At 40.9% G+C, this 144179-nt stretch overlaps 2 protein-coding genes across 3 annotated transcripts; one reads left to right on the top strand and one right to left on the bottom strand.

Moving 5' to 3' along the window:
- The first annotated feature begins 4656 nt into the window (after nt 1-4656).
- RNF20 (ring finger protein 20) lies at nt 4657-22982 on the top strand. The gene is made up of 20 exons (XM_057421926.1): nt 4657-4677; nt 7040-7207; nt 7342-7509; nt 7622-7769; nt 7931-8113; nt 10094-10212; nt 11093-11239; nt 11431-11508; nt 11792-11911; nt 13166-13345; nt 13542-13677; nt 14837-14958; nt 15281-15672; nt 16252-16369; nt 17941-18090; nt 19041-19253; nt 20156-20281; nt 21371-21511; nt 21834-21935; nt 22166-22982. Exons 2-20 carry the CDS (start codon nt 7079-7081, stop codon nt 22340-22342), a joined length of 2949 nt encoding a protein of 982 aa, XP_057277909.1. The 5' UTR covers nt 4657-4677; nt 7040-7078; the 3' UTR covers nt 22343-22982.
- Nucleotides 22983-26483: 3501 nt separating this feature from the next.
- Nucleotides 26484-101299, bottom strand: GRIN3A (glutamate ionotropic receptor NMDA type subunit 3A). Of its 2 annotated transcripts, none has more exons than XM_057421924.1 (9): nt 100577-101299; nt 66586-67190; nt 59318-60365; nt 44734-44879; nt 43181-43296; nt 40740-40891; nt 28984-29148; nt 28178-28251; nt 26484-26934 (listed from the first exon to the last, which is right to left on the bottom strand). In XM_057421924.1, exons 1-9 carry the CDS (start codon nt 101297-101299, stop codon nt 26598-26600), a joined length of 3366 nt encoding a protein of 1121 aa, XP_057277907.1. In that variant the 3' UTR covers nt 26484-26597. The 2 variants fall into 2 exon arrangements, with proteins under 2 accessions (XP_057277907.1, XP_057277908.1); XM_057421925.1 differs by having other exon boundaries at nt 44776-44879; nt 100577-101239.
- Nucleotides 101300-144179: the final 42880 nt, after the last annotated feature.

Genomic DNA, 144179 nt, shown 5'->3' with positions numbered 1-144179 from the left:
GCAGATGCTAAAAAAAAAGATGGGGTAAAGAGGCAAAACACAGGATTTCCAAACTGAGGATTCTGACAGGAATTATCCCTTTATCCCTCAGGAACTGCTGCAAAGTTTTTTGTTTTTTTTTTTTCCCTTGAAGGACAGAATAAAGTTTTGCACAGTCACTGGGTCACTGGGCACATTTCACTAACGAATTATGTACCTGTGTGAGAAGCACAGAGCATTACTAATTGCTCTCTTTCACTGCAAATTTTAAGTGTGCACTTCTGGAACTAAAGGTTTGCTACAAGAATGAGAGAAACGGCTTGTCTAACTGGAAGGTTTGGGTATCACTCATACAAGGTTTTAATTATACAAAGACTCTCATGAAAATTGTATCAAATGATGATTATTTTAAAACTGCTTCAAAACTCTAAGGGACAGCACTATTTCAAATTTAAGAGATTTTAATTTGGTTTATCTGAACGGTCTTTGGAAGTGAAAGGGACAAAATAAATATTAACCTTCATTCATTCTACATAATAGTGTCCATACAGGATGAAACATGGTGATTAAAACAGTTGACTCTTAGCTCCTATTTTTAATTAATTCAGGTTAATTTTTTTTTAATTTTTAAGTTTAGGTAAAGTCCTGGGACGCCAGCTGGGGGCACTGACCTTATTTGAAGAAGGACATAAAAATCCCTAACTAGTCCATGATGTAGGAGGATAGAGAACCTCCTACAATTATTAGAGCTACACTGGCTAGTGTAAAGATGCAAGTGATACTGGAAGGCTGCTATGAAGTCGCCACGCAGCCTTCTCTTCTCCAGGCTGACCAGCCCCAACTTTCTCAGCCTGTCTTGGTACGGGAGGTGCTCCAGCCCCCTTTCTCCTCTGGACTTGCTCCAACAGTGCCATGTCCTTCTTATGCTGAGGACACCAGAACTGCACATAGTACTCCAAGTGGGGTCTCATGAGAGCAGAGTAGAGGAGAAGGATCTCGACCTGCTGGCCACGCTCCTTTTGATGCAGACCAGCATATGGTTGGTTTCTGGGCTGCAAGCACACACTGAAGCCGGCTCATGTTAAGTTTCTCACTGACCAAAACCCCCAAGCCCTTCTCCACAGGGCTGCTCTGAATCACTTCTCTGCCCAACCTGTCGCTGTGCTTGGGATTGCCCCAACCCAAGTGTAGGACCTTGCACTTCGCATTGTTGAACTTCATGAGTTTTGCATTGGCCCACCTCTCAAGCGTGTAATATTTATCTCCTTTCTCAGATGTGTATTGAAAGTATCCTAGTATGCTATAATATTAACTTAGGTGAGCAATAATTAACTAATTTTAGTTTCTAAAAAAGTAGTACAGTTTCCTTTTTGCAGTAAAGAAAGAACCCACTTAGTCCAAGCACATCGACTACAGTTCTATGTGTGTCCATTTTCTTTAATTAGCCTGTCTCCCAAGAAAATTATACCATCTTAAATAATACAAAAATTACTGGGTAGATCAGGGATGCTGTAGAATGATGTATTTCTGTGTGCTGTGATGTACACATTGCACTGCGTACATCACTATGTATTGTCTCAGAACCCTGATGTTATTAAATACAGTTCCACTGGTGTCCCTAATAAATATGTACCTAGCACAGCACACTGCAGCATCACCTTTTCATTCATTTCATGCCCACAGCAACAATATCAGCTACAACTCTGAGAAAAAAACAAAAATTATCCTATTTTTACAGCACATCCTTTGCCACAAAAAAAACCAGAACAAACCTTTAAGAAACAAACTTTGAGCAAGGATTGAAGCTTTGCGCTTCAAAGGTCAGATTTAAAAATTATTTTTCATATTGCTTCAGTACTTCAATAACTGAAAGTGTGTCTTGAAACAATGAGCCAATGAGAAAGGGCTATCTTTTAATATACTAGTGTTTCTATTTTTGCCTCAAAGCACCAATGATCAAAATAGCAGAATAAGATATAATTGACTTGAAGTCTGTAGCCAGTCTGTGAGGAAATTAAGGGGGTTAAGGAAATTCAGCCTAAGGCCTTTATCCTGTTTATTTATTTATTGATGTTTTTCCAAGGAAAAAGTTACATTCACTTTGAAGCCAAAGACTCACATAAACATATGACAGGATCATGCTCTTTAATTTGGAAGTATGTTCTAATAAAATCTTTCTTTTCTTTTCTCTTTCTCTTTTAATTTCTTTCTATTTTTTTTTTTTTTTTGCTCTTTTGTTGTTTAAGACTTTCTACCTTTCCTGTCAACTACATGATCTGATCTAGTGGGCTCTCAGGTTATGTGCAAGCTACCACAGGACGCACTAAGGGCTGTGTTTCATACCTGCCCTTGTATGGTAGCTGGGTTATCATGGAGTAACTGCAGTGATTCCAGTTTACAATCTAGGAAATTAAAGGCTGACTTGTGTGCCAACACTAAAAGCTATTTTTTCCACATAATTAGTTATGGCAAGGGCTTTGCTCCATTTAATTTCGGGTCTTGTTAGCTCTTTTAGTCTGTGGTGAGTGTTGTGGGTAGTAGTTTGCTTTGCCCATCCGCAGTGCTTACCTGAAGGTAGCAGTAAGTTGGGAATAAGTGGGAATAAGTTTTTCTGGCTTATTATCTGAGGCTAGCTGCCTCTTGTGAGGTGCAAGGCTGCAGGTCCAGTTGTCCGACCTCTTTCCTCGTGTATGCAACTTGCAATCCCCTTCTCCATCTGCAGCATCAGGAGCTGAGTGGCCAAAGCTCTTCCACTGCTGTCTTTGGGATAAATCTGTGTTCTGGTATTTCATCAGTGGATTCCAGGACATGTAAGCTTTCTGGTGAAAGAAGATTTCTCTCTGTCCTAGAGGATAGAGCCTTCTATTAGCTATGAGCTCAGAGCAAGTTTCACTAACAGGTTTTAACACACCATCTCCTGTATGTCTCTCTTGAAAGCAGCTATGTCGAAAGCTACATAGGTATTTTGAAGCAGAGCTGTTTCTTTTTTAGCACTACAATCTAGCTGGCTGCAAGAACTTTCCCTTTTAAAATGAATGTAAAGCAAAAGCAGGGAAAACACAAGGACTGAAAGCTGTGCTGAATAAAGACCTCATTCTTGATTCAATAGAAAAGCTCCTCTGGTTTCAAACATTTTGGTCAAGAACTTTCTGAACTGAGAATCAATGACTTACCAATCATTTCTTTCTTAGTCAAGGAAATGCTGTGGGCAGAAAATACATTAGTTTTTTGGTTGTGGTTGGTTGTTTTTATTCACCATGAGAGGTTTGAATGCAACTTTAAAAAAAGTCTCCCAAAGTACTCACCTTTCCAGTTCTGTTACATGATGTTTATTTTATGCTACCCTACTGTGTAGATACAGACTTCAACCAGGCTGGTCGATTTCCCCATCCCAGCTGCTCTTGCACTTGCTTCCAAAGCTGCAGCAGCTCACTGTCTTGCCACGCTTGTTCTTGCAGCTGCAGGGGAAATACGATAATAAAAGAATCATAGGGGGAATCATAGTTCCTTTCTTTTCACTTCAGGAACTCAGATGTCCATTTGGCCCGAGTCTTGTAGTTTATTACTAGGCTAGTCTATTACTCTTGGGCATAGTGGCCCATTACACTGGGATTGAAGTGTGAGGATTGTACCTTTTTTGGCATTTCCCAGTGGCGACATCTAACGTGGAGCGGGGAGGAGACCACAAGCACCTGCACAAAAAAGCTTGCAGCTACAAGAAATACTTTATATACTTTATATTTTCATTTATGTACACTCATGTATTTATATACTTTGTATCTTCAAGTCAGCACAGCTTTCAGTCCTTGTGTTTTTCCCTGCCTTTGCTTTATGCTGGTTTTTTCTCCCCTGTACATGTTTTCTGAGGTGATGATCCCATGCAAACTAGCTTTACATCATCACAGCAAAACTGTACTGAAATGGGCAGTCAACCTTTTATTTAATTTTGTGACTTTTTTTTCTCTACGCACGTTGGCATTTCGTCAACAGGGAATGAAAAATCTATTTCCTCCGAAGAACCCTCCTACTCTTGTACATTCTCTTCCATATCTATCTTAATCACCATGCTTTAGGCAAATAGTCAAACTGGTCTTTGAACTGCTCTTTTATAGACTGCACATCACATAGTGTTTGGGCCTGCCCTAAAATGGGGTATATACACTTTTAACTGATAAAGCGAGATCCCTGTCAGTCTGATGGTGTTTGTAGGTGTTTTCAATTTTTTTTCCACAAAAAGGGCCAGACATGCACATACTAAAGCTAAAAAGTAAAACTTTGCTTAAAACTTGCAAGACGTGAAATACTACCCCAGGGCCAGGAGGAGCCTGTGACGAGCCTCCATTGCTCCCGCCCAGACCGCCATCTTCTGTTTGGGTAAGGGCGCTGGCGTCAGGCGGCTCCGCGGCACCATGGCATTGGCGGCCATGTCGAGCGCGGGCAACCGGCAGAGCGCCAGCGTCCATGGCGAGTGAGGGCGAAATGGCCACCGGAAGGGGCGGTACCCGATGGCCCTTCCCGAGGGGCGGTGCTGCGTGACGCCCGGTGGGCTACACACGCCATTGGACTGCCGCCTGCGTCGGAGATTTCCGGTGCATTGGAGGGAGGCAGTGTCCGCGGAGGGACCTGTTTAGGAGGTGTATATAGGGGTCCGTGGGGTGGCTGGAGCCGGGCGGTGCCTGCGGAGAGGTGGGCTGGCAGGTGAGGGTGCGGGGACGGCGGGGCTCGGCAGCGGAGGCGCTGTACACTCGCGGAGGAAGGGATGGGCCTAAGGGACGGTACGTGCGGGGCTGTCGTGGGGCGCAGCTGTCGGTGTAGGGCTGCCCAGAGGCAGTAGCAGGTGCGGGGTGTCGGCCCCAGGTGTAGTGTTGGAGCTCCGCGAGGTGCTGGAGGGGTGTGCAGCGGTGCGTGCGGACCATGGGGGAGGGCCCTGGGTGTGCCTGGGATCTGTGGCAGGAACGTATGGGGCAGACAGAAACAGTGTTGGGGGACGTCCCTGGGGATTGGTGGACATAGGCGCAGTGGCATCCTACATGTGCTGGGAAGCCAGTGGGCCTGGAAAAAGTTTGCTCTCTGCAGGTGATTGAAGGTCGTCAGAATAGATGACTTTTTGCTAGTGGAAGGTGCGGGCTTTGCCAAGTGGAGATGTATTTTGGTTTACGTATAAGAAAGAGGATGTTAACCCCAAGAGGGGGATTAAGATGAAGTTGAGACTCTGCCATGGGAGGACAGTCAGTCTTTGCTGAGTGATTGTATCAGTTTGGGAAGAGAAGAATGTGCATAGCCCAGGACTGAGGGTAAGGTTGAGTTCCTAAAGAAAAGAGAGGGTCTCTGGTCATGGAAACTTGGTCAGGTACTGGTGTACAGTATGGGAGGATCTGAGTAGTGGAGAGAAGGGGAAGTCTAGCTGTGAAGGATGTTGGTGTCAGGAGGCAATGGAAGAAATATTTTGTCCATGGACAAAAAATCTGACAACAGTGTCTTGTGGCTCCCTGGACTCATAGGCAGCCGATGTTTATAGTAACAGCTATTCCATCCACTCCCTCCAGTGGCCTAGTCATTCTAGGCCAAACCAGTGCAACCTGAACTGTGTTGCTAAAAGGAGGAAAATGGTTAAGTGGAAGTTTTCTTTATTTTTTTTTTTTTTTAAATTTTGATATGTATTAAATATTTACATTAAAAGACAGGTTATAGGAATGCTATTATGTGGTACTTAAGTAACTTGTTTAGAATTAATCCCTATATTGTTGTGCATATGTGAAGGGCAATGCAAAGCTAAAATTTTTTTTTAAGCTGTAAAATATGGCAAAGCAGCATAGCAGCTTAATCCTAAAAATACAGCAGCTTTATTACTTTCAGTAGAACTGCTCAAGTAAAGCTAATACATAAAAACTGTCATGTTCAGTTTGTAATCCTTAGATTAACTGTAAATGCCGTTATAGATTTAAATGGAATGATACAGATCTTATTGTATGGTCTGCGTTTCACTCTACTTCTGAGTTCCATGTAGTTTAGAGGGAGAGAGAGAGCTGTGGATTGACATTCACAGCATCAGTGAATGCGGGAGAAGAATGCTGCTTACATCTCATGAAGATCTGCTTGGTTTTGTGTTCTGTCACTAGCTGATATATTTGTTTTGAAAACCCTATAAGAAGATATTTATTACTTTGCTAAGAAATATTTTAGAGAACCACAAGAAATACTGTTCAAACATAAGAAAAACCTGGTTTAATGGTGAGGATCATCAAGTGCTGGGAGAGGTTGCCCAGAGACATCGCTGAGTTTCTTTCTTTGGAGATAAGCAAAAGCTGTCTGGACAAGGCCCTTAGCAGCCTCCACTGGTTGACCCTGCTTTATTCAGGAGCACTGAGGAGGTGATCTCCAAGACATCCCTTCCAGCCTCAGCTGTTCTGTGATTCTGAAACTAGTAGTCCAGAGCTTTTCAGACTGCATTAACTTGGGATAAATACTCTTCAAACATGTCCGTGTCTCTCTTCATACAAAGGAAAACTCTTCAAATAGATACAAACCTTGGCTTGGAAGTTCCATAGGATTTGTAAGTTTTCTGTGTAAGGCCTTCCAGGTCTTATCTTCAAGGTGTTGCTGTCCTTGGCTTTAATTGACTTTGAATGCTGAATATAAGAACAATTTTGTTGTTATGAAGTGAACTTGTGCCATATATGCATAGGCCCAGTTGCTTGCTAAAGTTTAACCCAGACAATTTTTATTAATACAGAGAGAGATCAAAAAAAACACAGACTGAACCTGCATGAAGATTTCTTTTCCAAAGAGTGTGATAAGGTACAGTGTTTCCATTTTGACATTATGGAGCAGTGGGATTTTTTTTCCCATCGATTTGCTGTTTGCAGTGCTAATCCTAGTGGTGTCTTGTAAGACTTAATGTTTGCCCAGTATTTTCTGAAACTTTTTAAGTCCTGTCATCTGCACTGTGTTGGCATCTTGTTACCGTGATGGATTGACTGTGTTAAAAACCCTTAACTAGATTGATCGTGTGGGTGTGTGTTTGCTGGATTTTTTTAAGAGTGCTTTTTAATATTCAGAGGAACTTGGAGAAGGCAGGAGTCTATATGCTTTGGCCACCATGTCTGGAGTTGGCAGTAAACGGGCAGCTGGAGAGCCTGGTCCTTCTGCACCTCCAGAGAAGAAGACAGGGGTTGAAGATTCAGGGACCACTGTGGAGACCATAAAGCTTGGTGGTGTTTCTTCAACGGTATGTCTTTCTCACACACCCCCACTCAACCTCTCACATTTTTTCAGCTGGAAACAAAAATAGCTCTCTGCCTTCTGAATGAGTGTAGAGATCCAGCTAGTGTGCAGTGTGCTCTGACATGTGCCTCTCTACAGGAGGAAATGGATATCCGGGCCCTACAGACCAAGAACCGGAAACTAGCAGAGATGCTGGACCAGAGGCAAGCCATTGAAGATGAGCTACGGGAGCACATTGAGAAGCTGGAGCGTCGGCAGGCCACTGATGATGCCTCTTTGCTGATTATCAATCGATACTGGAATCAGGTTAGTAACATGCTTTGTTATTTTGTATACACTGTTCTCTTGCCTCTTTTTCTGTTCCACTGCACTCCTTTTCTTCACATCCATTCTTTGTCTTGTCTGTCCCATCATTCAGTTTGATGAAAATATCCGCATCATCCTTAAACGCTTCGACCTGGACCAGGGTCTTGGAGACCTTTTGTCTGAAAGAAAAGCACTGGTGGTACCAGAACCTGAACCAGACTCGGACAGTAACCAGGAGCGCAAAGATGAGAGAGAGCGAGGTAAGGCACCTGACTGGGGACAGTGGAAAAGGTGGATTTCAGTGGTGGACAATGTTTATGTCCCTTTCTAAAAAGTGACAGAGGCTCTCTGATTGTGAAGACTAGTGATATGCTGCCTGGCAAAGCACATTTACATTTTTTGCACTTCTTTCTGTTCGCAGGTGAAGGACTTGAGCCGGCATTTTCATTCCTAGCCACTCTAGCCAGCAGCACCAGTGAGGAGATTGAATCTCAGCTGCAGGAGCGTGTAGAGTCTTCCCGCCGTGCTGTTGCCCAGATTGTGACAATGTATGACAAACTGCAGGAGAAAGTGGATGCGCTGTCCCAAAAGGTGAACAGTGGAGGTATGTCCAAGGTGGCTGATCCCCCTTCAAGAATCCTTAGCTACCCACAGCTTAGACATGATTCTGCATTGTAAGTGTTAAGGCATTGTCCTCTTCTCAGTTGGGATAGGGTTAATTTTCTTCCTAGTAGCTGGTGTTCCAGCTTTCGTCTGAGAGCAGTGCTGCTAACACACCAGTGTTTTAGTTGTTGATCAGTAGTTCTTACCCTAATCAAGGACTTTTCAGTTTCATGCTGTGTGAGGAGGGGCACAGGAAGCCAGGAGGGAGCAGAGACAGGACACCTGACCCAAACTAGCCAGAGGGGTATTCCATACCACAGCACATCATGCCCAGTATATAAACTGGGAGGAGTCACCTGGAAGAGCAGGTTGCTGCTTGGGTCAAGCTGGGTGTCGATTGGTGGGTGGTGAGCAGTTGAATTGTGCATTACTTGGGTTTATTTTTTTTCCTTTCCCCTTTTTAGTTTTATATTCTCTCCCCTTGTTATTTCCTTTATTGTTATTATTAGTAGCAGTATTTTACCTTATTTCAATAATTAAAGTTTTCTTATCTGCACCCTTGGGTTTTACTGTTTTTCTAGTTTTCCTCCCCATCCCATTCATTGTGGGGAGAAGTGAATGAATAGCAGTGTGGTACTTATTTACCAGCTGGGGTTAAACCATGACAGACATAGTCCTTCTCATGCTTATTTATGTTCCAAAATAAATTGCTTAGCTTTCCAAACTCTCAATAACCAAAACCTCTAATAAAGACTAGTACTGCATGCTAGAAATGTATTATAGCTGCCTCTAAATGTGAATGGTGAGAACGCTGTTGGGCTAAGGAAAGGCTTGTTCCTGCCAGTAGTATGTTCGTGCACCTGAGAAGTTACAGATTACAGTTGAACCAGCTAGCTGTCCTCAGCCACTGCAAAAAAAGAAGTAGTGAAATCAGTATTGCAAGCTGATGTTGGACTCCTTCTCACTTTGAGTTTAGCAAAAGGTGTAGGGATAACCAGCTCCTCAGTTACAGCTGAGTTTTGAGCAAAGTAGTAGCCATCTGATGTCTTGGTATGCCCAGTGTCAGTTTTGAATACAAAACAGAGCTCTGCAGAAGAAAGCCAAATGACAAGCTTCTGAAAATTAATGTAGCAGATTTGATTTACACTTAGATGACTCTCTGAAAAACTTAAGCTTAGAATTTTAATCTGTTGAATGAAAATTTAGGTGGGATATCAAGTCATCCTCCTTGGTTTGTATTCCATCCAGTGTTCTATATGCTTTGATCAAGGAGCTCTGGAAGGTCTAGCATTGGTGTAGCGAAGCATTACTGTCCTTAGTTGGCAGTCTTGAACTCTGTACTAGTATTGGCATTAGTGCAATATGAGCCTGTACACAGTTGCTATAATTCCTTACTGTGAGGGTGGTGAGACACTGGCACAAGTTGGCCAGAGAAGTTGTGTCTGTCCCATCCCTGGCAGTGTTCAAGTCCAGATTAGATGGGGCTTTGAGCAACCCGGTCCAGTGGAAGTTGTCCCTGCCTGTGACAGAGGGTAGGAACTAAATGATCTTTAAGGTAATCCAGTGATCCAGATGATCCAGTTCACACCATTCTGTGAATTGTCACCTGGTATGTTAGCTCAAGCTGCCTGTTGTAGCAGGTTTATGCATGAATTTGACCTGCATTAGGGTATCACTGGGTTACAAGGGCATGTTCGGTGTGGCTGATACTGACACAATTAGAATAGGGTTTGACATCAGAGGACAGTAACCGACAAACAGAAATCTGTAGTATGTTAAGCTGCAGAGCCTTTTGCTTCATGAATGTAAGTCAAAGCTCTGGAGATCAGATGAGATCTGTCTGCTGGAGAGATTTAGTAATCAGAAGTTAACCTCAAAAACTTCCTCTTTGCTTGTTTGCTTTTTCTTTCTTTGCTGCTTAAGAATTAAAACCAGATTTTCTTTGTTTCTGTTCATTTCCTTTTCTTTATGCATCTTTCAGATATTACATTGATGGAAGAAGCCGTCCTGGAGCTTAATACCTACCTATCACATGAAAATGGACGGCTGCAGGAGCTAGCTGATATTCTTCAGGAGAAGCACCGCATAATGTCTCAGGAGGTATAATAAGGAGAGAGAAAGAAATTTGCTTTGGGGTCCTGCTTATAATAATTTGTGGTTACCATAGTTTGAAAAGCATGTATTGCCTTGAAGAGGGACAGGAGCAACACAGTTTTGAAAGTTACCTTCTGAATGAAGCTTATGGAAAGGGTGGGTGAACTGTGGAGAACTGTACATGTATTTTTCTATACAGTTTAAATTGGTATGCTTGCTACATCACTGAATGAAAGCGTATAATCATATTGGTGAGTTGAATGAATGTGATTTCAAAAGAAAATAGCAGAGGAAGTGGTAAGGTGATGCTAAGGTGGTTGTGTAACATCTGAGACATTTGATGTTATATCCCTGTCATTTCATATTCCTTGATTTCTCTACATCATATCTGAAAGCATAGTGACATTAATTGCAAGATGATCCCTGTCATTAAGGGCTTCACATTATTGCCAGTATTTGTTTCACAGGTTGCAGTTCTTTTAAAAATTTTGTTAATGCTGGCCTTCCTTGGCATTAGAGCACCATGTACTTCAGTAGTGTGCAGAGTAGATGAACATATGGGTTGAAAAGATTTAAAAAAAAAAAAAAGCCTTTGAATAAGCTTTGAAATGGTTCGCTGTCTAGGCTGTCAGATATTACCAGCTTGTTGCTCTTTCTCCATTTCAGTTTTATTTTCAGTCCTGTTTTTGTTACTGTGTTGTGATTCAGCTGGTGTAAAATTCGGGACAGTTCATTGAGTAGTCTGTTGCCACACCAAAAGATGGTTGGAAAGCATATGAATCCAGGGTATTTAAGATAAAAAAATTAATACTGAGCAGTCTCAGAAAATGCTTCTAATAGAATTACTCTGTTCAGTTGGCTGACAGAAACACTCTTTTGATTGCAGTTCTCCAAGCTGCAAGAGAGAGTGGAGACAGCAGAATCTCGGGTATCTGTTCTGGAGACTATGATTGATGACCTTCAGTGGGATATTGACAAGATACGCAAGAGGGAGCAGAGGCTCAACCGGCACTTAGCAGATGTTCTGGAACGAGTAAGCACCATCTTCTTTGTCAGGAAACCAAAGAAATGGGTGTAATTTTGAGATGTGTGGCATCATCTTATGGCACGTTGCTGTGAGAACTGAGATTCTGTAGTGTGCTGTCTTTGGTCTTGAATTTGCTGTATCAGCAGTCTTGGCATTTATTTGGGTACTGATGAAATCTGTTACCTTTTTTTTTTCAGGTAAATTCCAAAGGCTACAAGGTGTATGGAGCTGGGAGCAGCCTCTATGGGGGCACAATCACCATTAATGCCCGCAAGGTAATGTTGTAGGCTTGGTTGTGAGGAGAATTAAAGTCAGGGAGAGTTTGTGTGTAGGGCCATAAATTGGAAGAAAATTTAGATATCTTCTTTGTCACAAGTCTAGGTGACTCTGGGCAAGCCATTTTGTCTCTGTACAAATTCCCTACTTAAAAAACAGACCTGATGGCTGTAGACTGTCTCACTCTGTAGTGTTAACATGGCTCAGTCTGTAATTACTGTACCTAATTAGTACTCTCAGTAGATATAACAGGAGGATTTACAAGCAGTTTATCCCCAACAGTTTGAGGAGATGAATGCAGAGCTGGAAGAAAATAAAGAGCTTGCTGGGAATCGCCTCAAGGAGTTAGAGGAACTACGCCAGGATCTTGAGGAAGTAACAACACAGAATGAAAAACTCAAGGTGAGACATCAGTACCTATTATGAAGATGAGGGTGTTCTGTGTGGTGAAGTTGCCCTCTGTCTTGTTAACTGTGTCTTTGGAAAACCTCATTAATACTATTCTACTCTGTGCTTGGTTTTTAGCTAGGTTGTGTTTTGTAGAAGTTCACAGGTTTGTGAGACACTTGCAGTTCAGTGCATTGGTGACACCATGCGGTCATAGTTGGAAATATGTTTCTTATTTCCTGTTTTCCATTCTGATCTGTTAGCTAGACATCATTAAAATATACTGAAAACTAATTTTAGCTTTTCAGAAGTACTAACCCCTTTTCACTTCCCCCCTTCCCTGTGCAAGTGGAATCAATGCACCGAAAAAAAAATCCATGGACCTGTGTAAGAGAGCTTGGCTCTAGGAAGAGTCTGTGAACTTAAATCTTTCACTTTGTGGCAGAATGAATAGGTAGGAAGCAGTGTATGAGTTTCGTATGTCTAAAAGGTAGTAGCACAAAAAACTGTGACTCTGTAGTATGTAAGTATATGATACAGATAATCAGATTTTTTCTTAGTGATCTGTTAGGCTGTGATAAGAAACATCTGAGCTTATGACTTAAGTTTCAGAGATTAGATTCCAGAAACTGTCTTGAGGTGCTTCTGAATTCTGTTTATCCACATGAGTTTGTTTTGAGAGATACACCACTTGGCTTACAGCTTCCTTTTTCTCTTAATTAGTGTTAAGATATATGTGTTTGTGTATGTGTCTGTTTCACTCTGGTAGTCACAATGATTTACTAATCTTTTTTTGGTAAGGAAAGCTCAGATTCTGTACTTCTGTTTCTCTCATTTCTCTTCCTTTCAATCGTTACGGTTTTCACTGGTAGAAAGCTAACATAATGCCTACATGTATTTTCTGTAGTTTTCTATCATACCTTTCTAGGTGTCCGTCTTTATTGATTTAGGTGATTATAGTTTTACAGTAAGTCCACTGAAAAGGTATATCATGTTTTCCAAGCTCATATCTTTGAGAGAAATGGTTGCAGAACCTGAGAATCAAAAGCTTTAGTCATGTGACTATGCCAGAGAAACAGCCTGCTGGAATATGGAGAAAGCATAGATTTCAAATTGGTATTGAAGCATCTACTTCATAGCAATGTTGTTAAAGTTCTGCTTTTTTCTTTGCTTGTGGCAGCTTACTTCACTCTTCTGCTACTTTGCACAATAGGTATTAAACACAAGAAAATACATTTTCTTTGTGGCCTTTTGTTGTGTCCTGACTAGGTTGAGTTGCGACGAGCAGTGGAAGAGGCTGTGAAGGAGACCCCGGAATATCGCTGCATGCAGTCACAATTTTCTGTTTTGTATAATGAGAGTCTCCAGCTGAAGGCACACCTTGATGAGGCCCGCACTCTGCTTCATGGTACTCGTACCACACATCAGCGCCAGGTGGAACTGATTGAGGTAGCACCTCTGTTCTGTCAGATTAGGGAACGTTTTCATCTCTCTGACCATCACTACTGAGTCTGGGTGGCTCTAGGAATGGTCAGGAAATTTACCTTCCTGGCAATAGTTCATTTGTTCTCTGGTAGCTCATGTTCATGAGCAAATGATTCCCCAGTGTCACAGCACCAAATTCTGTCCCCTTCTTACTCCTCAGAGGGATGAAGTCAGCCTTCACAAGAAACTGCGCACAGAGGTGATTCAGCTAGAGGACACCCTGGCGCAAGTCCGCAAAGAATATGAGATGCTGAGGATAGAGTTTGAACAGACACTTGCTGCCAATGAACAAGCAGGTATATAGTTTTTCTGCTATACTTAAAACCAAACAAACACCACCACCAGCACTCCTGCCCGTTAGGAGCTGTACTGCGTAAAACACCTGGTTTGATTCTTTGTCTTTTATTAAATACTTATCCTGGCAAGTTTCTATCTCAAAAACCCCAAAACTCCTCATGTTTTGTGGTAGGCCAGTTGCATGTTATCTGACTTCTTTTTAGATACTACAAAATACGCACACTTTGCTAACAGTTTGGTTCATGGCAGAGTATTTTGCATTATTAAAGTACTCTGGGGAGATTCTTTCAGCTCTGGGGCCCCTGACACAAGAGGGACATGGACCTGCTTGAATGAGTCCAGAGGAGGGCCATGAAGATGATCAGAGAGCTGGAGAACCTCTCCTATGAAGACAGGTTGAGAGTTGGGCTTGTTCAAACTGGAGAAGAGGAAGCTCTGGGGACACCTTAGAGCAGCCTTCTAATACCTAAAGGGTGGCCTGCAGGAAATCTGGAGACAGACTTTTTACAAGGGCTTGCAGTGACAGGACAAGGGGGAATGGCTTAAGCTGACAGAGGGAAGATCTAGATTAGACATTAAGAACAAGTTGTTCACAGGTTGCCCTGAAAAGCTGTGTTTGTCCTATCACTGGAAGTTTTCAGGTTCAGGCTGGATGGAGTTCTGAGCAGCATGATCTAGTGGAAAGTGTGCCTGCCCGTGCTAGGGGATTGGAGCTAGATTATCTTTAAGGTCCCTTCTATCTGCAAACCATTCTGTGATTCTGTGATCTAGAAAACATCTAAATGACAACCTGGATAGGAAGGCAGTAACTTTCAAATTTCATTACTTGAAATAACTTCTTTATTTCTAAAGTAGCATTTAAATTATAGAGATTTTTGTAGCATGACACTTTTCACTTAGGAACATGGGGGAAGAAAAGTAATGTTAATGAGGAAATTGGGACTGGAAATGCGCAAGGACTTACGGTTGCATGTGAAGCTGGCATGACTCTCTTCTACACTTGCTCTTTTCTACACTTGCTCCGTTGTGTGGCAGAGTGATAATAGTTCTATTTTGGTTCTTCATTGTTGCCACTTAGCTTGTTCTCCATCTCCATGGGAGTGTCTCAGAAACTTGGCAAAAGTGTGTTTTGTTACAACTGTGTTTCTGTTTCTGTAGGTCCAATTAATCGGGAGATGCGTCATCTCATTAGCAGCCTCCAAAACCACAACCACCAGCTGAAGGGAGAGGTGTTAAGATACAAGCGCAAACTGAGAGAGGCCCAGTCTGACTTGAGCAAGGTATCAGAGCACGAAACGCTGGGAAAGAGCAGAAAGTGCTTTGGAGAAAGGGGAATGCTGTCAGTCTTGCCTGCAATATTGACTTTTCTGATACAGCATGCAGTGTAACTTTTGATGGAGCTCTACACTTCTACTTTAAGCTTCCACTTACCAAATGAATGGTCTTCCTTTGTAGCAGTAGAATGCTCCATGGAAAGTAATAGAAATTGTGGAGAGAGCATGCAAGCACGGATCTGGGTAGACAAAGGGAGGGAGATAAGGTAGACTTCTGGTGAAGAACTTAATTTTTTTTTCTGTCTTCTTTCTTGCTGTGCTGCAACAGATCCGCTCTCGCAGTGGTAATGCTCTCTTGCAGTCCCAGTCCAGCACTGAAGAAACAAAAGAGGAACCTCCAGAGATCAAGCAGGAGCCTGATGATCCTTCTGCCCAAGTGTCTGTCCCCAAGGCCACTTCTGAAGATATTACTGAAATGAAGGCTAGGCGAGATGAAGAGGAACGGGAGCGAGAGAGACGGGAGAGGGAGAGAGAACGAGAGAAGGAAAAAGAGAAGGAGAGAGAGAGGGAGAAGGAGAAAGAAAAGGAACGAGAGCGGGAAAAGCAGAAGCAGAAGGAATCTGAGAAGGAGAGAGACTCCAAAGAGAAGGAGAAAGGGAAGCATGAAGATGGAAGAAAGAAGGAGGCTGAAGTGATCAAGCAACTGAAGGCTGAACTAAAGTAAGAGTTGTTGGTCCCTCCCTTTCCTGCTTGAGTAGTGCTCAGACTGAAGGGTTTGTGTGAGACGACCTTGTAGCTTACGAGATCAGCTTCACTGAAGCAGAGAGGTTCCTGGCACCCTCTATGTCTGATTGTGATTTGGACAAAGTAGTAACACTTCTACAACAACCTAAAACATGAATTACCAAACCATTTACTTCATGATGTAAGCCAAGTAATCTTTATTTTCTTCTGGCATAACAATTGTTTAAAGCTTTACAGCAGTAGGTTATTAGTAAAGGTCACAGTAGTCTTCATTTGCCTTGGATCAGCACTAAAGCAAAAGTGGAGAGTTTGTTGCTTCCTGTTACAGTATATGTTTCTTCCACACCCCAATTCTCTTGACTTTTCAGTCCATGGGCCTGAACGTGCTTCTTTTCAGTTTTCAGGCTGTACTCCTTGGCTAAAAGAAGCCAAGGATGACTCCATATATGTACCATATGGGAGATGGAGAGAATATTGCTCTTGAGTTTCATGCTGGATATGTAGCAGTGTAGCTTTCCTGCTTGTTCTCACAGTTGCCTATCTCTCTGCTTCCAGGAAAGCCCAGGAAAGTCAGAAGGAGATGAAGCTGTTGTTAGATATGTACCGTTCTGCCCCCAAAGAGCAGAGAGACAAAGTACAGCTGATGGCAGCTGAGAAGAAGGCAAAAGCTGAGGTAAATCTCATTTCTCGCCTGTTTTTTTTCAGTGCATTACTTGAAACTTCTTTTTGGATACTCTGCACCTGAACTGTGTTGCTTTTGTCTTTGTCAAAACTGAATATTGTTTCTCTTCTCGGCTTTGTTACTTAGGAGAGAGGTTGGAATGGTCAGGAGATGAACAGGGAAATTTTAGGATGCCCTCCCCGGGAAGGGATAATCCCTTTGCCCATGCTGAGGGATGGACATGGCTCCATCTTTCTCAGTTTCATATTCAACCTGTAGAGAAGCCAAGCACTTGTCCCAGAGGCATACACATACAGAGGTCACTGACAGCCCACAGAGAAGGTGCTACCTTCAACAGCATACAGGACTCGCAAAAGATAACCATAGGCAGCCAAGTTCCCTTCCTTCTCTTCAGCCAGTGGAGATAGAATGTCACTAGTTCAGGCACACGCTAAACAATGTGTAGGTACACAAGCACATGTGCATTTGTACATCCCTCAAGTATCAGCATGTCCCCTTGTGTTTGATACCCCCTGTGATACCAGGCCCTTTTACCTTCTGCACATACAGGTCTCACCAGTAGCTAGCACTTAATTCTGTTGCAGCACACATACGCATGGTGTAGAGAGTTAGATTACACAGAGACAGTTAAAAAAATATTTAATAAGATATAAGAAGGTAAGACAGGCTGCAGTGATCATGCGTAGGGCTGACCCAGACAAGTGTGTACTGACTGGCCACATTTTACATGTGACTAGCTCCTTTTATGTTCTTCTCTGCCTAATCCAATTTTTTTTCATTCTTGCTCTCCCTTCCTCTGTGTTTCTCTCCTGGGTTTGTACAACTCTTATCGATTCTCACAGTTACCCCAGTCCAGGATCCACCCCTATTTTACAGCCATATCAAGTGCAAAGTCCAGGTTTATCTTCCTGGAAGTGGTGCCTGTAGTTTCTTGGTAACCCATCAGTTACTGTGACTGGGGAGATTTGTTTTTTGTCTTTGCCTCCATGTTTGTTTTGTCAGGTCTGTGTCTCTGTGTATTTTGTTTCTAGTTTCCTCTTCGCTCCCGCCTGTTTCCCAGTTGATTCAGCCAGATAACCTTGCTATAATAAACATTCTCACACCCTCACTTGCTCTTACCAGTTCATGTGACTGACCAGGTTTGGTTCTCATCTTTGCCTTTTGACCATTTATCTGTCAGGTTTGTCTCCATAGGTTTTGCTTATGGCTTCTTCCTTATTATCACTTCTGTATTGAAAAAGGTTCTTGACCAGATGCCCTCAAAGGAGCAGATGCTCTCCATCCATGTACCCTCACATGTAGAACTGCAGGACACTGATGTTCCTATTCTGATGCTGTAGAATTTTCAGAGGGTTTGAAATCAAGATCTTGGGCCTACAGCCCATCTTAATTGTCCGTCTACCAGTAATACACTTCCCTGCCAATATGAGATGGGTTCTCTTTTTCCATCCTTTGAAAGCAGTTCTTCCAGTGTTTCAGAGAATTGTGGGGAAAAAAGGCTCTTAACAACATTAGCCAACATTCTTGTATTTAGTGTTATTTGTGTTTTTTCCTTTCTGTAGCTGGAAGAACTGCGGCAGAGGGTCAAAGAATTGGAAGACAAGGAGAAAAAGGAGAGTAAAAAGATGGCTGATGAGGATGCCCTCCGCAAAATCCGAGCAGTGGAGGAACAGATTGAGTATTTACAGAAGAAACTAGCCATGGCTAAGCAGGTGAGAACTTTCTGAAGGTTTCTGCTGGAGCATCTGGGAAGGAACTACCTTCAGGTTCCAACTGGGAAGATTACCTGAGAGAAGGAGTTTCTGTCTTTCTGTGTGCCAGAGGTGTGAGTTTTGTCTCTGTTTATCAAAGGGGAAAAGCCAAAAGAAAACCGTCAACTATCAAAAAAACCCCCACAATACTAGGGTGTCACAGACCTCATGGTAGGAGTGGTGGGGAATGTTTGTGGCCTACATGAAGAGCACAGAGGAGAGATGTCTGTATCAGTCTTTATGGGAGGAGGTTACAGTTTCTTTTTAAAAGTATTACCTGCACAGTTCATATAATTAATACATGTGCATGGTACTGTGGCACACCTTTTTCCACAAAAAAAAGGGCTTAATCTCATGATAAGAAAGCAGGAGCGCCTCAGTAGGGGAGAGGCAAGGCAGGGTACTTGACTGTACTTTTTTAGAATTCAGATTGTTTTCCTTATAGTACAAGACTGTTCTATCTTGTCACTTAACTCTAATGTTGAGGTGGCTTAACTGAGTTTAAGGGGCTTGGCAGTCTGTTAGTTGGACTCTGTCAAGCTGTCCACATGTAGAATCTTTGGCCAGGTGGATATGACAGCTGTTTAGCTAGCTCCCTGAAGTTGAGAGCTGTTTTCTGCCTATCTCTGGCCATGAATGTGTCACAGCTGAATTTGCCAGCAGACAAGCCACAGTCTGTGAATACTTGTGGAGATAACCATCACTTTTCTACAACTTCTAGGTCAGGGTATGTCTGCTGTGTGTAGACTTCTAAGGAATGCTTTTCTTTCTAATTGCTGGGAGATACTGTTCTCTAGTACTGAGACATGTTCCTTCTTCTGTGCCGGGTTTGGTGTCTCTGAGTAAAATGTCCAGGGTCATTGTAGGGAGTACAGGAGACAGTTTTGCCAGAGCCTGGGATTCTTATGCAGGAGGAGGAGGCCCTGCTGTCAGAAATGGATGTCACAGGCCAAGCATTTGAAGACATGCAGGAGCAGAACATCCGTCTGATGCAGCAGCTGCGGGAGAAGGATGATGCCAACTTCAAGCTGATGTCAGAGCGCATCAAGTCCAACCAGATCCACAAGCTGCTGAAAGAGGAGAAGGAGGAGCTGGCAGACCAAGTTTTGACACTGAAGACTCAGGTAACCTGGGATAATGAGAGAGGACAGTGGAACTGATAGGGAAAGGTGGAGGTGTTGCAGGTTAACTCTGGTAGGCAGCTAAGCTCTACACAGTTGTTTGCGTACTCCCCCACAGTGGGGTCGGGAAGAGAATCAGAAGGGCAAAAGTGAGAAAACTGGTAGGTTAGATAAAGGCAGCTTAATAGGTACAGCAAAAGCTGTGAGCACAAGCAAAGCAAAACAGGTATTTATTCACTGCTTCCTATGGCAGGCAGGTATGCAGCCATCTCCAGGAAAGCAGTGCCTTATCATGTGTAATTCTTACTTGGGAAGAAAAACACCATCACTCTGAATGTCCCCCGCTTCCTCCTTTGCACCAGCTTTTCTTGCTGAGCACAAGCATCATGTGGTATAGAATATTCCTTTGGTCAGTTTGAGTCAGCTGTCCCACTCTGTCCCATCCCAGCTTGTGCACCCTCAGCCTACCTGATGGCAAGCAGCATGAGACAGAGAAGGTCTTGATACTGTGCAAGTACTGTTCAGCAGCAGCAAAACCAGTAGTGTGTTACTGATGCTGTTTTGGTCCCAGATCCAGAACATAGCACCAAGGATACTGGTTCCAACAGTGAAACAGGATGTTGGATCACTGGTTCACTGCCTTGCAGTGATTCTGTAAGCCACCTTCCAAAAAATAAGACTTCTTTGTTGAGAATATTTGACTGCTAAGTTTTTAAGTGTTTGCCAGGGAGGTCTGGATACAGCTCTTAGACTGCTAATGTGTCTATTCAGGGAGAAAAAGGTATGCTGAAGAGGTACTCCTTGGTGATGGGGAGGCAGGGATAGTTTTAGCATTTAGTTTTAATAACAACTCTGAAGACCTACAAAGTATGCATTTTGTTCCTTCTCTAACTCCTCTCTCCAAGGTGGATGCCCAACTGCAGGTTGTACGTAAGCTGGAGGAGAAGGAACATTTACTGCAAAGCAGTATTGGAACAGGCGAGAAAGAACTGGGTCTCCGAACACAGGCCCTGGAAATGAACAAACGCAAGGTAAGTTATTGCTTGATTTCCTCTTGGATTGTAAGATGAAGTTGTTGTCTTGTGGGAAGCATAGAAGGCTCCTAGCTCTCACTCATACTATGGAACATGATATTCCCTGGTTTTCGACTAGTATACTAGAATGCTGAGGAATCCTGAAGAGAGTTCTGATTAAAGTATTGTAGACTGATATTTCCTTTGATAAAGGGGAGCAGGTCATAGGTGTTTCTGTGAAAATCTGATTAGGGAGCGGAAGTAAGGTGACTTTAAAAGGAAACCTATTGTGAAAGAAGCAGCAGCCAGATGAAATTAACTGGGGTCAGAGTTTTTATAGGAAAGATGGGGTAAGTAAAAGGAAAATATGACTGGGGAATGTTAAGACCTTTAGCAAATGTCTAAGATCAATGAAGTAGGTCTCTTACAAGTAAAATAAGACTAAGTCTCAGGGTTGATGCTGCCCATGTTGTTAAATCTTCAGTAGAAACGCAGCAGTGACATTAAAACAGATAGAAAGGAAAGCAGAAGTATCACTGTGAAGTAGAGATGGGGCAACTTAAGCACAATGATTTCTGCTTAGTGTCTGCTTAGTACAGTTGTGGTATTGAAGGAACTTGGCTAATAGATTAATTGGTGAGGCACAGTTAGAAAGTAATAGAACTGGTGGAAAGGGAAAATGATTAAAAATAAACACTTATCTTGCAGTTCTGTCTAGTTCAGCTGTAGAACTGCCTATAAATAATTTAGTAGGGAAAATGTAGAAGGTGGAAAGCTAAAAATACTTGAACAAGAGAACTGTGTGGTCATCAGTATTTTTTTAAGTGATGTGCATTGCAGTGTGACAAGGGTTGGCCCTACTGAAGAGGAGTGTTTAAGCTCAGTGGTTGGAACTTGTAAATAGTAAGATATTTTGCTGTTGAAGTAATGTTTAGGGCTTAATTCCAGTTATTCAATTTGGAAGTACCAAAATTGAACTGAAAATTGTATCTCCAGCTGCCTGATGAATATTCTGTGAGCAGTCTCGGATTCCCAGGCAGAGGGACTAGAAATCACTGGAGCTCTTTTTCCATGTTTGGTACTTCCTATACTGGTTTTCTCCTTCAGGCCATGGATGCAGCCCAGCTTGCAGATGATCTGAAAGCCCAACTAGAGCTGGCTCAGAAGAAGTTACATGACTTCCAGGATGAAATTGTGGAAAACAGAGTAACTAGGGAGAAAGAGATGTTTAACTTCAAAAGGGCTGAGGTATACACCTGATGCACAATCCTTTAATACCTGTCTGCTTTGGTGTCTGTCCTCTGGTAACTGAGTTTGGAGTGGGTTTCAACTACACTACTTTCTTGGGGGTCCAGTTTCACTTTGATTTCAGCTTCATCAGTTTTGTCCACTGCTAACTGACAATACATGTAGGACCAGATTATAATGTAATCTTTCGGAAATCTGTTGGACTATAGGGGATGAAAGTATGGGTGGAGTGACCTGGCCAGGTGCTTGTTCTCTTTTGTCTTTGAAGAAGCTGTGACTAAGCATATATTGCTCATTTGTTTGGTCTTTTGTTTCTATGCAGGAAGATATTTCTAGGTTACGCAGGAAGCTGGAGACCACTAAGAAGCCTGACATGGTTCCTAACTGTGATGAAATACTGATGGAAGAAATCAAGGATTACAAGGTGAGTAGCTGTTTCTATAAAATTCCCTCTTTAACGGTACTTTAACCAAAAGGCTGTGTAGTCATCTTTTCAGTATTTGACATCTTGTCTCTATACTCTGGTGTTGTAGCCTTATCTTGTATTGAAGAAACCACCTTCTTATGGAATGGAAGGCCATTTCATCTTCAGTTATCATCTGACATACACAGTGCAATGCATTGGGCCCTCATTATAATGTTTCTGTCTTGCAGGCCCGCCTGACGTGTCCATGCTGTAACATGCGCAAAAAGGATGCTGTGCTCACGAAGTGCTTTCATGTCTTCTGTTTTGAGTGTGTGAAAACACGCTATGACACCCGGCAGCGTAAGTGCCCCAAGTGCAATGCTGCCTTTGGGGCCAATGACTTCCATAGGATCTACATTGGTTGATTCTGTCCATAAAATGATTCCATTCTATCTGGAATGATGAAAAGTTACTGCTTGTATTGACCACTCAGACTCCCTCATTTTCTGTTATTGTCACCTTTGAGGCAGTCAGTGCTTCTGTCAGCTGATCTGCAGTCTCTTCTGGAAAGTAGGGTTAGGGTATTGGGAGAAGCATATTCTGGATCTTGGTTCCCTTGCTGCTTTTCTTTTACTCTTGCTCTCATTTTTTGTGGATTCCTTGTGCTTCAGAGGACATTTGCTGTACATCACCTTGACACTGGCGGGTTGGGAACATCTAAGTGAAGTCCTGCCTTGATGGGATGAAAGCTGTGGTGCAGCAGACATAAATGAGGCTTTTATTTGAGGAGTTTGCTTTGGATGTTCTTTATTAAATCCCATCAAGGTATGGTAATGTTTCTGAGAGTTAACAGTTTCCTAACTAATGGGCCAAATAATGAATGTATAGGTACATCTGTAGACTTCAGTGGAGTGACTCCTTACATATATAACTCCCTCAGTCAGGTTGAGGTATTGCTGTTATTGTCCTGTTTCCAGAAAAGAATTTGTAGGGGTTACTTTGTTGCAAATTTGCCACAGAGATTAATCTTACAATGCATAAAATCTAATAAAAGCTATTTTCTGGGTGTTTTTCTGGGTTTTCTTGTCTCTGGTAGTATCTTGTCTGTGCTCCTGTCCTTTGTCCGATTACTGGAAACATTCTTCATAGGCTTTAACCTTCTATAGTAGAGAAATCAATTTATTCCTTCATTTGTTTTCAGAAAATGCTTACCTAAAAGAACCTTTGCTTTTTTGGCTGTATCTTCACTACCTGATTCCTGACACAACAGAAGGACCAAAATGCTGGATTATTTATACGGTCGTTTTGTCATGGCCACTAGGAGTTTTGTGAAAGGACATAGCATAGGGTATTGTCTCTATTGCTCCTTGTAGTGCAAGGCTGCATTTGAATTCTTGAACAACAATCGCTCTAAAAACATGAAGTAATTTATTTACAACATTCCTTCATTGAGCAGACTTTTCCCTGTAAATTTAATTTTCTTGGAAGGTGCAGCTGTTAGGTTTGTCTTATCTGTGTCCCTTCCCTGAATCATAAAATCTTTATTACCTTCCTGTATTCACTGTAGGGAATTATAAAAACAATAGTAAAGTGAAATGCAGACTGTCTTACAGTATGCGTTATTATCGTTGTGAAAACATTCAGAAAATATGAATAAAACCTTGTAAATAATTGTGAATCTTGAGAGGGGAACATGTGACCCTGTCTTTACAAAGCGGGGCTGGGATGCTGGGGTTTGTAGTATGGCTTAAGTTCTGCTACAGCATGTGTAGAAGAAATTAAAGTAGAATCTGCTACAGCATGTGTAGAAGAAATTAAAGTAGAATCCTCTCAGCTTTCACTGGAAGTTTGTCCATCAATTACAGTTTGCAAAGGCAAGTTGGAGAAAGAATAGTGCATTAGGAGTACTAATGCTGGTGGTAGGTTTTTTTGGTACAAGTGCTTGTTCATCAAAGCCAGGTCCTGGGTCACCATCAGGCATTGTCTGGATCTTCAAACAGCTTTGCTGTAACAGCAGACTTCCTTTTACAGCCATGAACAGCAATCTGAATTAAACAGCCCTTGCAGAGTTAGGAAGCCCCTTTACTCCTTCTCACACATTTAAGTCACATCACCTTTCTACTGAAAATCAAGGTTGAAACTTTTGTGTATATGTTGTTAGTGTTGGGTTCACTCTGGTCACGGTAAGAAAAAAGCACTTGAAAGAGTCTGAGGCTTGGGAACCCCTATTTTTTCTTTCCTCACCAAGACAAATAAAGTACTTTAAAATAAGAAAATATAAGCTTAGGAAGTCCTTGAAGCTCATTTGGGAAGTGACTAAATATTTCTTTCTGCTTATCAATTTAAACATTGAGAAGCAGTGAAAATTTTAGCTGGTCTTTTGACTGGTCAGAATGAGTGGGAATAATTAAAAGTTTATCAAGACTAGAAATATTTTGGGGTAAAAGGGAGATGGTGACAAGTTTATTAAAAAAAAAAAGTTTAAATTCAGTGTCAAGGACAAAGTGTAAACAAAGAAAAAGCCTTATCTACAGTCTCCAGTACATATTCTTGTCATAGCAAATCCTCCCCCAGCTTATGCAGTTGCAGACATTGACATGTGTGTGATACTTCCCATCCCATAGAAAGCTACAGCAGTGTTTTTTTTTCTGTTCCCTATGGTATTGGGAGGGAGCAATAGCTGAATAAGAAAATAACATGCTGAAACTTGTCTCCTCCCAGAAGGCTTCTACTTGATGCGGCAGTAATTTGAAGCAGTCCGTATTCTGCATTTGACATAGGTGTAGCCCCTAAGGCATCCCCCAAAAATACAGATTTTTGCCTTAATTAACAGGTGGTTGACATTTTTTAACTTAAATTTTAATTTTTTTAAATGAAGATTGATCTGTTTGAAGATAGGGTGTTTGAACTTTTCTGGGTTTATGAATATAGAGATAAGGGCATAACAAACTGTTAATAGACATACTGATTAAACTGCGCTGAACTACCTATTTATTAGCATTTGTCTCATAATAATGAAAAGAAAGGAAGGAAAGGACATCCTAGGTCTCTCAGATCTATCCAATGTATGGAGCTCTGGATCCCCCTTGCCTGTTTTATATCCTAATCACTCTCTCCTGTGCTACTGACTGTATTTGAAAGAAGCAGATACGCTGCCCAAAAGCAGAGGCTAAGAACTGACCAGGGAATAGAATATGAACACCTTTTGATGAAGCTAATTATTCCAGGTATCACTGCTGTCAGGTTTTAGAGGTTCATGCAGAGCTTTCCATTTACAAGTGGTTTTCAGGGGTTCAAAAAGGTAGAATGTCTTTTTCAACCCCCCAAATATATTTTCAGATCAGCCTAAAGCCTTTAAACCATTCATGGGCAGAACATCAGTGCTGGCAACATTCACACAGGTGGCTGGAGAAAGAGGGTAAAAAATTACTTTGGTGACGTATCTGAGGGATGCGAGTTAATTCTGACAGTATTACAAATGTTCTTTGTCATACTGGATGTGTTGGGAAGTGTTGGTCAAAAAATTCATAGAAACCCTGTTTAAATAACACAAGTCAGTTGGGTTAATACAGTATTTATTCAGATGCTGAACAGCTTACCCTTCCTTCCCCTCTAATCATCATCCAGGTGGAAGGGAGCTCCACTCAGTACATAGGCTTTGAAACCACAACTCTTGTTCTCTTTCAAAGTGAGCCCTGGCCCACAGGGAGACTTCGGTGTGACTCCCCTTGATTTTGGTGGGAGCTTGGAGTCAAATCATGGACCAGAGCCCCTCTATGTCACTTTGGCTGTGAGGAAGAACCTTATTGTCTGCTGAAGACAGAAAATACAAGGCAGTGGTTTCATATTGTTAGATACTTCACTTTGGGTGGTAAATACTGATGTACAGTACTGCCGTCCTCCCTTTCCATCATCTTTGTTCTGTGCCACTGAGAACCCATCCCTTCACACTGGCTGGTGCAGCTGTTTGCATGGCTTCTCGCTGGGTGGCAGTGGAAGCCAAACCTGGGCTCAGAAATAGGCAGAGGTGGTGGTTTGGTTTTTGTCAAGTTATTTTTAAGCTGGGTGAGTTCCTTTATCACAGTTACAGAGCAGCCACATCTGCATTTGTGCTGACATAACTGAGGGAATGGTGTGTACTGGGATTGCCACCAAGAATTTGTCTCATGAAACCACAGCATGTACTAGGAGGGGAGGGATTGCCAACACAGAACTAGCACCTGGTGTAATGAGGCAAACATAAGGAGCCTTAGCATGAACAGAGACTAGACCCATAGATACCACAACAAAAATGTACCAACAAGGGACATGCTTCCAATGAGCAGTTTAAATTTCCTTTTTTTTTTTTCTTTTTTTTTTTTTTTTTTTAATTCATGCACAGAAAGGGCTAGAAAAATGGAAACCTTGCTATACTGTCAAGTGGAGGAACAAGGAACTCTTGCTGTTTGGATGCTCCTTATTTCTCCAGTTTCTTGGGAATGGCTGATATTTGCCAGGAGAATGATAAACTTGTTATGGAAGGAGGAGGATTCAGTAGGGTGGCTGTGGGCTGCTGTGATTCTGCTCTCATAAAGAGCATATTGCCTGCTTTATTGTTGCACCTCTTTCTGGCATTATAAAAGTGTGTTACAAATTTTACAGAAGAAGGGGAGAAAGGGGAAAGGGCCCAGGTATGCTGGCCTAGGGCTCTGCAGTCCTGTTTGTCCTCTGATACTCTTCCAGCTCTGATTTCCTGTCCATGGCGAGTTGCAGCTCCTGCTTGATGATTTCGATCTGCTTCTCCAGTTCCGTTAGCTCTTCCACCACTGACATCCTACCAATATTGAGGGACTCTGCTTTCCCGTTGGTTGTTAAGGAAGCTGGAGTCTCTCTCTTCACTGGTGGCAGCGGGATGTCTTGGTGCTGTTGGATCATCACCTCATTTTGCCCCTCGTCAGTGCAGATATATTTTTTCCGGTGGCTGTTGCCCAGATTGGCTGTATTCCACACAGCATGCTGGCTGTTCCCTACGTGGGACCTCAATAGAGATGTGAGAGTTAATATGAAATCCGAGCCTGCCCTGGTGTGTATGCAGCCCTCCCCTGTGTGCCATCTTATTGGAAAAATATGATGCTACCATTATGAATTACACATAAATACCAATAATTCCCTCATCCTTGGGATTATTTTTCTTGAGAAGCACAAATCATGAATGTAAATGGCCCAATTTTTGTGATTAAGCCATAGCAGAGACTAGAACAGAATCCTAGACTTTACCTTCCCTTCCCCAAATATTTTTTATTAGTTATGAAATTACTATCCTCTCAACTCTAGCTCAGGAAAATGTGTATGCTCCAAACCTTTCTGAAAGCTTCTGTGGTTGCAATATCCAAAGTTTATTACAGCGTTAGTCCTTTGTGTGTTAATGCCCTGTGCTAGCTTGGGCATTTGCTCCCATGGAGGAGGAAAGTAGCTTACTAGAGTTAGTATAGAGAGATGAAGGGGAAAGTGTACCATTTAGACTTGAAGTCTTCTTGAGTAGTTGCTTGTGCTTTGCAGGGCAGACATGATGATGTGGTGTAACCAAACCTTGCAGGTACAGATAATTCCTGATACAATATTACAGAATTTGGGTTTTCCCTGTTGGGGGTGAAATTCCCATCTGGGACCTTTTTCAAATGCTTCAGTATTTTCTTGTGGAGCAGTCTTTCCAAAATATTTTGACTTGAAAGAATCTTTTCCCTCTTTTTTGGGAACTTTGCTCTGCAGCCTTCCCACATCACGGCACCTCCCAGAATTTGTTCCTGGCTAAAGAAGCACCCTTTGGCCTCCCAGCTGGAACGTAAGGAAGCACAGAGTTTACTGTTGTGGGAGAGGAGCTTGGCTTTCCTTCCTGCTTTACCTCTTCGACACACCTGTATGCATTCATTTTATAAACTGAGGTTTAATGTCACAGGGCCCTAGTTATTTGCCTGTGCTTTACTATGGGAGTAATTAATTACCTAAAAACAAGCGCAGTGCACTTACTCAAAAAAAAATAACTATAGGATGGGGGTGCTTTTTTTAACTGTATGAAAAATCATGAAAGAATAATATTTCTAGATTTAATACTTTCTGTTGGAAACAATTAATTAATTTCCACTTCCTTCCCTTGTCACTTCTATTTTGTTTTTTGTTTCTGTTACTTTTGGGGTGTATTAGATCCATAAGTAGATATCCAGACACAACATATTTAATTTCAAAGTAATTTCTGGTGTTTTAAGGCATGCAAAACTTCCTACCTCTTTTCTACTCGTTTTTTCTTATGCTGGCGCTTGTCTTCAATAAATGAACTGTTCAGAGCACGATGTAATCTCTAGAGGAAAAAGAAGAAAATAAATAAGTAAAACCAAGCTAAGAATAGCTCCATAAATAGGTAAACAATTTGGGCTTTGTGTGATGGACTCCAACATAAGTTATTTTGCACAGTCAAGGATACAAGCAATGTCTGTGCTTTGTCATTACAACAAATTTATTTTCCACAGTTTCCCAAGGAAGGGCAGTCTGAAAGGTTGACGAACAGTGTGAACAATCTTTGGCGTTAAAATTCCTCAGAAGAATGGCAAACCATTACTTTCTAAAGGATCTCTTTCACTGTGATGCTTTAAAGCAGTAGGTCTTTTTTTTTTGTGCTTTGCTTTAAAGTAACCTCTTCTTTTAGAGTAAACACTTAGAGCAATTTTCTTCCATTGTTTTTCCTACAACAGTGAAGGAGGTTATCCAGTACTTCCTGCATGCATCAAAAGTTTGGGAACCCGTAACAGTGACAAAAAATGTTCTGGTTAGCCAGTTCAGCACGACACCAGTGTTGCTTCTGATGTCCAAAAGAGTTTTAAGGTTACATATGCAAATGGCAAGGCTTAGCAGTTGTGGATATTTGAACTGTTTCCTCTGTGCTTCTCATTCTGCTGCTAAGTAACTCTCTTCAAATTCCAGAAGCTGCTGTCACATTTGAAATGCTAAACATCAGTTCACTTACAACCTTTCATACCTTGTTCTTGCCCAAGCTTGCTTAATCAGCCACACGGGGTTACTTCTGAGTATGTACCTGACTTGTATGGAGCCAGTATTTCATCTTGGATTTCTTCTTGATTCGTGGTAAGACCAGTCTGTACACAATGTGTTCCCCAATGGTAGTCAGAATGGATAAACCAAGGCCAATGCACAGCATTACGAAGAGCCCAGAAAAATGTTTGATCCCCATCTGGAGCGTCTGTGAATGAAATAAGAAAGTAGGCTGTTAAGTGTATTTTACTAGCTTCTGTTTTCTGATTTGGAAGTGTGGTGTGACTATATCACAGTGGTCACATACTGCAAAATAATGTGGATACGGTTCACAGCAAAGCTCTTCAGTGCTGCAGAAAGCCCAACGTTCAGTCAGAGCAATGGACTTCTCATGGGAATGAGAATCAGCCAAAGACCATGGAAATCTTGTGCAGTTTCCCTAATGACAGTAAGTGTTGAACACGTACAAGAATCCAGTATTTTTGGTGTCTTTGCATTTGTAAAAGCAAATACTGCTTGACTTGCTCTACAGTCAATGAATTGTAGAGCAAGTCCTTCATTAACCATAAGTTAAGACTAACTGTTCATGTTTTCTGGGAATCGATCATTAACTTCCCCTTTTTGTGCTTTACCTTGATGGAAGGTCATGAAAAAAATGTTTTGAAGTAGTAGCACAAACACAGCACCTCTCTACATGCTACATCAACAGGACTGAAAACTGTTTGTTAGGAGCCCCATCTGCAACTGTGAAAAACAGGAACACTCCCACATTGTCCTGCTGAGTCACCCTTTTCATGTGGAGTAGGAAGCCTTTAATGTAATTGAGTCTCTTAATTCGCACTGATTGTATTTGAAGACCAAAAAAATACACACAGCAACAATCTCTACAACACCTGCACTCTGATGTGTAGGTCAGGTTTACATGTTAAGTATAATCTTAGCATCTTTATCGTCATGCCTCTATATCTCAATTATAAGTGTATCAATACCTAAAATCTCTTGCTAATAATTACTGCCCACAGGCTGCTTGGGAAATATTTCCAAGAGTTCAAGTTCTACTTGTGCCTTTCCATTAAAGAATGCTGTTCCCCTAGTCAGAAAAAAAAAAACAAAACAGGCAGAGAATGGGTTGGGTAGACTTTTATGTCAGGAGATGATATCTGGGATGCTATCATCCCGGTTAATTGACCTCTGTGTTCCTTCAATTTGTTGTTAGTTTGGTGGGTGGGTGGTGGCAGGGATTGTACTTTCTCATGACTGTAACTATAGTTGATTAATGGTGAGTCTGTTGATGTTGAAGGCTTGGAAATCCCTTTTTGTTCTTTTGTTGGATGACTGTGAGCAGTATTTCACTCACCTGGTTGTCATATTTTATTTCTGTTACTTAAAACACAATGACAGGAGATAGCATATTGCAGATGTTTAACAAGAACAAGGATTCATCAGTCTAGCAGAGTGAGAACTTTTGTATGTGGCACTGGCAATGAAGTCTTATTTTAGGGGTTCTCTGCCAAAATCAACCTGGTTGCCCTGCAGCGCACTAAGCAGAATTTTTGGGAAGAGAATTTTTGTACCAGTGAATAAACACTTCAGTGGTGTTGAAAGATACAATGGGGATATAAAAGCAATTTCTAAAGAAACTTAGTGCAGCCTGGAAAGGAAAGTGAAAAAATGCACTAGAGTGATTCTGGGATGGAAGGGAGTCAGAGTCTTGGCACAAGGTTTTTCTGATTCTAAGAGTCCATCAGTCCAACTTAAAAGCAGAACTTTCCTCTCAGCATTGGAATTTCTTACTGGCAAGAACTTGTTGTCCCATACTTTGTCTTTCCAGGTAGGGGAATAGGAGGGCAACACAAAAGTCACGGGTGATAATACTTCAGACCACTCAAAAGTGTTTGACTGGAGGGTCTGTGTGACCTGGCGTCTTTCTTTCAATTAGCAACAGAAGCCCAAATTTTAGTCCAGGTAGCATAAAAGCAGAATAAGGCCCTGCATGTGACCTTTTTCCAAGGTCTTTAGAGCCAAGACTTCAGTATGGCCCATCTCTGAATTCAGCACATGTAAACATCTGTAAGAAGCAAAAAGACTATAACCTGTACTAGCTGAGCATGCCAGTTAAATGTACTTTCACTAATTCTCTAAGAAGCATTAATGCAAATCACTTGCCTTCCAAAAAGAATTTTCAAAGCCAAGTATGAAACAACTTCCTTAGAGATGTAGAGCTAACAGTAAATAAAAAAATAAATTGAATGAGACATAGAATAATAATAATTAAAAAGGAGTAAGTTTTCTTTGTTTATATGATCCCAGCCTACTATTGTTTGGTGTCGTAACAGTCTAAGGGTCGGCACTGCCATTAACTCCCTCGGTGGCAGAAACCTTTTAATCAGCTGGCAAATGTCCTTTTGCTTAGCTACTTGAGAAGTAATGCGAAAGTCCCCAGAGGCATGGGAGATCAGTAAGGAGGCCCAATCTGATAGTGTTAGGTATGGAAGAGAGCATTTATACTGCTCTGAAAATAGGAAATAGTTTTAATGGACTATGATAAACTGCTAGCTATTCAAACTAATAAAAATTAAATAAAGACACACAGTGGCAATTGCAGTGGGGATTCCTGCAAATGTGAGATGTCTCCTCCAGCCTGAAGTCAGTGTTTGATGCCAGTCCAGTACTGCTGCAGAGAGAATATCTGGCCAGCATCTTACATAAAATATAATTCCCTTGTCTTGAGTAAAACTGCTCTGATTTATGCTGATGAGAGTCTGGCTCATTGCCCTGTCAGCTCTGCAGAATAATTTTCTACCTTCCCTAGAAAAAGGTGAAAGAAATTCCAGCACTGGCATCTCAGATGCGTTTTTCACTTGTAATGGATAGCTTTTGAAATTGGCCCAAACAAGACATCTTTTCCTAGGAAAGGAAATGCCAAAACAAAGCATCAATAATATTTCATCTGGCAGTAAAGAAGAATGCATTGGAAGAGCTTGTGATAAAGGCTGCACAGTAGAGGGACATTTTTGAGACTAAATTCAGTTGGGAAATGAGGTAGGGAAGAAACAGGAACCACAGTGTGTTTTACAGTATAAGGAGTGATTATTTATCGCAATATCAACACATCTGCATGCCCTTGTAGAAAACCAGTTTACCACTTGTTCATAATTCCTGTAGACACACATGTTAAATATTCAAGGAAACCACCTAATAGAGGCAACTCTCATTTTTGTAGCTTCATGCTGATCAGTACCAGAGCAGCAAGCTCTACAACTTTTTTTGTAGTTTGTGTATGTGTCTGTATATGTGTATATAGAACCGGTTTGGAAAGAGCAGCAATAACCTGGATTCTCTGTGTCACTGCTTTCTCTCTACTGAAGTGGCAGGGGTCAGAGCTGCTTGTGTTATGTCTTTGCTGGCAAAAGAAAATTAACTGATGATTATTTTTTCTTAGAAATAAAGCCCATAATGTGGTGTATTTTCCATTAGCCTAGGATAAAAACATGGTCTTTGTTCTAACTTCATAATTATAAATTCAGGAGGTAGCTCCTTGCATTTTAGGAGAAGAATCTCAATTATGCCCATGTAAAGCAATAAGCAACCATAGTCAATCCTGTGATGGTTACAGCTAATTGGTGCTAAGCAGTACACTGGCAACAGCCTCTAAGTTATTTTACACTTGCAAATTGGGAAATTGTCAGTTTCTGAAACAAACAAATACAAGAACAGAAGTGGCGGTATCTGCTTCTTTATATATGCTTGGAGAGACTTTTCTAGTTTATCAGCCCATACCTGCAACTGCTACTGAAACACTTCCTGCTGTCTCCTCTGTAGTGATATGCTTTTTCTTTGAGCCCTCAGTAGAGGAAGGGGATGCAGAGAAGGGAGTTTGATATTTGTATTCTCTTTGAAAGGGGGAGCAGAGACAAAACACAGTGCTCAGTGATTTTATTATTTGATTTAATGGGAAAAAAACCCTGCTTTATTCCCTACTACAAGACTGTAAATGGTTTACTCTCCCTGATTGTACTGAGAGGCTGAATAAGTTACTGAGAGGGTGAAGTGGGAATAAATACCTCTGTGGTCCAGCTTTGACTAAGTAGAAGCCTCTAAAAATTTTTGTGGATATTTTGCAGGTTGTCAGCATAGCACTGGCATTGGTGTACACATTCCTCAACCCAAAGACTAAATAAGCAATATCATGTGTGTATTAGTTATAGTAATAAAGTTTTCTGGTTGTGTTTTCCCCACTAGGATTTTAGAAAGCTTTGCTGAGATCAGGAAGTTAAATTTTGCAGAACCTTTGTGAAGAAGGAATTATTCTCAGCTTTATTAGGGATAAATGGATATGAAGGGCAGATATCTAACCTCATTTGGGCATCTCAGTAGGTCTGCAAAATCCTACTGATGTTGATACTTGTATTTAGGTAACTAAGCACTATTAAAACCTGTCCCTCTCTATAGAATGGGGCATTTCTTGTAGCTGCAGAGATGCTGTTATTTATTTATCATTTGTTCTATGGATGTCTATGCTTTCAAGAAGCAGCAGCACTGAAGTAGAATGTATTTAATCTCTTCAGGGAGATTATCCTTAATGAGGACCAGTGACCATGGCTTTAGAGCTTCAATTGCCAAATTTTGAAATGCTGTAAATCATTGTCTTGCATCAGCCATAATTAGCAAGAATTAGTGCAAGGCAGATTTATAAGAAATTTGTCAGAGTACCAGGAAAAAAAAAGAATATTTCCAAGGCTGTACATTGTCATGTGCCTCTTGTGTGCAGATTTACTTTCTAAATTAAAGTATGAGAATACATCACAGGGTTTGGTGTGGTCAATTGTAAACTGGCTTTGGGGGTTGGAGTAGAGGATCTCCAGAGGTTTTTTCCAGCCCTAACAATTCTGTGATTCTGTGATCCTATCTCATTCTTAAATTAGCAAGACAAGTTCCTTTCTCCCCTTCTTGTGAGGACTTCTGCACTTATCTGGAAAAATACTCCCTTCTGTAATACATATTTTCCTTTCAAGTTATCTATTTTCTGAGCCCTAGTAGTGAGAAGAAATATACATATAATCTGAATTAGATACTGAGAAGATGTTTCCGTCTGTGATATCACAGGCTGGTGAACTGGGAAAAACAGCTTTGCCTCATCAGGTAGTGAACTTTGGTGTTGTTTTTTTTTCAGTTTCCACAGGTGAATCTAAATCTGCTGCTCATTTCCAGGAGACTGAAAACATGCCTCCTCTGACTCTGTTTTCAGACTCAATACTCATATAGTCCTTTCCTCAGGACCATTGTGGAAAGTATTTTTTACCCAAGGGCAAGTCCAGATGCCACTGCCTCTTCACTCAATATCTGTCATTTTGTAATACTCTTCTTCATAATGTTCCCAGTCCTGACAGTGAGCAAGGGCCAGCTTTCCTCCTCAGGCAGCCTATGTGCAGACTGAGCAAATTGTCATGGCAGCAGAATCTTTTATCCTGTTCTTCATGTTTGTTTTTCACACACTCGTAACAAGGCACCGTGAAATGTGACTGATGGGCAGGTTTGATTTATGAGCACAGGGCAGTTTGTTCCCTTTGTGGAGGGGTCTACATGGCCTTCCCTTGACACCTACAGCACATCAGAGACAAATGTATATACCAGAGCTTCAAGGTAATGGCTAGAAAACTGGTTGTCAGGTAATGGGTATAACAAAAAAGGAAACTTAACTCTTGATCCTTAAAGAGAGTAGGCAGAACTCAGAGCAGAAAAGCACAATTTTCTGGATAACAACTGATAAAACAGTGGCAATGATATCGGGAAATAAAGGGTTAACATTGTGCCTGCTTGCTTAAGCAGTCGCTGTGCTTGGTGCAGCAGAACAGTAGGAGTCAAAGTTGCTAGAATGGTGAAGCAGAACTGCAGGAGTTACAGCTGCTAGGCAGAATCGTAGTAGATAAGATTCATAGCTTAATATTTAAAACATTCTTGTTCAATAGTATCTTTAGAAAAAAAAGGAACAAAAGATAGCCAGAGTAACAAAATTTGCAAACTTGGTAAGTTTCTGCTTTAAGATACATAAAACTGGCTGGTACCGAACCTGAGGTTTGGACAGGAGCCGAAACCCTATTGAGTCTACGTGAAAACGAGAGGCTACTCGCCGTGATGAAGAGGAACTACAGGCCTTCATCCTCACGACCCCCTAACGATCACCACCAGGAGGCACTGTGCAGGCGCACCAATGGGATGAATGCCTGAAAATTAATTATAATACTAGATGGGAATAGGTTTTGCATATGTATTAGGCGTGAAGCAATCTCATGTTTAGGTAATCATTATATGTAATAAAAATGAACTGAGTGGCAAAGGGGAGTGCACATGCTTTTGGAGGAGCAACCCCCATGCGCCTCAGCGCTGAATAAAGCATATCTACTTTACAACTCTAACGAGTTGTGGAGTCAATCCGCATATCAGCAAGATGAATGAGGCACTGTCTAGTTCTGCATCCCAGGTGATGCCAAGGCCAAAACTGTTATGTCACAAGGTCAGTTTTGAACAAGCTCATTCAAAGACTCTAAGAGCAGAAACATCAGTGGATCACACCACTGATGAGAGAGGAAGAGAGGATGAAAGGACTTCATCTTTGCTGTGTGCCTGGTCTTGATCAGATAGAAGCACATTGTCAGTGACTGATCCCCACCCCCAGCAGTATGGACCCCTCCCTCAGGCACTGTCTGGAGGTGCATGGCACTGTGCCTTCCCCAGTGTCACCACCCATGGGAAGTAGTGGGTCTGCAGTAACAGGGTCATACTGTGTGTGTGTTTATGTAAGTTATCAGAAATGTCAGGTTAGATACTGTTTGTGTAAAGTATCAGTAAGTTATTGATATTAATAGCTGGGGTATTGTCATGTAACAATATGTTTTTTATTCCATGTATTGGTTGTTATCTGACTGAACTGACAGTCTGTGTACAAATCAATCTCCAAGTTCTAGAGCTTCAGTTCTTCTGTGACACTTGCAAATGAAGAATATAAAAGCCTTTCAAGTGAAATAGAAGATACAGCTTAACACAGTAACATTGTAAAAAATGTAGCTTAAAAGCTATGAAAGTCTGTACACAGCTTTCCGCAAAGCCTGACTACTCCCTGGCCCAGAAGGGGCTCTTCTCTTTCACTCTGTCTTGAAAAACCATGATGTGCCAGCTCACCTCCTGAACACTTTGCCCTGATCATTACTGCCTGGTCTGAATACTCAAAACCACTGCTAATTGACAGGCAATTTGCCTGGCCATGCCATCCACCCTGCCTGCTTTCATAGCGGCTTTGTGCCAAAGCTGTTCTGCTACCATGAGCAGAAAGTTGCAAAGCTGCCAATTAACTGTATTTTGGTTCCCAAAAATGTCACAGAAAGAAAGAATTAGATGTCTCTCCTGAGCTAGGGGGGAGCTAACGAGCTGGAGAGGAAAGCCCTAGGAGCCTGGCCACTGCTAGTGGCATTAATGAGAACAACAGAAGGGCAGAGGAAGGTCTAAGTGTGTTGTGTGCAAATTGAAAATGAATGACACTGATTATGTCCAAATGTAATACGTGTAGATCTAACTCTGCCACCTCCACTAGCCTCATGCACTATACTCTGGCCTAAGTAGGGACTTAGTAAATTTACAGAAAAGAAATTCCTTAGAGACTAGAATATGATAATTTTGAATCGAGAGTACTCGAGTGATATTGCTAGGGACCAGCAACCAGCATGAAGAGCCACTGTGACCAATAATTAGTTCTGGTGGAGAGGATAAAATGCAATCCACTGAAGCAATTCGTTCCAAGTTTGAGTTCTCTGTGTCATCCATGAATGGGTGCTGGCAGAAGTAATATACCTTGCGCAAGTGGTTTTGCTGGAGAGGTTCATACGAACAGTGGAGATAAGCCCTACTGACCTCTGCACTTTCAAACTCATCTTTATTTGGTTTCTCAGCTTGAGGAGTCGCTGCAAATTTTCCAGCCCCATTATGAATCATGCCTTTCTAAGTCAACTCTGTTTTCAAATGCAATTTAGAATGAGCAGATAGAAGTGGAAAGAGCTAGCAGTGAGTTCTACCACAGGCAATATAACTGTCTAGTGTAAGATTAGAAAAAGTGATGGGTAAGAAGATGAATCTCAAAACAAATCCAAAGAAAAATCAACCTTGGTGGGCAGGAGTGGCAGGTGGATAAGAATCAGGTACAGCCTAAAGAAATAATGACAAAAAGGGAAGATGGCTATTTCAGCCATTTAAAGGCTATACTGATCAATATTTCACCTAGGTATATTCCCATTTTGGGGTCAGTATTCTTGGTCAACAGGTGCAGTGTGTCACAGACCAGATTTATTGAAAAGACAGACAGTAGAAAAATAGAAAGCCTTAGCCTAGCTATCAAAAGGCTGTCTCTGGCTCTTAGTTTGGTATATAATACATGTGAATGAGTACCCACATAGAAGCTGAGACTTTTTTTGAAAATGAATTACCTGCTTCTGTGTCAAACCTCATCCACACTTCAGTGAATCTGTTAAATGTTACTGTGACTGACTGCAGAGTTAAGTAACACAGATTTCTGGTTGCACAGGAGTAAAGGATACAAACTGACAAAGATAACACCACAAATAACTCCTATGCATCTTGACGCAATGACAGGGAAGCTATGCTTTAGAAAGGGTCTGCTGCTTGGCCCTGTTTAGTTTAGTAGATTTTTCCCACCTATGAAACTGAAGTCTAAAATGTGCAAGTTTTTGGCTAAGAAGAGTGGATGAAAAGGAGGGGACACTCATGGAAGAGGTCATAGAAGGATTCAGAAAAATGAAGGTCTGGACTTAGCAGAGCTTGCCCCACAATGGCACAGACTTACAAGTGGTCTTCTGTTTCTCCTTACTCTGATTACATACAGCCTTTGAGTGTATGAGGATTTTTTCAAAGACAAAGTATTTGAGTGACTTTTTAGAGTCAGGTCAGTCATCTGAACCAGCTTGTTGGATCTTGGCCGCTGGAGAAAAACTCAGTTATGCATGTTTGGGTTAGCACAATGGAAAATCAAATAAGGACTACAGTCAGATACCCAGCCCCAGAACAGCTACACCTGCCTTTCATATTGACGTTGCAACTCAAAAGACTGAATTACTTTGAAGCACAGCATCTTAAAATGTCCCTTAAAACCCCATGCTTAAAACCTGTTCAACAGTAAGAAAAATGGAATTGCATGGGACTATTCATGTGACAAAATCAGTGCTTTCTTTTAGGACTGCAGCAGCTTTTTTCCCCATCTCCTCTGCCTTTGTTGGCAAGCCTTAGGGAAGGTTTGAGCACATAAACCATGTTTTTTTTTATGCCATGAGCACAGGGAAGTTTAAGGCTTATCTGGAAACTAGTGACTCTCAATATTGCTACCCTGAACATAAAGGAATTAATGAAAATCACAAAATCACAGAATGGTTTAGGTTGGAAGAGACCTTAAAGACCATCTATTTCCAACCCCCCTGACACAGGGAGGGACACCTTCCACTAGACCAGGTTGCTCAAAACCCCGTCCAACCTGGGCTTGAACACTGCCAGCGATGGGGCAGCCTCAGCTTCTCTGGGCAACCTGTGCCAGGGTCTCATCACCCTCACAGTGATGAGTTTCTTCCTAATATCTAATCTAAATCTACCCTCTGTCAGCTTAAAGCCATTCCCCATTGTGCTGTCATTATCTGCCCTTGTAAAAAGTCCCTCTCCAGATTTCTTGTAGGCCCCTTAAGGTATTAGAAGGCTGCTATAGAAATGCAGGAAAATTGTATCATCTTCCCTCATATTTTTAAATGGAAAAGGGCTTTCAGAAAAATAACTGTAAAACTGATGTGCTGCCTATGAGATTTTCTTTTTCTGTCCAGTTTGAACTCAGTGTTTGTTCTATCTTTGTTTATTTTGCTTTTCTTCACAAAAGACAAATCCAGCTGGTTTTATAATACGCCTTCTGTAGTTTGGTTAGCCAGGTCTTATTTCCTCTACTAGGAAAGTTGTGGCAGAAAAAAGTTCCTGTTTCTAGAGACAGTCTTGAGATCCTAAGGCTTAGAATAGTGGTCATCAAACTTTTTTTGATAATACACCTCTATTAGTAATTTTTTGAGCATGCACCCCCCCATATATGTATATTTATTCATAATTTATATATAGCTGCATTATTGAATTTCTAATATTTTCTTCCTGCAAGGCAACGCATTGTCTCGTGGGCTTAAAGAAGCAAATATATATTCTGGGGGAAAAACAGTACTAAATAAAACTCTTTTTTTTTTTTACTGGAAAATGTTTAGAATTGATTCCGTGTCTTAGCTATTTCTCTAGGAATACAGAGAATACAGCCCTGGATACAGCTACTGAAGTAGGATTCTCAGGATCAGAGGAAGCTCCTCACTCCATCACTGAGGAATTATCAAGAAGGTAAATTTGTCTCTGGTATAAAAATTTCACATTTTAAGACAATTGTGGTAATTAATACCATTGCTATCTGGTAATTTTACTGAGGTTTAATTCAAAAGGTTGTATTAAAATGTAGAGTAACAAGAGGTCATTGAATGAAGTGCTTGTCAGGAACACGTATGTCAGCTACATTAAACAGAAAATTCCCCAAATGCATGTCTTGTTAGATGATAATACAATCTTCAGATGAGATAATCAGAAATAACAGTGAATGCACACTTTTTTTAAAATGTGCTTCCTTCTGCTGAATTAATCACAGAATATTAAAAATTGCAAGTTGAATAAAAATCAACTGAATTTTTTTCTATGAATGTCTGATGTTAAAATACATTTAATATTGACACAATCTTAATGAGAATGTAAAAAATGTAGTGAGATGCAGAAATATCCCAACGATCTATGTATTAAAAAAGTCAAATGCAGATTTTGTCTATTCTCTAAAATATGCTAGTTTTCTAGTGATTTAGTCCACAGTCAGAGGTTTGCAGTCAAGATGCTCAGGTGACTACTGAAAAGTGGCAGTCAAAGCCTTAGCAAATGGGCTTCTCTTTAGGGGAGCATGGCCATGCTACCACTTTATCAGGGAACATGCAGGATTGGTTTGGTATTTGGCTGAATGCTCTGAGGAGATACCATATTTCTAGCTACGTGTTTTGTACCAGTCAGAATACATAAGCAATGTCTTTTGGAAGACCTTGAGGTAAACGAGTATCCTCTGATTTGATACCAGGATGTAAATCCATGGAGATTTAATTCCATTTCTGGCAGATCTACTTAGATGTGAGTCTTTTCTGTTGTTGGCATGATATCTTACTGGACTGTTTCTAGGTTGGTCCTATTTTTGGTACACGTAACTGCCACCCATGTTAGGAAGTGATTAGGGTTATATCAGAAATTTGGGATGTACTAAATTCGAACTCCCTCTGCTTCTTTTGCTCCTGCTTTTGGTACTCTGTTAGCTATTTTAGCTATTGCTCCTGTGTGAGATGGTACAGAATCACTGAGAGATCCTGTAGATCATGACAATTGAGTGGAATCAGATATATCTGTTAAGCAGTGTGCCAGATGAGTTCTGTTAATAATTTTTACATGCCCTATTTGTCTCCAGAGGGACTCTCTCATGCATGCGCTTTGTGCCTAAGTTAGCAGCACAGTCTTGCTGATATTTTTCTTGTACTCTGATCTGAATGCTGCTGGGCATAGCATCTATTGCTTTTGAAGCCTAATGCTTCAGCTGCATCCCATCTCTGTTGCATGTGTACGTCTACTGCACATTGTAAATGAGGGGAAATAAACATCAACTTGAACAAATCCTTATTTATGTGACCCAAATTCATTACTTACCTCCGTGACAGCAAAGCTTCTTTTCCCACATGGAACAACCTTGTACCATTTGTCATGCAGAACATCCATGAAACCATGGGACTTGTACTGACTTATCAGGTCAGAGATGTTTGAGGTGAGTGGAGAATTGGGGGGAAGACCAATACCATATCCTAGAAGGAAAAGCAACACAATCATTTCTCTTTTACTTGTCTGCTATTTGCTAAAGTATGTTCATTTCAGTTGTCAACTACCAGTGTGGTAGAACAAGCTGGCATCCTGTTTCAGCAAGCCAGTTAAAACCTGGATGCTGGCTCACCGTGGACTGAGAATGATGAGATAAGACTTTTTGCTGTGTAAAATAAACTAACCTAATACAAACAAGACATACGCATTCAAAACTATTAGGACTAAACAGGTAGCATGTAAATTTGGAGGCTCAAAATCTTAAGATGGAGTTACAGACAGATGAATAAATCTGTGTTATCTCTAGAAACACCGTCTTTTGCATGCCCTTGCCATGGGTTCTTCTTTTTTATCTTGATTAAACAATGCAAAAGGGTCTTAATGCTAAGTAAACCACTCTGTGATCCCTTTACATTGTTAAAGCAGTGGATGTGACTGTGGTGTCAACTGTAACATTTTCTTTTCTTCCTATGTATTTTCTGATGACAAGCTTTGTGCATGTAAATGTATATGGCAGTAGTCTGTATCGCTGTTACACAGTAATTTAAGGCCCAAGGAATATCCTTTCCATTTGTGCAGCTCTGTTCTGGCAGTGACATGGACCTTCATATAGTAATAAATACAGTTTTTAGCCACTGAGTTGTCTCTTATCACATTAAAGTGCTGGTAAAGGACTTAGTGTAAATGAAACTGGATTTAGTAACTCTATGGTCCTGAAATTTGCAGAATGTGGGTTTTGACTTTAGAAAAACAAATACAGTTCATGCCTACAAGACATGCAGTTGCATACAGAGATATCCTGCCAACTGCCTGTAAAGAGCCCTTTCTAGTCCACTGTGGATTTTTTTCAATTCAGAATTCAGAATTTTGGACTGTCTCTTTAAAAAAAAAACCCAAACAAATAAACCCCCCACAAATCAAAAAGCAAAACAACACAGGAAGAAAATTAACACCTCCCCCCAAAATGTACATGAATGGTAAACTTGCCATCACAGTGGTTTGCTTTTCAGTGATGCAGAATGATGTGGTGATACGTGTACCTGCAATGCAAGTCTCCCTTGCTGCTTATTTGTGTGCATCGTGCCTGTATTTCCACCTGAATATAGTTGCTGACATTGAAGGAATGGCTTCAGAGAAGGCATAGCTAGGGCTCATGAATACTGTATTTGCAGCATACTTCTTTTGTAATTGGGTGATATACAGTCTAGTTATGTAAAAACATGTAGTTTGGGGATTATTTGTATTTTTCTGCATTGAAATCTGCTTTACTTGTTTCAAAGTTGTGGAAGCTGATGGCTTACTTCAGTAGAGTTGACCTTTCTGAAATGGATGATTTACCAGGTTTCACACACATAATGAAACATGTAGCTGAGCACATAGAAATCCTTCTGCAGCCTGAACAGCTCTTTGTGCATCTATCTTCCCCAATAACAAAAAGAACAGAAGGAAATGGATTGCTTTCAGGTCCCTGGTGTGAATTCAGATGGGAGACACTGATGAGGTATAGCAAAAAAGAAGCGTTCTATAAAATGCCTACTGCTGGTGACTTGTAGCTGAAATGATTAAAATGCTGTGCTTCCTCTGGCCTTCATTTAGCATATTGCCTTCCTCAATCAGGTTTGAACATCTCTGAAAGAGTTGTTTTAATGTGCAATAGGAGCACATTGCCCTTGGAGGGGAGGAAAGAGGGCGTTTCAATCATTTTCATTAGCCATCTAGCACAAAAGTGATGCCTAAAGTCTCACAGCTACCAATGCTCACTCGAGCTGGAAGCAGCTTCAGATAAGCCTCCAGGCTGCCTTCTGACCTGTCCTTCGTTAATACACCAGGGCTGCAGCAGGCTACATAGCCAGGTAGGCTCCCTTCTTTAGCTTCATTAGCTACAGATTCAGCAGGATTTTTAAGCTGACCTTTAAAATGGGAACAGTATTTTTCTGCTTCAAATGAGAACAAAGCTGTAGAACAGCATTTTGAACATATTTCATTGAGTTTTGAATGTGTATTTAAAGTGAGCCTACTTGTTTAGAGATGGACTGTCTAAGCACTTTAAGTAATTGCTATATAGAGCACAGCAACAGATGGTAAAAGTGATCTGAAGGCTCAAAAACCTCAAGAAAAGGGTGAAATCTTCTTTCGGCTTAATCCCTGAAAATTTTACCATAAACTTCCAGGGGTCCACAATTTTACCTGCATAGTTTCATTGAGAATACCAAATCACAATAAAGGAAATGCAACACATGAGAAATAGAGCAGTGCATTATAAAACTCATTATTACCTTCAATGGCAAACGGTTTCCCCACAGTTAGAAGCTTGCAGTCAGCATCTATTGATACTTCATAATCTAAAAGTGCTTTATCCATGATGAAGGCATCGAGTTTCTCTGGATCATGCCTGTATTCAACATCAAAGTCAGAAACAGAATCACTTCACAGTCTGAGACTCAGTGATAGTTGCTGAACATTTCTCTATGTAGTTCTCTGAAAGATTACTGAATGAATACAGAGACCAAGGACTGCTATTTGCACTCCTGCATTTAAAATGCAGAACTGATTTGTATTTTGAAGAACAAAAATGTGCATGAAATACAAACTCTGTGTGAACTAGGCATGGGACTTATTTTGCTCCCATGGAATACTATTGATCTGAAAGGTGGCAAATACTACATTATGTCAGACTTTTGACTCAATTGAAAGGTAGCATAAAGTTTTATTGGAAAAGATAAAAAAATTGCTAAAATACTAGTGCTGCCTTGGTTTCTTTGCAATGTTAAAGTTATAATCATTAAGCAAAAATGCAGGAGAATAACTCATTCAAAGGTGTTTCTCCTCTTTTCCCCTTGAATATGAGGTAGATTAATTCCCTTCACCTAGATCAGCTTTTCTCTATGTTCATGAACACAGAGGACTGAATTTTAATAACACAATCATTTATGAATAGCATGCTTGCATAAAACGATGATATAAAAGAATAGTTGCAGTGCCTATTTTCATCAATCCAGGGACTGAACTCTCCACTCTTTTCACCTCACAGGTCTGGGTGTTCTCCTGATACGAAGTTACTTTACTTCATTGATTTTGATGGACAGATTCCAGTTTAAGTCAGAGAAACTTCCATGTATCTTAATTATCATGAAGAAGGGTCTGGGAAAAATACGTAAACAGGAAACAACTTCTGGTGGAAAATTCTCAAGCCATCTGTTATGCAACTTCTATGTGTAAAATGAATGAATTATTTCAGGCTTATTATCACCCCTCCTGTTTCCTGGCAGAGTAAATCAGTTGTGTGACCCCAGGTTGTTAGGCACAAATGTCTCTGAAACACAACAATACCATGAGTCCCTAAGGCAAGAAGACTTGGTGTTTATTGCTTTTAAATCAGTCTAATATTTCTTTTAGTCATTTTAATGATACATGTTTTAAGGTTTCTCTCCAAGAATCGTCTCTCCTCCCAGCATGCTGAAGATGCTGGGGAACCTCATTTGCAGCTTTTGCTTGGACTGTGAGGTTTTTTCCCTGAATGTTTCTGCCTGTTGAAGGGCTCCAAAGCACAGAAACATGCCAGGATTTATACATTGCCCATGCTCGATCACACCCTAGCAGTTAGTGTGAAGCACTTCTCCCCTGGGAACACTCCAGCTGGTGCTACGCTAGCTTGCTTTCCAAGTATCACTCCCTCCAGGTAATTACATGCTTTCCTCTTCATCTGCCACACTCCCCTCAATGACTGTTTTGTGGGGTAAGTGATACTGAAAGTGGGAAACCCATCACCATCTCACTTCCATGCATTCTGGTCAAGGGACCAGGTTTGCTGTTGCATGCAGAGGCTCACTTTAGATATGCCACTCCATCTGGGGTTGCAGGGACATTGTACCGTCTCATGTACTCGTGCATCTCTGGGAAGCTTTGCCTCACATAGTCTTCTGCGCTGCTTTCTCGCACGGTTCCAAACCGAAACCCTTGGGATGGGTGGTGGAGCTGAGGAGATGAAATTACAGATTAGCAGAGTCATTTGCCTCCTTCACATCTGGTATTTTGGTCTGCTATGTGAACAGTTTGTCAGAAATTCTCAGCCTTCACAGACCTGCCTCTGATGTTTTCCTGCCATCAGTTTTCCTGATTACAGAGAAAATTTGAAAATACTTACCAGGTGGCTGATTAACCTGTTTGTGTAATATCAAGATTTTCTTTAAATGTAAAAAACATTTCCCTTGAGGCACCCTGAATCCAGGTTTCTAGTTGGCTTGTGTTTAAATAAATCAGTGTTTGGGGAAGTGTTATGAGAAGCCTCTATGCTACCTAGTATCCACTTTCTGGTGCTAAGAATAATCAGTGAACGACCCTCAGTCTGGATTTGCTTTAGCAGGATGTCTTTTATTGATTCCTTAAGAATGAGATTTAAGAATCTTCTGCAGAAAGGATACCACAACCATTTCCCTTCTAGAAGCCTAGACATCCTACCACAGACTGCTGCTGTCTTTGCTGCCATTCTTCACAGAGAATCTCAAGACTGAAGTGTTGTGGATGTCAAAATGTCTCCACTGGGAGCAAGAAGCTCCCCTTAGTACCTCTCACCAGAGCCAAAGCTGTAAGCTTGATTACTGGGCTGTACACACACAGAGAAGTTTTGCACTTCTGTGTCCTTTCCTTCTCACAACTGGCTCCACCTGCTGTATTAAACCCCCAAGTAGTTTGGACCTTCACAAAAGTTCCAAAAGTTTCTGAAGAACCCTGCTTGTCTTTGGAATGTTTAGTGACTCATGGGGAAATTCTCACATTGCAGTGGAGGTGTCAGGCAGTGTCCTCTACTATGCCAAGCACTTGGCTAAGATGGCCGAGTGTTGCCAAGATCATACTAATTGGAAAGCCTCCAGCAATGTACCAGCCTCTAAAATGTGGAACTTTCAGAGCACAGAAAGCCAAATAAAACTAAGGCTGAAGTAGTCATGCTCTATTTGCTTCCCAGGAAGCTCACGGTCTTCACAGCAGCTTGCAAAGATGATTTCACCATGGCCATGCTCTGCTTTGCAAAGACCACACAAAGAGGTGTTCTTCTGGTCCATCTGGCTCTCTGCATCATTATCTATAGAAAACAGTGTAGGGCAACACAAAGCTGTACAAAAGACATTTCCCACTGTTCTCTTCAATGACGCCATGGATGAAAAAGTGTATTTAAGAATAACAAAGGTTGGATGTAAATGCAGAGTCATCTGGTTCAGTCTGAAAAGGAACAGAAAAAGATCTTTTGGATGGTATTTCAGTGTCTTGGAAGATATTAATATACTGCCTTTCTGCTAATTTTCATCTGTAAAGGGGGCAGGTACTTTCCACATCGTGCTCTGCTGATCAGGTCCCAGTGTTGCAACCCAGGAACAAGACTGTTGGCACAGAGGAAGTCCTGCTATGTTTTCAGAGGTGTTCTTGACTTGACCACAGAACAAGCAATGCACAGTGTACCTCCATCTGGAGCTGGCCATAGTGATGTGCCAGAAGGACTGTGGGCGCAAAGGGAAATGTTCCTGCCTGCAAGTGTGGAAGCAACATTCAAGTGCCAGAAGACATAAATAGCAGAGAGCTGTGCTGTGACAATACATCATGGAGACTTCCAGCACAATGCTGTCAACCCAAATCTAGGTCTGCCCTAGAGACATTGAAGATAACCTGCTTGAAGAGTAAGTTTAGAGTGGGTTCCATACACTCAATGCCCCAAGAAACTTATGGTCACCACAGTCAGCATTATTTTTTTGGTTTTATTTCTTGGCAGTTTCAGTGAAGAAACTGAAAACCCAGAGTCTCAGAAGTGAACCATAGTGCCACCTTCCAAGCCAATTTAGGTGTTGGTTGTGATATTTGTGGCCCACCTAATGATGTCAAGTGCAGCTGGTGATCCTGACTTCACTGGAAAGTATCCCTCAATCAGAATGTCACCAGTGTCTACATCTAGATAAATATTTAAGCCTCTGTGAGAAAGACTAGAACAAAAGGGAGAGTGAACTGCACCTTCATGCAATTTTCTGTTCCAAATGCTTTATTGAGGACTGTCCATGCTTTGCTTTGTGTTGGGCACTTTGTCAAATTTCACCTCAAAAGGTGACAATATTGGAACATGTATTAGATTAAAATTCCATCTGGCTTAATATCCTGTTGCAAGCAACACCATATGTCTGGTGGGAAGTTTTGGAAAGTCTATGTAAAGAAGTTATGTAGTGATCCCTTGCATCTTATGCTCTACTTGCTTCTGGTAATCTATGCTTTCTTAAGCATAATTATTTGTTTGCAACTCTGTATTTAATGACCCTTGACTCCTTTTACGAAGGATAAATCTTAATAGTGTTTTAATCCTCTATGCCTTTTGGGACTTCCAGTTTTTTTGTCACTGCTGCCTATCCACATGTGGAAAAGGTTTGCTTGCAGCTTCATGAATAGTGGATTAACAATGCAAAATGATGCCAAAAGGAAATAATGGACTACCTCCACTGTCTTCGCTGCTAATCTACTAAGACTGCTAAGTGTCACAGAAGATAAAAATCTCATGACAGAAACAAGGCTCATCAGTTGTCACTGCCCCTTTCTTTTTGTAGCCCTCTCCTGGGAAGAGTCTATGAAAAGATGGAAACCAAAAATATCTCTGCCCCGCCATTATAGGTAAATGTCATAGTCTTCCTGTGAGTCTTGCCTTATTAGTTATCTCTTTTTTTATCTTTTCTGTTTCTCATTTTCTGTTTCATGTTTCTTGCATTTTAAGTGTCCTATATTGAAAGAGTCAGTCTTTCAGTTCTCTTTAAACTACTACAAAATCCTAATATTTAGGGCTTCAGAGAAATCCTGAACTCTGAAAAATTAGCTTTTGAAGAGTCACAATTTTAAGAATCAAGATTATTTTTTTTTTTAATTAACCGGTGATTTGTGGGAGACAGTTACATTCTTATCAGAAACAGCAAATATGAAAGCTATCTTACTGAGAAGGAATAGTTCTCAAAATTTACTGGTATGTGGATACTACAGTTCAGTGTATAGTCCTGTGTTTTTTCATTCAAAGTTCAGTCAGTGTGAAGGTGAATAACCATCACAAAGCTGGTGATGGATGGACAGTCGGACCGTTTGTACTTTTTGCATCCATAGAGAAGCCAGAGATTTGCTAGTGATTCAAGTATAATTAAAAATAAATGAATGCAATAGCTGCAGATCCATCCCCAGACATGAGTTTTCTTGGCACTCAGCTTAGGTAACCTTAGAAGGTCCCTCCAAAATCAGACATCTACAGCTGTAACAAACCAAAACAGCATTTGTTTTGACCTAGAGAGCCTTTCAGGAAAAACTGAAGTCTCGGCTTGTCAGTTCCTTGAACCAGATGTAAAGAAAGTTATGGGTACAGATGATACATCCCTCTTCAACTGCCAGACCTCCCTTTTGAAGACCTGGGAGCAAAGGAAATCACTTGTTTTTAAAAAGGGTCACTGCTGTAGAAGGTAACTGCTCCTCAGCCAGTAGTACAGGCTTGGTACTTCCAAGCAGCCTCTCCATGCGCTGCACGGGAGCTAAGCATTGCTGCCATGCGTGGGACTTGTTAGTGTTTACTGACTAACCAGCCCTTTGAATGTTAGTTAGAAAGGCCACCACAGTGAACTGCAGACTCAGCTGAGATGCTGAGTGGGAGAAACAGGGGAATGCCAATGGCATGGGCAATGTAACTGTGTACATGAATATACAAATGGAATAGTTAAAAAAACAGTGTTTTTTCAGGGATTAAAAAGCTATTTAGTGTTTCTAGTTAGTGGCTTTCCCCAGAAAGCTGAAGTTTCTGGCAGTTAACAAAATTTCTGCAGCTCAAATACCAGACATCACAGTTTTCGTATTAGTAAACTCAGTTTTATACCTTAAGCACTGGTGTATGCCATGAATGGTCATACTACTCAGGTGCATCCCAAATTTTTAGAACTATCTCCCCAGCCTACTGCAAGAAAGATACTGCCCAAGAAGTTGTGAGACACATAGTGACCTTCTTTTTGGATCTGGGTCAGTATGTGGGGCACACTCAAGAGATGGTCATGAGAGACCTCACAGCAAAGGGAGAGGATCTTGCTGCACAGGTCAGATAGTCGGAGAGAAGATGACCCATCTTCTGTGAAGAGAGAACTCTTGGGAGGGAGGACTAGGAAGTGCTGCTGGGAAGTTCAGAGTGAAGGTGCAGGGGAAAGGCTGAAAAGCTTTGGAAGTGAATATGCTTTTGGGAATTGGGGTACTAGTGCTGTCCCTGTGGCCTCTAAGGACAGTATCTACCGTGGGATGTATGTGCTGTGCTGGTACTTCCAGGAACAGTTCTCACTGTTGAAGAAAACATACTGTGGATAAGAAAACAAACAAAGGGTAATGTTTTCTTACACTAAGAAAACAAGGGGTAATGTGAACACCTCCAACTGCTGAGGAGGTGAAGTGGTTGTTGAGTCACTTGAGCAGGTCAGGTAGTGTAAGACAGGCAGGTCAAGTAGTGTTTATGAAACTCAAGAGCTCCACAGAACATCTAGCTGACAGTGCCAGAAAAAACCTTAGAGAGTTCTCGAGAGTCTTCTGTACCTTGTATAGCATTGTGCTACTAGACAAATGATGTTTATGCTGCTTACTGCCAAAAGCAGATACTGCAGCTACCAGTTTCCTTGGCTTGGCACTTCTAGATCTTCTTGGTTTCTGTCTTCTGTTGTTACCACATCTGCTGAGTAGGAAGTGGAAAACTTGTTTTATTTGGGAAGATATTGAGAAGAATTTGATATTTGCATACATCTATGGCTCGGGGTGCCAATTATGCATGAAAATACCAATGTGAGAAAACCACAGGAGCAAGAACAGGAAAATACAATCCTGAATGTCAAGATTTTGCATTACTTGGCACATTCCAGTTTACGTAAAACAGTGCCACTACATTCAGTGCCATCAGCTAGGCTGAGAATGCCTAGACTCAGACTTGAAAAGACTCAAACATAGAATTCTCCTATGCAAGTTGGGATGTAAAACCGAAAATTCATGAGATGCTTCCAGCAGTTAACGCTGACACACTCCAAAATCGGGCTGTTGAGTTTTGAGGTCTTTCTAGCAGGTTCTGGCTTCTGTATGACCTTTCAGTGTTGCAAAGCTGTAAGACTTGGCTCAAAGGCTCCCTCCTTGGTGCCCTGGTTGTCATATCTGCTGTCATTTTGGTCTGTATTACTCTTGGTTGTCATGTATTTTTGCAGTGTGTAAGAACCCTAGGTGGTCAGAATAAAGCTTCAGTGAAAAGATGGTCTTGGCTCCAAAAAAGCAACACAATATTGTCTTCTGATCCTGAGGAGTTTGAGCTTGCTGAGAGCTGTGAACAGACAACAAAAGTCTAAACAAAGAAAAACTGTTGGGAAGTGGCTGAACATCTAAGTGACTGAAATCTAGGAAATGCTTTGCCAGTACTTGATCAATGGGGTGCACTAACTGTCTCACTGAATCTAATTCAGAACTATTCTGTGTATCTTGATAGCTGGCTGGAGGAAAAACTTCAAGAACTTGATTTCTAACTGGCATCTCAAATCATTAAAATGATTTCATCATTCGTTCAGTCAGCCTCTCCTTTACTGAATTCAACACATAAATTATTCTTTGAGGGAAATGAGAAAAGGGCAACCCGGTACAGAATGGAGTGCATCCTGCAGTGACAGATGCAGAATCAGCATGGATTTGGCTTTTACCACCACCTACCATACTGCTTTTTAATTTTAACAGTGTATAGAAAGGTGGACTATGGCTGAAAACACCTTCCTAACTGTTACAACACAACAACTTCTGAGGAAAAATTGCATGAACAAGTTTCAGTAGCTTTGTCCCATGATAGCGCTAGTTACCTGGTGTAACACCAGGTGTGGTATTTAATGGATGTGTCATGTATGAGCAGAACTGCTGTTAGTGACTGCAAGATTTCTGCCAGGGAACTGGTGCAGAATCTTGAAAAACTGTTCAGTGTCAGTTGCTAATTGCTGGAGAAGGGTAGCATTAAGTGGTCAGCTCTTCTGGGAAGAACTGACATGATTTTGTAGATCTGCTATTCTGCAATGAGTCTTCTGTCTTTAGCATATGAAATTCTTGCATTTTATCTTGCCTTATGTAACCAACGCATTTAACTGCTTGTCTAGCTGCTAATAGATTTCTCATGACCCTCTAATAAAAGAAATGCAATTGTCAGTGCTAAGCAAAGTTTCAGGGGAAAAAGAACAAAGCAAACAAAATTTAAAACAAACCCAAACAATGTAGAACTCTGGCCATGGGCTTTTCTCTACTTATCTGCGAGAGTTTTTGAAAACTAACTGGTGAATATTTATGGGGTGCAGAGGGAAATGAAAGAAAAGAAAATTATTCACAGTGAAGCACATAATTTCAGATTCTAACAGCTGAAAATTCACAGCTGAACTTCTGGATGTGGAGGCTTTGTTCAGAAACTGTCCCATGTGCTCAGGCTTGAGAAGTGGAGATGTTCCCAGGGCCTCCAGGAGATGGTGTGTGCAGAATACATTTGAAAGGTCGCTTTCCCTTTTCTGCTGCAAAATGTGTCAGTGGAGCTGACTCTTGGCTTGCCAGAATAATGTCAGATTTTGTTAAAATCCTGTCTCTTTTAACCCAACCCATCTAGGTCGTTAGTTGGCATAAATCTTTACAGCTTCATTGAAGTCAATAAGCAGTTTCAATTCCAGAACAAATGCACAGTCCAGTTTATTCTCCCGCATTGCAATAATAGCATACGTGAAAAGAAACTGACATAGGTATCTGCTTAAACATCTGTATTGATGGCCCCTGTGTGAATACTAATAATTAACTAGAAGATCTGCTTTACTCCTCTCTATGCTGCAGAAGCTGTATAGCTAAGGGATGAGACTGGGGACTCCAGTCTGTGGTAGATAGTTTAATCGCTGAAGATTGCACTCCTGGGCAGTACGAAAAGCTGCATAAGAAGAGAACTCTGGTGAATATAAACTTAAAGGTGTGTTTATCCCTGTTTCATTACAGAGTTCTCTGAACAGAGGGATCTTTGAGTTGCAATTTATTCCAGGACAACTGAGAACGGTAAGATAGTGTAAATTATTATGAGAGAAATGAACAGACTCAGGAAAAAAAAAAAAGGGCTGTAATTCCCAAAGGAAATAGATCAGTTTTCAGTAACTTCAGTCTGAAGTATACTTCAGCAGCATAATGCAGCCATAAAAATGCTCCAGACTGAGTCACTTCATTGACCATGTTCTTCTGCTTCCTTCCTGCAAAATAGTGTTAATGTGGCTGTAAGGCAGGTGAAGTCCTTTTCAAATTAGAAGGAAAGGAGAGAGACCTGTTTGGCTGAATACATGCTCGAACTATCACAGTGACATGGGAGATTTCTGGTTAAATAAACCCTCTTGTCCTTCCATCCCAAGTCTCAGGTCTGCAGATAAAAAAGCAATCACAGATCTCTACAAGCAACTGAGGGCTGAAGGGGGAAACCTAATGTGACAGTAGCCTGAAATGTAGGTAGCTTTCTTGCTTTTAAAACAATAATCTTTCATATCCTTTCTCTTACAAACTCTGCTGTAGCAGTTGCTGGTTGATTAGGCCCACACTAATCCTCCTGCCCCCTGCTGGTATGGGAATTGACCCCAGGTACCAGGGCTGAACACCATCCTCTGTGGTGACACTGCCTAAACTTGTAAGGCAAGGATGGTGCTCAGTGGTTTCCAGGAAAGGAACAGGCAAAGGTTTCATGCTGCAAAATGGGTTATCAGTTACTAGGACAAAAGAAGATTCCACTTGCAGATTGTGGAACTGTCTACCAGGGCAGTATTTCTTTTATAACATAAATAACATATTTTTTAAAATATGTTATTTGTACTGGCTTTTGGATCAAAAGCGTCAAATGAAGGTAAATTAGAGGAGCCCTTTTTACTGACAGATCTAACACTGGGACTAAATGTTATTTTTTTCCTTCATGGAATCTGTTTGGAAGTGATTAGGAGGCATGTGTTAAGCATGAAGTGCAAAAGAAAAATGATGGACTCATTTGGATGCCTTGACCTCCTGCACAGTGAAATATGGTCAACGGTATTTGACTTTATCTGGTGTTCAGTCAAAACCTATTGTATTGAATGAAAACTACTGTTTGTTTTTGTTTTTGTTTTTTTTTTCTGGAGGACTTAATTCCTTGACATCCCTGAAATCCAGGGGATAGGTGTAGTAGCTGACTGAGGACTTTTATCACTAGGAAGGTGAGCCAGGCTACTATCCAGGTCTCTGTTTATAGAACACAATGGCTGCGACTTTTGTGAACTATAATAAATATCCTCAACTCTGCTAAGTCAGCTGTATGATGCTGTACCTTGCATCTGCCAGGTGATAAGATCAGCCTCATGCATCTTCACTCTTCTCTGCATCTCTTTGCCAATTACTTCATTAACACCTCCTCAGTTCTCTGCTTGCACTATTTCTTGCAAGGTTCTGAGCTCCATCTATGATGCAGTTGCTATTTCTAGTGGTGAGCTTGTTTTTCTTCTTTATAAAATGACATGACATATAGGTACACTGAAACTTGAAAGTAAAAAACTGACATAGATACAGCTGAGAAAATGCTAAAACACATTAATTACTTCTAGTGCTGAAAGAACTACCTTCATGACACGCACCACATGGACTGAAGACAGCAGGACTTCCTCCCTTCCATTAGTACCCCTACATTCTTTGGATCAAGCAATTAGTATGGTGAGCTAAAGAGTGGCCAAGACAGTATGTGACAGTACAAGGCATTCTGAGCTGAAGATCTGCAGCAGTAAGGACAAAGATACAATAAAGATAACTATTGGCAAGAAGGCATAAAAAATCAAGTCTTGATGGGAAAGGAAACTTCATTTGGAGAACATTTGAGTGCATTGACTGATAAACTGGATATGAGAGTAATAAAAATCCCAGCTAGACAGATTTTGAGTCCTCGAAGACATAACTTTACAAGAAAGCTTTACTGAGGTGATGGGGAAGCTAAACGAGTCAAGTGTTCACCACCGTAAATTGCATAGGGAAGCTAAAGAGCTCAAGATATCTCCTCCGTTAACTGCACGTGTCTGTCATTCCTATATGTGATTGCTCTGCAATGCCTGTTCTATATTCTGACTAGAGTTTGGTATTTATGCTTTGTCTGAGATTTTTTTCCTTTGGTGTCTGTGATGCTTAAAGTCCTCTTGAGTTCAAATCCTTCACCAACTCATTAATACTCGGAAAAGCACAATCTCTTAATTAGCAGGCTCTGATGCTGTTGAGTCATGACCTTCCCGTGTCTAATGTCTTCCTGCACAAAAATACATGCTCTATAGATTTTGCAGCCAATTCTTTTAATTGCAAAAAGAAAAGAATCCTGCAGTCTTCTACAGATACTAAACCACATGGGAGCAGTAAGATTTCTGTTAATTCTGCTGAGTTTGTTACTTTTTTTTTTTTCCTATACAATTTAATGCCTTTAATGCATACTTAAATGAGTAGTTTTAAGTGTACTTCCAACTTTAACTCATACTTAAATGAGTAGTAGTAATGCATGCTATTTCATTACATATTTAATGCACAGAAGTGCAAGTGGCGCTTCTTATGATTCATCTTATATTTCTGCAGGGAAAGACCACAGCAGTCTCTAAGAGCCTTTTCTTCAGTGCAGTTCTTACAAGACTTCCCTTTTTCAGGAAGAAAATTTATCAATAAACACACAACAGTTATGGCCTCACTTTAAAGCTTGCTGAACTTCATGGAAAATATCATTAAATGCAGGAGTATTTGAATCACATGTCTAGTAATGAAAAATGCCTATAAAGTGGCTGGACCCTTCCTTTTCTATGATTTGGTATTGCTAAAGCTCATATGCAGCTACTTGCCATTGATATTTCTGGACTGTTTTAATACAGTCTTTAACTGATATGGTAAAGGCCATAAGGCCACTAGATTAACTGAGATTTTAATATATCAGAAATGAGAGCTTGCACCCTCATATTTTAGAGTTTAAATGTAGAAACAAAAATCAGGTGGACTGTACGTACTGAATTCCTGAGTAACAAAATCTCAGAAGTATCTTGCCTGGATTATTACTCCAAGTGCTTACTTCCGTAATAAAAAGAGGGACAGCTTTTAAGAGCAATTGTTCAGACAATGGATTAGAAGAGAAGCAGAGATTTCTAAGGACTAATCCTGAAGCACACCAAGGCTGTTGAAATGCACAGCAAGGCTGTTGCGGGATGGTGCTTGTCAGAATAACTGTAGATGTCTACAGTATTTGTCAGACATCAGTGCTGGCCATGCTAATACACTACCATGCATGATGGAGAGAAGTAGGCACTTTCAGGGGATGGTTTAGGTGATCTTGTCCTGAAGTTAAGGGTCTTCAACAGCAGCCCAATGTGCTTACCTCTCCCAAACAACTATAAAAGCATAGTAGACTTAGTAAATCATATATAATGTCTCCACTGCAGATATGTAAAATGAAGTGAGATAGCACAGTGAAATTGCTCATGGTGGGATTCACATGTTTAGCCCTTTTTGTTAAATGAATCTCAATGGGTTAGGTATTTTTGGTCGAAATACAATGTGGAAAGAAGTTTTGCTATTATCAAAAGCTGTTTTGAAGGTAAAGTGACCCCAGAGAAGTAAAAAAATAACCACAGCAAATTAACAGACACAGCTTCTCAAGTGTATCCTAAACAAGGCAAAGAAAAGCTGACAGCTGTCAAAGAAGTGACAATGGTGGGACAGCATCTGAAAAGCTCATTATATTGTTGAAAGAATGACACTTTTAGCAGAAAGAAAGACCAGGCATTGGACCACTATACAGAAAATCTGTCCAGCTCCTCAGTTTCTGCTGTTGTATGCTTTCTTGTTGAAATGCTTGAAAGGTTTCTTCTCTCCTCTGGGCTTCCACAGTTATTTTGCCCCAGATAATCTGAACTGCTCAACACACTCCTGACTTTATAGTATATCTCCCAACATGTGCTCTTTCATTAAAAGCCTGAAAGCACAGTCCCTGCTTCAAGTCCTCTTGCTACTAAAAAAAACCCATTCCCTGGGGAGATCTGTCATACAAGACCCTATTATTTGATTTGATAATGAAGAGTTTTATTGGATATGGACCTTAGTTGCAGGCTCACTGGGCAAAGAAAGTCACTGACATTGCTGTTTACTTCCAGATAATTTCTTCTTTTCCCTATCTGTGCCACTGAAACCCAGGTTACTCACATGCATATAGTACCTTTTTATGGAAACCATAGTGGAAAATGAAACATAAAGTATCCGGATTTCTGGATTTGTCAAAAGACTGGCAAAAAGAAAAACCAGCCAGTTTTCTGAAACAGAATGGTAACAGATTGTCTCTTTTTTTGTATCCAGAACCCTTTGCTTATCAATGTGCCCCTTTTCCGCTCACCCATCCCTGTGAGGTTGCATACTCCACTTGCTGTTGTAGATCTGTAATGCCACCACATCCTATGAGTCAGGAAAAATCCAACAGTGGCCAGCTGCCTAGACTTGCCTGTCCCTATTTGCATCCCTACGTGCTCCTCTAACACCAGATCTGTTTAAGGAGATACCTACAGCAACCTAACCTTGCCAATGTGGAAATGTGCATTGGTCCCAGTGGAGGATAAAAACTGGGTCATGGCTTTTTCAGGTATAGCTGAGTATAACATAATCACCAAGGCCCTGAGGAGCTGTACAATAAACAAGGTGATAAACAGGTTTAGGAGATGTCAGGCATAAAGCCAGCTGTCTCCAGGCCACTACAGGTGGGTAGGACAAATGATCAGACCAGCCCAAAGGCAGGCTGCTGGTTTGCAGTATTTTTCTGATGAAAATGTTGTGATATTGAGACTTCAGCAACAAGGGAGAGCCATGCTCCCTTTGCTGAGCTGCAATGAGTAACAGCTAAAACACTGTGCTGCTTGATCAATTAAATATCACTGTTGTAACATGAATTTTTGCAGAAAGTCAGATGCTATTTATTCAGACAGTATCTAACCCTGTTTTTTTTTAACCAGAAGAGAGAACATAGATATTCCTGGCAATACTGACTTTAGATACCAGGTTTCTAATCTTGAAAAAAACCTTTAAATTTTTCCCAACTTGCCTACCTTCCTGACTGTTTGCAATCTCAGATGGGATTTGCTGTCTGTTGCTGACAGCCCGAAGAAATTATATGTCTTACATCACCCTGGAAGGCTGCCCCTCTATTTTGGTCGTTATTTTTTAAATACATTTCAAAAGCATAGTAGAAGGGCATATGTATACTGAGAGCAGCAGGAGAATGTTTAAAAGTACATTAACATTAAAAGGATTACTTCTGCATCCTGCTGCCTTCTTTTTGAAATGAGTCTCCACCACTGAAAAGAAAGAGGTAAGCAGGTCTGGGGGAAAAATCCCAATCTTTAAATCACATTAAAAAATGGTTTAAGTAACTAACTAAAAAGTGGTGCATGTACCTTTGCAACTGTTGTGCCACAAACGTTTCCTAAACTGATTTAATGGCATCACTGACATTATTAGCTGTGAACCATCAGTGCTTTTGCTCACAGTGCTTAAGACCTGTGTTTTCAGCACCTCATATACTCAATACTCTGCGCTCAATTTTATAACTCAATAGCCAACCTTTACAGTACAGCTTTAGAATAATGATTTTGTTGCAGTTGCAGAGATTTTCCAATACCTGTTTTAGGAACTTCATGTGTGTTCACAATAATGATGCAGAAAAATAGGATGTAATCTGATGTAATTTGATTTGATGAATTAGGTGATGCAAAGAGTAGAGGACTAACCTAATTTTAAAGCCAATGCTATGTCTCACACAATAAAGACTATAACAGATATGCCTGGAGCTGTGGAAATTCAGACAAAGAATCTCATTTGCTTATTCAGAATGCTCTGAATAAAACAAATACATGATTTTTGAACTTAAATTGTGCCTTAAATTGATGAAATTATTGATGTAGTATTTATGCTATTTTTTTTTCTGTGAGAAGGTCAGATTATTAATATCAACTTGCTTTAACCCATAAATCAATTTTAGAGTGCCTCAAGACAACAACAAAGAGTATTGTTCTTTGTTTAAAATATATTTGGTAGCAACTATCTAGATAAAGTTGGAGGAAATAAACCAGAAGTTGTACTCACAAAGTCAAAACCGTATGGTCATTAGTCTGAATGCAAGGTTTTACTAATGTAACAGATGGAGCTTAGCCTTTCCTGTCTGGAAAGACATATGTAACCCTTAAATACACAGTTTATGAAAGCAAAGTAAATGTTCAGTTCTTGAGTTCTTAAAGTTACCTTTTCCAGTGGCACAATGTTGTATCGATTCAGTTCACCTGTGACAAACTAATGATGAATGGTTTCAAAGCTTTGTACCAAGGTCGTAAGTATAAAACTGTGGACAATACAACCACACCTTCACTGGAGAAAGTGCCAAACAAAGGAAATTTGCTGTTGCCACCCTCTCCCCTACAATGACTTTTAGGTGAACAGGATGCCTTCTCATGTGCCCTGCCTTCTCTAAACAAACCCTTCTGCATGGATGTTTTCATGATCATTACTTAGCAGCAAATAAAATCAGAAATGTCTTACAAATGACCAGACTTGAATTCCAGCTGAAGATTCCTTCATTCCCTCTTGGGAGTTCAGGAGAGTGTAGGTAGAGGCAGTCCTGCTTCTGCATTTTTTCCTTGCCTTACCACAAAGTACTAGGAAGTTTGAGCTATTTGCAGATGGGTTGTATACAAAATAATTCATTTCCTCCCATGACAGTTCCTCAGCAGAAACAACATTGCAAATCAAATGTCTGACTACTTGTAAAATGAATTCTACTGTTTTGATGGAGAAGGTAGGGTTTTTCAAAAGATTTCAGTTCTGTTCCATCTGATTTAGCATTCATGGCTAATTTTGTCAGTAACACCTTTGTAAGAACCATTATAGCCTGTGAAATTACTGCAAAATCCTACCTAGAACATCAGTGGTTTTCTCTCCATCCAGTGTGATTGTTTTGTTTGAGTAGATCTCAGGATGACTCAAATCATCCAACTGATGAAAACAACAACAGCCAAAGGGACTCAGAACTGAAATCAAACTCTTAACTCTTAATCTGTATGTAGAAGCCACTTTTCTGCATTGAGCAACACCAAAATCTTTCAACTTCCCCTTCACCCTTAATCTTTGACATCCACCCAGTCCACTTCTATTAATGTTTAAAAATCCTCTCTCACTGAATTTTCCTACTGTAATGCTGTCAGGTAGTAACTAATTGTAGTACCACTGCTGTTGTACACACAGATTACTTTTTGATTTTATTAGAAACTATAAATTATGCAGCAGTGAATTTTGACAGGGAAGAAGAAAAGTCTGAGTTAATAACAACAGGCATGCTTTACCTTTGGGTCATGTATTCCAGACAGCTCTTCATAGATCTTCTCTCCTACCATGACAGCAGCCAGGTTTGCTGTGTATGTGGACAAACAAAACAGACAGAAAATAGCCCAGAGATTCATTAAAAACCTTCCAGTCCAGCACTTGGGGGGTTTGATGGCAGCTGTTCTTCCAAACAGGATTGCATAGCAGACATTCAGAGCAGAGGAGAAAGAGAAGACTTTGTTCCTATTCCTTCCCTTCGGGGTCATTCCAAAAGGACTTTTCCACTCATATAAGGTGAGGAATATCGCTGTGATGTGCAAAGCAACAAATATCCCCAGCCACATAGTCCAGTGAAGTGGCCACATAAAGGCTCCAATAGGAGCTGCTGTGTCTTTGGTCCTCACCAAGATGCCCAAGCTGGTAGAAAAGAAAGGGCTGGTGAAATCAATCACTTGGCTGCGGGCAGTGTTAATGCTAAATGATGTCACTGCCATGTGAGCTGTGCCGGCAAGAAGGTCTCCCACCAGCCCTGTCCAGTGGCCATTCTTCCAGGCTCCGTATTTTCCATCACCGACAATGTACAAGTCAAAATCAAAATTCATATCCTCAGCTAGCTTCTCCAGCAGGTCAATGCAGTAGCCATAGCAGCACTTCTTCAACTCAATGGGAATCGTGTCATTCCCTCCTCGAAGTATTTCAAACAGGTTATCCAGCACAGCTGAATCATTGGTCAAAGGATCCAGGCACAGCTGCCCTGCTGGGCAAAGACCTTCATCATCTACATCTCTTGTAAAGACAAATGGATGCTCAATGAGAGTTACCACTCTGAGGTGCAGCCGGGTGGGATGTTGCATGTGATTTTTATGCCTCTGGGCCTGTTCTGGCCATATCCCATAGTCCATTATTATCTTTCCTTCTTGCCAGCTTCCCAGACGAGTCCACATTGGGTTCCCAACAGGGTCATGCTGTAGATTCCAGATGAAGAAGTTGTTTTCTGAGCTGACAATGGAGGAGCCTTTCACCTTAATGTGGCCACTGAGACCATCAAAAGTTGTGTTGGCTAAAAACCTGTTCGAGGGAGACAGCAGAGCAATAAGAAGCAGACAACTGAAGCCATCATGCTAACTTAAGTCACCATGAATTTATGTTTAAGAGAATAGATTGTGCATGTTGTTGGAACACCTGGATCATTAATAGCTTTCCTATGGCATGATGAACAAACCACTTACTTTCTGACCAAAGTACTTGGATATGCTCTCCTACATTATCTAATGCAAATGAAAACTCTTCAGGAGAGATATTCTTTTTACTTACAAGGAAAAATCAGTGAGAAAACACCATTTTTTTCAGTTACCTTTGCCTCACAAATTAATGAAACATAGGTTAGTTCTAAGCAGCTGAACTCCCTAGATCGGTAGTCAGCTTCCTAGATAAAAATACGTATGAAAATGGAAGAGTGGAAATTATGTACAAAATGTCCTTCCAAGAAAAATCCTGTAATTTCAGTAAGATACAGCTTACATAAGAGAGGCTACTGAAGTGCTGTCAACAGCTTTCAAGCACTCTGAAGTGAACAAATCTGGATTTGAAAATGCAAATTTGGTATTGGTAAATCACTGTTAGCCACTTCAGAATGAAGAAAGGGACTCAGTGAAAGATGGTTGCCCTAGGATAGTCAGGATTAATTCTTTCCAAAAAAAAAAAAACAACCAAAAAACCACAACCTAAAAAAAAACCTAAAAAAACCCAAACCAAAACTTTTTAAAAACATGTGCAAAAGTAGGGTTCTTAAAAGTGTAGGTCTCATGAAATGTCCCTGCTTTGCACTGCACATTTTGTACTGAGATTTTTGGGCTTTTACTTTTCCAGATATTCACAATAAAGTTATGTATTTCCTCTGTATTGGGTGGCAGTGTTAGCTACTAGTTGTCTTTCCCTTAAGTGTAATTCAGCTTCTGGTTAAGTCATTATCAAAGAGGCTAAAACAACATGAATAAAGGAGCAAGGAGCTGAGCTGGAAGGAGAAAATCCATTTTAGTGTAAACATCACGACCATCTGAACTGTATTCCGTTAATAAGAATGCTGCTATGCATTTTGCAGGGACTATGTAAGTCTTAGTATGGCGATTCCATAAAAAGCAACTTAGTTGAATTGCTGCTAATATGGTGTAAAGTAAGTCAAGCACACATGTTTCAGAAAGAGGCATTCAGAAGACAAACTATTTAGCTGTCACAGTAGAATGTAACACCTCACATTAGTTCTGGGAATTGGATGAAAGCAAGTATTGAAAGAAGTATAAAGACTATAGCTGTCATTCCAGCTTCAATAAGCAAGATAGAAACATTAAGCAGTGTGGTTTACCGATAGTTAAAGCAGATAAAAAATAACCTTAAATTGATTTGAAAAGCATAAATCTGCAGCAAGTGTATGTGCATGCATACTTCTGCCTTGTGTCTACCCTTCTGTTTTGATGAGTTTTAATGGAGTTCCAGTGGTTAAAACTCTGGACCGTGTATGTTTCAAAATCATATCAGTTTCTGTCCTGAGCAAAGGGTAAATTTACAGAACCAAATAATGTAGTTTTGAGTGTGGTTGTGTGTGTGACAGCCTTCTCTGACATGGCTTCAGATTTTTTCCGAGGCAGTCTATTTTGAGTAGGCTGAGTTCAGGTCAGACTCATACATATGGTTTAAAATCCTTTGCCACTTAGTCTAGCGGTAGCTAAATGATACCATAACTTGATTAACCAGCGGTGTCTGCCACTGTTTGACTAATCCCTTCCTCCTACCCTGTGTTTCATTTTTGATGGTCTACTTGCATGTCTGTGCCTGTAAACACTATCAAGGCAAAGTTTATAGAATGCAATCTTAAGCACTAAAGAAAGGTTTTTGTGCTCATAAACTTATACGGTTTTCGTATCTTCTCCTCAGTCTTTGTAAAAAATTCTGCAACTTCTTTCTTAGAAGCCTTGCTAGGCTTACATGCTGAACTATGACAGTAATAGTAAAACCACTGTAGATGAGTCTGAATGTAAAATTTTGAAAGAATTGTGTGGAAAAAACAAAGAAGTGTGGAAAATAGCATTAACAATTCACAAAATGACAAAATTGAGGGAGACAAATCCTCAGATGGAATAAGCTAACTATGCCCTGATGGATTTGTCCCCATGTTACTGCCACAGCACAACTTGCATATCAGAATGCTGCAGACCAGGTGCTTTGGGAGTAGATGAAGCTATGGAATAATACATTTATTTTCCCTAAGTAGAATGAAACCAGTGAAATTCATGCACTGTGTTCTCTGACTTTCACTGTAGAAATGTGTGCCCATGAGAACCAAGCCCTCTGTACATGTCCTGTGGTTGAATTGTGTTAGAAGTGTTAAAGGTACTACAAAGAGATCGCTGCTAGAGTATGGTAGTACTGCTGAAGCTGTAATAAGCAGATTTTACAACAAAGCAGATGAAAACCAAATAAATATTTGAGATTTATTTATTTGATATATTCATCAGAGATTTAGTAGCATTTAAATGTGTGACTTGGCCACCTCATGGAGTTAGTTGCTTACTTCTGCAGCTGATTTGCATGTTTTGGTAGTTTCAGGACATGAATCAAAATAAATGAGGGGAACCATGTGGGAGATACATTTTAAGAACACTTTGTTTTATACACGATTGGCTATGGTTGTAATAATTTGCATATGCTTTATGCAGTGCTAGTGAAACTCGTGCCAGGGACTTCATGTAAAAACTCTCTTACTCAGTAATTTTAGGAAACAGGTATGACTATCTGACTACATTATTTAAGCCAGCAATCTCCAGTGTAAATCTTTGGGAACTGCAAGTGCTGAGTACTGCATAGACACTTCGCCAGTACCTGAGCAGTATCTTTTCTATAGGGCTAGTGACAGATTTGTATGGAAATATGATGTGTATAAATTTCAGAATATGAAGGGCTAGATCCTCAAGTCTGACAGCTGAATGAACTTCCTTGATGCTATGTCAATATGTGTGAGCTGATGATCACACCGATAGGCTGTGATAGCTGTATCAAAGCTTTACCAGCCTCACTTTAGTTTGACAATGAGTCCAAAGTCTGTCATTTCCTCATTTCAGATTTATTTGATTTTCATGTGCTTTGTTATAAGAACTGCTTATTACAGCTTCAGCAGTACTTTTTGCAGCATCGATCTTTTTTGTAGCACCTTTAAGAATGATTTAAGGAAATTATTTCTTTTTCTTTCAAGCTTGATGGCTTGGCCATTATACATTTTTCTTGGAAAGTTTACTGGAGGCAAGAACTAGAATGGGCAAATAAATAACAAGCTACTGAAATTACTCAAGAAGCTGTAAAGTCAGCTAAAGCTGTAAGACTAGTTAAAACTGTAAGACAAGATGAGGCTCTGAAATTTTAATGCCTTGTTCCATCAACAAGGATGTTCCTCCCATGAGCAGGCAGGAATAGATCAGGGAATAGATCTCACTGTAAGAGAAATGACAGATGGAAACATACAATAGCATAATCTTCAGAGGTTTGCATGTGTATATCCATGTCTACATAGATAAAAGCATACTTTGCCATGGAGCAGATCTTGGTCTTGTTCATAATCATTAGTCTGCTTCTGGGTGGCATTTAAATGTCTGCACAGCCAATGTCTGAGTGCAGTTTCGGAAATGAAAGCTCAGGTGTCAGCTGTGCCAGCTTAACTACACCCTGCAGTAGGTGAAGGTCTGTGTCACTGTCTTCTCCATTCCTGCCCACTGCATCTCCAAGGCTATGTATCAAGACAGATGGGTTCACTTGGGCAGAAAAACACCCACATTAGTAAACATTCAGTTAAACACCAGCTTTGGAGGCATACCACTTGCCTTAAAGCACTTGTGCAATGAGCAAGGTTGGTCACAGTTAAGTCACTCAATGGTGCTTCACACCTGAGAAATTACTGGTACCACTCACAGTTAATAGTTATACTGCTAACATCAGTATAGGCCATCAGATATCTATTTCACTCATGCACTATAAAAACAGCTGCAGTGATTTAGGACAGAGGTTTATCTAACTTGTTATTTTGTCTTTAATAGGGTCCACATGCAGGTGTCTAGGGAAAGAAAGGCTAGGCATATGATCCTTTTTTTCTTTCCACAATACCTTTACTGAGATGATGGGATAGGAAATTTCATAGATGTGAAACTGCATATTGTCTCCCAAAATACAACTAAAGTTACAGCAGTTATTTTTCATGAGAGAGCTAATAGTTTTCTGTAGAAAGCAATGCTGAAGAAATATTTTGCAGGAATTGCAATTGCTGAGGTGAGTAGCTCAAGAAAGGATGCCTTCAACACCTGAGTGGGGGGAAGCTCAGCATCCAGGAGCAACAGGGAGCTGTTGGTATATGAGAAAATGAACATGAGCTGGCAGTTTGCGCTCGCAGCCCAGAAAGCCAACTGTGTCCTGGGCTGCATCAAAAGGATCGTGACCAGCAGGTTGAAGGAGGTGATCCTGCCCCTCTACTCTACTCTCGTGAGACCTCACCTGGAGTATTGTGTGCAATTCTGGTGTCCTCAGCATAAAAAGGACATGGAACTGTTGGAACAAGTCCAGAGGAGGGCCACGAGGATGATCAGGGGACTGGAGCACCTCCCATATGAAGAAAGTTGCAGCTGTTCAACCTGGAGAAGAGAAGGCTGCATGGAGACTTCATAGCAGCCTTCCAGTATCTGAAGGGGGGCTATAGGGATGCTGGGGAGGGACTCTTCATTAGGGACTATCGTGACAGGACAAGGGGTAACAGGTTAAAACTTAAACAGGGGAAGTATAGATTGGATATAAGGAAGAAGTTCTTTACTGTGAAGGTGGTGAGGCACTGGAGTGGGTTGCCCAGGGAAGCTGTGAATGCTCCATCTCTCGTGGTGTTCAAGGCCAGATTGGACAGAGCTTTGGGTGACATGGTTTAATGTGAGGTGCCTCTGCCCATGGCAGTGGGGTTGGAACTTGATGATCTTAAGGTCCTTTCCAACCCTAACTATTCTATGATTCTATAATACCTTCAAGAGCTTTAATTCTGATTTTCTTTATCTTTGTCCTTTAATCCTCAAAAATTCTGTTCATAAAACTACTGCCTTCAGAATTGTTGTAATAAGAAGTCTCTTGCTGAGTTTTACTTTTCAGGAACTTAGGTGTGATCTACTTAAAATACCCAGAATAATGAGACAAAATTAATATCACAAGTCAGTGGGGATATTGCAAGCCAGTGCAGTATTTATTGCCAAGCCTTGTTTCACTCTCTGAAAACTCTTTGAGAGTTTTTGACCCCTAAGTTATGGATGAATGCTGACTAAGGAATTGTTAGGGACTCAGAAGGTTGTGTTTTGAGCAGTGCTGTTACCACATTATTGTGAAGACACATCTCAGTTATAATGTAAAAAATGGTGCAGACACAGAAAAATCTTCAAGAACTTTTGTTCTAACTCCATCCAGCAAAACCTGTAGACTGAAAACCAGGTGCAATGCAGAGAAAACATACAACAGTCACTGAATGTAAACTAGCTGATGAATTCACACACTTTGCAAAGACCTTTTTGTTTAAAAAAAAAAACATGCAATTTTCCCTCTCTTATGTTAAACCACATAATATTTCTAGATGTGAATCCCCAAGCAGTTTGGGGATTAACTTCAGAATAATGACATGCAGTGGTCTATGAGAATAGTTGTAGCAGAAGCTGAAAGAGAAGCCTCCCAAGCCAAGCGATAGAGAGAGCCCTTTGCAGTTTTGAGTGCTCTCATGAGGAGCAGTGATCCCTTAGGTGACCAAGGTGCATCTTTTTTGTTTCTTTTTCATGGAAAGGATACTAGCACGGGCTACACATCTGCTTTTATACTCTGTGATTGCTTTGGTAGAACAAATATTCTTATTGTGTTTTGTATCCTCTCAGGTATCTCAAAACCCCAGAGAATTTGACACCAGCCGTGGCTTTTTCCTTTTATTTGCATAAACATAAATACAAGATACTTTCAGGTTCTATAACCCAGCCTATGTTTACTATGTGATCTCTACTTCTGTGGAACAGTGTCTTCTTCTATGACTGGCTTAATTCCCTTCTGTGGCCAAGTTGTTTCATTATTTGCCCAGACGTAATGAAGCAGGAAGAAATACTGAAATAATGTGTGTGAGGGAGGGCTAATAGTGTAATAGCTAAGCCACTGAAAATGGTAGGGAGGAGCAGAAAAACTGTTTTTCTTTTATACCATAGATATTATCTACAAGTAAAGAAAAAAATGAAAAACTTACTTTGACAAATACTGCCCTGAAGTGATATTCCTTTCATCTGTGTCCATGCAGTTCATTGTACTTGGAATAAGAGCCAGTTCAGGTTGAATCATGCTGGCTGCTGCTACAGCTCTTGCTACCAGCTCCATTGCATCCTGTACATAATGCTCAAAGACTGACTGTGTTGTCTTGCCATGAGCGATGAGACCGAGTGGCAAACCTTCTGTCCTGAGTTCTTCCACATTCTGTGAATCCCCAATAATCCAGTGAAGTTCTGGAGGCATCACACCAAACTGGGTAGTTATTTCAAAAATCCTTTGTGTTTTTTCCATGTCACATCCAAACATCACCATGGTAGACGTTGTGTCTTTGATGCTCTCCAGGTAAAACTGTAAGTAGTTCAGCAGGTTGCTGGCTGAAGTGAGGTTTGCTGTGATGTTTATAATGGATTCCAGGTGGAACTTGGAGCTTTGTTGTGTGAGGAAGAGAAAATCCGTGATGTTCCACTCTTCCTGGCATAGCACCAGGCTGAAATTATACCAATTGTTCATTGCAAGGATTGAGAAAGTGACATCAGCATCAGAACTTGGTGAGTTTTCTAAACTCATCTGCAGGTGAAGGGGATTCTGTAATTAAAAATGTGGAAGACAACTGATCAGAAATATGCTGGACCCAAAGTCACTGAGTTTACTTAATTTTTATTCACTCACTTATCTCAAAGTAATCAGCTGTCAATCAAGACAACTGTGTGAGAGACAGGGAAACTTATACCCAACCTGCTTAAATACTGTGATTCATGGGCTTCCTTGTCTACACTCTGAGTCAACTGCAGTAGTCACTCATGTGTCTGTTTCCAAGAATCTGTTTCTTTCAAACCATGAGTATCTTTGGATTTCTTGGCATTCTCAAGCAAAGATTTCTCTGCTCTCCTAACAGGGGTATGGAGAGGTATGCCTTTACAGTTCCGGTTCAACACTCGTGTTAATGTTCAAATTTAACAGATGCTGACAGATTCTTTGGTAAACAGTAAGAAAAATAAAAAGAGCCCTCATTTCTTGTGCATTTGGGTTTGTTTGTTTTTTTGTTTGTTTGTTTTCTTTTTATTGTTTATTTTTTGTTTGGTTTGGGAGGGGTTTACCTTTTATTTTGGTTGTTGTTTTGTTTTAATTTTTGTTTTTGTTTTTTGCTTTTGTTTATTGGGGGCTTTTTTTACACAGACACAATTAGGTTTAACACATGAGTAACCTAATTAAACAGATGACAGTCTATAATCAATGCACACCGTGTACTGCCAATAAAACACAAAAAGATTGATTTTTTGATAAATGACAAGTTACTGAATGCACAAGAGGCTAAGATACGCAGACTGTGATTTCTGAGTTGGCAAATATTCGATAAATAAACATTCCCTAGCATTTCCATGTCATCAATGACGTAACAAAACTTAACCCATTATGTTTCCCAACACCACTGTCCTTGTATTTTTCTCTTCCAGAAAAGGAAGAAAGATGCAAGTATAATTTATCTGTTCTCTTAAGGCAAATATGTCTTCCTTTCTTCTTATTATTTATTATTATCCCTTACTCTTATTCCTCCCTCTTCTCTGGTCCCATATATAAAGTTAAAGTCTACAGATTTACCAAGGAAGCAAAAAATTAAAGAATCTAAGCAATTTCTGGCATTTTGCTACAAATAATTCTCTGTTCTACTAAAATGTTTCTAACATGCCTTCAACTAGCACCTTATATACTGTTCCAGCTCTTGGTTTCAGCTGAGAACTCGACAGTCTTTAGTGCAGTTTTGCTGAAAGTTATTTTACTTTATACTGGCATTTGATTCCAGCCATGAGACTATTCAAAAATTGTGAATTATGAGCCCTGTTTCAGCACATCATTTGGTTTCTGAGATCTTTGTTGTGACTTTCTGTCAACATTTGTCTGTATTCATGCTCCCTCAAATTATATCTTATCCTACACAGATACCTGTTTTTTAATCTATCAATTAAATTATTAAACAATTAAGGTTCTTCATTTTTTTTTAAATTCTCAGTAGTTAACATGTTTTATATATGAGTGATCAAAACTTTACTGTGCTTAAAATTGGTATAAAACACTGTTGTTTTTACTATAAATTTTTTACTAGTATTTTACCGTTCATTATAGGCTCCACTTTGTATGAATCTTAGAAATGTCACTCTGAATTTGGAATAATATGGTAATCGCTCCATTTATACTAGTTTTACTAAAATAAAACCCTGGGGTCTCCAATATATATGGATAAATGGAATTAGAAAAAAATCAGAAAAATTAGAAAAAAATATTAAAAAATTAGAAAAAAGCTAAACACCATTTGTAAGCAGCAAGTTTTCATTGCATTAATTTGTACTTACATGAACTCATTATCTGTTTTGCAGAGCAGATAATTTAAATTCAGAGTTTGATAAAGAGAATACTGTAACTGAAGATGCTCTCAGCTCTATTTATTATTTTGGGTGTGGTACCTGTGGCCTTGTTTTACACAGATACATGAATAAACTAATTAAATAGATCTGTCTACAACCAATGCACATCATGTACTGCCAATAAGATACAAAAGGACTGACTCTTTGATAAAGGAGAAGTTACTGAACACACAAGAAGCTACCCTGTGAAGGCTCTGTGAGTTCTATGCTGAAAAACATTGCCTGCTAAAAGGTATTATTAGTTAAAAAAAAAAAATAAAGTGACATTCATAGTACCTTGGTTTGGGAAGCTGATTTGAATAAATTACTCTGTAAACTGAATCACAAAAGGTTTATTCTGAGGTTATGGGATGAACAGGTAAATCAACTCTAGTTTGTCTCACTGCAAGTAAATGGGAGCAGAAAGGTGTCCTCTCTGTCCAAGATCAAGTAAAATTATGGACACTTTCCACACAGTGGTCTGCTTCCAATCAGCAAGGCTTTGCATGCCTATTGGCTTAGTTAATTTGAAAGTTAGAAAAGAAATTATTTAGTATGCATAGAATATTTTATATATATAAATGATAGCACACAACCTGACCATATCTGTATGAGGAAGAGCAATGGTCTTCATATTCAGAAGCATAACATCCCAAGCGTATTTCTATAGTTATTACGGTATATGCGCAGGTATAAAAAAAAAATCTATGGGATATAGAAAAACAACCATGTACTGATGAGTGACAGCAGTTAGCAGTAACAGCTGTACTGTTGAATAAGGCAGCCCCTGGAAACAAACTTAAGTATCTGTCTGCTTTTGGTACATGCCAATCAGCTTGAGCATACTGTGTGCTAGCAGTTTGAGTCCTAGCAAATTTAAGGGCTCACTCCCAGTAGGCAGTATGAATAAGACTGCATGAAAACTGGCTATTTTACCTCCCAGGTTTAGATCTTTGAAATCCTCTATGTCCTCATGCTAAACCCAGTGCATATGCACAGTTTACATATGCAAGACTGCTTGTCTCCTGCACAGTTCTCTCTGTACTAAAACACTCTGAACTGATAAAGATACACGAAAGGTAAATATTACACCTTAGGGTCCCTAGGCATTACACTGGCCCCAGAGCAAACAGCACCAAGAACACATAGACCAGAGAAAGTGAAACTCGGCCTCAGGGCCAGAAAACTAGACATAACTTTACTCATCAGTACAAGTGAAAGCAGTTTCCATCTGACGTGATAATTCTTAGATGCAGGGTTGGACTCTCCTACAGCACTGCAGCTACAGGCTAGTCCTCAGGAGCATTAGCTCCTGTCTTACACGCAACATACCTGAAAGCATCAGTGTGGTCCAAAAGACTTTTCTTGTGTTGAGATACTGCTCCTCATTGAATAGAGATGGATTTGGAATAACCTGGCTTAGACTGAGCCTGCTTTAGAAGTGCTTCGTGGTGTGAAATCCTCTATGCTTCAGTTGTCACTTTCAAAAGCCCACAGGAGCATCTACGTGAGCACTTACCACCGTTGTGATTTATTAGCTGCTTAATTCCCTGTTAATGTGCTTGAAAGGTAAACATTCAGCCCTGAAAAACTATCAGTCTCTCTTCTTTGTTAAGTGTATTTGGACTCCAAACCTGTCTCCAGAATTTTTCTGATACAATAATATCCATAAAATTCAGCCACTAGGCATTTGTTTTCTGCACAACTTTCAGCTAATTCTCAGTCCACCATGCAAACACTCCCTGCTGGGGAGGAACAGCAATTAATGTTTTGTACTGAAGCTCAGGGAAGGGGATGATTGATGGGCCATGTCGGTTTACATCTCAACTGAGAAGTCTCTCTGGCCTCATCTTGAGAGTGGCTGTTTGACTTCACTGCTTTTATATGCAAAAAAGATCCTTTGAGGAAAGGATGTGTAGATGTTTGGAGATATTTCGATTTAATACCGTCTTAATTTTATTTTGAAAATTTATGTCATTTGTAGGATGCAGTTGAACACATAGGATCTGAAAAAAATTACACAGAATCACATGTGAGTATACAGCCTTTGATACTACAGTGTTCTTAATGTTTTTACATACTTTTATTGATTTCTCTTTCTTTAGAATAAACAATTACTGCTTTTAATGAGGAACTTCTGAAAATCATTTATTCCGCCATTCAGTAGCAACCACTAAGACAGTATAATTTTATAGCAATGGCTTTTGACAACAAATGGTAGTTCAGATGAGTATAACTTTGTACTTATCATGGAACAGAAGGTTTACAAGATACTATCAGTGTATTGAACTGTGCCAATTCATCCATATTAAAGGTTTTAGGTGAGCTCCTTTGGAAGTTAGCAAAGTTTGAGTATTTCAATGAAAGTGTCAACTCATACGGAAATTCGATTACTTTGTTTAAATTTGACTTTAAGCTGTCATCAGAGATGGTATGACTTGCATCATTCAAATTCAAATTAAACAATTAAATGTAATATGAATAATGTTACTTGTAATCTAATTTTAATATGTTTTCATTTACATAGTGTCACTAACAAGAAAGTCTTGTGTGTCTATGAGAGTTTAATTTTTTATTGCACGTCATTAGCTCCTGTTTTATAAACCATCCATGATCAACTGACTTCAGTGTTTACTGGGTGAAGAACAGGCCTAGAAACCATAATTTCTGGCTAATCGCCTTTCAATCAGATATCAACAGTCTTTCCACTGACTTTCAGTGGGCCTTGGACCAAGCCATTCAGGGAATATTAAGCTTTATATGGTCTGATGTGTTTCAGTTCTGTACATCAGAAGAGACTAAAATGACTTGCTTTTTGTATCCCATCCAGAGCAGCTTTACAGTTTCATTGCCTAGACACCTGAAATAGTAGGTTCATTTTAACAGCTGGAACATGATTTGTATTTCATTAATGCAATATTTTTCAAGCTTCCATTTCAGCAGTCTGTATTCCCATCCCTCTCATAAATCTTATGAGTATGAATGCCTGGAGCTAGACTGACCTGCACCCTGAAGGATCTGGTCATTTATCTCCTCAACCAAATCTGTAATGCTAATTAGGCATGGTCATTGTGACACGTGACATTATGATAGCTTCATTAGCAGAATTAAAAGCATATATGTGCATTTTTTTTGCTAACTGTGTAAAAGTAAATAATACACAGAAAATATTATTCCCTTCTGAGTTTCAGGGGCAAAGGCAGTGCTTAAATATATATTTATGATAAGAAACACAAAAAAGAAAACAGGCCATATAATTACATCAGGGAAAGCTCCCCTGCAGAGTAAAAAAAAGCCAAAACCAAACAAACCAAAACCCTTCTGGGTTACAGTGCAACTGTGGGGACTCACAGCTTTACAAACAGAGCTAAATGGCAGCTGTGAGCAAGCTGATGCTGCAGCTTCAAAAACTAGGAAGATCTTTCTTCCAAGGTTGAAATTACAAAATTTAGGCCTAAAACCCCAGTTCCCTAATGGCTACAGGCACACCTATTGCTTTTTTCTTGCCATGATAAAAGATGGTATGAAATGTTTGGGTTTGTTTTTTAATTTTTGCCTTACTGCTGAAACTGCACTATTTCCAGCTGGATTTTGTGTTGGCAGCTTACAGCCCATGGGAAGGACTTTGGATGGAGAGGTCCAGACCCTTGCTGACCAGCTGCAGAGCTGCCCATTGTTCAGTACCATATCCCAGTTGCTGTACGGTTCACCAGCCAACAAGAGAAGGAAGGTGTGTGTGCTCTAGCATGTCCACCTCTAGGCTGCACTGAGACTTACTCTGCTCACGGTAGAGAATGTGGCCAAGAGACCAAGTACCCACAGGTTCCCATAGCAGAGACTGAAGCATCCAGGTTTTCTTCTCAAAATCCATTCTGCAGCTTTTGTACTCTGGGGAAGAAAATCCCACATCTGCTTTGGCCCAAAAAGAGGAGGATGACTTCATGAATTTCTCTTTTTTCCTGTCTTGTACATCTGTCTCTACATACATATCCATTTGACCAAGACTGTAATCTGAAACAGGGTAAGTCCTCACACTAAAGGCTGTTTTTTGCAGGTGGCTGAAAAGACAAAAGACATATTAGACCAGCCAGTGCTATTCTGATTTCTGCAGCAAAAGAAGCCTGGCATCCATCCAGGCAACTCTCCTAAGCAGATCCTAAAAAGGCACTGGCTGTTTATTTTAAACACCACAAAGCCACAAGAGTTAAGATTAATCTAACTTACTTTGTCCTGAAATGGTTTCTCTTGTTAGACCAGACAGTCACAACTTCAGGTTGCTTAGCATCTGTAATGCCTACATCCAAATACACCAAACTAATCTAATATGTACAGCTCTCTACAAGGTCAAAGATGCAATATAAAATATCAACTTTCAGATATTCTTAGAAAGTAGAACCATTATTTATCTTCACAGTCACTTACAAATTATCATAAGTAACACTCCCTCAAAAACTTCAAAGGTGTTCTTTGCTCAAGGAGGAAGAAAAAACATACAACATTTAAAGTTTGACAAAAAATATTTCATAGAGATGCCAAGAACCAAAATAGTTTTTCCTTCTTTCCATAAACTTTGCCATTATAGTTAAAAAAAGGGAGATGGCTACTAATACAAATAGATCAGGGAGAGTTGCATTAATTCTCCGTGACAGGCTTTCTTCCATCATTAAAATGGCAATGAGAAACTTCAGAGAACCACCTCTGCTCTGTTTAGCAGAGTAAATGGCAGAAAGAGGTGGCTGCGTCCATGTCTGTGGCTCTTGCTCCCAAGTGCTACAGTATTGTAATCAATGTTTGCAAAGCCCTTGCAAATGTTTGAGTAAAAGTTGCCAGGAGATATTGACTGTAAATATTAGCCACAGTGGACAATTTGTTACTGCATGGTATTGTTTTGTAGAAGCTCAACACTGTTATGCAATCAGCTGTCACAAGTAAGTGAGCATTTGCCAGCAAGAGCAAGAGAGTCTTGGTTAGCTCTACCCCAGGCTTTCTCTCTAATGTTATTTTGCAGTAATATTTGCTCATGCCTGGTGTCATCTAGGCTGTCATGTGAGCAGAATTTCTCATTTGGTGTTCGTCTCCAGATGTCCCATTACAAGTCTTCCCACACTTTTAAAGGATGCAAATACAGTGGGTGTTCCATAGAAGCATATCTTCTGGGGGTTCCTCTGAATGCCACTATAAGCCTGAATAATTAAAATTATTAAAATAAAATAGTATTTAGAAGAATTTAATTATTTCCTTACAGACAGATGGCAATCAACTATCTCAAAGCTCTTCAGCATAATGTCTAGGGGCATTTGTGTGCTTTTCTGTTGAGGAAAGCATCTCACAAAACATTTCCACCTCACTAACATTGGTGCTTTTCACATCCTGGCCAGCAGTTAGAAGGGCTCTGTCTCAAAGCAACCCCAAAGCAGGCAGTCTGAGTTTCCCCACATGTATTATTCACGCAATGCATAGTGAAAGAGCTTTCTTCACCCAGTTTTTGGTTCATGAGGGCAGGTAGTAATTCAGCTTTTGACAGCAGCAGAGCCAAAACCATGGTAGCACCTGGGAGGAGACATTTGGGCTTGCTGAGATCTGCCTCCTTGGTTGTGGCACTCCTAACATCTGAGGTTGACGCAGGAAGACCCTGTTGTAAAAAAAAATCTTGTAACACATCAGTGGTATTGTTTTAAGTTGAAGAAAACAATTTAAGTAACTATCAGAGCACTCGTGTGTGTGTGTGTGTGTGTGTGTGTGTGTGTGTGTCTGCTAATGGAAGAACTCTGACTAGTCTTTTAGAGTGATTAGTAACAATTCTAGATCAAGGATATAGGTCCGATCAGGCTGCAGTAATAAAATGTTACTTGGATTGCCAAATTCAAAGGCTGCTGAAAAAAAAAAAATGGGGTTGTATCAAGGATCCCTGGGGGTGCTATCACAAGATGACAGCAGAAGCCTTCCACTGCACACACAGGATGGCACCAGAGGTGGTAGGACTAAAAATCACAACTCACCTATGGTCACCTACTGATCACTAGGAATTTGCTACTTTGGGAGCTGATTAAAACTCGGTTTAGGGAGAGCAAAGAACAAGTATCCAAAATGTAGTATGCGTCAGGTACCACCAATGTGGATGTAAGTTGATACTGAAAAAAAATGAGGAATGAGCAAAAAAATAACAGCAGACATGCAGACTTCATTAACAAACATACAGAAGTTACCAAAAGCAAACCCAGAAAAGGAACTCCTGCCATCAACGCAAAACTTCTTCCTTTAGAGATCTTGGGGCACAGATGGCTTGCCACCAACAACACCCAGCCCCTGAAAACACACACACATGCTCTGTCTCCCTAAAGACTTGTGATGCCAAGCTCAGGACACAGAGGTGCATGGAAGGGTGAGACTAACATCTGAGAAAAGAAATACGGGAACTGTGTATATGGCAATTTGAACCATATCATTATTGAGACTGAGCTGTAGTACTTGGATAATTTGGGTCAATTGCTGAGGTGAGTGTCTCGAGAGAGGACGCCTTCAACACCAGAGCAGGGGTGAGATCAGTGTCCAGGAGCCTCAACTCAGAGCGACAAGAGCCACCGAGGGAGCCTCAAGTCCTCGACAGGACCTGACCAGGCGCCAGCAGCTCAGCTGACGAGAGCGAGCAGCTGACTCACACGGGGCGGAGCCAGGAGCAGCGGCACCAGCCCTGACTGGGTAAAAACCTGCCCCGGGGAGCGCGGCGAACAAACAGGGTGGGCAAACAGAGCGGGTCGAGGCAGTTTGCGCAGCAGTTCACGTGGTCAGGCGAGCGGGATGGTGAGCACTCGCCTCATGACCAAGGCCCGGTCCGGGAGCTCTGCTCTGGCTGCCTGGGCGGTGGCCAGTGTAGGCACCCAGAGTGAGCAGACGAGAGGAGAGGCAGCAGCTCGGACTGTAGAGAGTGCTTGCACTGGTCTCGGGAGGAGAGGGTGCACAATGGGCAGGGCTGCACTCGGTGCTCCCTGGTGGAGGTCCTCCTGCAGCAGGGGCTGAGCTGCGGGATGCTGTTAATAGACTGCAAGATGTCAGGGAAGCTGAGAGGAAGCAGGAATGCTTGCTCCTGGCCCAAACTGTGCAGGGTCCTCAAGCTTCCCCTCTACATCATGAAGGAAACAAAGAGGCTGTTAACCTGGGAAGCTGGGAATTAGTGACAAAAAAAAAAAAAGAGGAAAAGGACAATTAAAAGCAAGGGGCTTCCCCCTAAATCTGTTGTCCCCACGCAGAACCACTTTGCTGTCCTGCAGGAGGCTAATAAGGAAATGCACTCAAGCCAGAAACAGCCGGCTGATGCCCTGGTAAAGATCTCTACTGGTGCTGCCAGGAAGAAGCTGTGGATCATAGTAGTAGGGGACTCTACTTTGAAAGGGACAGAAGCACTCGTCTGTCGGCCTGACCCGGTCTCAAGGGAGGTGTGTTGCCTACCAGGGGCACGCATCAGGGGTGTTGCAGAGAGGCTGCCTGCTCTAGTAAGTCGCACAAACTATTACCCACTTCTGGTGATACATGTGGGTGCTAGGGATATAGATAGTAGTAGCCTGGGGGACATAAAGAAGGACTACAGAGCCCTGGGAGAGGTGGTTAGGGGCTCTGGAGCTCAGATAGTCTTTTCATCAATTCTCCAGGATACAAGGTAGGCCCTAAAAAAGGCTAGGAGGATTGGCCAGGTTAATAAATGGTTAAAAGGGTGGTGTCATAGTCAGGGGTTTGGGTGTCTTGAAGAGGACCCAAGTTTGTAGGCCAGGTCTAGCGGGGGCTGGTGGAGCTGGTCTGGTGATAAACAAGGGGAAGAACAGTTTTGGTAGGAGGCTTGCCAGTCTGGTCAAGGAGGCTTTAAACTAGATGTGTTGGGGGAGGGGGCATCATTCCATCCCAACACACCCAGTCAGTTGCCAGCACCTATAATAAATGTTCAGAGTAATGTAGAGCTATCCCAGCCACTCCAGCCAATAAGCCAGCTTAATTTGGAGCTCGGCTCAGATGCCTCTATACAAATGCCCATAGCATGTGGAACAAACAAGAGGAATTAGAGATGTGTGCACGTCTACGGGGGTATGATATAATAGGCATCGCAGAAACTTGGTGGGATGGCTCCTATGACTGGAGTGTTGGAATGGAAGGTTACAGGCTTTTTAAAAAAGACAGGCCTGGCAGGCGGGGAGGGGGAGTTGCCCTTTATGTTAGGGATGGGCTGGAGAGTATGGAGCTCTGTCTGGGGACAGGTGAGCAGTCCACAGAGGGTTTGTGGGTCAGGGTTAAAGGGAATATAGCTATGGGAGACATTACTGTGGGGATCTGTTACAGACTGCCTGATCAAGGAGAACCTGCGGATGAAGCACTCCATAGACAGATAGGAAAAGCCTCACGCTCGCAGGCCCTTGTTCTCATGGGTGACTTAAACCACCCTGACATCTGTTGGAACGATGGTATGGCCTGGCACAAGCAATCCAGGAGGTTCCTAGATTGTGTGGAAGACAACTTCCTTCTGCAAGTAATAGAAGAGCCGACAAAGAGAGGTGCCATGCTTGACCTCATGCTCACCAACAGGGAAGGGCTGGTTGGAAATGTGATGCTCCAGGGCAGGCTTGGATGCAGCGATCACGAGATGGTTGAATTCGAGGTCCTCAGGACAGTGAGAAGAACATGTAGCAAGCTCACTGCCCTGGACTTCAAAAGAGCAGACTTTGGCTTCTTCAGGAACCTGCTTAGTAAGGTTCCATGGGATACAGCCCTAGAGGGCAGGGGGGCCCAAGACTCTTGGTTGATATTCAAGGATCACCTGCTACAAGCTCAGGAGTGTTGCATCCCAACTAGAAGGAAGTGCAGCAGGAGGGCCAGGAGACCTCCTTGGGTGGATAAGGGGCTGCTGGGGAAAATTCAAATGAAAAAGAGGCTTATAAAAAGTGGAAGCAAGGACAGGCAGCCTGGGAAGAGTACAGGGATGTTGTCTGGGAAGCTAGGGACCAGGTTAGGAAAGCTAAGGCCCGGTTAGAATTAAACTTGGCTAGGGATGTTAAGGATAACAGGAAGGGATTCTACAGGTACATAGCAAATAAAAAGCAGACTAGGGACAACGCAGGCCCCCTCAGGAAGCTCTCGGGAGAACTGGCTACACAGGATTTGGAGAAGGCTGATGTTCTGAATGACTTCTTTGCCTCGGTCTTCACTGGCAAAGGCTCTGATCACACCAACCAAGTCTTGGAAGGCAGACACAGGGACTGTGAGAATGAAGACCTTGTGCCCACTGTAGGAGAGGAACTGGTTCGAGACCATCTTAAAAATCTGAACATGCACAAGTCCACGGGACCTGATGAAATCCATCCGTGGGTCCTGAAGGAACTGGCAAATGAAGTTGCTAAGCCACTGGCCGTCATATTTGAGAAATCATGGCAGTCAGGTGAAGTTCCCGATGACTGGAAAAAGGGAAATACAACCCCTATTTTCAAGAAGGGGAAAATGGATGACCTGGGGAATTACAGACCAGTCAGTCTCACCTCTGTGCCTTTCAAAATCTTGCAGCAGATTCTCCTAGAAAGCATGCTAAGCCACATGAAAATCAACAAGGTGCTTGGTGACAGCCAGCATGGCTTCACCAAGGGGAAATCCTGCCTGACCAATTTGGTGGCCTTCCATGATGGGGCTACAGAACTGATGGACAGGGGTAGAGAAGTTGATGTCATCCACCTGGACTTGTGCAAAGCATTGGACACTGTCCCACAAGACATCCTTGTCTCTAAATTGGAGAGACATCAATTTGATGGATGGACCACTCGGTGGATAAAGAACTGTCTGGATGGCCGCACGCAAAGAGTTGTGGTCAATGGCTCAATGTCCAGCTGGAGACCAGTAATGAGTGGTGTCCCTCAGGGATCGGTGTTGGGACCGGTCTTGTTCAACATCTTTGTCAGTGACATAGACAGTGGGATTTAGTGCATCCTCAGCAAGTTTGCTGATGACACCAAGCTATGTGGTTTGGTTGATACGCTGGAGGGAAGGAATGCTATCCAGAGGGACCTTGACATGCTTGTGAGGTGGGCTGATGCCAACCTCATGAAGTTTAACCGTGCCAAGTGCAAGGTCCTACACCTGGGTCGGAGTAATCCCAGGCACAGCTACAGGTTGGGCAGAGAAGATATTCAGAGCAGCCCTACGGAGAAGGACTTGGGGGTGTTGGTCGATCAGAAACTGAACATGAGCTGGCAGTGTGCACTTGCAGCCCAGAAAGCCAACCATATCCTGGGCTGCACCAAAAGAAGCGTGACCAGCGGGTGAAAGAAGGTGATCCTGCCCCTCTACTCTGCTCTTGTGAGACCTCAACTGGAGTATTGTGTGAAGTTCTGGTGTCCTCAACATAAAAAGGACATGGGACTGTTGGAACAAGTCCAGAGAAGGGCCACGAGGATGATCAGGGGACTGGAGCACCTCCCATATGTAGATAGGCTGAGGAAGTTGGGGCTGTTCAACCTGGAGAAGAGAAGGCTGCGTGGAGACCTCATAGCAGCCTTCCAGTATCTGAAGGGGGCCTGTAGGGATGCTGGGGAGGGACTCTTCATTAGGGACTGTCGTGATAGGACAAGGGGTAATGGATTAAAACTTAAATGGGAAGTTCAGGTTAGATATAAGGAAGAAGTTCTTTACTGTGAGGGTGGTGAGGCACTGGAATGGGTTGCCCAGGGAAGTTGTGAATGCTCCATTGCTGGCAGTGTTCAAGGCCAGGTTGGACGAAGCCTTGGGTGACATGGTTTAATGTGAGGTGTCTCTGCTATGGCAGGGGAGTTGGAACTTGATGATCTTAAGGTCCTTTCCAACCCTAACTATTCTATGGTTCTATGATAATTTGCCTGTTTTAGCATCATTGGAACCACTAACACTACTTTGACAAAACTGCTAGGACTTTAATTAGACTAACAATAAATTCTTTCCTTCCCATATAGAAAGGGTTTCTAAAGTTCACATTAACTGCTTAACTTCCTTCCTCTTGAGGACTACCATGACCACAGCTAAAGAGCTTACAGGGAATTTGGCAATCAAGGCTGTAATTACAGTGCACATTGCCAAGCACTGCTTTACACCAGACTCCTTGGCATGTCACTCCTGCCATGCTCCTCAGCATAAAAGGCTGTTGCAACGACATTCCCATCCTTGCCCTGTTACAGCAAGATGGACATGTTGCAGTGTTATCGCTAGGAAATGCTACTTTTTTCCCAAGCACAACAGGCTATGATTACACTTTCTGTATCACCTAGCTTTTTAGGCATAAACCAAATTCTAGCAAAACAAGAACAAATTAATTCTGGAAGAAAATAGACATTATAAGGAGAAGGGGGTATGGAGAAGACTGGGGGTATGGAGAATGATTCATGTTATGTAGGTAAATAGTTCTACAAAAGCAGCTATTGCCCGTTCTGATATCCCATGCAGCTTTTAATCCAAGTAGATTTTATTAATCATTAACATCTGCAGCAAGGAATAAAATCTGGACCACCATTTTCACTCACTAATTCCAGCACCACTTGAAAGTGTCTTCAGCTCTTCCTGACCACTTGCATTCTCCACACCCCCAACAGCAGTACCCCTGTGTCTCATTATTTTTACAAATGACTGTGTGCCTGCAAACAGGCTGTGCAATGCTATCTGGTGTTTGCAGCTCAGCAGAGTGAAACTAGGTCATTTGATCTTGTAGACAAATGGGGAAGGAAGTGGCAATTCAACATAAAAACCTTTCCTGTTCATCCTGAGCCAATGCCATAGAACTGATTGAGAATGTGTTGTGCAGGGCTGTGCTGCTGCAGGCAGCACCTCCAGGCACAGGACAGCCCTGCCTACTGCAAGACACTGGGTGCTGCACCTCGAGGACAACGACCAGTGATCAAGTTAGCTTCTATATGGGCTCCTACCTGTTGGAGAAGTACCCGCAGGTTGTGCCACATGAAGTTATGAAGCATGTGCCACATGAAGTTATGAAATGATAGCTGTATACAGTGGGAGAATTAATGCTGACCCATGTCCCATTCCTCAGAAAGCCAGCATAAGCTCATCATCACATCCGCTTCTGCTGTGCCTTGCTCCAGGCATGTTTCACAGGATTAATTTTACCTACAGGTGCGTTTTGTTCTATATTGATTTCTCTTCTGAAAGAAAGCTGAGAATTAACCTTGCAAAGACTGATCTCTTAACTCTATTAAATGAGGCCAGATGAATTCTTGTATGTACTTTCTTGGCTTAAAATCAGAAACAGAATTTAAACATCTCCACTTGAGATTTCTTATTTAGTACATCAACAATTTAATTAAAGACATGGAAAATTAGAAGAGTTACAATTGGCTCTCAGAGAAGAGGGTGGTCAGGGGTTAAAAAATAGGAAAAACAAAGAAACAAACAACTCTTTTAAAAACAAACAACTCTTTTAAAAACAAACACAGTTGGCAGGGAGCTGAGAGGGGGGACTGGCCACTGGCACATGCCATCCAGAGTAGGTGTGAAATGCCACTGCTGCCCACCCGAAGTCCGTGATGCTGCCCCACCAGCTGGGGTAGGAGGGTCTCACCCTGCACAGGCATCCTCCCCTCACTGGGTAACTTTCACTAATTTCATCAGGTGAGGAACCTACTTTCCTCAGCAGGAGGCAGTTTGTTTGCATAAGAAGCCGTTCAAGGGTAAGTGTCATTCAATATCCGCAGTTGCAGCAGGAGGAAAAAATTAACAAACTTGGGGGTGTGATGTTTGTTAGCTCCTTGGGTGCAGATTTACTACCTTTCAACAGAGGAAAATAATCTGTCTTTTGAAAATGCAGCAAAGCTTAACGGCTTATATTCATTATAATTTTTTAATCACTGCTCCCCACTTTTCTTTCCCAATCCTAATACCTGTCAATAAAAAACAAACAAACCCACCCCCCAAAAAAAACCAACTATACAATTTAGAAGTTTGTAGCAGAGTTTGCAAATTGCTTTTCTGGGCACGCAAAACACAGAATAAGGCTGATCCTGTAATCAGGAGGCGCCTACCTCACGCCCCCAAAAGCAAAAGCATTTGAGTTTCCAACAAAGCACATAGCATCTACCCACAAAGTGTGTGACTGTGCAGAGCCCGTTACCAAGGCACACAGAGAGAGAAGGAGGAGGAGGAGGAGAAAGGAGCTCTGGCTGGTTGTCAAACACAAAAACCAAGCTATATGGTTTAAAATCTCTGCCTCCTCTTGTCTCTTGTTTTCGAGCAAACCTCTCTCTGTAAAATGGGGATAACCCCCTCCACAGTGTCCCTGGAGGCACAGATCACCACCACATCAGGGCTGGGCTTCTTACTCCTTTCTGAAATTGCTCTCCATCTTTCTGCTCATCTTAAGGCTTATAGCAAGATAAATACTTCACACCCTTTTACACAGGGAGGGGTCACAGTGGAAAAAAGGAAAACAAACAAAAAATGAAATAGGTCACAAGTCTTGGAGAATATACCAAGATTTTGCCAGAAGCAGAATCTAGGGCTCAAATCTCCCATTCCTTCCAGGGCTAGACACAGATGCTTCAATAGGTAAAGAATGTGGAAAGTAACAAAAAACTATTTATTTTATGGGTTACTGTTAAATAATTCGGGCATTTATTCCATTGCAATACTCACAGTGCACTGGTCTGTCTGTCCAGACTAGTGTTACCCGTCCCACCACTACTTGTCTCATCAGGACCCCATATCTGCAAGCATTCGGACAATATGACTTCCTCATTATTTTTAAGTGGATAAGCAACTAATTACTCATTGTATTCCAGAAGAGTCCTGGGTACAGAGTTATGAAACAAGACCTTACTGTAGTAGGTACTTCAGAGACCAGAAAGTGGCTTACAGCAAGTATTGTGAAGAGGGTTAGGAGAACCTATCAAAAATCACCACCTATGCCTTTTTCATCCTTTGATTTATAATATGAAAGATCTTTGAGTGAATATTTACAGCTCCTGGTTGTGACTCAATCTTCTGCTCTCCTGTAAATTCTTGACAGAAAACACACAATACCATCATCTCTCTTATTCACAAATATTTGCATAGATTACTGCTACCAAGTTTTCTCTTCCTCTGGACCTAGCTTGGGACACTTAGATCAACAATTAAGTGATTGCACAGAGCTTGTAAATCAGTATAAATATGAATTATACTTATTCCTTTGTACTGTGTTTGGGCTCTGTGGAGGTAATTTGATAGATCACAGGTTTCAAGTACTGTGTCCAGCCATATGTATGTGAGAGGGAGCACAGAACAGAGACAAATATGTGACCATACAAACTAGGAAAAACAGCATGCCATGCTTGATGGGACCATCTGGCTGTACTGAAGATTCATATTGCTGTCTGACACCATCCCTCGCCAGAAGCTAACACTAATCACAGGATACTGGCACTGGACAAATGAATGTAATTCTCTTTTCCTTTGGCTCTGCCTTTAGCAAGTGCGGCTGGTCCCAGTATCACACTGTCAGGAGAAGCTCATCAGCCTTCCCTTTCTTGTTGCAATTGCATATAAGCACTGTATGGATAAACGACTACAGGTGGCGATGGACCCCAATAATTGCCCGGGGCACAGCAGCTCTACCATGAAAAGAGAGCTTTTTGCCTTGCAGCCTTCCCTTCCTTTTTGTTATGCCGCTAGTGCTCAGTGCGCAGCCTGGAGGCAAGCTCCGCAACAGAGGCCAGCACTACACTGTTAGTGGTGCTGCAGAGCTGCATAAACTGCACAGAGCTGCATAAACTGCACAGAGGTAAAAAAAATCGGAAATCTATACACATATCAAAGAAATACAGGACCTTCTCTTGTTAATGAGAAACTCAGCAGCAGATGGACAAAAATAACTCAGTGCACGGCTCTTACTAGCAGTTTGGTGGTGGGGAAGTTTAATATACTATTACCCTTACAGAAAAAAATAATAGCTGGACAAATTGTTGTGATGGAATTAAATACCAAATGTACTTCATTGTAAATAAAGTATTTAATCCTACCTATTTACGCAAAATCTTATTTGTACGGCTATGTTACTTTTCTGGAAGATGAAAGGGAAAAAAATGTTGTGGCGTATTATTTGCCCTATTAATCTGCCAAGGGGTTGTTCATGAGAAAATAACGAAAGCAGTAGCAACAACTTAACAGGCTGGATGTTACTCATGAGAAAAATGTTTTGAAGCATGGAAATGAGGGGAAAGGCCTTTACAAATCTAGTTTTCTTTTTGATACTGGCTCTACCTTTTCTGCTGAAATTCCTTGTCATTTCCACTGTCTCTATATCCCCCTCTTTTAAAATATGTCTCCTCCTTAAAGTTATTTAGGGTTTGTGCAACTCTATGACAGCTGAAAACCACTATGCTCATTGCAAAGCACCAATTACCCAAGTACATTGGGTATTCAATTTATTTTTTAAGAGCTTTGTGCTTTAGGATCTGCTAGGGATGCACAAAAGGCTCTCAGATACTCTAAACCAAATGAATCAATAAACTCTTGTCTGTGCTTTAGCTTCCTACAGACATACAAGACATTTTCTTCCTCACAGCTCAGCTTTTCCTGCCCTGGCCCACATGATGATGCATATGGATGCTATGCTTTCTCTAGGCCAGCTCTTTAATCCTGACGTCAGCAGGTAGCTGATGAGTGACTGCACCTGATGAAGATGCCCTCAGCTCCTGATAACAAACTCTATGAGTATTTTGACGCAGTCTGGCAGCCAGACCAAGATCCCTATAGGTAGGCTGGATGCAGCTGAGGCAAATAACATAATATTGGTGTAGCTGCAAATCTGAAAATATCAGATGTATTAATGGATCTGCCTGAATACAACTGCCCCCTGTGCACTTTGTGGCTTGTAAATTTGAAAAACATAGCAGCTGTGACTTGCTTGAAATGGCACATCATTCACGATCCTTCCTACGGCCTTCGCCAGTCCAGCGTTACAGACTGACATCACAGCCAAGCCTAGCACCACCAGTTCCATGGACTAGAATAAATGATGCCATTTATGAACCTAACAAACAAGACAGAAGTTATGAGTTTAATGATTTGGGAGTCAGCCTTGAGTTATGCAAAATACATTGAGTTAGGTATTCACAAAATTGCTTCAGCATAATTGTTGGCACGTGGATTGTTTGCAAACAGCTAGCACAAACTACTTAGCGTTAATCATTTGTTCTGTGACATAGTTAGTCATGTACTATTTCTGCTTCTTGAGTGGGTGATTGTATCCTCTTAAAGGAGAGGGTAAGAACCAGCGAAAATGAAGTGTGCCCTGGGAGTTCAACATGGATATGCGCTTATGAAAGCGTCATGTCTCACTAATCTCAGCAAGATGCTTGCGTCTATCTATTTCCATGCAAATAATCCGCAATGACTCTGCAGAGTCTGTTGAACCAAGCCTGGGGACGAGGAATACACATCGACTATTTCTGGTGCTGCTGATTCTTTTTAACTCTCTGAACAAGGGGAAGTGTTGCAGAGGAGTATCTAATTCCCCCAGACAACCTGGAAGGAAGTGATGACAGACCATCGCTCCTATGAGTCTGGCAAGAACATACAATCAAAGCTGCTGTCTCTCTCTGCAGGAAACGGTACTGCTTCAGGGAGAACCTACAACAACAACAACAAAAATGCATACTCCCTGAAGAAATAGGAATGTATTTTTAATTCTTTCCCCATTTCAGTTTGCTCTGTTTACGTGATTCTAGCACTTGATTGCAAGTCTTGATCAGTTTTCCAGAAGACAAATTACACTTCTACACGTTTCAGTGAACTGGATGGAAGTAAGGAAGGTAAAAACCTGGAAGGTCTGAATTTTGCTGTCATATTGTTTGGTATTTTGCATCAACACAGAGGCTGCACTGCCCCATCTGAGCAAGGGAACTGAAATATTCTGTAAAATTCCCTGCTTAAAAACCTTTATCAGGTACCACACGAAACTCCAGGATGTATTATTAGTAAATTGGAGTGAAACAGCCAGCCATCTCTGAGAATAAAGGAGAGAGAGCGTCACCCACAGAAAGCAGGATCTTTTGTTGAAATGTTTGTTTTTCTCTTCTGAAAGATGAGCAACATTTAGAGGCCACTCTTAAAATGACTGAAGATTTTATGCATGCTTGAACATATTAATTGACACACATGTGGACTGTTAAACCATGTGCAGGGAACACCAGGCAAAGAGGTGTGAAGGCTGCTGGAACAACACCATCTAAGATCACTGTGAAGGCAAGGGAAAAAAAAAACACCAGGAGGGCAGCGTTGGTCTGGCTCATGCTGTGTGACTGGAAGCACTGCTCAGATCAAGTGAATTCCTCTGCAAAGAACAGATTTTGTGCACAGCAGGGAACTTGGCTCTCTGGGTTGGTTGATTCTTCTTCTTGCCACTAAAACTCTTAAAAAGGATGGATACTGCAGCACCATCAGCTCCAGTGACCACCATGTCATTGTTACACTGGGTAGTGGTCAAATGAGCATGTAGAATCAGACCATCATGTACAGACAGGCAACTGGTTACTGCTGATTGTGACAGCCTTGGACAACATTTAACCTTCCAGAGGAAACTTCTGACAAAGCAAGGAAATTCAGCTGGACTTCTCTATGCCTGGACTAGTAGACCAGTAACTATTCTGGTACTTAGCCCTGGGTATTTTCCTATATGTTTTTAACTGTGTTGGAGAAGACTGACTTTCCCATTTGAGTCCCCTGTTCAGTGGTCAGATGCATACTTATTTCCCACCCTCTTACTGACAGTAATAAGCAATTTTGCTGCTTACTATTCTCTAATAAGATTGTACTAATTTTATATGTCTCTCAGAAGACACACACAGAACAATTGAATCAATGAGATTGGAAAAGACGTTTAAGATCATCAAGTCTAACCGTTACTCCAGGACTGCCAAGTCCCCCACTAAACCATGTCAGCACAGCCTGTTCTACATGATTTTTGCACACTTTCCAGGGACAATGTTTCCACCACTTCCCTGGGCAGCCTGTTCCAATGCTTGGTTACCTTTTCGGTGAAGAAATTGTTTCTAATATCTTATCTAAACATCCCCTCTTGCAGGCTGAGGCCATTTCCTCTTGTCCTATCACTTGTTACTTGGGAGAAAAGCTCAGCTACCTTCTCACTCCATCCTTATTTCAGGTAGTTTCTCTCACACTGCTGGCATAATATGGATTCAAAAAAAGATCAATTGTCTGAATTATTCTTGATCTTAGTCAGTGAATGGCTTTTTATAAATTTTTAAGTTAAGGGAACTCTCAAGTGACAACAAGGCAAAGTCAGGTAAAATTTAAAATTAAAGTTGATAGAAGCATGAAGTTTGCTTATGAATATAGTTTTAATATTGCAAGCCACAGATCTTGTTGGACTAGTTCTTCATCCTAAGCAAAGCCATGCCACACTTACATGAACAGGAATTATGAATACATTGCTTTGTTTTTTATAATGATGGCAACTACATCAGAAACAACATAGATACTCACATGAATGAAATTATTCACTTCAGCTTTTCTTGCTCTCATCAACATTTGCTTTTCATGAACATTTCAGCAGTCAAATTACACTAGGACAAATGCTCATAGAAAATGAATAGCAAAACCAAACACTTTCAGTATTTGCAAGTTCCAGCTTCCATGTATATCACCAATTCCTGCATATATCAGATTGGGAGACAAAAACAATCATGCACCTCAGGCAAACAACCAAACCTGTATCTCAAGCTGGTCCCCATTCAAAGCCAGTGCAGTAAAAGGAAGCACTTTCATACATGTTTTGGCAGGCTTTGGGATGCAGTTATTCCCAATGCTTATATTGTTCGTGCTTGTTCCAGAAATTTCAGGTGGTTTTCAGGCAGAAAAAATGTTCTGTGGTTATCAGATGTATTATTCACTGTGAATTCTCACTTCATTTTCCTCTTAAATTACACTTCTGGGGAGGAATACAAGAGCTGTATGACATAGGCAACAAGCTCCCATTCTGTGTCAAGCAAAGCATCTTTATGCTAAACGTGGTATACTGCATCCCACCACAAGTCTCAATTTGCAACTTACTCTTTGCTGTAAACCTGTAAGGGTTGTGAATGCCCAAGGAGGACATTGCAGCACAGCTAACTTTCACACAACTACATGTTACATATTTATATGCACCGTCAAAATGGTAGGAAGATACGAATTTGAGTTTCACTGGAATCTAGCAGGCTGAGCTATTTATAAATAAGTGTCTTATTTTTGGTGCTCTTCAGAGAATGTGATGAACAGTGAGTGATGAGCAATTTATGTTGCTGATCATTTGTATCACAATAGAGCCTTGCAGTCTTTTTCTGGAGTCAAGATTCCAGGATCTGTATTATCCTACTGTGGAAGACAGGGCATCAGAACAAAGACGAATGGGCAAGATTAAGTACATGAAATTAGCATGTCATATGAAAATGAATGAGTAGGCAGAAAATGGTGTAGCTGAAAAAAAAAACCCAACCTGGGGGTGCTTGGGGATTCTGGGTATCCATATTCTAAACAGATGATATCTAAAATATATCTAAATCAAATATCTAAACAGACTGATAAGCCATCTCTCTCTCAAAAGAAACTCTCAGTATGAGGAATCATTTCCCACAAGCATTCTGCACTGAAGGATTTTCTATTTATACAATGAAAGATAACATTAAGCAAAATATGGCATAATGAATGTGAAATAAATATCATTAGAAGGTGTAAAGAGATGTTAAGGGTATAACTGAATGAAAAACAGGATTTAATTTACAGCTGTGTAAGTACTCTGCACTTTTCATGTATAAAAGATGATCATAAGGGTGACTGAATAATCGCAGTTTTGGCTTCCCTCTTTTGACTGCTGATGCAAGATTCCTAATCAGAGGCCACAAGAGTATCGTTAACTATACCAGCCTATCCAGCCTATTTCTATGCTGATACATGGTGATATGAACGTTTAAAGAGGTGATTAACATGTGGTGGTTTTTTCTACCCCAAAGTCTCTGAGGAACAAACACTGATGCCATGCTTTATCATTTCACCCCTCATTAGCTCTGTAGTAGATGCTGGTGGAAGTCTGGCATGAGCTGCCCCTCTGTGTCGCCGGAAGGTAGCTGCCAACAGCAGCAGATCATCTATCTGTGTGCCACACCAGGCAGTGCATTCTGTTTTGCGTAACTGGCAACAAAGAGGGGATATAGGGATCATACAGCACCACACCATCTCCTTTTGTGGTCCTGGAGCAAGGAAATAGCGCTAAATGTTACTGGTGCATGTAGTGTGCTTTCTGGATGACTGGGAAAGAGAGATGGCAGAAAAGCAGAGCCTTTCTTCAAAGTTTTACTTGATTTTGCACTCTGAAAATAAGAATAAGCTCCTGGAAACTCCTTTTTGGCAAGTGCAACACAGTGCAATGATGTCTGAAGTTTTCATGTCTCAAAGCTTAAACCAAAAATAGTTAATACTTTGTGGTTCAACTATTCACCCTCATTTGCCTCAAGGCAATTTAAACAGAAGAAACCCAGGCACATAACTTTTTCACCTTTTCACGACTGCCCTACCAATGTAGAAATAAAAACTCCATGGCATTAGTGTACTAAGAAAATGTAAATCACAGTACCAGTACACTCTCGAAAGAGGGTAGCTATCAGCTCCAGGTAAAGGTTTGATCTATTTTTCCCATATTCTAATGCTTATATTGAATACAGTAAATTCATAGAAAAAACTGTGCTTCTACAAGGAGCTGTTATATATGAGTAAGCCTTATACGCTGAGAAAGTGATAAATAATTACGCTTTCATCTAAAATAGCACCGGAAAATTATCAAACTGTGAACTCATAATAATGACTTTTCATCTGATTTGCAAAAAAAGAGGAAAAAAAAAATCTTTTTAAGCTGGTTTGACTGAGTACGCTATTAAGATGAGTGTAATGTAACTACTTTATCGGTAGCATCACTGAGAAAGCCTGGTGCATAATACCACTGCTCTTTCTGGCTATTAATTGCTATGTCTAATAGTTCTTTCCTTGCAACAAATGCAAAACTTCATTTTAAAAATATCAGTTTATGCTTGAAGATCTATCTCAACTTTTAGCTCTGTCTTAAGTTAGAAAGCCTTGTAAAATGCCTTACGAGCAGCTAGGGCAATCATTTCCTTCACAGTGTTAAAAAAGCTGGAAGTGGAATAGCATCCCTTTAGGGAAATACTAAAAGTTTAAAATATGCCCGTGCAGCATATTCATAGATTTTTATAATGCATTTCAAATACTTTCCACATTGTAAAACAGGCCTTGGAAACTATCATCACAGATGAAAGCTGGGGAAGACAAAGTAATAAAAATACAAGAAAAGATAAAAATGCTGCCTGCTTCTGAATTCCTTAACATTCGATTTCTTCTGTATAATAATAACAATCAAATGATCACAGTAATTTCCTCAGTTACTGTGCTTTAGTGGCAGCTGTGTTCACCTTCACTCTTCTCCCTATCCTTCTCCACCTCCCCATCTGCTGCCTGAAGCCATGCAGATTCAGGTAACTGAAACATTTCAGATAAAAGTTAATTAGCCAGCACAGTGCACACCAGGTCTTTTCAAAAAGGCGTGAAGTGGAAACCTTCCAGTCAGCTCCTGACAGCTCTCCCAGCTCACCACTCCTGCAAGGGAGACTGTGCAGCAGGGCACATCCAAGAGGTCTAGCATTGTCTCTCAACCTGCTGATAACGCACTCAATACCTTGCAGAGATAGGTATGGCTGCTAGCAAAGCATCAGTACATACATGCTCTCTGCTTACACCAACAAGGCATATATACGCTACAGGGATGCAAGATGCTTGTGAAGAGTTGTATTGTATTATGTTATTAGGAAATGATACAGCCTCAATAGTTATGTTTTGAAATCCTGTCTATAGTTACAGTCCCAAGGCTAGCTGCACATAAACATTTGGCTGCAGTGCCCTGCAAAGGCCTCATGTAACAATGACTGTGGTTTATTGCAGTTGTGGTATGACACACTGTCAAGTCCCTGCTGAGTTCTTCATGCAGTTGTCTATAATTACCAAGAGTAATGTTAGTAGTTTGATGTGACAGCTGTGAAGCACTTGGGGCCAGATTGTGAACTTCTTAGTCACACTCACAAGGAGTCCCTTGCACAAATGGCTTTGCTCAACTGTGACTCCCTTAATAAATGAATCATCTGTCATTGCTGCCTACTCAGGCTTAGATCCTTCTCCCAGTTTTTCTGTTACTTCCACCATCTGCACATCCTCTCTCCATGGTGGTAAGAACAAACTTAGCTGATTGGGATTTGGGAAAATGTAGAGCTGATTTGGGAAAATGTAGAGACCTTCAGGGCCAGACCACAAGTAAAGAACAGTCATGGATGTCCAAAGCTGCAAACCTAAAGCCACTGTCCCTGAACTTATTCCCATTTATTAGGAAATCCCTTTTGAATAACTCCTGGTATGTTGCTGCATGCATCCAAGTGACCTTGGTCTGTCTCCTGGAACTCTGAAATGCTGACCAGATGATGGAGCATCCCAGGTGATGGAGCATCAGGTGGGATCAAGCCCTGAGATACCCAGGTGTGTCTCTTTCCCTATAATTCTCAGTACCAAGGAGGAAAAAAGGCTTCCACCATTTACACCTATCCACACCAAGGCCTCACACCCTTTACAAGAAGCTCCTCTTGCAGCTGCAATAAACCGCTATCTAACTTTATCTAAACTCTGTTCCTCTCCTACATGTTGGCTTAGCAGTTTCCTGGGAGGTCTGCACTATTTCTGGGGGAAGGATTACTCACTGGAAGTAACTGTCCTTAGCCAGGGATCAAGACAGCCCTGTTAATTCAATCCTGACTTGGTCAAGCTGTTTCACTTTGTGCTTGGTGATCCCACCTCTTTGTAAAATGCTTTCACGCAAAATTCAGTTCCCTTGTTTTTACACTTCTGAAACCACCAAAAGGAGAGACAAAGAAGGGCACCTTTTCCTTTTCTTCTCAGTTCAGTTTATTTTCTCCTTCTCTTTCCCTGTGCCACTGATATTTATGTTTCTAGTTTTCTTGCTTCCTTTTTTTTTGTTTTCTCACCTCTCTTTTCTGTTGCTCCTTTCAGCTATTCAGAATAAACTCTGCAATTATTCAGAATAAACTCTACTATTGATGTTGCAGTGAGATTCGGTATATTCTTTCACTCAATCAGACTGAAAAGCTGATCCTTCCCCTGCTTAGAAGCCCTTCAGTAATACCTACAGGACCATGAATTTATAGCTTGATTCTTCTTTGAAAGACAAATCTAGACTTTTAAAAGAAATGTGTTTTTTCCCAATTTTCTGCTAATTACACTAAATACATAAATTCTAGCCATACTACAACTGGATTTCTTTCACATCAAAACATTACATGGAAATCCACAGAGGAAAAGAATAGAACACATAAGATAAATGTGTTACTTGATGGCTTAAAATTGTAACTAAGTTCAACACAACCTAAACTGCGAGTTTTCAGTATTTCATGAGCATATAGTAAACAAATTATTAAATGCATCCTAGATGAGAATATTTCTAAGTAGTCTTTGAATTTAATTGTGAGCATTGAACTGAACAGCATACAGCATGACAAGATTCTTGGCTGTTTTCTAATTTCCATAACTCTGCTTTCATTTTAGTGGAAAGATGGGGTGCTTTCTCTGACTTTTGTGGAAAAATTCATGGGGGAAGTTACACTGAACACCCCAGTTCACATTTCTAGAGTGTTTTCTTTGTTAGTAATCTGCTTGGTACCATAATTTTTGTATTCGTATAGTACCTGTGAGCAAATTGTCTTTAAATGTGTCTTACTTTTGGCCAAATTTTAATTTTTACTTAGTGAAGAAAGCTAAATATTCTTTGGTGTTTCTTCTGATAATGCGTGTCATTCAGTAAAACCAACGATTCAACACTGTCATACTTTAATCACTCATTATCAACACGAGCTTGTGCAGTGTATTATGAGAGACCTCTTCTAGGTTACGCAATCAGTAAGACTTTGCTTTGTGAACACTCAGAATAGCAAAAAATAAAAACCAAAACATCATGTATGGTATTAAATTCTGTGTTAACACAGCTTTTTTTTTTCTGCAGAGAAGCAGCACAGGATAAGGAATAAGAAAATCTTGCTACTAGCCAGCTCAGATATTTTCTCCAGGATCTAGTATGATGAGTACAGCAAGGAAGGAGACTAGTACACAAATACGTATCAAACTACAAAGCAGTTATCTTTGCTTTTGAGTTTTAGTGTCAGTTCAATAGAGATATTTGTTTTCCATTTACATAGCAAATGTCTACTAGTATAATATTTAACTATAAGAATCACCTTCTCTCTACTCCTTTCCTAAATCTTAACTCTTCACCACCTTTTTCAAAGGGAATTGATGTAATTGAAAATACCACAACTTATAAAGTTTACTAAGTGATTTGATAAAACTTGACAGAACTGGATGCACTTCAAAAACAAAGTGATCATTGGCATAATTTTATCTAAGGATTCCCAGAGTCAGATACCTTAGATAATTATAGACACAGTGCACATTCTAAACCTAGGTAATAATCTCTTGTTGATTTTGAGATAGTTTGCTCACCTTTGACTTGAAGTCACCCAAATGAAGAATGTATTTCAAATAATGCTGCACCATCCAGTTTCATAGACTGCAGCATTTATATCCCCCCTAAGTATGAAACAAGCAGACATTTAAACTGTGACATCTCCAACATTTCTTTAAATAATAATTGTGAGGAAAAGAAAAACGTACAGAAAATTATGGATGGTGAATAATGCTGTGAATGGTAGCTGTGCAAAACAAGCCTTACAACTTACATTACGAGTTACAAATACTGTAAAATAAGAACACCTTTATGATCTCTAAGCTAAGTGCGGAAGAAACTTAAAGGAGATGAAGTAAGAACCTGCTGTAAAATTTCACTGAGACTTGGGTGGCAAGGAATACTAAACAACTTTTTAGTAATTCATACAACTTAAAAGTCTTGAACTAATATGCCTAAAACCACTTTTTCACCTCCAAAATTTGCTCCTTCATAAGCAACAAAACAGCTGGGAAAAGAATATATTCTAATACGTCAAAATGCTGTATACATGTACCATACAGCCTACTAAAACATTCTAAACTGCAAGTTCCCTTAATTTCAAAAGCCCAGTGGCAGGACAGTGAATTCAATGGGTTTCTGAGGGGCTTTCTTCCAAAGGAGAGGTGTTGGACAGAGAACTGAAAGGTGATCCTTAGAAAATTTCACCCCATCAGAGTTCTGGTTCTTTCTGTTTCAATGGAATGTGGAAATTAAGGATCCAGAGGACAGAACTGAAAGTCAAAATACCCTCACAGTTTCCTGCATTCTGAAAAGGGGTCTTTTGAAGTCATCATGAATTGAATCCTTCTTAAAACTGTAACTGGGATAAAGAAACATTCATTTTTTTTTTTAACTTTTTATTGTCCCATGCTTCTGAGTATGCAAAACTTGTTGATAGGGGAACTATTCTTAAAAAAATTAGGGGACAAGGATGACTTCTTATGTTATCAAGCATGCAACACACAGAGAAAACAGTCCCTGAGCATTAAACAAGGTGAAAAAAAACACTAAACATAGAAAGTGCCAATGCAACTCCCAAATGTACGGCAACATCACTTTCACAAAACTTAAGAGCTTTCTGACCGCAGATAAGAATATAAACAAGGACTCCTTTCCCTTCAACACACATAATTTATCAACTTAAAGGTAACAGATTGGCTTCAGCTGACAACACAAGTCAACTATGAAAACTGGTACTTTCATAGCTGACAATGTCCAACACAGCACAGAAGCACAAGTAAAACCATTCTCAAATAACAACCTGAGGACAACATATGATACTGGGAAAAGCATGTGAGAGACAGGAAATTGGATCAGTTAGTAAATTCTACCTTATTGCTTTTTAAGAAAAGGAGACTTCTCACATGATGCTAGGACTACAACGCTGCCAGCAAAATGTAGTTATGCCCCTGAAATCTGTATTTAAAAGAATTAATGACTGTACAGGACACCTGGCTACAGAGAAAAAGTTTACACAAAGCTCTTTTACATTAGCCAGCAATGTAAAAGAATTCTCACTTCATAAAAGATCAGAGGCCTAAATTGTCCAAGTTTCAAAAGCTCACTATGAGCAAAACTGAACAGAGACCTTTAGCTGAAAGAGAAGCAACTGAACATCTGTTTGCACATCCTTTCAATTTCTATCCTTTTTTCCATCAAAGCACCTTCCATAAACCCTCTTGAAGTGAACAGAAAAAAAGGTACATGCCATATGTATCATTTATGCAGTGTGAGGTGAGAAGGGTTGGTGATCACAGGGAAAGATTGAATAGATATTCCTCATCTACACAGTAACTACTAGTACAAACTTCAACATTTGGACTATGTCAGGCTAGCAATGATGGTTTGAATTACCAGAGCATACAGCTAAGCATGTGTTTTGCAGTCTCTTCTGGAAAATGAGATTTTTTTAAAACCTTGTTTTTCTTGGATGATCAAAACCATTTTTTATGCAAAAGTGCAGTTCTGGCTTGACGAAGGAGAAAAAGCATCTTTGGGTGTTTAGCTGGACAGAAGCTTTTCCACATCTCCCTTCCCTTGCTGTAATTTCTGCCTGCCCTTATTGGTGCAGGTGTCTGGCAGGTCAGTATTACTCCTGGGGACACCATACACACAATGATATTCCTGGCTATTTTCTGAAGGGAAAGATGTATAATTTCCCACCCAGGGTGGTTTGAGTTATATCTATATCTATCTATGTCTATATCTAAATATATATGTATCTATATATCTATATAGCTATACACACACACTATAAAGCTGTTTTAAAGAGAAAGCATAACCCCTTTAAAAGCAAACCAAAAATTAAACATTAATCGTCGGTTTCTTTTTACAGCATCTCTTCTGAGGCTCAGCTTGCTACTTCACCAGGGAATTCACTGTTTAACCTAAAACTCTGACTTTATTTATTTATTCTTTTAACCCTCTCTTAAGTCTTGGCAGTAATCAGCAGTGCTGCAATTTCAACTCCTCAGGAAACCAGATAAAGCACAGACTAGCTATGCGGGCACCGATTATTCAGATTTACTTTATTCTGTTTCATTGCTTTGAAAAGATTCCTTTTCATGTCAAAAGACATCAAAAGTACTGATTTATCTGAAACCCACTGAAAATACTCCCTAAATTCTGAAGTTCAGAGATTTGCTGAACTTCAGCAGAGATTGCTCCTGCAAACATGATCTCCCCTGTATTTCTGATAGTATCATATATAAAATGGATATTATGGGCTATCCTTTTAAGACTCTTGGCTCGGAACTGTTGTACTAGAAGTGATATCACTGTATTTATGGCTCATGTTGCATGTATCTTTTCCCTGTACAATCCCTGGGAAAATTATTAATGATGTTGGCAGTCTTGGAATAAAAGAACAAACCTATGTGACAAGCCCTGCCTCAATGGCATCAGTGCTCTTGAGTTGCTGTCTCCAAAATAATGAGCTGTCAAAGCTTCAGTGCAATTTGCATTTGTGTTAGTAGTGAAGAAATCCAGTGGGTTTTTGCTTGCTGAATGTTAGTGTTAAATTGTTACTTTTGTTTACCAAGAGCATGAAGATTTACAAGGCTGACAGTAAACTCAAAAAAGTAAACAGCTTTTTTTAGGTCATAACAGCATCTGGATTTATTGACAGTATATGTTAGTCATTAAATCCCATATACATATGAAAATGAAAGATGTTGCATTTTACCCTGTGTAGCATCCAAGCCACGTGCATTTTGCCACTCACAATAATGAGTCTCCCTCAAAAGCTGTTGCTTGTAACAGGTGTGGTACCACACTTTGTGATGGCTGTTGTCTGGTGATTGTTAATTGTCATGGAGGAAGACTATAGTGTATTTTTTGTTGTTGTTGTGTTTTTGGTTGTTTTTTTTTTTATTTGCTTCAGGAGAGTATAATTTAATGAGAAACAGACTTTTAAAGACACTCGAACACAGTAGGTATCTACATGACTATCGTTGCCCAGCTGTACCAATGTGGATTTCCTCTCAATCTTACACAGAGGCAACCGCCAGCATTATTGAAACATATTTCAATTCTGGATCCTTATCTTACTTTTCATTTTAAGTATTGCTTTTTGCCACATTAGGGAAGATTTGCTCAAAAATCAACATGCTCATAAGAAAGTTCTGTATGAAGTAATGATGGAAATATTCAGCAGCAGTACATACTATGTGTATGTTTTAGTCCTCACATAATGTGGAAAATGAGAACTTGTTACTACATTAAAAACCATCCTAACAAAAATTATGAATGCTGAGGTAAAGCAACTCGAGACGGTATCTAGCAAACGTTGAGTTCATTAGTATGCTTGCCATGCTCCTCATATGGCAGACGGTGGGCAGTGCTCTTCAAGGGCAAGAAAGTTTTGGGTCTGCCTGGAAGAAAGCTAACTGTTGGCAGCTCCCAAAAGCATGCAGCAGTAGTTTTGGGGGGAGGGAGAATTGCTCTGGCAAAGTATCAGTGGGAAGGGTGTCCCCCGGGAGGTTGATGCTTCACATTTCAGAAGTTCTTCTTGACTGAGTTTTCTTCTGACTCTTCTCTGGAAAACTGCATGCTGGGCCTTATCAGGAAAATCTGTCTCACCTATAAAGATGTCATTTATACTCACTTCCTCTAAAACTGCCAGTCTGTAGCTCCAGGGCCATTAAACCAGGAAGGTTCGAGGCACGTTCATTTTATGCCAGTGCTTGCATGGGACTATAGGTGACAAAAATCCTTGCTACAGCAGGCAGTAACCCACCAGAGGGTTCTGAGGTCAGTATCTCTGGGGTTCCCCAGGTCCAAGATGCTGTTGAAAATCCTGTAACTCTGGAAAGCATGTGAGGTAAGACTGTTGAAGTTAAGAGTGCTGCCTCCAGAGTTAGGCTTAAAATGGTATTTATTGAGTGAAGGTATGAAACAGAGTGTTCAGAAAGATGTCAGGCTCTCCAAGCCATCTTGAGAGACTAATACACTTGTATTACCTGCTGGTCTTTAAGTAAGACTGAGGTTTTTTTCAAATCCATAGAGCCTTGAAGGGTTATTTTTCTTAGCTCAGCTGAAAAAAAGACCAACCTGGACTCTTGTCAGCACAGGTTCAATGCCAGCATTGGTTTCACTGTCACTGGAGACAATGACAATTAAATGTTTGCTTAAAAAACAAAGTCTTGATTTGGATAGATTGATCGAGTTGCCTCCCCATTGAGAGCAATCTGAAAGTTAAGCGGAAGCTTTGAAGTTTGTGGAAAGGAGCAATGGCTCTAACCTGTGCTGTATGTGTTTAACACATCTTGCGTCATCAACATAGACTCATCTCTAAGATGAAAGAGAAAATATTTCTGTTTTTAACAGGCATTGCAATACAATGCTGGGCTTAGGATCTGGTCTTCAGGGAACTTTTCCTACTGACTCCATTGCAACTGCAAGTGTAGCTGCAAAACTGGTAGATGTAACTGTGAAAACTTGGGTGTTACTGACACCCAATTTGCATCAAAAGTGGCATCCAGTGGCACTGATTACCCTTGAATTTCTGTACAAATCTAGAGAAACCTGAGTTACATGAATTTTGCTGAGGTAGAGAAAACTATCAGAGCTCAGACCAGCATACAGCAGTCATGCATCTTCAGTTACAGACTAAGAGCTGCCTAGCACAGACTTTCTTTTCCTAACTTTTCTACAGCAATCTAACTCAAAAAATACAGAAGTCCAGTGGTGATCCAGGCAGTTTTGCATTTACTTTTGAAAAGTAAAATCACTGGTAATCTTTATGTTCTGATTACATTTTGAAGGTAAACTTGAGCTACCTCTTTTTATACAAAACAACTACTTCTCCTGGCTATTTACATGGCAGGTTCTGCCATTTCATTCATGATTTCCATTGCATGGGTCACACAGATTAGAGCATTGTTCTTTGACCTGAAGATGATTACTGGCATCAACCACACATTTGCAAAATACTGAAATGTCACCTTTTCCAGAGTGTGTAACACTAAGTTGTTGTCTCGGTTTCAGCTGTAACTGTTATTTTTCTCCCTCTTAGTAGCTGGTGCAGTGCTGCGCTTTGGCTTTAGTCTGAGAACAGTGCTGATTAACACACCAATATTTTAGCTGTTGCTAAGTAATGCTTATCCTGGACTTTTCAGTCTCTCATACTCTGCTAGTGAAGAGGGGCAGGAAGCCAGGAGGAAGCAGAGACAGGACACCCGACCCAAAGTAGCCAAATGGGTATGCCATACCACAGCATGTCATGTCCAGTTTATAAACTGGGGTGAGTCACCCAGAAGGCCCAGATCGCTGCTTGGGTTGGGCTGGATATCAGTCGGCGGGTGGTGAGCAACTGTATTGTGCATCACTTGTGTTCATGGCTGTTTTTTTTTCTTTTCTCTTTTAGTTTTATATTCTCTCTCCCTGTTATTTCCCTTATCATTATTATTATCATTAGTAGTAGTAATTTTGTCCGATACTTTAGCTATTGGGCTGTTCTCACCTCAACCCATAGGGTTTACATACTTTCTCCTCCCACCTGGAGGTGGGTGAGCAAACGGCTGCATGGTGCTGAGTTACTGGCTGGGTCTACACCATGACAATTGCCATCTCTGTGTAACAGAAAGTTTAGCTCCCGTTGGATAGTACTACTATTTGTGCCTAAGACAGTCATTAGTTTTTACTCTTTTAGCTACACTAACACACACAGATACTGTCGGAATTAAGTTTCTACTATTTTAGTAAGGCAATTAGATTTAGCAAAAATCTGATCTAGCAACAATGCCTGAGCTACAAGTAAAGAAAATCCTAATGCTTTAGAGAGCTCAAGGCAGTCAAGTTACAGTGAACAACTTCCCCAAGAAGTGTCACCTGGTGAACAACCTACACTGCCCACACACAATGACAGCGCAGCATTTAGACCAGTAATAAATTCAGTGAACACCCTGAATGCTGGGCTTAGACTTTACTTTTTTTTTTTTCTGATTTTTTGATAACAACCTTATTTTTGTCTGCAAAGCATGTCCTTCTCCAAAAGCTAAGCTCAGGACCAAAAGAAAAGAAGATCCTCTCCAGTGCATATCTTGGACACCACTTCTCAAGTCTGCAACTTAACGCAGCGTATGACTTCAGGCTCTCTACTTAGCTTTTGCCACCGAGCTGTTCCTTTCCACAGAGAGGATGCTTCTCCCCTCTACCGCAGGGCTCAGAGGAAGGGGCAACACGGGAGACGACACAGGAGGAGGGAAAAGAGAGAAAAGCGATTCCGAAGGCCCCAGAGTCAGAGGGCTTCTTCCCGGGCAGGGGTCGGGCAGGGTCCCTCCGCATCCCGGCCGCTACCCAGCTCCCACGTCCTCCACGACCCGCCCAGACACCGGTCGGACCAAGGACCCTTCCCCGCAGAGAACAGGGTGCGGGGGCCGCCTCTGCAGCGAACACCGCGCTGCCTGCCCCTGTGCGGGGGCAGCCCTGCCCGCCTCCCCGCGTACCCCGCTGCGCCTTACCGGACTCCGCCGGTGGAACTCGCTCAGCACGATGCTGACCACGGGGATGCGCAGCGCTGCCGAGATGAAGTCCAGCTCCAGCATCTCCCCGCGGCTTTGCGGGAAGGCGAGGATGGCGGAGACCCCCTGCACCACCACTGTGTGGCAGAGGCTCTGCAGGAAGGAGAGGGGGTCGTTGCTCCAGGAGGCACTGGGGGAAGAGAAGGGGAAGAAGGGCAGGTCGCCCAGCCCCGCCTCGATAGCCATCACCACCTCCAGGGACAGGTTGTAGGGAAGCAGCCCGGCCACTCTGTTGAGGTTCGCCACAGCCAGCAGCAGCGCGTCCCGCGGCGAGGGGGGCAGCCGCAGCTCCCCGCCGCCCCCCGGCCACCTGCTCCGGGGCCCCGCGGCGATCACCCCTTCGGGGCTGCCTCTCGCCCTCCTCCAGCCCGCCGCCTCCACGGGCCAAGCGGCGGAGCGGGGCTGCAGGTGGGTAGCCCCCACCCTGACGGTGTGCCCGATGCGCCGCAGAATCTGGCAGGGCTGCGGGTGGGACGCGGAGCCGGGCACCGCCACCAGCACCAGGGCACAGGGCGGCAGGAGCAGCAGGCACGCCCGGCCCAGGACCCCGCGCACCCCTGGCCGCCACATGGCCGGGAGCCGCCCGCCGCCTCCTCCAGCCCCAGCCCCAGCCCTAGCCCCTCCACCCGCCTCAGCCACCCCGCGGGCGGCCGGCAGCGGCATCAGCCGCGGCGGGCGGCCCCCGCGCTGAGCCGGCCCCGCCGCCGCCCATGGGGCCGCCGCCGCACCCCCGCCCCGGGGCTGTAGGGGGGAGTCGGCCCCTGGCCCGCCCACCGCGGACCCACGGGGCTGGAGCCGCCCGGCCCCGGGGCGGCACCTCGCACCACCCCCCGCAGCCGCCGGCACGGCGTCCCTGCTGCGATCCTCCGGCTGGGTGTCCGCGTTGCCCTGGGAGGAACGAGACTCTCCCCTACGAGGCGGCCCTGCCCGGCTCCCAGTCGCAGGCCGGGTTCCTTGCAAGGCTGCCCGGACCGGGTCCCCTTCCCGAGGCCACCGAACGCTCCCCTGTCCGTCTTCCCTCCGCACCTGCACTCCCTTCCCTGTCCCTCGAAAGGCTCCCGTCCACAGCCCCTTGCCCGGCTCCCCTGCAAGGCTTCCTTTTCCAGTCCCCTTTCTCTCCCCGGCCGGCTCCCGTCCGCAGCCCTCGGTGCACTCCACTGCCCAGCTCCGGAGGCGAGAAAACTTGCGGGCGGTGGGCTGCGCTGCGCTCCCGCGGCGAGGGACGGCGAGCGGCAGCTCCGCGCCGGCTCCTCCCCGGTCAGCCGGGACTTGTAGTCGCCGCCGGCCCCCCGGGGGACGAAGGAGGCTTTCTGGAGATAGCCCTTTTTCTCCACTCCGCCTGCTTGCTCCCCGGGGAAGCGTCCCAGGACAGCCCGGACAGAAGCCTCTGCCCGGGCGCTGCCCCGGGGCCATACTACCCTCGCAGCACCGGAGAAATGAAATGGTTTTTCTGGCGCCGAGAAGCGACCCCGGGCTATCCCGTCCCCGGAGAGGCTGCGGGTCGGAACGGGGCTTTCCTCGGCTAGGGGGAAAGGGGAACCAGTCCCTCGCCGGCACTGCGTACTCGTCGGGAAAGCCAGCCCTGGTTGCTCTTTTTGCCTCTCTCATGCGCTTCTGCTTCAAAACAAGTAATTTTTAGACAAGTGGAAACTGAGATCCAGATTCAGCAAGCCACGGACATTTTTATGTTGCTTTTATGGTAGAATACCTTTAGCCGTAGAGAAAATAGTACAAAGCGAAGATGGGTGTTTGTGTGAGTTTTTGCAAGAGCCTGGGGAAAGTCCCGTCTTTGTCTTGTGTTTAACACTGCGCAGCCGGGAGCCGCGCTAACACCCGGGTCTGAGGCTTTAACCCTCCAGTCGGTGCACTGTCACCCTACGTCTCTGCTCTGTGGTCGATTTCCAGGATCTTAGAGGAAGCCCTCTCCCACCACCATGCTGCCCATCAGAGGGGAAATAACCTCAAGGCTTACCTGCAGTCTGGCTACTGACACGGGGCCTCGCATGTATTTTCTGCCCGGGGGAGTTCAATTGTCTTGCCCGGGCTGATTCAAACCTGTTGGAGGGTAGTGCTGTTTCATGCTGTTTGCTGTCCACGTGGAAGAACAGTTTGAGACCTTCATTCCTGGCTGCAGTGGGTAGAAATCTTTTGGTAACTTCTTCATGAGCCGTTTACCCTGACCTTATTCTTTAACTTAAAAAGCTCTTCTCCTTTAAATGTTAACCTTTCTCCTTTCTGTGAAATTCATCTTTAGAGCTATTTATGAAGATACATGCTCCTTTTCATCTGGTATTCACATGATCTGTGTGGAAGGGAACACTTTTCATCTTGCTGTCAGAAAGAGGTGATCACTGCCCTCCAACAGGTCTTAAGTGCATGTTTCCTGATTTAAATTCTTTGTGGAGGGGAAGATCACCAGAGGTGTACAGTCTTCAGAGAGCTCTTAACAAGGTCTTGTGCGCTGTGCTGATTATTTCTCTTACATCCTTATGGCCATCATTTTAGCACCTTGTCATACCTTCTGCTGTTACCATCTTCCAAATGACCTGCAAAGCTAGTGTTTCCCTCATATTGCTCTCTCTAAATTGATATGTGATTACAAAATTGGTTCATAGGTGGAAAACTACAAATGACAGTAGTGGTCTGTAGGCCAAAACTGACTATGCCAACTGCTACATGTAAAGGTGAGCTGCTACTACATGTAACAGTTAATAACAATTTCCTGTTTACCCTTTTATTCTTCCTTCTCCCTCTAGACTTATAATTACATTTTTGTTTCTTGGTATCTTCTTCTCTGATCTACCCAGGTTCGTCTTGTCCAAAGTCTCTGTTAGCAGTAAGGCATTATTGGCTGGAAGAGCTGTCCTTGAATATGGTGAATTTCTCACAGGGCAGAGAAAAAGTTTTGGTTTTGGGGTTTTGTTTGTTTTTTTACTCCCAGAGCCACAGAAATCAGCTTTCAGGTTGTGAGAACAAGCTTACTTGAGATCTGTATATCTCCAGAAGCATTGTCTGTATTTGCATCCTTTTTGTCAGGTTTGGAAAAACCTGGTAAGCACTTAACTTACCTGCTGTGCAGTTAGGTAATTACTTATTGTCAGGTGGGAGTCAGTTTTATAAGAAATACCTATTCTTCTGTGTCTGAGCAGGCAGCCCAAAATTGTCATTTGTTTGAAGCTTCATTATAGGAGTGGATCTTCTTTTGGCTTTAGGGCACAGGTGACACTAGACTGAAAAAGCAAGTGTTTCAGAAAATGTAATCAAACTTATTGTTGAAACAGCTCTGAAAATTACACACAAAGTCAACTGATAAAGGGAGAAATCAGCAAAGGGAAACAATTCAGTGTCTCTGTATTTGTTCTTTCATTTATGGTTAATCTATGACCCGATTCCAATATGCTTTGTTGATGACCATGCACTGCCACTCTTAGGATTACTGCTATAATTAATTCCTGGGCTGGAGCTCATTTGGGGCAAGTAACAGCAAGTGGTCACAGTTAGACACCTGAACTGTACAGAGTGGGCCGACTGCCCAGGTGATGTAATAATTTTGTCTGGGATGGCTCTAGCTCTTGAAGCTGTCTTTTCAGCAAGATTATTTTTAACAACAAGTTATTAATTTTGTCTTTTTTGCAATTTGTGCTTATTTTTACTCTTTGCTCAAATATTCCTGTTCTTTACAATAGCCCTGATACACCAAAGTGCTTAAGCACAGGCTTTTTTAAAAGGAAAACATTTAAATCCTTAAGTGCCACTCTGTAAGAGGCAGGAATATTTTCAGAAAATGATCTGAAAAAGGATATAAACCCCACCAAAGTGTATACATATGACATTTCGTAAGCTGTGTCATTAAATTTTCCACTTTACTTGCATAAATATGCATGTGGAAAAAAGCAAAGTTGGTTTAGTTTAATAAAGGAATTGGAGACTGCTGTGCATAAGTTGCACCCTGCTTTTTAGTAACACTGCAGACCTTCTTCCAAGGCTGCCATCTGAATAAACTTCCTAACAGATCCTTCACTTTTTTTTTTTTTTTTGTAAGCAAAGAACTAGTTGCCTTCTACTTTTCTACTTTCTTCCTGTCTTTTTTGTTTCTCATGGTGGTTTCTGCAGTAGGAATGTCCATTCTGCTCTTCTCCTGTGTTAAATATTCAACTGAAATAAGACCAGGCAGATCCAGGCAAGTGGGCAGACCTATTCTGAATTGGTTGTCACCTTGGGTAAGCATGAGTACAGCAATGCTGGTGGCATTGATTGTTGGGGAATGGTGATCACAGAAACCATTCATTTGTGATCGGTGGCTGAGCGTCGCAGTTAAAGCCAGTGAAGACCCTTCAGCAATGAAAAATGCAGTAGGAAAACGTGTTTAAAGTCACTGCTGGGACTGCTCTTGCTGCTCTTTCTGCTTGCCTGGCTCATTGTTATTTCTCTGAAGTCAGGTTGGTTTGTTTGCTTTCTGGGCTGCAGAAAAATTGTCCTGTGTGTATCTCAGTGACCTTATGCAAGGCTTGAGCCTTCTGAAGAACTTGACTTACTTGGAAGTAAGTTATTCCTGTCATCCTGTTCGTCTTCTATAGCTGCTCACATTTTTCAAAATGCCTGAGTCACTAGATGATGTGGAGGGTACAACACATGACCGACCTCTTTAACCTTGGATAGGCTGAGTGATTTATTTTGGGTCAGCCGAAAATTAATTTTTTTTCCCCTTTCATAACCATAACTGTAAAATAAGAATTAGGGGAAAACAAACCATTCAGGTAAAATTAATTATTTCATTCAGTAGGAATAATCTATTTTGTTTCTGTCTAGATGACTCAATTTATGTAAATGTAGTTTCAAACATTTCAAAATGCTGTTTTTCATTTGAATTGTCATTTCAAGGAAAACCAAAAGTAATCTGATGTTCCTTACTTTCTGTCTTTCACACTTCTTGTCCAGCCAAAAGAAATCTGCAAATACTTTCAGATATCTAAAATGCCATTATGAAGGTTAAGTAGGAGTGTATGTTCAAAACATTTTATGTCACTGTAGTGCTTGTTTCGGTTGAATTGATGGTGCACCAGCTACTCCAATTAGGCCTCTAAATATCCTCCTGTGGGCCTGGTGTCGAATCCAAACAGCCGCTTTGAAGTCAAATTGATTTCGCCAGTGAAGGCTACATGCTAAGTCACTGCCTCAGGAAAGAGGCTGAGAGGGTTCTTGCTCCCTAAACAAAACTGCTATTTTGTTTCTTCTGGCAATATAAATCCAGACAAACTCTAATACTGCCAGAGGATGCTCGAAGAGTCAGTGAGGAAAGCATGCAGGGAGCTGCTTTATAGCTTTGGTCCCTTTTGGATAGAAGAGCTGGCAGAAGATCTTGTAATATTGCCAGGCAGTGGCACACAGCCCACAAACCCCTCTGATTTTTATAGTCTCCTCTCTGAAACTGATGCTACCAAGGGAAGATCTCAAGACATTCCAAGCACACGAAAATAAAATAATAATAAAAAAAATTAAAAATAATTACTAGTCAGTTTCTTTCCACCACTGTAACTGTACAAAGGTGCCTAAAGGGGGCGTGAACACACACTCACTCTGAGAGCTGTTTCCACTGCCAGAATAAGGGAAGAGGTTAGTGTCAGGTGAAAGCACTGTTCTCTCCATGTGAATGATCCAATCGACTACTGTTAGTGTACCTTCTCAGAGGTGGTAGCGTATACCTTCCCAAACAAGTACCTATAAAACCTTTATGAGATCCCCACTTGCCACATATTTTGTTCATGCTATATATTTTGAGTTTGACACTTAATCATTTTTTTTCTCCTTGCTGGTCCTTTTATAGTGCTTCCCATTGTTCTCGTCTTTGAGATACATCAATGCCGTGCAGAGTTACAGCTAGTAGAGAGGTACCATAATGACTCAGTTGTGTACTTACCCTCTGGCTGTAACTACCTTGAGTTTCTGCCACTGCCTGTATTTTTTTTGTTTTTAAGCCTTTTTTGTTCTGTTGTCACATCTCCTGTGTTATTCCTTCATAGTTAATACAGTTAATAGTTAATATGACATAGTTCATATGATGAAAACAACTCCAGTAGATAGGAATGGTTCCAGCACTACTTACAACATCATGATGGGTGGCACAGAGAGCCTTTAGAAGACCCTCAGTTTAAGCAGATGATTATCTGGGGATCCAGGGGTTGATTGAATGTGAAGGGTTCCTCTTGAGTCTTGGAGATGTACTCTGGTGGAGCCAACTGCATAGGAAAGAGCTGTGTGGCTACTCCAAATATGAAGATACTCCAAATATGAGAGATTTAGCATGGGGCCCTTAATCTCCAGCAAAAAAGCCTAGCTCTATGCCAGAAATGTGCTATCCTGGTACCCACAGGGATTTGTTGCGCAATAAAAGTCATCCTCACTGCAACTTCCATGAGCTGGCAAGCCCTGAGCAGAGGGTGGAACTGACTCCTAGGTGATGTGTGCATGTGTTTTTATGTCATCACTGTGAGTACATGCATTTTTTCCCTGACATTTTTTTTTTTAAGCAGGCAGGCAGGTACTTTCTTCCCCAATTTTTCTTATGGGTAGCAGGAGATCCTTTATCATGGCCCTGCCTGGGGCATCTCCCTTGAAAACAGGATGCCATTTTGTGGACTTTTATAGGACCAGGCTGGATTTAATGCAGCTTTCCCTGTACATATTTGCTTCTTTATTCAAGGATGACAGCTGAGCACTTGTGAAAATTTTGGGAGGTGGGAGGAGAAAAAAGGAGATAAAACTGTTTGAAGTCAGTGTCAAAATTGTTACTGCCATCAATGTTATTTGAGCAGTGAGGTCAGACAAACACCTTCTCACAGAGCAAACCCATAGTTTTGAAAAAAAGTCATATAAATACTGCATTGCCCTGTGCATTGTATCATTCCCCCTACAGTGCTGTTGCAAATATAAAATCATTATAGGCTGTGTCCAGCCTGTTTTGGTTGGCTTCAAAAGGCCACATGGTGTAAACACCTAATAAAGATGGATAAAGACTGTTTAACATTCAGTCAAAGTCTTCAATTTCCACAAGATCAGGACAGCATCCCCACACCACACCATCCTGGCAAGATCATATGCTTTTTACTGTTCATTCCCTCCTGCTCCCTTTAACTTAGAGGTGGGAGTAAAAGGGGAGGGGGAAGATTGCCAAATCTCGGGTGCTTATTAAAGTTAAATTATAAGGTTGGTGTAAAAAAAAAACAGGGAAAAACTGAATAAGCAAATTAAGGAAAGGCCACAATAGCATCTGTGTAAGAGATAATTTGCCCGATTTGTCCAGCTAAACAGTTCTGTCAAGTTTACTGAGGGCTGCAAAACTGGCAAACTGCCTCATCTCCTCAGAGAAGTGCAGAGGCAGTGTGGGCTTAACCTTTCTGTTTGCTGTTTAAAGAACCAATTTTTCAAACCCTTACTCAAAGCAGCTCTGATGACCTTACTCAGATTATTGGCTTTAATAATGACTTCTGGTACAAGCAAAACTGAGCTGGGAAGGAGTCAGCTTACCACCTGCAGTTATGACAACTACATTCCTGAAAGTTTATGGGCTTTCTCATGTGCTTGGGCACAGCTGGAAGCTGCACAGCACGGGATGCAGCTTGTAAGGGATGCACCTGAAGGATACCACCCTGAAAGAGATGTGAGTCCCTCTGAGGATCCAGACCTTGTCCAGGGATTTTGTTCTAGCTTTCACTGGAAGGAAAAATGATCCACAGCAGAATGCAGATCTTCCTAATAACTTGCCTTTTCTGAACAGTATTAGCTTACTGGCATGCATATGTGTGTGTATGTGGTGTGCATGTGTAACAAATAATGGATTCCTTCCAAGATGCTTGTTGTTGAAATGTCCCTCAAGACGTGCCATACCCACATAAAAACCCAAGCCAAAACCCACTGTGTTGTACCTAGGTATACTGCTGAACTAATTGACTCAGGGAAGCCCTGGGAGATAACACACACCTCACACACTCATTGCTTCAGTAAGAGATGTCAGAGGTGTCAGCTGTGCTATCCAATCTATCTTTCTGAATCAAATACTGTCATAGGGGAAGGGGAAAAATGGATATTATGCTCATCCTTATCAAGGGGGTATTCTGAGGTCTGTTGTTACGCATCTGAGCTCAAGAATAGGCTACCCAGCAGGGATGTAAGTTGCAACATAGTCTAAATTACAACTAACCCCCTTTCAAAATGATATCAGAAAAAAATATGTTGTCGTAATAAATGTATTTGAAGGCTAAATAAGGCTGAAATTGGCAGGATTAGGCTCACATAGGAGATTATGTTGGGAGAAGGGAAATGTCTATAAAATGCTGACACGTGAGATAATGTACAAGTGAGAATGGTTTTCACCCAATGTTGTGGTTTTAGAAGGAAATAGATGAAGTGGGTGGTTGGTGTTTGTTCCAGGGAGCCTTTAAATAATGTAATGCTGGATGCTCTCCTAGTAAAGTAGTTTTGAAGAAGCAATAGTTAAATCAGACATGTACATATGACAAATGATTTTTGTCATGCACCGGAAGCAACAACTGAGGAGTTTACACATCTGCTCAATAAACTGAAGTCTGATATTTATAAAGGCCATTTTTAAAACTACAAATTCTCTTTAACAGCATACTCATGAAATTCCCAAGCACTAATGCCAGTGTCAAGTTATTCCCATTGTACAAATAGGCTGTCTTGGAGCAAGCCCAATATTTTTAACATGGTGCTGGATATCAGTGGATAAGTACATCATATGAAAAGAAAGATGAAAGATAGCTCAGGTTGGAATGTAATCATGGGCTTTGAAATAATGATGGGCTTTCCGGCTCTTTTATACACTCCATGAGTCCTTTGTGAGTCTCTTGCTATCAAATACAAACTCCAGCACTGCTATAGCCCATCACAGGAAGACAGAAGGCTGTTACTGGAAAGGAAACATCTCTGACAAAACAGAGCAACACTTTTGCACCACCAGAGATTCTTGAAGCATCCTTTTGACAAGCTGCTTTAAACACCTAAGAGCTGTGTGAAGAGGAGGAAGAAAGTCAAGTTTTTTCTCTCTTGTTTGCAAGCCTGGAGAATAAGCAAATCTCAGCTGTAACTGTTACAGATGGTGTGGATAACCATAGTTGTGTAAATCTCGAGGAAAGACCCCAAAACATCAAAAATAGAGATATAATAGTAACATGTAGAACATGACTTAGTTTTTTGTTTTGTTTGTATTTGTTTTTTTGTTTTTCTGTTGTTTTTTTTTTTGGGGGGGGGGGGTGGGAAGGTGGGGACTGAAGATTTGTGCATTCCTATCCCTTAACAAAGAGCTATGGAAAAAAATCTATTTTTGCTTTTTACTAGAAGGAAGACAAAGCATCCTGATGTATTTGAAATGTAAATTAATAAATAAGGCTCTTCAGATATCTTGCCTTTTTGCCTTATATATTTGAAAAGCATTGTTATATAAGAAGGTGATTGGGTTAGTAGTACAACCATAGACAGTTTAGATGAGAGGTCTTCAGAAGAAAGCAGTTGTTTTGTCCTGGTTATTTCTACAGCAGAGCAGCTTCTGTAAGGGAGCTGGTGGAGAGAAAAAAGGAATCTGCTATAGGCAACACATGCCTCTAGCAATAAAGAAGAAATTGCAGAGTGTACTGGCACCCTCATCTTAGGTGCTTATCTGAATTTCTTCTAGAGAAGCAAAATTAATTCTATCTTTTACTTAGTTTTCATAGTAAGATTCAGACCCACCACTGAAAGCCAAATGTTGCTACTGCTGAATTTGTGCACTGCTTGCACCTGGTAAGTTGACCCCAGTGGGAGTGCTAGTGGAGTTAGTTACTATGCAACAGGAGCAAGTGGAGCATTTCTGATAGTATCTCAATGATATTAACAGCTGGCAACTTGGGCATTGGCTGCTCCTAACTTTAAGAGCAGAATTATTTTTATGGCTGACAAAGGCTGATGAGAAATGAAAATTCTGGAGGCTGTTTGGAATGCAGATCAGATTTAAAGCACTGTGTCTCCTACCTCAGAATTTTTCTGCAGAAAATAGGAAAATCCTTGGGAACATCACTTGGAAAGGTATTCTTTCAGCTTATGGATTTCAATATAAATGGGAACGATGTTCCAGAGTCAGAGAGTCATTTTTGGCATGGAGGAGTTATCTTCAACAGCAAACTAAATTGTTTGCCACATGCACACAAAATGTTTACCAGCTAAACCTGAATAAATGTGTAGGGCGGCAAGCAGAACTGTAGCTTAGACGTATGCATTACTTAAATGTCCCAAAGCATTATCCAGCCATTCAGATATCTCATGTGGAATTGAAAGTTGGGAGTACATAACTACTTGATTTGGCTGGGAGTGGAACAAAAGGAGAAGACAAAACCAGAAATGCACCCACTGAACAACAACAACTAAAAAGTATCTTACGTGTCTTAGAGAAAATTTCTCTTTACTAAGGGATTGTAAGTATTTTGGAGTGGAGAAAAGTCAGATCAAATCCAGTATTGAACAGCCTCATGACAAATTGATATCTGAGTCTACTAAAAATAGTAGGTGGTTTCTGCAGATAGTATTTTGAGGAAAGCTTTCTGGTTTGGATTAAGCTATTGGTTTATTTACGGGAGTGGATTCAGTTATGTGTAACAATTCAGCAATTCCAGCTGAATGAGTTCTGTGTCTTTTGTCCCCTAAAACTACACACATAAATTTAATATCTTTGTCTTGGGTTTGCTTTTTTCTGCGGATATCCTAACAAAAAAGGAAATTCTATAAGGATGATGGACTTCTTTGATTATGTTTGTGAAAAAATAAATACTTTATCAGTTCAGGGCTGATAAGAGTCCTAAACTATATTGATTGGTTGGAAGCTGCATGACTGCATCATGTGTTATTAAAGTGGGAAGAAGAAAGAAGCTAATTCCATTAGACCCCCAAGTAAATCCTTATGTGATTAATTAAATGAATGAGTTCTAACTAAAATCTGTGTTTTACAGCTATAGAATAAGAAAATTGTCCTGAGCCCTGTGTGCCTGATGAAACCTGTCATGCAGTTGAATTCTACCAACTGCTCACAAGAAGCTGCTTTTGATAAATCTATATGCTGAGACTGCATTTGACAAACAATTTGGGGAGCAACAAATATTCCAGAAAGAAGCATAGGCTGATTGCAGAACAGAAAAAGAAACAAGATTCACTGAGGCTGCTATGAATTATTCGCTGATGACTAATAATAATAATAAAAAAACTCCTCAAAATCATTGGGTGAGATGTGCCATCTCTGCCTTGTTTACAACCCACGACTGATACGAAGCTCTGAAAGTTTGTCAAGTGGCTAAGCCTGTCAACGGGAAGAAGTTGAATCTCTTTAGCCTAATACAGCAGCTGGTTTAGTTACAGTGGTGCCAAACACTCAGGGAAACAATCTTCATCTAAAATAAGCACTATTCAGACTAAAATATGTGTGTGTTTTATGCAGTTCTCCAGACTGGTTTAAATAAGTAATTTGAAAAATCACATTTTTATTTAAAACAGAGCTATTTGTTCCTTGCTCAATCCTTACTTTTTTTTTTTTTTCTGTGAGGCTTGTAGCAAATTTTGAATAGGAGCTAATCTACATAACTTGAAATTGAGATGTCTGTGTTACTATTCTTGCATTAAACAGAAGAACCATAATAATCATCTGTGAAGAGATAAAACTGCACATGTTGACGGCATTTTAAGAAAAGGAAGAGCTACGTTTGTAGAACAATCTGCGTGTTGCATTTTCTGTGTTGAAAAAGGTAAAATTCTAGATTGGTCACAAACCAGAGATTGTGTTCAATGGCATTACTTGAAGGAAACCAAGAAAAGAGTCTGACCACATGCCTTTGTGACCAGCAAACTGAAGACACTGAACAGTCAAGGAAAGTGAAGAGTGTGATTGACCTGCTCAACTGTCAAAGCTTTTTAAGGCTATGGTGATTTAGGAAGCTTTCTGACAGAATATTCTGAAAGCTTTTCAGGTCAGATACTTCGGTTAAGTTCATTAACTTGTATTTGAAGTTAGCCTGGATACAGATGAATCATGAGCTGATGTCTTACACCTAAATGAGGTTATGAGTCTAAAGCCAGTAGGCATTTAGTAGAAATTGTGTCCCGTTTAACTGTTCCAGCAAGAAGTCATCAGTTGTGGGAGGAATAAATATATGAATGTAGTAATGGTTTAATCACACTGAGTACATCATATTATCTCAGCAGAAGGAAGGCCTTGTGATCAAACCAACTAACTAATGTAACAGTGAGGTCCTGGTAGAATGGTAAGAAAAGTGGGGCAAGTCCATGATAATTTATTTGCTTTTGCTCCACTGAGGTCAATGTAGTTGTGAAAATTAACAGCACCTGCTGAGGACTGGGTAATTTAAATGATTAGAGCCCTCCCAGCCCCAAAGATATTCATACACTAAGTTAAACTGCTGGAAGAACAAATATTGAGTTCTGCTGGTACCATGCCAGGGGAGCATATCCTGCTAAAAATTCTGCAGAGAACTGCCAGAAAATCAGTGAGCATTTGCTGTTAAAAAGTTGTCAAAATACTCTTGTAAAAATAGACTTACTGTGAATAATGAAAAATACAGGTGAAAGATTTGTACAGCTAATGAGTGAATAGAAAGACAAATGAGTTACAAATGATTTAAATGCCATTTTTCTTTGAGTTAGATAAAGGGCAGCTTTCTAATTAAGTCAACAGTTATACATAAAGAGGTGATATATTTTATGTCCATGTGAAATTCAGAAGTTTAGAATTATGTTAAGGTTACGGAAGGTTCTTAAAAACTTCAGAAGCAAACTGTATTCCTACTGCAGGTTTTCATAGAGCCGACAGTACCATCATGGATAATAGACGGTATTTAGAGGGAAGGCAGGTCTCTTGCAGCTGAGGATGAGTTGGGTGCTCACTGCGCCTCACACTGTGTATTCTCCACCTGAAGAAACCCTGGCATGATGGAAGGGGAGGATCCAATATATGCATAAGGAAGGCTGCCTGGCCTGTGTGATAGAGGGAAGCAGGGCTACAAAGAGCTGTCATGCCTTTTTGTTGGCATGCAGAGATAAATGGTCATTGATTCTGCTGAAAAGTGCTATCTCATTTGAAGATTCAGGCTGATGTGGAGATTTTAGAAGGCAAGAGTTTGAGAATAGTGTAAATCGTGACAACCTTGAACCAAACATATTATGGCAGTTAAAGTTGCTTTTATACCAGTGTTCCAGTTGGAATTAAGGGAGTGCCATGGAGTAACTGGTGTTGGCTATCTGGTGAACACACAGTTGTCTCACTGAATCAGCATATGTGCTTATGTGGCCCAAAGACAGGTTGAGTTTATTAAACCCCACGAATATGTCTAAAGCTATTTTTATGTAAGTTATTTAATTTCTATAGAATCTTTTTGGGTTTATCCTTATTAAGTTCCACATGACAATTCCTCAGAGGTAGTCAAGACAAAAACCTGAAAGAATAAAAATCTTACTCATCCCCCGATCCATACGTTTTTGTACACTTCACATAGAAACACAATAGATTGGTTTTGCTCTCTGCTGGTGGTTATGTTTTTATCTCCTGCTGCTAAGGTTATTTTTCTGGGTTCACAGAAAAATGTCTGAATGTGACATCTAGATTTTGGAGTTCAGTGAGGAAAATAACATCAGTGATGTTATCCATCATCAGCTGTTTCCCTACATACATCAGCTATTTTCCCACGTAAGTCAATCAGTCAGTCAATCACAGTATACGGGTTTCGTAGGCATTTCAGAACATCATCTTGCTTCTACCCCAGGTCTGATGAACTCAGTAGCACCTTGGGGGGTCTTGGTGGTCAAATATTTTCTCTAAGATGAAGTATGCCTATGTGTGCTTTTGAAACATGATAGAAACTTGCTTTGGCTGAACTTGTCAGCCTGTTATTTCTTTCTATTCTGTTGGGTGTTTTTTTCTCTTTCTGCACCTGTTCTGTTATTGTCTGCACCTACACAGCCTGAGATCTTTTAGGACTTTGCCTTAAAATATTCTGCCCCATGCAAGCACCATCAATTGTTACAGCTCAGACAGTAGCGTTTCTATCTTGTCTGGTACTCAGGTATCCACTTTCTGCTATTCTGCAAACTAAGTTAAGCAAGTTAGCAATTCTACTCGAAGTGACATGGAAGCAAAGCTGCACAAACTACTATGTGCACACAGAATTTTTGCAGCTGTCTGAAGTATGCCTGAAAAGTTCTGGAGTATTTTTGTGTCTGAAATATGCCATACAAAACATATTTTTAGTCTACCACCACATTGTGTTAGACATAAAAGACATAAGCAAAATCAAACCCAAGCCTATTGACTTACAAAATGGCAAAAGAATGGATTCCTGATGTAAACATTTATTTCTAGCCTATTCTGGGACATGGTTAGACTTATCTAAGCAATTTTCCCCATGCTATCTCAGCATCCTCTTTAATAAGACTCCAGTAATTTTCTTTTTTCTCATTGCCTCTCTACTTCTCTTTTTATTTAACAGTTTTCACATCATAGTAGCCTTTTCTGCAATGGAAAAATTGCATGGGTTGAATGTTTCTCCCACTCCTTGTAGTTTTCAAGGAGGGACTACTAGAGAGAGTATTCCTTGTGCTGGGTTGTTCAAGGGGCTGAGGATCAAATTACCAAAGGTGCTGAGGTGCTTATGCAGCTCTTACATCCTGAGTGGCTGTCATCCATGCATGATTACAGGGACTGAACGGAGATTCTGCATAACAGTTTTTCAGTATCCCTAGCAGACATTTTTTCATTTCAGTTTCATGACACTGACCAGTGCCAGATGTGTTAGTATTGGCATTACCAAGATATTCTCCCTCATTGTAGAGGGGCAACAGTGGCTATTGGGTTGTTTGATCTGGGCAGGCCTATTTAACAGGCCAATTAATTAAAAGAATGATGACTCTACAGTAGTGTGATTCATAAGGAAAGAGCTTTAGTAGCAACAGAAGAGCTATAAATGCTAACATTACACTGATCTACTCATTACACCTTGAGTTCAGGGATTAGAATCAAAATTTACACACCTGGGAGTGCAAAGAGGCATTTTGAATTTACCAGTAAGTACTTAAACCCTGAGAGAACTTTACATCTTTCCATGACATCTTCTGAAATTGGTAGAATTCCTCACAACCATCAAGAGATTTTTACTTTAAAGTCAACTTTCAGGTATCCAGATGAAGAATGTTCATACCAGCTTCTGGAATTTTGTAACAGCTGAATACTTTAAAACATCAGAGCTTCTGGGACAGTACTGAGAAAAATGTGTATTCTGGGGGCTAGAAAGTGTTTGGGTTTTAGCTTGTTTCATTTTTTTTTTTTTAAGCTAAAATGTTTCCTATTTCATTTGTACCACTTTATGGAAGAGCTCCCAGTTATGAAAGGTCTATAGCAGTCTTATATTAGAAAACTTTTTACCTTTTTATTTTCCAAACCTGAACATCTCATTTTTAAAGCAGACCTGTGCGTTCTTTCTTTGCGTTATCTTCAGTGTAGCTGAGGGATGGCATCCAGCAGCTAATTTAAAAGTGGAATTCCCCACATAAGTTAATGAATCAAGGTGAAATACCAAGAAGACACCAGCTTACGATAAAAAAGGAAATAAAATAAAATAAATAAGAAAATGAAAAAAGAAAAGGCAAGGATTTTACCATCCAAGAGAGCTGGAATACTGATATTTTGCCCCAGGCTTGAGGACGGCAAATACTTGTAGGCAACATCAAGCTATGAAATGTGAAACAAATTGTACTGGACCACTTTGACTGCCTTTTTTTGCTGAGGTGTTTGGCTTTAATGATAAGGAAAGAGCAGTGGATGTTGTATTGTTTGACTTCAGCAAGGCAACGAAGAACAGGTCAGGGGCAGCCTTGGTCACAGTGGCCATGAGAAGACTAGGGTTTTTAGCTCCTGAGGAAGGACAGCAAAACCAAGACATGAATGGTCTCCCTGGACCATGGGAGCAGGAGGATGCACCTGAAGGTCCAAGGTATTTGGCCAAACCAACTTCTGTTGGTTTAGGGAGGTTCTGGTGACTGGAGGCAAGTTCCTCGAAAATGGTGGGCAAGATGTCATACATCTCACTGTTACAGTGGGTTTAATACCACTTACAAGAAAAAAGAAAACCTGCAAACTCCCAAAACATGTTTTTTTTTTTTACATGAAACTTATATATTTGTTTAATGTTCTATTTCTGTCCAGCCTCTATGAGATTGCTTTAGACTTTAGTTCTTTTCTAACCAAATGCTCAGTTCTGGTAGAGTTACAGGGTTACTGTTTGACAGGTGGAGTAGACTTGCTCAGTACCGGAATTAAAAGTCTCCTAAACATATTTATGATCTAAATTTGGTTTAAGTTTTTTATTATTTTTTGTTTTATTTTTTTAAAGTTAGGTTCACCTTTCTTGTTTGAGTAAATTTAGCTTTTACAGGACCTGAAATAGACAGGGATATGTCTACTTCATAGACAATAAATACTGACCAGAGTTATTTCTGACTAGACTGTGATGTCTTGGTTTACTCAGGTGCTTATCTATGTGTGAAACTCGGGAAACAATTTGTCCTGCTGACTTCAATCCAACCATCCTTTTATTCCACCCACTGGGAGAGGATGTTCGGAGGAAGAGTTTTCAAAAGCCTTAAGTCATGGCCTGTTTCTGCTCCTCCTTACAGGGCATAGGGTTTTGGCATCTTTTAAAATTATTTTAGTTACTTTAACCAACATGATAATGAGTTATAAATTGAAATTTCTTTTCTATTCTGAAGAGAACTTTTGAAAAGCCACTCATGCAATTTGTTTGTATTGATTCTTATTTCATTTCTGATTTTGTGAAAGGACTCCTCAATTTTTCTGTTCAAAACAATGAAACAAGGGTGTTTGGAAATTCTTTATGTTAGAATTTGCATAAGGCCTTGACTTTTATTATCGGAGCTCAGCTCTTTTGGGAATGTGAATGAGCATAACATGGATTCCTATTTCCTCTCATTTACAGGAGTGATGAAAACTTCTAGAAATTTCATCCGTTGGTAGGTATGGAAATCATAGTAATTCTCTGTTTGGCTTCAACTTGTTAAGTACTACAAAGGTATTAGGTGATTGAAACTAATAAATTTATATATAAATGTGATGGTTTAAACCCAGTCAGGTAATTCGTTCACTCACTTCCCCCCCTTTCTTGCCCTCCCCCTGCTCTCGGAGGGACGGAGAGGAGAATCAAAAGAATGCAACTCCCACGGGTTGAGATAAGAACAGTTTAGTAACTAAGGTATAACACAAATCACTACTGCTACCACCAATAATAATAATGATAAAGGAAATAACAAGGGAACAGAATACAACACCTCACCACCCGCTGACCGATAACTCGCCCCCAAGCCCGACCAAGCTCCGACCGATACCTCCTCCAACCCTGCAGTCTCCCAGCCCTTCCGGCTAACTCCCAGTAACATCCTGGGCATGACGTGCTGTGGTATGGAATACCTCTTTGGTCAGTTTGGGTCAGGTGTCCTGTCTCTGCTTCCTCCCAGCTTCCCCTCCTCCCTGGCAGAGCATGAGGCTCACAAAGTCCTTGGCCAAACCAAAACATCTCTATCAGCTCTGTTCCCGAGCCGAAAGTCAAAACACTGCACTGCACCAGCTACCAAGGAGGAGAAACATGACTGCTACTGCTGAACCCAGGACAATAAAGTAACAGAACAGATTCTAATTGTGACTTTCTATATAAGAGAAAATTATTTATGCTTCTGTTCATAGTCATTTTGATCTGTTGAGTCTGACATTTTTGTACTAAGAATGAAACTTCTTTTAAAGATGGAGTTTGCTGCTTTGGATGTTCATAGTAAAAAAAATTTCTTGGCATGGTCTGTGGTAATTACCGCATGCCATGAAGATTTAATTTTGCCAAGGTCTTCTGATACTAAGATGCAAATGAAATCTTGCAGATGTCCTTTAATTACACTTACCTGGATCTCATAAACTGGAAGCTTCTTTAGAACATATATCACTGGCATTAACTTTTTGAAGGACTATATTAATGAAGATAGCTGAGAGACTCTATGTCCTTCAAATAGAATCTTAAAGTGTTTAAGAGTGTATCATTCATGAGTTTTGGTCCATAAACCTTATAGTGCCTTCAAAGATAATCACACATAATTTTCTTGAAAATTTTTAAAAATGTTTGTTTCTTTGTTATTCTTGCAGCAACTCCAGTGTGCAGGACAAAACCAAGATCTCTTCCACTTCTCACTTTTTCCATTTCCTTCATAGACGACTTTCTCTCCATACCCTGCCCTGTTCTGAAAGGCCTAATCTGAGTTTTTTCTGAGTACTCTTGATTCCTCTACATTGAGACCTGATTTAACAGCTGCAAATAGGAATCTGTCTATTAATATTCACAGTGTCTTCTTCAAACACACTATTAGCTTCCTAATAATTCTTCTGGAGATGGTCTGCCAGTTGGTGATTTCCCATGTCTGTTTGTTTGGGACGAAACCCTACTGGCTATTGCACAGAATTTTTCTAATATCCATACCTCTCATCATATCTGTTTTCTTTACTTGTATTTTGCTCTGTAAAGCATTTACAAATGGAGGAAAAGAATGGTGATCTCTGATCATCAACTCTTCCTTGAAGGTCAAACTCAAACACTCTTGCTTTTCCTAATGATTGGTACTCCAGGCTCTCTGGTATACAGATCCAGATGTAAAAAGGGCTCTGCAGGTTATTTTTGAACAGGAATAGTCTACATACATTAATTTATCTAAATAATGCAAAATAGATATTTTTTAAAGGTCTGAAATGAAAGATTTTAGACCCTAATTCACTGTTATCAAGGACAGCTCAGTTCCTTGCATTAATTCAAAGCAAGAGAAAGTAAGATCATCCTGCAAATACACAACCAAAGTTAATTTATTAAAATCTTATGACTCCCCAACTTCCTCCTACTTCACAAACCTGAATTTTGGATTGAAATCCTTTTAGAAAAATTCCTGTAGGCAATAACAACAGTGTTCTTCATCATGTGATGGATTAGCTTTAGTAGAACCCCAATCCAGACAGTCATTCCTCACAGGCTCAGTATAAGTCAGACTCATGGTTCATTGCTGCTGCTTAGTTTTTATCCTTTGTCTTGGTTCACTCTCTTTTTCTTTGATGAGTAAATGAATATGTCATTGAAGAAACAAATACACTCTTTCTTGCCCTCCCTCCTGCTCTCTCTCTGAATAAGAGGTTCATGGCTTAGGAACTAGGGAGTAAAAAAGAACTGAGGATTAGAACCCATAGATCCAGTTTTCCAAGAATGAATACTGCGCTCTTTCAGAAAATGAGCTAGTATTGTTGTACCTGATTTGGGAAGCACTAAAACTCTAATTGATTTGAAAGAATTGAGCATTTGCTGAAAAGACCAATGTCTTTGGAGCAAGGAATCAAAAAAAAAAAGGCCAATAAACCAAAACAATCAAAAGATTGTAATTTTCAAGGTATAAAGGCACACTGTCAAATCTAGATTTTTGCCAGCAGACACACAGCAGAATGGCTGCAGTTGAAGATTCAGAATAAGAATACTGGCTCTTTGTAGACAGAAACAGGGTTTATGGACATCCTGTGGTAACAGTACAAAAGAGGGAGAACTGATGGGTACCAGAAGAATGGCATGCTCTGCAACTGGAGAGGGAAGAAGAACACTTGTGCATTTTGTCTACAAGCCTGTGCACTAAGAATCATGTTGCATGCTGTAATTGAGTGAAATAAGTGTGTCTGTAGCGAAGAGGAAGCCCTCTGGTCAGTGCTGTAGTTTCCCCTGTGCTATAGGTGATCTTGAATGCGAGACGGTAAGTGAAAAATGTCTCTCAGATAAATTAGGTGGTCATACGTTCTATTCACCATGCTAAGAGCTGCATGTGAATCAAATTCCACCTACATGGGATTTAATTTCTACTGTGTGCCAATGGAATGGAATAAGCAGTGATGCTGGAGCAGCAGAGCTGGTACTGGGTCTCTGCTGACATGCTGTGCTTCTTCACACTTAGCGAGGGGATCATGAACTCTGCCCAGGCTCTGGGCTGTTATTTCAACTTCCAACAAGTCTGCTAGATTTCTGGGCAGAGGAGAGGGTCATGCACTGGTTTCCTTCATATCTGCCTGCACTACTGCTACAGCTGAAGGCTTTGGAGGTACTTTGCTGAATATCTCTGTGTACAAAAGTTTTTTTGAAAGTCAGCTGGGTCTGTCACTCTCGTCCTCATTCTTAGTCTTTTATTCTTTATGTTGTTGCCAAAGTTTAAGCAAATATGTTTGTGAGAAAGGTATTGCAGATGTCGGGTGTTAACCAAACAGTTATTTCTTATGTGACATGTATGTTGCTTTGCCTGACTTAAGTTTCTAGAAGTGATACAATCTGAGTGGGCTAAGTGCAAGTCTTATGGTAAAATGATGGAAAAACACTGTACATCTGTAATTTTTCCATCATGAATTATTCATAGCTGTTATTCAAGTCACACAGAGAAAACTTGTACTTCAAGTTAGCTAAACACAATCGTTCATTTATGAAGAGAACTCAGTGATGTGAAGGTTTACCATATGGCCTGCACTAGCAGAAGCAGAGATCCAGAGCCATATTTTTTGTTGGTGTACACAGGCATAGATCCATCGACTTTAATGAAGCTACAGTTTATATTAGCTGAAGATTTGGCCCCTTTTCTTTGAGAAGTTTTATTGTTATTTCTCTACTGACCTATTTATTTTGCCTTATTTTTGTTAGAATGTGGTTATAAATACAGGTTTATAATCTCTTTTCTACAGTTGTTCAGGTTTTTGTCTCTTCTAACCCATAACATGAATATTTAATGAGGGAAGCTGGATATTTTGTGCTTCATTTGAGATTCAAGACAATTCAAATATTTAGAAAAGGTGAGAAAAGGGGCTTGAAAACAATACTAATTCAATGGTAGTAATGGATACCATAAGAGAGACTTCGAGCAGCTTGTTTCAGAAGACTAAACATCTTTTAAGATTAGCATCTCCTGAATTAAAAATGAACAGCAAATTGTTACATAGGTTTTGCTTGTCTCCCTCCTAATCTTCCAGCACTGCATGGCTCCTTATAACTATTTTTGGCAGCATGAGTCACCTCTGTAACGTCTTCATTACACTCTTGTTTCTTGCCCCATATTACTTGAAAGCACTGCTAAAACTGGATATGGCTTTAAGGGGCTAACTGGAGGCTTTCTCTCATGATCTCACAAAGGTGATAAATAGGCAGTGGTCTGCATGTTGGTAGCTCTGGCTACAGGGCCCTCATGTTCAGTGTTGCCTGGATCAGTGCTGCCTGGGCCTAAGTTATGCCTCTAAAACCTAGGGAATTTAAAAGATGCAAAGATTAGTGAATTGTAGGATTTCATGAAAGGTCTCGTAGACTGGGGAAAGAAATGCAATTAATAATAATTAAAACTCTCTTGGAATGCAATGGAACAATTCCTCATATTTTTATGGCCGAAGTCTAAAATTCATTAGATTGTGCTTAGTAAGGATGCAAGGACATTACAGAATAAGATAACATCTGAATGCATTAACTTCAGTGATGATTCAGTACATTTTTTCCTGAGCTGCTTGTTGGTCAAGGCAGCCAATAATAGCCAGACAAATTCATTTTAAGCCACCTCAGATACTTCAGGTTTGGTAAAACTGCTACTAGATATCTCTTTAATAGCCAGCCAAATACATTCCAAACCACCACAAATACTCCAGGCTTAGTAACATTGCTTTGAAATATTCCTGTCCAAAAAAAAACCAGTGCATGTTTGGACCAACAGTAATTTAATATTGCTTGCATCTTGCACAGTTGAAGGGACAAGCAAGCTTTATTATTAAAATAAAACAATTTTTCTTCTGTCTGAATTACAATCCTTGCTTGAATAGCATACCATTATGCTGATTACATTTTGTAAAATCTAAACAAATTGGGCGTGAAATAACCTGTTACATATTTGTTTCTGATGTCTCTAGTAGATGAAAACTTCCTGCTTAGTAAATAACTGAATTCCCCACAGTTATGCAGTGGATGTACATGGCAGCCAAGCACTTAATATGAATTCCAGTTGGTTGACAAAAGATGGCCACAGTTTGGTTTCAGAAAAGTCTGACTTTGCAAATTATCATTGATCATAGATATGCTTTACTGTTGGGAAGGGGAAAGAGTGCAGGAATAAAGAGACAGTAACTCATGGTTGCTTGCCATAGTGCTGAGATCTCATGCCTTCCCTCAGACTCTTGACCCTCATATGGGAAGTTGTAAGGATGTGGGGACAAGACGTCTACATTTCTGTGATGTGCTGGGGAACCTCAAATGTGGCGACATCTGAAGTCTCCTGACATTATCCTGCTCCATCATCTGACCAAGGGCTGGGAGGAAAGGGGGTTCTGCCACTCCGCTTTCCTTGGGATTGTGCAACTGCTAATCAAATATCTCCCTATGTGGAGGCAGGTGAATACAGCATGTAAATGGAAAATATGTTCAAACTTAAATGGGATTTATTCAGAGTTTCACAGCAGCCTCTAAACTGGAGGATTTGCTGTACATTGTGCATGTGTGTGTAATTCCAAGTCTAGCTTGTAATAAATGATTGGAAACATATGGTGACAGCCCTTGTGACATAGTTTTACTTAGAAATCAGAAATCAAAACAAAAGTTGACTAGGAAATATACTCAATTAACATTGTTCTGGGCTCAGCAGTAGCAGTCATATTTCTCCTTCGTGATAGCTGGTACAGTGCTGTGGTTTTGACTTTCAGCCTGGGAACAGAGCTGGTAACACTTATGTTTCTAGTTGTTGCTAAGTTGTGTTTACTCTGACCAAGGACTTCGTGAGTCTGATGCTCTGCCAGGGAAGAGGGGGGCCGAGAGGAAGCAGAGACAGGACACCTGACCCAAACTAGCCAAAGAGGTATTCCATACCACAGCACGTCATGCCCAGGATGTAGAACTGGGGGCAGTTACCCAGAAGCGTTAGATCACTACTCAGGTCGGGCTGGGTATCACTCAGCTGGTGGTGAGCAGTTGTATTCTCTTTCCTTGTTATTTCCCTTATCATTATTGGTGGTAGCAGTAGTGATTTTGTGTTATACCTTAGTTACTGGACTGTTCTTATCTCAACTGGTGGGAGTTACATTCTTTCCATTCTCCTCCCCATCCCTCCGGGAGCTGGGGTGTGAATGGGGGGGAGTGAGACAGAGACTGCGTGGTCTGATTTACAGCTGAGCTTAAACCACGACACACATCCAGATTGGCCTTAAATTTTGCATATAGTTTTTTCCCTTTGCTTATGGTGGTCCCAGCAAACCAAAACAAAAACCTGGTTCTCTGAGATATCTGTTCTTAGAATCCAGTACCTTTCTTATACTTCACAGAGTTTTCCTACACCCAGTCTATCCACATGGGCTGGGGCTGAGGAAGACTTTTCTGTGTTCATTACAAATCTAATGGACAAACAGCAACTCGGTATGCTCAGTCATAATCAGGTGAAATAAAGTGTGATGGCAATACATGACATTCTGCCATTCAAAGGAAAAATAGCAAAAGCTATATTTTGCAATTTCCATGTTGTGAAAGATCAAATTCTGGTCTGGCATGAGCCATATATTGCAGTCATAGAACCATAGAATCATAGAATAGTTAGGGTTGGAAAGGACCTTAAGATCATCTAGTTCCAACCCCCCTGCCATGGGCAGGGACACCTCACACTAAACCAAATCACCCAAGGCCTCATCCAGCCTGGTCTTGAGCGCCACCAGGGATGGAGCATTCACAGCCTCCCTGGAAAACCCATTCCAGTGCCTCACTGTAACAGTCAATACTGTTACTTGAAGGAAACAGAGAAGAGAGTGAGAGTCAAGAAAAGCAAATAGTGTTCTTCATCTTCCTCTTGCTCTTCACAGGTCACCTGGCAAAGCTTATTAAGGCCATGGTGACTTATGAAGCTTTCTGAAAGATTCTCAGGGCAGATGGTTTTGTTAAGTTAGCTAACTTCTGACCATTGATGTGCCACTTCATTCAGATTTCATGCTGAGTCAAAGAGAGAATAAAAGAATCTGGGTTTTGAAGTCTACTTTAAACAAATGTACCACACCCCACACATGCCTGACTCAAGTGGAAAAGCTGGACTGTGATTTTACAACACAGATTTCATGCATGTTAGAATGTCATGCATTCTTTCAACCTCGTTCTTAAGCAAGGAATTTCAGACAAAATAAGAATTAAGAAATACAGTACAATTAGTTACCCTTGTTTTGTGGCCTCTTGAATCTTGAATGAAATTATAAGTTAATACACTGTTTTATCCCATCTGTTTTATTATCCTTCTGGCTATAGACACAAAAAAGTCAGAATGTTAATATTAGGTGTGCTTTTGTAAATCTTGACTAGTTTTGACTTACTTTGGGCTTGTTCTGGGTTATTGTAGGAGGATTTAAACATACCCTTTATGAGAAGGTGTGTTCCATAATTCTCATTATTTTCATAAAGCTACCAAATGACATGTGAGATTAGTAACCAAAATAGCCGGACAGAAATGTGTTTCTAGAAATGCACAAGGAATGGATGCATACATTTTCATGTGGCTAATATGTCAAGAGCTGAAATAGCCAGAGGCCACTAGCCTGAGCAAATGAGCAGTGACTCATGGATATTCACTGACATTTGTTATAATGTGAACAGGCTTCGTAGGAATCTTTATGGTAAAAGTCATCCAATTTAAAGAAAATGAAGATGAAACTAACACCTGATATAACCCACGCCACTGGCTAAAACCAGTACTGTAAAGACATGGTGCAGTGCTGTGACAACAATCAAAAAAAATGTACTTATAATAAAGATACAGTATGTCTCTTTGTCTTACTGCTCATGTCAACCCAGGAAACCCAAGATAACTTCTGAAATCATAGCAGAAAAGGATTTTCTCATCACTTCAACTTCACTTATAATTTTTCAGAGTCTCATAAATACTTGCCTGTCATTGTATTAGGATGTTGTAATGATTGATCAATCAAGATTAATACATCCTCAGATCTCAGGATGGAAAGCATCCTTACAGAATAACAATCACAAACCCCATCAAAGTCACAGCCAGAACTGGGGTCCAGTTGTTCTGGTTTTCTGACCCTCTGATCCCTAACAGGTATTTGTCTCATAAACATCATTTGGATAACACAAGTTGGCTCCTGCTTTTGTTGCAGGTGCCAGTTGTGAAAGCCACATATCTTGGCTAGACAAACATCAAAGGTTTGCTAGAAAGCCTTTCTGAGGAGCTCTGCTCCTGGTTTAGATAAAGTGACTGGCCTTTTAAGTGCTCTGAAGAAAAGCTGCAAGAGTTATCTATACCCTGAGAACTTTTTATTATCTGGGCTCCTTCCTTCAGGGGAAGAAAATGAGAGCTCTGAAAATCAAGAAATTTTTGAAGCTTATCTATGTTTTTCATTTAGCTGAAAAGGATATGAAAATTCTCTGTCTTGTGAGCTTTCCAGGCTGGTTTTGCTTATTGAGAAGAACTTTTAGTTGTGGATTTTGAGAGCTTTTTGGTTTTCCTTTTTTGGAGACAGCTCTCTTCATTCCAGTTCCTGAAGACTGAAAATTCAGACCATGAGAAAGATTCTCTTTTTTGCCTCTTACATGTCACTAAGCCTAAAATTACATTCCAATTGGTTTGAATTTCACATATGGCTAGTATGAGAAGTGTGCTTCTAGTTTTGATTTCCAGAAATTCAATTTTCAGAAATAATTCCATCTTGAACTGGCAGGCCTAGAAACCCACAGATAACTTTAAATGGGAAGCCAAAACTGAAGCCAACATGAAGTCATGAACCTTACATCCTTTCATTGTGCATTCATTTACATCCTTTCATTGTGCATCCAAGGATGTCACCTCCATCTTTTCCACACAGTGATGAATTGATTAAATCAGAGATAAAGCTTTGCTCTTCCTAAATATAAAATCTTACATGGCTGACAATGGCTGGCAGGAGACATGGCATTTTTCTACTCACCTTATACTCCTCTATTCTTTATTTTTGTTTTTATGAGTGCTTTATAAAAGAATGTATTAGTTTTCAGAGTGGCAGTCAGCCGAGAGGCTGAGAAGCTGTGATGAGCAACCTGGTGTATGCCTCCTCCTGTCCTCCTGCAGCTTCATTTCTATTGTTTTCCTTGTATTTTGACTGTATGAGTTCTTTCAAAGGCCCTGTTTTGTTGTTCTACTGTACAGTGCATAAAAATAGTGAACTGCCGGTTCATAGGTCTATAGGAAAAACTATCACACTGACCGTCTGAATAGGCATGTAACAGAAACAAGAACTACAAGAGGGGAAAATTGCTGCGTTCACTTCAGGCAGATTTTATTCTGAATGTCAGCAATTAAAAAGCGGCATATTCAGTGCCTATTTCTGCTGTAATAAAGTTGCTTTAATCCCCTTTGTCATCATTTGTAGATGTCAGGAGTTTGAAAACATCCCACTGTGTATAGATTTTCTCACTGCTTTAGGATATGACCTTTTGGTGGTGTGGTCCCTGATAACAAAATGCCATCAAATCCTGCCATAGAATCATAGAATCATAGAAGCGTTAGGGTTGGAAAGGACCTTAAGATCATCAAGTTCCACCCCCCCCTGCCATGGGCAAGGACACATCACACTATACTATGTCATCCAAGGCTCTGTCCAACCTGGCCTCGAATACCACCAGTGATGGAGCATTCACAGTTTCCTTGGGCAACCCATTCCAGTGCCTCACCACCCTCATAGTGATAAACTTCCTCCTTATATCCAGTCTAAACTTTCCCTGTTTAAGTTTTAACCTGTTACCCTTTGTCCTGTCACTACAGTCCCTAATGAAGAGTCCCTCCCCAGCATCCCTACAGGCCCCCTTCAGATACTGGAAGGCTGCTATGAGGTCTCCATACAATCTTCTCTTCTCCAGGCTGAACAGCCCCAACTTTCTCAGCCTATCTTCATACGGGAGGTGCTCCAGTCCCCTGATCATCCTCTGGACTTGTGCCAACAGTTCCATGTCTTTTTTATGTTGAGGACACCAGAACTGCACACAATACTCCAGGTGAGGTCTCACAAGAGCAGAGTAAAGGGGCAGGATCACCTCCTTCGACCGACTGGTCATGCTCCTTTTGATGCAGCCCAGGAAATGGTTGGCTTTCTGGGCTGCAAGTGCACACTGCCAGCTCATGTTCATTTTCTTATTGACCAGCACCCCCAAGTCCTTCTGCTCTGAATCTCTTCTTTGCCCAACCTGTAGCTGTGCCTGGGATTGCTCTGACCCAGGTGTAGGACCTTGCACTTGGCAAAGTGCATGAGGTTGGCATCAGCCCACCTCACAAGCGTGTCGAGGTCCCTCTGGATGGCATTCCTTCTCTCCAGTGCATCAACTGAACCACACAGCTTGGTGTCATCGGCAAACTTGCTGAGGGCGCACTCAATCCCACTGTCCATGTCAGTGAGAAAGATGTTGAACAAGACCGGTCCCAACACTGACACCTGAGGGGCACCACTCATTACTGGTCTCCAGCTGAGCATTGAGCTGTTGACCACAACTTTTTGCTTGCAGCCATCCAGCCAGTTCTTTACCCACTCAGTGGTCCACCTATCAAATTGAAGTCTCTCCAATTTAGAGAAAAGGATGTCATGCAGGACATCATCAAAAAAGCTGTTTTAATGAATATAAATAGAATCTTGTCTCTTAGAATTCTTGATTTTGTCTATGTGCATGTTTTATTAAGAGGAGAAAAAAAATCTGAGCATACAGTATCTGAATGTCTTGCACAGTGATTATATGATTAAAATTCTCTCAGAATATCTGGCTGCATTTTTGACTTGCGCAATGCAACCTTAATGGTTGGTAAGTGCTGAATTTTGTCACAGATGAAAAAAACACAAAAAGTTCAATGCTTGTTAACATGAGCCAAACCTGCCATTTATCTGATATTTTCAGCACACTGAATGTATTTGAGCAGTTTTGATGCCATTATGGAATTTATTTTAGACATATCAAGTGCCAATTTTCTTTTAGATCATAAAGAAAGATGTGAGAACAGGAATTTAGATGTTTTGTTGATGAAGCTTGTCCTAGACCATCATAAAAAAGAACTGCAATAAAGCAAGGCTGCTTGATGCACACAATGCAGCAAATAGCAGTTTTGTCATAAGTGACAGAATTAGAAGCCAAGTTCTGCTGATACTTCTTATCTAGGCACTGAAATGTAATTGAATCAAAATGATGGGAGCCAAAAAGAAGTACAGAAACACATTTCTGTGACAACTGCATTTCTGTGCTCTGAGACTCCTGAGGCTGGTGGCTGTGCTAAAATGGCTGAAATCAAGAGGACTAGGAGGAGATAGAGATGAACAGAAAACTTCCTGTCAGGTAGGTGTGGGATAGAGACCAAGAATCTTTATGTTTCTGTAAATTCAGGAGAAGAAACTCTGTAAAAGACCAGTAATTCATACTGGTCACTGGTTTGGACATTTATTTACCATTCTGTCCTGCACTTTGAGCAACGTGTGGAGGCTGCAGGGTGAGTGTTTGGCTACCTGTCTCTGAAAGTGATGATATCAACTTGTCCAATATACACCAGACACTTCTTTTGCCAGGCTTGGTGGTGGAAGATCAGGATGTTATTAGATTCTATGGATTTTTAATTCTGGTCCTAGGAGAATTGCTAGGAGAATTTGAAAGCCAGAGGGTGTTTCATACACAATGGCTGAACACTTGCAAGGTAGTTTTTACTCTCAGTGGTATAATCCAGGAAGGTGTACTAGCTAACAATATCTTTGATCATTTTCTCCGTATATTTGCTTTATCTTCACTTTTGGATTTTACATGCATAGCTGTGTGTACATGCACATGTAATACAGGTTTACACTACCAACTGAGAGGGAAGGACACATGACCAAAAGGTGGAAAGGTAGTAGTTGAACTCGATGTACTAGTAGCAACATGAACTACAGGTTGCTAACAACAGCAGCAGTAAGAGTTTTCAGGGGTAGGAGGAAGAGAGATGCCCCATAAGGACTGAAATTCCTGCTCCTGGGGACCTATGTGCAGTTTTGTCTTGAGCTTTCCTTTTGAGACCTTGAGTTTTCCTTAAGAGTTGATCATACATGAATCATAAAAAAATAAACAAATCAAAACCACTCCAGCACACAAACCATAACAGAAGTACCTGCCAATATGTTCACTTCAAAACTCTCCACGGACTATGGCCCTCAAATTTTCCCATTAATTACAATATCATGTCTAATCTAATACTTTTTCCTGACAGGCTACCTGGGCATGAGAGAAACAGAAGACATGGTGTATTGACTCCTGACACAGTGCTATGAGGCATTCACATAAGCTGCATAGTAGGATATGATACAAATTTAGGGCCTGTGGACCTGCTGCCTTGTATTGGGAAAAACGTTACAAGTGTTGTCCTGAAGGTTAATTGTAGCAGAGACGTAATGTCTTGTTTAATACCTTAGAAGGTAAAATTGAAATGTGCTAATTCAGATTGTGTGGAGCTGTGAAGGGGTGAGAGCACAGTGGGTAATGGGCTTAAAATTAAATATGATTTTGATAAATTGGAGAAAGTGCACAGTATCAGCAAGATGAAATCCAATAAGTGCAAATGCAATGCATTATATTTAAACCAAAAATAAAAATAAAATCAAGTGAACAAAGAAAAGGCAGGTAACAGATGCAGTAGGACACAGACTGAGGTTGCATCAGCTGTGCTGTTGGGGTGGAGGGAAGAAGGGAAGGCACTTACAGTAAAAACATCTCTTAAAAGGAAAATGAAATGTCAGATGTGGGAGGAAATGATGCCCCACTCCTCGGCACTGGTAAGGATGGGGCAGGGGCACTGAGTCCCACTGTAAGCAGAAGACTGGAGGAATGTAGATTGCAAACTGGACAGAGTACAAGATGGAACTGAAGGCATTATAGCAGATTTATGAAACAGGGCCTATGAGGAAAGGTTGAATGAATTAGCTGTATTCATCTGAGAAATATAAGGCTGTTTTCCAGAACTAAAATACTTGCATAAGGGACACAAGTAAACCATTCCGTATGACCTCTACATGGGGAAAGTTAAAAGTAACTTCCAGCTAAAGAGAAGAAAGAAGAACTGGTGAGACATTGTGCAAAACTTTTTGCACTAAAGATAGATGATCAATAAAAGAAGTTACCTAGGGTGGTTAAGGAATATCTTTTTCTGAATGATTTAAGAAGAAAGAAGAGCAACATCTTTTAGATATTTAGGTAAAGGTGATTAGGATGCACCAAATTATTCCTCAGGGGACAGAGAGGAAACACTACCCTGAAATAATAATTGTCTCCTGCAAGCTGCTAGGGATCAGCTAAGTAGTAGCTCAGTGTACAGATCCATATCCTCTGTCATTTTAAAAGTCATTGATTTGAAGAGATCATCTAGTTTTTCTGTTGTGTGCTTAGGAATATTTTCCTGTACCTACTGGGTATACAGGGAGCTAGAAACAGAGAGAAGGGGTGTGCAAAAGAAGTAATAACATAATGAAAATGTAGACAGAGAAAATTCTAGATACAGCCTTAATTTATTATTTGTTTTTTTAATTAGGAAATTGCTGATGTCTACTATGAGGGCAGTAAACAAGAGAACCTGTAAAAAGGCTTTAGTGTGCATCCAATTTTTTGTATTCTTGTTTTTCTTCACCAATGGCCTGTCGAGATAATGTTTTTGGCATTTTTTAGCAGCTTTGCTGTTCATGAACCCTACACTGCAGTATATGCAGTGATTTGACACATAAAAAGCTTTACTTATTCTCTATGGTAGTTTACAAGCAGTTTACAAGTCCAGTTTAATAGATCACTATTAATACATGGATTTAAAACACTGAAAGATGTTCTTGTCTTGGGGCAAAGGGATGTAATCGTGTGACTTCTCTGAAATCCCTTCCAGCCCTATTTTTTCTTTGATTCTATATTTATCTTTTCATGACTCAAACATCAGAAATTCAGAGAATATTCCTAAGAGTGGATCTTACAGTACAGATGTTCTGTCATTTTCATGGACAATATGGTGTGATTTTAGGTCTAAATACTGAAAAACACGGGGAAAATGTTGCTTTCTTCTGTTTGTAACTTCTTCATTAAAAAATGAGGATGCAAGGTTCTCCCACAGGAGAGAGTAGAAGTAACCCTACCAAAGTTCACCCTACTCCCCCTACTCCGGTAGAGAGGGACAGGGGAATGGCTTTCCCTAAAATACTTCAGGACACATAGGGGACTGGGGAGGCCGCTTCTGTTTTCATGGGTTCTTTTAGGAGTTTTTAATTATTTTTTTTGTTTCCTGTTAATCAGAATGGATAATGACATGAACTGCAGGGCTCTGCTTTTAATAGAAAAGTATATTTGGTTCAACTGGTTGAAAAATTTTCAGACCTTGGATCTCTTTAAATATGAGATTGTTCCATCCTCTTAATTTACTTGGTGATGACAGTGAAGAGGTGGTTTGAGAGATGGTTTCTGTTGTACGTTTTCATAAGCTGACTTTTCTGTTTGAATTTTTCAGGCTACAGCTGTGATTTCATGAGAACTCAAGATATATACCACATTGACAGAGGAAGCATTTGACCTTCTGTTAGTCAAATCAACCTTTGCTGCTTCAGTCTTCTCTAAAAGCAGATTTAAAAGATCTTTCTTCTGGTTCTTTAAATAGGAATAGTGTGTGAAAAGAGGAATTCTGTCTCTCAGCAACCTCCTTAAAAACCAAAACCTTTTGTGTCAGTGTTGTGTTTGAGAGTTAAGCAACCCTTGCTACCCTTCCAGTCAGGGAGGAGCTCATGTATCTCTACACTTTCCTGTATGTCAACAAATAAATGTTATGATGAAGGAAGTACAAAGTCTTGCTAAGCCATCTTGGGGAGTACCTAGAATCAAACTGGAACGTGGTAACATCTAGAGGTAATGAAACGATCTTACCAAATGCTACACCTTTTCCCTACCCAGCAGTTTTCTCTGGCCTCAGAGAAGGATATAAACCATCATGGAAGATTTTATGTGGATGGTCCCCTTAGCACAGGAAGCTCCATGGAAAGATGAGAATTTAATTTAGCTACTCTAATAATTATAATAGTTTACTTTTATTTTGCAGAAAAGTGTTTGGATCTTTTAAAATCCTAGGACCATCATATTTTTATTTAAATATGCAAGGAACAGTTGCTGTGGTGCTGCTATCGTGGCTCTCATTTCCAACCAAGGAAAAATGGTGTTAAATTTTTATAAATTATTTTCCATCAATATGACAACTTGCATATGGTTTCAGGAGTGTATGCATTTGTTATTTTATGGTAATTTTATGGATCATTGATGTTTTACTCCCTACTGTGGGTCTTGAAGGTTTTCATGAATTGAGAAACTCTGCCTGTGGTTACAGCCTAACTGCAGAAAACATATATATCCATAAGACCAGTTCATAACTGTCTAGATGAACTGAAATAGATTTTTACCTTTGTCTAAGGACGTATGTACCTAGTAGTCACTCCTACAGTTCATATTCCTGAGTTGACATTGATCTAGAACACCTTCAAGCTACTGCTGTCATAGTTTGCACTTTTTTTTTTGGCTACATTTTGTGCCAAGACTCCAGAGTATTTCCTTGTCTTCCTGAGTTACTCTCCTCAATTCCAATAAGGCTAAAGCAAATGTAATTACATGATTAAAAATAACAAACCCTTCTGTTTACAACAAATTCAGACATAGCAGTGTCTGCAAGATAGGCTGCTAGAAGGTAAAATAGAATTAAGGATCAGGATTTATTAATTCTAGTCTTTGCTGTTATGAGTCAGACTGAGAAAGTGGGTTACAGAGTAGCTAAGCAGCAGAGAAACACATTTTCATAAATTATTAGATTTACAAGGTCATTCAGTCATTTATTACTGCAGTAGACATTGTGAGAGGGTTCAGGGGTTTTGAAAGTTGCATTTGAGGAGGGAGGGAGAGACAAAAATGAAACAGTAATAAAATCCTCATTCTTTCTGTAACTCATCAACAGATGTTCTATAATAGCATATTCTATTGGTGGAGTTTGTGTTTGGGTTATCTGTTTGTTTGTTTGTTGTTTTTTTTTGTGGTTTTTTTGTGTTTCTTTTTTTTTTTTTCCCCTGACAGCTCTTCAGGAGTTGTTCTCTGCATTTTTTTCCTAGATTATGCTTCCTCATACTTGAAAGCTGCCATGGTTTAAGCCCAGTCGGTAACTCAGCCACGCAGCCTGCTTGCTCAGTCCTCCCTACCTCTGTCTTCCCTACCGCTCTCCAGGAGGGATGGGGAGGAGAATTGAAAGAATGTAATTCCCATGGATTGAGATAAGAACAGTCCAAGTAACTAAGGTATAACACAAAACACTACTGCTACTACCAATAATAATAATTATCATGGAATCATAGAACCATAGAATAGTTAGGGTTGGAAAGGACCTTAAGATCATCTAGTTCCAACCCCCTGCCATGGGCAAGGACACCTCACACTAAACCATGTCACCCAAGGCTTCGTCCAACCTGGCCTTGAATACTGCCAGGGATGGAGCATTCACAGCCTCCCTGGGCAACCCATTTCAGTGCCTCACCACCCTCACAGTAAAGAATTTCTTCCTTATATCCAATCTAAACTTCCCCTGTTTAAGTTTTAACCCATTACCCCTTGTACCCCTTGTCCTATCACTATAGTCCCTAATGAATAGTCCATCCTTCGCATCCCTATAGCCCCCCTTCAGATACTGGAAGGCTACTATGAGGTCTCCATGCAGTCTTCTCTTCTCCAGGCTGAACAGCCCCAACTTTCTCAGCCTATCTTCATACGGGAGGTGTTCCAGTCCCCTGATCATCCTCGTGGCCCTCCTCTGGAGTTCCATGTCCTTTTTATGTTGAGGACACCAGAAATGTACACAATATTCCAAGTGAGTAATAATATAATATAACAATAATATATAATAATAATATAATAATATAATATAATAATATGTTAATGATTATAATATTATAATAAGATAATAATATAATGATAAGAGAAAAAACAAGGGAAGAGAATGCAACCGCTCACCATCCACCGACTGATACGCAGCCTGACCCCGGCAGTGATCTAACCCTTCCGGGTAACTGCTCCCAGTTTATGTACTGGGCATGACATTCTGTGGTATGGAATACCCCTTTGGCTAGTTTGGGTCAGGTGTCCTGTCTCTGCTTCCTCCTGGCTTCCCCTCCTCCCTGGCAGAGCATTAGACTCAGAAAATCCTTGGTCAGAGTAAACATTACTGAGCAGCAACTAAAACCATCAGTGTTACCAGCACTGTTCCCAGGCTAAAAGGCAAAACCACAGCACTGCACCAGCTACTAAGAAGGAGAAAAATGGCTGCTACTGCTGAATCCAGGACAAAAGCTGTGAAGCTTTAGCCAAACTTCTGATTTTCCTAGTTCTGTCAAATCAATAAACAAACAAAGGCGGTTTTGACATATTCCATCAATCTCTTTTTTTTTTTTTTTTTAAGAAAAGTAAACACTTCTCTTGACAGTTTTTTTTAAGGTAAATGTCTTCATTAATTTAAATAGTAGGTATATGGAAGGGGGGTAAGTAACTTGAGATGGGTGTGGCAGAAAAAAGAAACATTAGCTATAAGGGTAGGAGTTACTCCTTCTCCTGCCCCAAATATGCTTCTAATGAAGCAAACACTACTTAATTGATGTACTTTGCCTATACTGAAAACCTAAAATCTGAAGACAACACTATGAGAAAATTAGATAAAAATTAGATAAAATTGTGACAGGGAAAAAAGTATAATAGAAAATTCAGTTCAAAGTGGCCTTTCTATAAAGTGGACTGTTTTGCTTCTTTTGATCTGATTGTTTTCCTCCCAGCTGAACTTGCCTGTGACAAATAGTGGATGTGCATTAGAAAAATACCTGTTAATAACACTGGTGGTGCAGCAGTGATCACACACTGACTGCTGCAGGTAACATTAGATGAGAGGGTGCAGTGAACACAATTGGGAAGGTGCAATTGAAAATGAAAATTCTTTTTGGTGTTGTTGTTATGAAGACATTATATGAGCTCCCAGTTCTTAGTGTATGTGCTCCTACCTCTGTATTAACTGTGGAGTGGAGCCTGAAATCATTTGGGGAACAGATTGTTCTGACATGGTTTATACTGAAGTAGGTACATAATGCAGATGGTTTTGTAACTATGTTTACCTTATGCACCACCCATGTATGTGAGTATTTCTATATGTGTATATTTGTTACTAAAATTAAGGGCTTGTGTAACTGTAACGAGGACAGAAGGGTCTAAATTCAATACCGCATGCAAGGTAACTGGTGTGCCTGTTGGGGAAGCCAGAGGCGGTTCTGACAAAAACTGCTTCACATACAAAACCTGGCTACTTCAGGCATCTGAAAGGGTCACAGACACTCAGCTGAGGGCTGTACCTGCAGTTAGGAACACAGACCTGGAAGAGGCTTCTCCTCCTTGTTTTCTGTATACTGGAATTGGTGTGGTGGGATTCCAGCACCCAAATAGAAAAGACCCTTCATGTGGCCTCCAGCCTCGTGCAGCCTTGTAGCAAGAACAACACTCAAGTGCCCTTTAGTGTAACAGGGCAAGGAGGTATCTTGCAGCTCTGTCACTGCAGCACGGACTAAGGTGCTGTGAGGACTTTTATTGCCTCTGCATAGCATGGATGGGACATCACTGAATCATAGAATGTTTGGGTTGGAAAGGACCTTAAGATCATCAAGTTCCACCCCCCTGCCATGGGCAGGGATGTCTGTCCTGAGTTCAGCAGCAGCAGTCATTTTTCTCATTCTTAGTAGCTGGTGCAGTGCTGCGTTGTTGACTTTTAGCCTGGGAACAGTGCTGATAACACCGATGTTTTTACTTGCTGCTCAGTAGCATTTACTCTGACCAAGGACTTTCTGAGTCTCACACTTGGCCAGGGAGGAGGGGAAGCCAGGAGGAAGCAGAGACAGGACACCTGATCCAAACTAGCCACAGGGGTATTCCATATCACAGCATGTCATGCCCAGTATATAAACTGGGGGCAGTTACTCAGAAGGGCTAGATCACTGCTTGGTCAGGCTGCGTATCGGTCAGCGAGTGGTGAGTGGTTGTATTATCTTCCCTTGTTTTTCCCCTTATCATTATTATTATTGGTGGTAGCAGCAGTGGTTTGTGTTATACCTTAGTTACTAGACTGTTCTTATCTCAACCTGTGGGAGTTACATTCTTTTGACTCTTCTCCCCATCCCTCCGGGAGCGGAGGAAGGAAGGCAGGGGGAATGAGAGAGTGGCTGCGTGGTTCTGCGTTGCCAGCTGGGCTTAAACCACGACACAGTCATACTCTTAATATAGTATTCTAGATAAGTAAATTTCCCTGGCTAATTATTAAGGCAAAAAAGCAAAATGGGGATAGACAAGACAATAATACTGTGTATACCACAAATACACACAAAATGCAACTTGCTTCAGTCTGATAAATAAGATTTTGCTTGTCTTTTCATAAACATGAGCCAGTCAGCGAGTGGTGAGCAGTTGTATTCCCTTCCCTTGGTTTTTCCCTTATCATTATTATTATTGGTGGCAGCACCAGTGGTTTATGTTATACCTTAGTTACTGGACTGGTCTTATCTCAACCCATGGGACTTACATTCTGTCAATTCTCCTCCCCATCCTTTCGGGAGTGGGGGAAGGAAGTAGTGGGGAGTGAGTGACCGGGTGTGTGGTTCTGAGTTACCGTCTGGGCTTAAACCACGACAATGCCTTATCCTTGACATGTCTCCCAAGGTTCTGTCCAGCCTGGATTTGAACACTGCCGGGGATGGAGCATTTACTACTTCTTTTATTTATTCATTTACTTATTTATTCATTTACTGTTCTAGTGCCTCACCACCCTCACTGTAAAGAACTTCTTCCTTATATCTAATCTGAACTTCCCCTGTTTAAGTTTAAACCTGCTACCCCTTGTCCTATCGCTACAGTCTCTAATGAAGAGTCCCTCTTCAGCACCCATGTAAACCCTTTTCAGATACTGGAAGGCTGCTATGAGGTCTCCACACAGCCTTCTCTTCTCCAGGCTGCACAGCCCCAACTTTCTCAGTCTGCCTTTATATGGGAGGTGCTCCAGCTCCTCTACTCTGCTCTTGCGAGACCCCACTTGGAATATTGTGTACAGTTCTGGTGTCCTCAACATAAGAAGGACATGGAGCTGTTGGAATACATCCAGAGAAGGGGCTTGCTCCAGCAGAGAATGGTGCAGTTTGCTTTCTGGACTGAAGCCAGCTCATGTTCATTTTCTCATCAACCAATGCCCCCAAGTCCTTCTACGCAGGGCTGCTCTAAATCTCTTCTCTACCCAACCTGTAGCTGTGCTTGGGGGGATTGCCCTGACCCAAGTATAACACCTTGCACTTCACATTATTAAAATTCATGAGGTCCCACATCTCAAGTGTGTTAAGATCTCTCTAGATCTCATTTCTTCCCTCCAGTGTGTCATCTGCACCACACAGCTTAGTGCTGTCGGCAGACTTGCTGAGGGCACACTCAATCCCACTGTCCATGTCACTAACAAAGATGTTGAACATGTGCAGCTCTACTTGAATGAAAAACTCAATACATATTTGGAAAAAGGGGATATAGCACTAGAGAGCCATAAGGAAAAGTGAAGGGCTAAGCATGAATCTATGCTTCAGAAAGCTGAAGTATAGTACTGTGTTCCATTCGGTATATACAGAAAAATACCTGGGTATTTTGTTATTCCCCTACATCAGTAACTCAATTTCAGATGCCTACTTTTATCCTAGATATTTTTTTGAAGAATTGAATGTTGTAAATCTGTACCATAATAATGAAAAGAATCTGATGTTTCTTAGCTTATAAAGGACTTAAAAGATACCCATGATCTATCTCAGTTTCAGATATTATGTATTATTTTAGCTGAGGGAGGGACTACTGGACAAACAGGTCATTTATCTGTGGTAGAAAAAGATTGCTTGGACTTCCCCAGGAGATATCTTGGAAAGAGTTATAACGTTCTGTTGAAAATATAAGCAAGATGCTAAATAATTCCTACAAGTAATGGTGTTGGAGTACAAATGTACAGCTGTGGCTTTGCTTAAAGTAATCCTGAGTGCTGGTAGCAGTGAATACTGGGTACTACAAGTAGTCTAACTTAATACAGTGTCTAACTGTAACCCCAAAGGTGGTTCAAGTACAAACTAAGGTTTGCAAGCAGACTTGTGCTGCCATGTCTGCTAGGTTCCAGTTCACAAAGCATGTGTCAAAGACACCAGCAGGTATGACTGGAAGAGTTGCAGCCCCAGCAGTGACCTTCAGAAGGTAAAGCCTTCTCAGAAGCTAGGAGTGTCTCTGCCTCTGCATCCAAAAGCTCTGACCTTCTGCCAGTGTGAAATCTGGTACAACATACTCCGTGCCAGAATCTGAAGCAAATTTTTTACAGATGGTTAAGTATACAGTAGCTGACCTAATAACCACATTAAGATCTTGTCCTTTAAGATGCCATATGCAGTAATAGCTTATGGTTTCTTCTGATTTAATTTATTTTGGAGAGGGAACCACCCATGTGAAAGCAAGAAGATAATAGGCATGCCTGAAAAATGTAACAACTGATGCTTCCCAAATGTAGGACTGAAATTTTACTCTTGCTCTGAAATCAATAGGCTGTTGACCAATACATTGGATTGACAGCAAATAGGGAAACCTGTCTGGGGCTTTATTTTTTAACCGTCTGCGATAGGGTTAATCATGCTGTTTCTGTGATATCTTTGATTTACATATGAAAACATTTAATTCAACGGGTATTAAGATTCATGATGGACAAGGCAGTTCCTTCCTTTTCCTACATTTGTGTTCTTTCTTCACTTCCCAGCTGCTGTTTTTAGAAATAACCTTTGTCTTTTGGTTATAAAAGATATATTCTTATGTCCTGTAAGTTTAGTTCTACCAGTACATATATATATATATGGGGGTTTCATCATACTTGTAAGCTAGCAGTCCCACCAGATTAGAAGGGCACAAATTTATATAATTTAATTTTATTTTTTTCTATGTGAGAAGCTTAAAAAGCTTAAAAAATAATCCAAAGCCTAATCATAAATAATTCTTCCCCAGGGTTATAATGAGTAGAAACTGATCATTGTTTTATGCGGATTTCAAAAGAGCTAAATTAGCAGATCACTAGAATAGGCATGTATAATAAAATTTTCAGTCTCCTTACCTGTCAAATTGAATAAATGGCCAAAAGCAGAATGAACACTTTGTAACCAGCTCTTGCCAGAACTGCTGCTGGGAATAACCATCCCTGCTCTATGTATGCTTTGTGGTTTAGCCTCTGAAAATAAGGCAAAAAGGCTGAGTTCAGGGTCTGAGGATAAAAGAGGAATATTTGTAAGAAACTTTCACTTTGTGAAAAAGTTGAGAAAACACAATGTGGAAAAAGGGTTAATATTAATAGGTTAGACCGTATTGCTAGAAAATGCTATTAATTCTGGCATTGCAATTAGTGTCTTGTTTATAGAGATTTTTTTTGCATATATTCTGATAGAGTATAAGTAGTAAGAGTCATCATACAAAAATCTTCTCTATTTGTCTTTTTTTTTGTTGTTATTTTGGTTTGAGAGGCTGTGTGCTCAGAAAATTGAGACATTTTCGATTGAATTTGTGTAAGCTGCATACTGTACCTAGAAGACATAGCAAAGTTATGTAATAATTCTTCATTCAACTCCTTCCACATCAACAGCTCAATTTTCTGGCCACTTTCTATCTCAAACATTATACCATATTTAAACACAAAGAACAAAAATAAAAGATAATGTAAAATGTAATTGGTGAAGACCATATATACATTACTTAAGTTCTGCTCAATGACTAAGGTAACAATTATTTTTCTATTTAGGTCTCAAAAAATAATATATCTGAGGAAATCTCTATGTCCTATTGAGTGCCACTGGTGAAGAAAAAGCATTAGACCTACTGATCTGCTCTTGGGCAGATCTTCTGAGTAATTTCATAAAGCATTGTTTTAAACTGGATTAAAATACAACCTGATTGGGCACCAGACAGCTCTGACTGGCTTGAATCTTCCTGACTTCTTTGTGCAGGGAAAAGACATGCAATTGGTTTGCACGCTCTGCCAAACCTGGATCTCAGTCTGGTGAGGTCCTACCTTGTCAGAGCTGAAAATGACACTTTTCTACAGTCCTCTTTTCTCCTTCCCTCACCAAAAGGCATGCAGCTGTCTACTCTGGCAATCTGGGGAGGCACCTGGTCTTCACATAGTGATCTCCAGCTGGGTCCTCTATTCATGGTCTTCTGTTGTTATACCCAGCTGTTAAGTTGCTCTAGCTTTTGAAAATGCCACTTACATACCAGCTCATGGAGCTCACAGAAATGAGCTATTATGTTAGGACAAAGATATTGTGAAGCCCTTTCTTCTGTCCAAAGAATGACTAGAGAGATTCCAAATGCAGCAAAACCTTTCTTTCCACATTTTGTGAAGTCTGGAGTCCCACCATCACTTCTACAAATGTCATTGCAGCTGAAAGCTGAGGATGGATAGGTCTACAAGGACAGCTAACTTCACCTTGGTTGTGTTCAACATTTGCATAAATTATATCCAAAAAAAACCCACCTATATATGGATTTATGAAAGTCACTGAACTTGCCAAAATTTCTTGCCTTGCACTGCAGGCAATTATCAGAGCCATTAATCTTAAACCATCAAAATGGTGAAATAACAGATGAGCTGGATTTTGTTTAATCTGCCTTCAAAGTAAAAAAGAATAATGACACTGACAAGGAAACTCTTCAGGGAATCTGCAGAGCAGCCTCAGCTTTAAACAACTTGAGAAACCAATACCACAAACCTAAATGACAACAAGGATTTCATATGAAGCAGCCCCATTCTGCTCCAGGTGATATTTGTGTTGCTTTTGGTCCAGTGGTTAAAATTGTATCAGTGACAATTTTCCTGGTGAAAACAGTTCAAGATCACAAAATGTTGACATAACTTCCTGTTTTGTGTGGCAATAGGTCAGCTGAATGTGGGGTCAACACTATGTGACAGGACATCTTTAGGAGTCCACGGGATATCCACTGTTACTTTGACTGCCAGCTTCCTTTATCAGCAGGTTTCACAGCATTGAATTCTGCCCTATGATTATAACCTCTGGATTGCTAAAATCTAAAGCAACATGACTGTGATTTAGGGCAAGTGAGGCTCCAATATGTCACTATTGCTGCAGTATTAAGGTGGTGAAAATTTTGTCATGCAGAACCAATCTGGAAACTGAGGATCATTTGAGAAGGATAAACAAAAGAACATTAATTAAGTGATAAAATTGCTCACAAACTATATCAAATTGCAATCCTTTTGAGGTGTAGAGAATGACTGTTAATATTCATGTTTCTGGACTTATAATTTTCAGATGTTAAGAATGGAAATATAAGCCACTTGAGATTTGCTTTTCACCTTTCAAAAGACTTAGTAGACATATGGTATAGTCTGCCTATTATGTGTCTATTAAGTTGCCCGGCTAAGACAACTTCAAAATGCAATAGTTTTGAAATATTCTCTTTTCTTAAAATTATTTTTTTTATTAATTACTGCAGTGCCATCATCTTTATTATGGTTTTGTTTCTTTGAAGCAGAAAGTTATCCAGCATGAGATTTGTCCATCCAAATTCATAAGATGAATGCTCTTCTTCTCACTTGCCATATCTGTTTTCACTTGCCATGTCTTTAACTTGCAGAATTTGTTGTTGTGTTTTTTTAGCCTTCATTTCAAGGTCATTTTTCCTTTTTTATTAAGGTTTGGAAATGTCAGCTTTTGCTCTACAGACCAGAGAGGAGCTCCTTCAGACATCTGTCCTCTTTTCTTAGAAGGATAGGAACACAGGATTTGTCAGGAGAGAACAGATTCAGCATATCATTCAGTATCCTGTTTCTTACTGGAGGAACACTTCGCAAAACAAGATGTAAGAAAACACAAAATCTTTGTGAAAGGATGTAATTGAGTAAAAGTTTGAGCTATGGCTTTATCGTGAGAATTTAACCCCCAGCATTTCAAAATTCTTGATTACTACTAAGCTGCTTGTTTTTGCTGTGAACCCAGTTTACCTTTGTCCTTGATGCAATCAAGATCTTTTTTATTCTTTTCTACTCCTTTCCCACCCTAACTGATTTATTTTGCTAATGTTGTTTTGCATCTTCAAAATGCTCCTTGCTCTGACAGGCTGAAGCAGTTACTGGCTGCTGCTGCTGCAATTCACATTAAAGAGGATTTTGTGGTGGTGTTGATGTTTTTGCATCACCAGCAGATGTAAAGGAAGCTGCATTCACAAAATACTTTAAGCTACATAATGGCTCTTGAAAGCTAAAGGATGGTGAGGAAGGGAGAGCAATCTGAGTGCTCTGGAAGGGTACATTATGTCTCTGCCAAATGTCATTCTGTAGAGAGGCGCCAGCTGAGCAGAGGTCCAATGAGCGAATGCCTGTAGGACACATGCTGCCGGTGTTTGTCTCTCTCCACACACCACTGTGCTTCAGCTGCAGATGGACTGAGTCCACTGGACAGCTTACTGTGTCTGGCAGCCCAGCTAGTCCTTCTCCCAGTGGTGCATAAATGAGTGGAAGAAAACAGGTTACTGTCTTTTCCCATATATGCAGACAGTGAAATTGCCATCTTGCTCTATAAACTTAGTGGAACAGGGCTATGACCCACTTCAAATTGCAGTTCCTAAAATGGAAGAAATGGTGTTTTTCCACGGTGTTTCCTGTGACCTAATTTTTTCTTCTTACTCGAAGACTGGGCATTATGTGGACATCTACATTTTTTTACCATGTAAGGAAAAAGAGAAAGGGAAAAGGGAAAAGTATCTCTTTGTTCAATTTTCCTGGAGAAGCAGAGCTCTCTTTAAGATTCTCTGCATGTACAAGGTTTCTTTTCCACTGAAGTACATGTTCGCTGGACCAAGTGGTATACTTAATGAGTAAGACAGCTTTTCCTGTACTTTGTGTACATCTCCCTCTTCTATAGTTTTCCAGGTGTATTCTGAGATAAGAGCCTTTCCTGCTTCAGTGTGGTGACTGCTCAAGACCAATCAAACTTGCAGGTCAGGAAAATAGTGTAAAATCATGGGGCAATGTGTGATATTTTTTGTACAGGGTTAGTTTTTCACTCTCCACAAATACAGATGGCATTGTCTTTCCACATGCTGAAGTCAAGCTTTCCTTGTGTAGATACTATGGTCTGGTTTGAGAAATGCAGTCTTTGCAAAGTACTTTCACTTTGCAAAAGACCCTCTGCTCTTTCTCTTGATGTCAACTTTTTATTCCTTTCTTTACTCCTTTTATGTCTGTCTCCTCTTCCTCCATTCTTCTTTGCCTCATTCTCCACTCCTTCCCTTCCTCCCTTTCTTTTTCT

Source organism: Pezoporus wallicus, unplaced genomic scaffold (genome assembly GCF_028554395.1).
Source record: "Pezoporus wallicus isolate ANWC-B61680 ecotype Strahan unplaced genomic scaffold, APGP_CSIRO_Pwel_v1 contig_3580, whole genome shotgun sequence".
Lineage (NCBI taxonomy): Eukaryota > Metazoa > Chordata > Aves > Psittaciformes > Psittacidae > Pezoporus > Pezoporus wallicus.
Note: the sequence above shows the minus strand (reverse complement) of the source record. Positions and strands in the feature narration are given on the sequence as shown.

What these genes read in the sequence shown, in the direction of transcription:
- RNF20 (XM_057421926.1), top strand. Translation starts at nt 7,079, where the DNA reads ATGTCTGGAGTTGGCAGTAAACGGGCAGCTGGAGAGCCTGGTCCTTCT. An exon ending in AACTAGCCATGGCTAAGCAG is followed by an intron (nt 18,091 to 19,040) that starts GTGAGAACTTTC and finishes ATTCTTATGCAG; the next exon opens with GAGGAGGAGGCCCTGCTGTC. An exon ending in TGGAAATGAACAAACGCAAG is followed by an intron (nt 20,282 to 21,370) that starts GTAAGTTATTGC and finishes TTTCTCCTTCAG; the next exon opens with GCCATGGATGCAGCCCAGCT.
- GRIN3A (XM_057421924.1), bottom strand. Translation starts at nt 101,299, where the DNA reads ATGCCGCTGCCGGCCGCCCGCGGGGTGGCTGAGGCGGGTGGAGGGGCT. An exon ending in TCAGGGCAGTATTTGTCAAA is followed by an intron (nt 60,366 to 66,585) that starts GTAAGTTTTTCA and finishes TCCCTCGAACAG; the next exon opens with GTTTTTAGCCAACACAACTT. An exon ending in CTGGAATACATGACCCAAAG is followed by an intron (nt 44,880 to 59,317) that starts GTAAAGCATGCC and finishes TCATCTCCTCAG; the next exon opens with CTCCACCACCCATCCCAAGG.